The sequence below is a fragment of the Carex rostrata genome, chromosome 26 (assembly GCF_964058835.1).
Source record: "Carex rostrata chromosome 26, lpCarRost1.2, whole genome shotgun sequence".
Classification (NCBI taxonomy): domain Eukaryota; kingdom Viridiplantae; phylum Streptophyta; class Magnoliopsida; order Poales; family Cyperaceae; genus Carex; species Carex rostrata.
In genome coordinates, this window is record NC_135943.1 from 595,271 (window position 1) to 739,449 (window position 144,179).

General features: G+C 34.2%; 10 protein-coding genes, 3 long non-coding RNA genes and 2 pseudogenes across 22 annotated transcripts; 7 read left to right on the forward strand and 8 right to left on the reverse strand.

The window, feature by feature from the left end:
* Nucleotides 1-2,411: 2,411 nt before the first annotated feature.
* Nucleotides 2,412-7,431, reverse strand: LOC144544223 (indole-3-acetate beta-glucosyltransferase-like). 4 transcript variants are annotated; one of them, XM_078292651.1, is made up of 4 exons: nucleotides 6,494-7,431; nucleotides 5,059-5,807; nucleotides 3,252-4,004; nucleotides 2,412-2,659 (listed from the first exon to the last, which is right to left on the reverse strand). In XM_078292651.1, exons 2-3 carry the CDS (start codon nucleotides 5,677-5,679, stop codon nucleotides 3,252-3,254), a joined length of 1,374 nt encoding a protein of 457 aa, XP_078148777.1. In that variant the 5' UTR covers nucleotides 5,680-5,807; nucleotides 6,494-7,431; the 3' UTR covers nucleotides 2,412-2,659. The 4 variants fall into 4 exon arrangements, 3 of the variants coding, with proteins under 3 accessions (XP_078148777.1, XP_078148779.1, XP_078148778.1); XM_078292653.1 differs by lacking the exon at nucleotides 2,412-2,659 and having other exon boundaries at nucleotides 3,132-4,004; nucleotides 6,494-6,693; nucleotides 7,080-7,431; XM_078292652.1 differs by lacking the exon at nucleotides 2,412-2,659 and having other exon boundaries at nucleotides 3,132-4,004; nucleotides 6,494-6,877; nucleotides 7,080-7,431.
* Nucleotides 7,432-14,652: 7,221 nt separating this feature from the next.
* On the forward strand, nucleotides 14,653-19,514 carry LOC144544508 (protein WAVE-DAMPENED 2-like). Its single transcript, XM_078293027.1, has 7 exons — nucleotides 14,653-14,856; nucleotides 15,507-15,789; nucleotides 16,183-16,271; nucleotides 16,877-16,967; nucleotides 17,666-17,737; nucleotides 18,257-18,367; nucleotides 18,909-19,514. The coding sequence occupies exons 2-7, from the start codon at nucleotides 15,514-15,516 to the stop codon at nucleotides 19,197-19,199; spliced, it is 930 nt and encodes a 309-aa protein (XP_078149153.1). The 5' UTR covers nucleotides 14,653-14,856; nucleotides 15,507-15,513; the 3' UTR covers nucleotides 19,200-19,514.
* Nucleotides 19,515-20,016: 502 nt separating this feature from the next.
* On the forward strand, nucleotides 20,017-24,533 carry LOC144544477 (FAD/NAD(P)-binding oxidoreductase family protein). Its single transcript, XM_078292988.1, has 8 exons — nucleotides 20,017-20,416; nucleotides 21,149-21,418; nucleotides 21,901-22,027; nucleotides 22,114-22,175; nucleotides 22,578-22,799; nucleotides 23,114-23,238; nucleotides 23,591-23,729; nucleotides 24,127-24,533. Exons 1-8 carry the CDS (start codon nucleotides 20,078-20,080, stop codon nucleotides 24,286-24,288), a joined length of 1,446 nt encoding a protein of 481 aa, XP_078149114.1. The 5' UTR covers nucleotides 20,017-20,077; the 3' UTR covers nucleotides 24,289-24,533.
* A 1,383-nt stretch (nucleotides 24,534-25,916) lies between these two features.
* MUG3 (MuDR family transposase) lies at nucleotides 25,917-29,340 on the reverse strand. 3 transcript variants are annotated; one of them, XM_078293029.1, is made up of 3 exons: nucleotides 29,092-29,340; nucleotides 28,934-28,989; nucleotides 25,917-28,525 (listed from the first exon to the last, which is right to left on the reverse strand). In XM_078293029.1, exon 3 carries the CDS (start codon nucleotides 28,444-28,446, stop codon nucleotides 26,158-26,160), a length of 2,289 nt encoding a protein of 762 aa, XP_078149155.1. In that variant the 5' UTR covers nucleotides 28,447-28,525; nucleotides 28,934-28,989; nucleotides 29,092-29,340; the 3' UTR covers nucleotides 25,917-26,157. The 3 variants fall into 3 exon arrangements, with proteins under 3 accessions (XP_078149155.1, XP_078149154.1, XP_078149156.1); XM_078293028.1 differs by having other exon boundaries at nucleotides 25,917-28,502; nucleotides 29,092-29,260; XM_078293030.1 differs by having other exon boundaries at nucleotides 25,917-28,502; nucleotides 29,075-29,257.
* Nucleotides 29,341-31,812: 2,472 nt separating this feature from the next.
* INDH (INDH1(iron-sulfur protein required for NADH dehydrogenase)) lies at nucleotides 31,813-35,296 on the reverse strand. The gene is made up of 8 exons (XM_078293031.1): nucleotides 35,155-35,296; nucleotides 34,918-35,044; nucleotides 34,340-34,462; nucleotides 34,088-34,185; nucleotides 33,774-33,900; nucleotides 33,587-33,672; nucleotides 33,118-33,243; nucleotides 31,813-32,448 (listed from the first exon to the last, which is right to left on the reverse strand). Exons 1-8 carry the CDS (start codon nucleotides 35,200-35,202, stop codon nucleotides 32,278-32,280), a joined length of 906 nt encoding a protein of 301 aa, XP_078149157.1. The 5' UTR covers nucleotides 35,203-35,296; the 3' UTR covers nucleotides 31,813-32,277.
* A 7,329-nt stretch (nucleotides 35,297-42,625) lies between these two features.
* On the forward strand, nucleotides 42,626-52,143 carry LOC144544512 (uncharacterized). 2 transcript variants are annotated; one of them, XM_078293032.1, is made up of 17 exons: nucleotides 42,626-42,911; nucleotides 43,463-43,578; nucleotides 44,172-44,432; nucleotides 44,528-44,625; nucleotides 45,388-45,559; nucleotides 45,648-45,758; nucleotides 47,045-47,842; nucleotides 48,341-48,493; nucleotides 48,808-48,907; nucleotides 48,984-49,078; nucleotides 49,194-49,367; nucleotides 49,877-49,933; nucleotides 50,035-50,106; nucleotides 50,382-50,480; nucleotides 51,001-51,132; nucleotides 51,428-51,601; nucleotides 51,825-52,143. In XM_078293032.1, exons 1-17 carry the CDS (start codon nucleotides 42,890-42,892, stop codon nucleotides 51,978-51,980), a joined length of 2,790 nt encoding a protein of 929 aa, XP_078149158.1. In that variant the 5' UTR covers nucleotides 42,626-42,889; the 3' UTR covers nucleotides 51,981-52,143. The 2 variants fall into 2 exon arrangements, with proteins under 2 accessions (XP_078149158.1, XP_078149160.1); XM_078293034.1 differs by having other exon boundaries at nucleotides 50,385-50,480.
* A 1,902-nt stretch (nucleotides 52,144-54,045) lies between these two features.
* On the forward strand, nucleotides 54,046-57,072 carry LOC144544513 (uncharacterized). The gene is made up of 4 exons (XR_013508243.1): nucleotides 54,046-54,393; nucleotides 54,948-55,001; nucleotides 55,941-56,016; nucleotides 56,445-57,072. It is a non-coding gene; the product is annotated as an uncharacterized LOC144544513 (long non-coding RNA).
* A 9,705-nt stretch (nucleotides 57,073-66,777) lies between these two features.
* LOC144544495 (uncharacterized) lies at nucleotides 66,778-67,439 on the reverse strand. The gene is made up of 2 exons (XR_013508239.1): nucleotides 67,321-67,439; nucleotides 66,778-67,265 (listed from the first exon to the last, which is right to left on the reverse strand). It is a non-coding gene; the product is annotated as an uncharacterized LOC144544495 (long non-coding RNA).
* A 2,183-nt stretch (nucleotides 67,440-69,622) lies between these two features.
* On the reverse strand, nucleotides 69,623-76,466 carry LOC144544580 (deoxymugineic acid synthase 1-B-like; annotated as a pseudogene). Its single transcript, XR_013508263.1, has 4 exons — nucleotides 76,115-76,466; nucleotides 75,259-75,512; nucleotides 71,506-71,689; nucleotides 69,623-69,858 (listed from the first exon to the last, which is right to left on the reverse strand). The product of XR_013508263.1 is annotated as a deoxymugineic acid synthase 1-B-like (transcript).
* A 7,750-nt stretch (nucleotides 76,467-84,216) lies between these two features.
* On the forward strand, nucleotides 84,217-88,644 carry LOC144544011 (uncharacterized). 3 transcript variants are annotated; one of them, XR_013508131.1, is made up of 4 exons: nucleotides 84,217-84,324; nucleotides 84,556-87,158; nucleotides 87,297-87,378; nucleotides 88,188-88,644. It is a non-coding gene; the product is annotated as an uncharacterized LOC144544011 (long non-coding RNA). The 3 variants fall into 3 exon arrangements; XR_013508130.1 differs by lacking the exon at nucleotides 88,188-88,644 and having other exon boundaries at nucleotides 87,297-87,938; XR_013508132.1 differs by lacking the exon at nucleotides 88,188-88,644 and having other exon boundaries at nucleotides 86,160-87,158; nucleotides 87,297-87,938.
* LOC144544707 (small nucleolar RNA R44/J54/Z268 family) lies at nucleotides 84,576-84,679 on the forward strand (annotated as a pseudogene).
* A 5,280-nt stretch (nucleotides 88,645-93,924) lies between the features above and the next one.
* LOC144544468 (cycloartenol synthase-like) lies at nucleotides 93,925-112,955 on the reverse strand. The gene is made up of 17 exons (XM_078292977.1): nucleotides 112,709-112,955; nucleotides 105,931-106,116; nucleotides 105,759-105,848; nucleotides 105,453-105,647; nucleotides 105,295-105,379; nucleotides 104,963-105,129; nucleotides 104,650-104,838; nucleotides 96,975-97,211; nucleotides 96,749-96,871; nucleotides 96,574-96,672; nucleotides 96,330-96,386; nucleotides 95,642-95,688; nucleotides 95,406-95,549; nucleotides 95,084-95,261; nucleotides 94,827-94,907; nucleotides 94,473-94,556; nucleotides 93,925-94,303 (listed from the first exon to the last, which is right to left on the reverse strand). Exons 1-17 carry the CDS (start codon nucleotides 112,904-112,906, stop codon nucleotides 94,181-94,183), a joined length of 2,283 nt encoding a protein of 760 aa, XP_078149103.1. The 5' UTR covers nucleotides 112,907-112,955; the 3' UTR covers nucleotides 93,925-94,180.
* Nucleotides 97,865-99,772, forward strand: LOC144544469 (uncharacterized). Its single transcript, XM_078292979.1, has 2 exons — nucleotides 97,865-98,006; nucleotides 99,068-99,772. Exons 1-2 carry the CDS (start codon nucleotides 97,991-97,993, stop codon nucleotides 99,760-99,762), a joined length of 711 nt encoding a protein of 236 aa, XP_078149105.1. The 5' UTR covers nucleotides 97,865-97,990; the 3' UTR covers nucleotides 99,763-99,772.
* A 15,532-nt stretch (nucleotides 112,956-128,487) lies between the features above and the next one.
* LOC144544045 (uncharacterized) lies at nucleotides 128,488-129,177 on the reverse strand. The gene has a single exon (XM_078292464.1). The coding sequence runs from the start codon at nucleotides 129,175-129,177 to the stop codon at nucleotides 128,488-128,490; it is 690 nt and encodes a 229-aa protein (XP_078148590.1).
* A 9,232-nt stretch (nucleotides 129,178-138,409) lies between these two features.
* On the reverse strand, nucleotides 138,410-139,923 carry LOC144544520 (stilbene synthase 4-like). Its single transcript, XM_078293040.1, has 2 exons — nucleotides 139,755-139,923; nucleotides 138,410-139,443 (listed from the first exon to the last, which is right to left on the reverse strand). The coding sequence occupies exons 1-2, from the start codon at nucleotides 139,921-139,923 to the stop codon at nucleotides 138,443-138,445; spliced, it is 1,170 nt and encodes a 389-aa protein (XP_078149166.1). The 3' UTR covers nucleotides 138,410-138,442.
* Nucleotides 139,924-144,179: the final 4,256 nt, after the last annotated feature.

Sequence of the window (144,179 nt, forward strand, 5' to 3'; positions counted from 1 at the left end):
TAACAATGAATAAGGAAGAAAACAAGGAAATGAATTCGTTGATATATATGTCTCTAGCGTTGATACAGGCATACAACAATATGAAAAGAAGAAAAATAAATAAATTGGATATAATATTAATATATTTATATTTAATATATTTCATATAATTACCCATTACCCAACGGGTACGAAATAACCTTTACCCGTATCCATACCCGTTTATCTAACGAAAAAAAATCTTTATCCATACCCATACCCAATAAACTAACGAAATAAAAACCTTACCCATACCCGTCTTATCGAATACGATACGGGTAGGGTAAACGGGTAAACGGGTGTCATTGACACCCCTACATGGGGTTTCGATTAAAGCAAAACTATGCATGCAATATACATTGAGAAGTGTTGTCGGAATTTAAATTAAAGAACACAAAAATATATATATATGCATCATGAGTTTCGATAATATTCTCATGAACTTGTGTAGCGTTTAGATTCAGACATAATTTTTCTGTTTATTAAAAAAAAGACTTCTATTTAATGTTCTTAATACAAGTAGTAAGAAGAAGAAAAAAAACTCAGTTATTTAGTAGAACATTACAATTAAATGAGAAGATACAGTATATGATTCGTTCATGAACAAAGCTAGGGTGTGTTGTGCTTACCAAAGAGTTAATTTGGTGAGCATAACTCCAAAACTTATCATATTTTCTTCAAACGAGACAAATCCAAATTGTTCAAACTGATCTACGTTATGAGCGATGTGTCTACATGCAAAATTATATAGTACAAGTCAAGCGGTCAAAAATATGACTTTGTACATGCAAAAAAAATAAAGTTTTTGTTGTTTTTTTCATTTGTTTTTTTCAGTTGTTTTTTTTCCAGTTTTTGTTGTTTCTTCCTTTCCTAATTGGATTTGATGTATCTTTATTCATTAATTTACAGTGTTGTAGGAGTTGTAATATGTAAAGGACGTTTTCTCATTTTGTTTAATAAAATCAACTTGGTAGCCGCTTCCAAGATTTTCAAAAGAGAGATAGATTGGTTACATACTCTACTTTCTTATAAGTCATTTTTGTATTTTTAATGTTTAAATGGTCGATCTGAAGTACTCAACATGTTCTCCATATTAATACGTGTTTGAAAACGAAATTTTACATTTTTTGAATTTTTTTTATTACTTTTTTAGAATTTTTCAAAATAGTGTTTTTCATATTGTTTTTTTTTACTATTTTTGATAAATTTGAGTCAAGCTAACAACTCTCAGAAGAACAAGAATACTCTTTTTTTTTTATTTTTTTTTTTATTTTGGAGGAGGTTACATAGTGTTGTTTTATACAATAGCAACTTAATTGTTTTGAGTATTACGTTACCCTTGTTATAGCCGCCACATACAGCTCCATATCTCTCCTAATTACCACTTTCTATTTCCTTCCTTATTTTATAATATTCTCCCTTTAATACAAATTCTCTAAACGAGGAAATAAATCCAACTACTAATAAACGGGGGAATTTCATATATATCCCTCAAAAGTTTCAATATTACATATTTATCCCTCCAAAATCAGTAATTACATATTTATCCTTGAAAATTGGACAAAGTCACATATTTGCCCAATCTAACTCTATAACATATCAAATATCTCCAAAAATAATTAAATAATATTTTTTAAAACTTTAAAATTTATTTTACAATATTAATTAACAATATGTTGACTATTATGCCCTTCGATCTCTTTAATTTGCCTGAGCTCTCTTCTCGATAAGGCATCAAACCTTCCCCGCCTCTCTCTCCAAACGTGCCAAATCACAAATTTCTCCCCGCCTTCCCTAGTCGCCTCCCCTCTCGCAGATTTCTGCCACCCCTTGCTGCTTTAATTTTCCATTTACGTATGGAGAGAGAGGCTGGAGATTTGGCGCATTATAGAGAAGAGAATTTCGACGGATTAAAGAGACAAAAACAAAAAGCATAACAATCAACATATTATTAATTAATATTGTAAAACAATTTTTCTAAGTTTTAAAAAATATTATTTAATTATTTTTGGAGATATTTGATATGTTATAGAGTTAGATTGAACAAATATGTGAGTTTGTATGATTTTTAAGTATAAATATGTAATTATTGAGTTTGGAGGGATAAATATGTAATATTAAAACTTTTGAGGGATATACATGAAATTGCCCCAATATAAACCCCTGCTGGTGCATAGGTGAGAATCCTGGATTAATTGTGAAGCATTTTCATGTGTATTCCAACAAAAAAATTTACATTTTATTATCAGACTGAAGAGTAAAGACCCAGATCAACTGGAATAGCTTTAGAAAATCTCATCTGTTCGTTCCTAGAATCAACAACATAGCCATTAAATTAGTTTAGTAGAATTTTCATCAAACCCCGGTGCAGCAAGGACTTGAAAAATTGAAAATGACACAAAATGTTTAATTTATTTTTTTCCTCTTTGTTGTTCTTGTTATCATGCTAACATTCTCCAAAATTAGACCCAAAAAACAAACGAAAATAGAACAACAGATCAAAGATGCAATATATACAATGCAAAGATTTTAGGAAGAATAATGAAGGTGGAATCAGCACATAAGGTATTTGTAGTAAAATGAAATTTTATCCTTCATAGAAGCAGATTGATCTCATTTCACATATGTCATTCCATTAATCCTGCAAAAAAAACAAATATATATGAAACAAAAACAGTCACTAGCTACAACAAAGTAGACACTTTTTGCGAGAGAAAAAACACATTTATGACAGTCGTCCGTTGCAAAAAGTCATTTTTTTATTCTTGCAAAAAGTGTTTCATTCTTGTAGTGTATATTAATTTTTGATGTTAAGCACAAACATATAGGCAAGTGTAAAACTAATGGCCTTGCCCCCATATTGCAATAATTCCCTAAATATTTTTTCTGTTTTCTAACAATTTTATATCAGTGAATATGTCTAATAATGGACATCAGAAATGCCTAGGAAATTAATTAACTTAAAATTTACCATTTGTTGATTCAAAAACTTTTTAAAAACTTTTAATAAGCATTATCTGCTGAAAATTCAACTTCATCTCAACTAATAGATATCTAACATTAAAAATGACATTCCCAAGCATGCAATTAACCATACTTCATGTCACCACATGCAACACTTTATGTTTTTTCATTTGTTATTAACTAATTAATTATAAGTTTAGATTCTAAATTTCAAAGCCAAAACATATGCCCTCCAATCAAGAATGAAAATCTAGGACCCCCTTAATTACCTAAATAAAAACCTTTTGAAGGTTTCGACGCTTCTCAGCCATTTCATTGACATAAACTACAAATTCATTAAGAGTATTATCAGAGCTTCCACCATCACTAACTGCAACTTTTGCTAATTCTTTCCATTTTGCTGCATTCTCCCTAATCTGGCATCCTCTTTCTCCATCCATAACCTCCTCAACACATCTCATAATCTCATCCCTTCGTATGAGCCCTTCTTCACCGACCTTAGCTCTAACACCAGTACCCCACATCTCCTCTATGAACTTTGCATTAGTCGGTTGGTCGGTCCATTGCGGCATAGCTAGCATCGGCACACCAAAACTTATTGCCTCTAATGTCGAGTTCCAGCCACAGTGTGTGAGGAAACATCCAATTGCTTCATTTGCTAGCACTTTCAGTTGCGGACTCCACGTCACTACGAGACCCTTCTCTCCTGGATTTTCGACAAAACCTTTTGGAAGTGTCTTCTGCTCAGCTGTTCTCACAACCCACAAGAAATACTTTCTACTGGCTTTCAGACCTTCAGCTAGTTCTTCCATTTGCTTGTTTGATAAGGAAGCGAAACTACCGAAAGAGACATACACAACCGAGTTATCAGGCTTTCCATTGAGCCATTTCATGCACGTATCATCCTCCGGTTTCAATAGGCTCATGCCGTATGCATTGCCACGCCCATCGGCCCTTGGTAGAAATGGAACACACGGGCCAATGGCTCTTGCATGAAAGTAGTCCTTCAGGACCGTCATTGGCTTCAAATTGGAAAAGTTTATTTAATTATAATGAGAATTTTATTGAAGGTGCATTAAGATTTGATAATAAAATATACCCAATGAAGCACATGATGTTTTTCATTTTAACAAACTTGGGATGGAAAGTGTTACATTGAACACATATACCATGTGCAATGTTTCTATTCTGATTTTTAAAGAGATACGCACAAAGGTAAAACCAGACAACTTTTTTTTTTTTCATCAAACATGCCTGTAGGCTGGTACATCTAAAGCAGATTTCTCATTACATGCATTTGGCATTGCATCAATCTATCCTATTCTTCTATCCTGCATGTTTCATAGTAAGGAATGCTGCATATGATAAAATTCCTTTCTATTTTTGTTGGATTTACTAATTGACCTAAGAGGAATGAATTTTATTGTGCAATGCATTTCCATGTCATGATCATCCATGGACCTCTTACATCAACAAAAATAGAAAGGAATGTTGCATGCATGTGATAAAATTTCTTTCTATTTTTGTTGGATTTACTAATTGACCTAAGAGGAATGAATTTTATTGTGCAATGCATTTCCATGTCATGATCATCCATGGACCTCTTACATCAACAAAAATAGAAAGGAATGTTGCATGCATGTGATAAAATTTCTTTCTATTTTTGTTGGATTTACTAATTGACCTAAGAGGAATGAATTTTATTGTGCAATGCATTTCCATGTCATGATCATCCATGGATCCCTTACAGCCCCCCCTTGGTTAACCTAGTTACATCAAGCACAAACTCAAATATGATCCTTTCAGAACCATGTATTAATTTTAAATTTATTCAGAGTTCATATTTATGGACAATAAGCATGTGATCATACGGAATGCTGTAATTGCACGTGGTGGTTGACCCGTAGGCAAAAAAATATTTTGTATAACTGTTCTCTCTTCTCGATCTAATCTTAGTCACGACATGAATTTGCAGATGGTACACGTACAACACTGAAATCTCAAAGCACATAAAAAAAGATCTTCTATTTCTACAGGCAAACAATAGAGTTGAATAAAACCGATTCAGATTGTTACCTCTAACTCCAATTCATCAAAAGAGTTGAATAGAACCCAGTCATCTTTGGTACCGTTGAATTGATTCAAAGCAAATGCAGCAAGAGTCGGATATGATCCATCCTTAAATGCGAAAGACGGAAAATCTTTACGTTCCATTGATGGTACCCCGAACTTCTCTACTACTATTCCCGGCTCCGGCACATGAAGGATTCCTTTGTTAACCTGATAATAAATGGCACTTACAGCACAAGACTGTGTCGAGAAGGCGATGCTAGGTAGTCCAACAGACTGAGCCACTTTATCACCCCATGGTGCGTATGTATCAAAGACCATGCACGTAAAAGGCTCGGTCGATTGATTGTAAGTTTCAATAAGTTCTTCTAATGTCTTTGAACCAACAACCTCAAGTGAGTCAAGATAGGATTCAAGGTTCAGGGATGATTGGAAACCACCTTCATCATAGCCATCGGAGATGGAGGTAATGGAGACGTTGCCAATTTGAGCTTTGATAGAGTTGGCAATGTATGAGGTGGTAACTAAAGTGACCTTTGGACCCTTGGAAGCCAGATCCATTGCAAACTGCAACATGGGGTTGATGTGGCCTTGGCTAGGGTAGGGAAGGATCAAGACATGAGCCATCTTACAAAATTTGTGAATATTTTTTTTTTAAAGATTTTGAGAGGCAACGGCGCACGGAAGGGGGAGTGAGAAAGAGGTTTTCAAGAGAGAAAACGATGTACTTCAAAACGGAAGGAGGAAGAGTTTGGCTGTCTTTGCCAATATTTCAGAAAAAGAAGAAAAAGGAGTAAGGGTAATAGTTATCTTTTAACTAAGTTTTACTTTATTTGGAGGTGAAATATAAAATAAAGAAACGGTAATAATTTTCACTCATTATTTATTTCTCTTTTTATATCTTGGTTGGTTCATAAGAGGTGGAGAATAAGGGATGAAAAGAAACAAAAACGTTAGGTTTACGTTTATTAGGTATCACTGTATCCTCCATTATTTTTTTAATTAAATAAAGGGCACAAGGTCCTTTTAAAAAAAATAAAACCTACCTAATTAAAATTGAATCTTGAACACGCATCCTCCATGCCGAGAGAAATTTATTAATTAATTGTGTTATGTGCTGTTTTGTGCTTTTTATTGAAGATATTAAAAATATTGATCAAGATCTCTCGCAATCTGTAGATTGATCAAGATCAGTAATAGATATCTTCTAATATTTGTAAAATAGGAAACTGCAATCTGTAGATTAATTGTATATTGATTAGATCAAAATATAGCTGAAATTAGTAGGTACAGCAGTATTGTAATTTAGGAAGGTATAACGGCTATATTGCAATCTAGCCTATATAAACACATGTACAGATTGTAATTATTTAATTCAATTTTAATACAAATCATTTTAACCTTTCTGTCTCAAAAAACAATATGGTATCAGAGCACTAACCTAGACTCGCTTAGAGAAACAACTCCCAGTCCAAGGTGATGGCTGAAAAACAACCACCAACTTTAGAAGAGGAGACTTCTGAGACGTCTAGCAAGTCGATTCAACCACCAACTTCAGACGGCAACTCATCTATTCGCCTCACCACCACGCTTCTCAATGGCAGCAATTATTTGGCTTGGTCGAGAGCAATCATTATTGCACTAGAAGGCAAAGGTAAAGAAGGTTATATAGATGGCTCAATTCAATCTCCTGCAAAAACAGATCCTAACTATCCTAATTGGAAGATGAATGATCGTCAAATTTTATCTGGGCTGTTAAACTCAATGGAACCCGAGATTTCAAACTTATTCTTTCTTTCTGATTCCTCCTTGAATTTGTGGAATTCTGTAAGAGAAATGTTTGGACAACAACATAATTATTCTCATGTTTTTAAATTGAAACAAGAAATCACACAAATTAGACAAGGGGAAAAATCAGTCACTGAAATACTCGGAGCAATAAAAGGAAAATTTGATGAATTGAACCTCTATATGCCTCCTACCACAGATTTGCACACAATTCAATTAAGAAACGAGCAAGAAAAAACCTTTGCTTTCTTGGCAGCTCTTAATCCTAGCTATGAAGCTGTCAGGAGCCAAATTTTGTTAGCACCAACTTTACCCCCTTTTGCAAGTGTGGCAGCTCAGGTCCAGAGAGAAGAATCAAGGCGGAAAACTATGATGCCAGAGGTTAAACATGTTGAAGAAGAGAGGCTAGCAATGGCGGTAGACAGAAGCTTCACCGGCAAGCCCAATTTCAACAATGGCCCGACCAACACCAGCAGGGGGAGAGGTAATTCGAATGAAAAATGCGATCACTGTCACCGCAATGGACATACGAAGGACCGTTGCTGGTTTCTGTATCCTCACCTACGGCCAGCGAAGAAGAAAGGGAAAACGGGAGGAACTGGAGGTATTCCGCACGCGGCAACTGCACAAGCCAGCGGCTCGGGACAGGAGACGTCTAGTTCCCTCCTTCTCCAACAGATCGGACAGTTGATTCAGGTCTTCAGTGCGAATTCGAGCTCTGGACAAGAGGCGAGCAACGAGCACCGTTCAGCAGGTAACTATTGTTGTTCAGACTTTAGTTTGGGAAGAAAGGGTCGGATATATTCTAATTTAATTAGTGCTACTCAAAATGAATTGGACAACCGCACAAAACCCAATAACATTTGCAATCCGAACCCTATATTTATCCAAAGTATTGATAGTGAGAAAATTTCTAAGGAATTTTGTAACTTAAACCCTGAGAATGTCCAAAATTGTGTTCCAGGATCAGATTTGAATAATTGCTATGCATATTTAGCTATAAATTAAAATAAATGGATCATAGATTCTGGAGCAACAGATCACATGTCGGAAAATGTTGGAAATATTCAAAACATAGTTTCAAATAATACAACACCACATGTTTGTGTAGCAAATGGTCATGAGGTACAAATAAAAGGCATAGGACAAACTACATTATTTGGAAAAAAAAACATTTCAAATGTGTTTTACATGCCCACATTTACCTCAAACTTGCTTTCTATTAGTAAAATAACAAATGAATTTAATTGCAACGTAATTTTCTCACCAAATAATGTGACATTTCAGGACCGATTGACAGGGAAGAAGATTGGTGAAGGAAAATTAGAGAATGGGCTTTATTTTTTTGAGACAGGCAGTGCAGATTGGGCAGATTGGGCAGGCAGTGCAGATAGAAGGGGAATTTGCATGAAAAAAAATAATGATAACACTATTCTTGGTTACTCTGATGCAGATTGGGCAGGCAGTGCAGATAGAAGGTCTACAACTGGATATTGCACGTTTGTTGGAGGCAACCTAGTAACCTGGAAAAACAAGAAACAAAGTGTTGTGGCGAGATCCAGTGCAGAAGCTGAATATCGAGCGATGGCATCCACAGCAAGTGAACTCACGTGGCTGAAGCAACTCTTACAAGACATGGGAGTGCAAGTTGATCAGCCCATGAAGATGTATTGTGATAACAATGCAGCAAGGCATATTGCCTAAAATCCGGTGTTTCATGAAAGAACAAAACACATAGAAGTTGACTGCCATTTCATACGGGAAAAAGTCCAATCCAAGGAAATTGAGACGCCGTATGTTAACAGTAAAGATCAACTTGCAGATATATTCACCAAAGCGCTTGATGGAAGCACATTTCATAATATTATAAGCAAGTTGGACTCTTTTAATTTATTCGAACCCAACTTGAGGGGGAGTATTGAAGATATTAAAAATATTGATCAAGATCTCTCGCAATCTGTAGATTGATCAAGATCTCTCGCAATCTGTAGATTGATCAAGATCAGTAATAGATATCTTGTAATATTTGTAAAATAGGAAACTGCAATCTGTAGATTAATTGTATATTGATTAGATCAAAATATAGCTGAAATTAGTAGGTACAGCAGTATTGTAATTTAGGAAGGTATAACGGCTATATTGCAATCTAGCCTATATAAACACATGTACAGATTGTAATTATTTAATTCAATTTTAATACAAATCATTTTAACCTTTCTGTCTCAAAAAACAATACTTTTCATTCTCTAATTAATCAATTCTTGTTTTTATTATGGCGCTCTAAAACAGAGAGTGCAAAAACAAAAATTATAGGTTTGAAAGGATAACTTTCATTGACTATCTTTTTTTTATTAAATATCCAGCCAAATAAAATTATTCATGAAAATATTTTCTTCTCTTTCTTTCCTTCTTTCTCTACCGCCTACAAAAAAAATTAGCATATAACTGAAGAAAGTATATATTTATTTCTTCAATCTATATCTCCCTTTATAAAGTGCAACAATAATATATTTATTTCTAAAAGAATGACAAAACTATATATGCATGCATTAATTACTTGAGAAGTGTTGTTCGAATTTAAATTAAAAAGAGAACTGGACAATATTCTGAACTTGTATGTTTATATTTAGACATAATTTTATTACTTTATTAAAAAATAATATATTACTATTTTTCATAAGACAATTGTAGTTAGAAGAAAACAAAAGATCCTCATTTATTTAGTAGAGCAATACAATTAAATGAGAAGATACGGTACATACGTACCTTCATTCATTGTAACTTTTCAAATTGAGATAGTTGAAATGCTATCATTTTTCCTCAATTTTTCAAAATTCGAAATTTAATTAAATCAATACAAAAACTAATTAATAATAAGATCGAACTCCAAATATGATTTATATTACTTTTTCTTTGTGCACATTAAAACTATATTTATTTCGGCTAATTAGGCATCAAATATTTGTTAGCACGTACTCTATATATAATCTATATCATTTTCTTTTTCTAGACATTAAAATTATTCATTTTTTCGGATTAGTTTTAATAGACACTAAAAGTTGGTATAAATTTTCTCATTGTGACAAACGTACTATACGTTTGCTCTTTTCACATGTTTTTATATATGTTCAATAAAACATAAATTAAAAAGTGAATCACGATCGCCATAGCAGGGATGGATTTCCTAAAAAATCTGATCCTGATTGCTTTAATTAATTGTATGATCCTGGTTAGGCATTATGTACTAGTGCTTAGTCATGAACAGCTCACAATCTAACATTTCACTCACGGTCGATCGATTTCTAATGAGCTAGGGGTGCCTTCTATACATGATAATCAATGCACTAACAATGGAGCGAAAGTTTAGATTCAATAATGCACTCAATTTGTGTTAATAGATATGAAACTGTTGAATCTAAACTGTCCGTGCATGTGAAACTTGACACGATCGAACAGACCTGACATGCATCAAACAGATTCTGATCCAATTGACACCCCTAGTCAAAACCCCTCCTCTCCCCAAAGTATCTTGGAAAATCTATGAATTTTTTGTTTTTTACATATAAAAAGAGGGAGTCCACCAGCGGAAACAGTACGTACTAGCGGAGCTAGGGAGGATTTCACATGAGTCAATGCGTATTATTCAAAAAATTATTTTAAATTTTGTGTCAATTTATTACCATTTACCAACAGTTCGAATTCAAATTTAAATTGTGAACTATTTCAGCGAATCTGAGTTCAAAGGAAGAAAGAAGTAGGTAGATGAAATTAATATTTTAGAAAAGGAGAACAATTTTGACGGCCTTTCCCTTTTCCCAAAAGAAAGTAACGCCAAGTCAAGGGGATAATTATCTCAGCTTTCCAAAAAAAAAAAAAAATGGGATAATTATCTCTCTCTTTGGTTTTTTAAAAAAAAAACTAGGGTTTACTTTATTTGTTGGAAAAATTAGAAAAGGACAAATAATATCTCTGCACCCATTAATTTTGTCCACTGCTTGATAGTAACCGAAGAAAACTTTTTTACTCATTTGTTTAAAATAAAATCATTTTAACCGACTTTCTTTATAATTAAGAAGAACAACAATATATACCTCTATTTTATAAAGAATAATAATTTAAACTATATATGTCTATATATAATCGAGTGTACAAAGTATAAGTGATAATTTCAAAAACAATGTAGGTGATAACTCCGTAATTTTAATATATCACCTACATTTTTTCAAAAACAATGTATAGACATAATGGCTTCGGAAATATAATTAAGAAGAACAACAATATCTCTATTTTAGAAAGTATAATAATTAAAACTATACTTTACCGAGTTTTAGTAAAAAAACCGTCGTTTAGTGTCTCAAAATTTCAGTTGATGTTTTGGATCATCAACAGTCATGTCTTTTCTTTTATTTCAAACAAAAACAACCAATTTAATTGAATTTAATTTGACAATAACCGACATTTTAAAATTGAGTACTAATAATTCAATTTTATTCAAAAATAATTATGTGTACGCAAACATTGTTTGTGTGTTGCCCCCTAAGGCTGTGCTCCACAAAATCCACACAGAGAGAAATGGAAAAGAAAAAAAAGGAAGGAGGCAGCTGCGATTCTCCACGCTACAGTGATGTACAAATTTGAAAGATAACAATTAATGGATCATAATCGAGGAACATGAAATCAACCGCTTGAATTTTTTTATATGATTACAACCTTACTGTGCCCCTAGGTCTCTTTTTTTTATATGATCATAATTAATGGATGAACCGCTTGAATTTTAAAAATAGAAATATAAAAATTACAGTTTTCCTTTTTTTTTTTTTATTGATAATATGAAAGAGAAGAACTGCATCAATTTAAGACATAGTAAGGTTGTAATCCACAGAGAATAAAATGGTTCATTGTGAAATATGCATCAACCACTGTTGCTTGTTACAAGTGGGCCACCTCGATAATGGCAGCGGTATCTCGGACATGAAACAAAAAATGTTATCAAATTGAGAATCAAAGATCTATAGTTTAGTAACCAAGTTAGCGTTCTAAGTATACGAGTTTGTAAGTTTGAAATTCAGATAAAGATGATTTTGTGAATACTCAACTAGTAGAGTGGTTTGATCTCAATTTTACTTCTTTTTTTTAATTAAAAGGTGTTATCAAGTTGGCTTTGACCAGAGTTAACATTTTTTTGGTAAGATAGGACAAAATTATAAGATGAGGAAAATTTTATAATTATTTTTAATATTAAGTATATTTTATACTCCTTTTTTTAAAAACAGAAAACTAAAAGCATGAAGAAAAATTTATAGTGAAACATAATTTTTACATTTTTAAATCTTCAGTATATTTTTATTCTTATTTCTGAAAAGAGATATATAGATATAAAAGTATATTTGTGTAATTAATTATTTCTGATTATATGTGACACCTCACTGACTTTGGTGAAAATGAACATCACCTAGCTGGGGTTGAAATTTTTCTAGCGAGTTAAATTGCTTCTATATATTCATGGATAGGTCTTCGGAACAGATATGAATCTAGATTTTTTTTTTTTTCTTATTTTAATTCAACTACAAGTTTCTCTTATTTTTTTAATCTAAGTCCAGATTTTTCTTCCCTTTTTAAGTATATGCTTGCTGCATCTTCAACCTCAAGGAATCAAGGGTGAAGTTATTTTATTTCACCGCACAAACATATAGCACCTCATTACTCAAAACAACTAGGGAGCTGACATTACCCGCACTACGGTATCCACACTATATCTTGTACCATAACTATCATAACTACTTGATGGGACCGCAAAAATTATAACACTGAATATTTTTTTTAAAATATTAATACCTATAAAAGAAAGTATTTATACATATATATAGAAATATTTATATTTTTGAGGAATATATGTTTTACGTAAATAACTGTCTCCCAACCAAATCTCTCAAATGTATTAGCACCATAAATATCAGTGGAGGCCACTCAAGCTACATGGAGGACCATATATGTTTTTAGATGTAGGTTTTCTTTTTTCTCTGTTCAATCTCGTCCATATTTTTGACAATATATGAGATATTTTGCAAATCTAAAACCACGAGCGTCTTCTACACAATTTTCTCTTTCAAGTGGAATCTATGATGACGTATTTTTGGACTCATCGTCACACAAGTATTTATACCTCGTCTTGTAAGTATTTATACATTTACAATTTTTTTTATATATGACGCTGGATGACGTTTGAAAGTTATTAATACCAAGTATTGCAAGTATTTATACCTATGCATTAAAGTATTTATACCCATGCAGTCAACTATTTTTGTTAAAGGAATGTTAACGCGAGGACGATTGTGGAAGGTTGATGCGGTATACGGGTCCCCACTACTTCATTAGAGGAAGGTTGATGTGGAGACGATTGGGAGACTGAAAAAGAGATAATCATAACAAGTTATGCATCAAGGTATTAATATCTTGTTCTTCAAGTGCTAATATATATCTTATTTTTCAAGTATTACTATCTATGAAGGTTGATGCAGACACGAATGTGGAAACTGAAAAAGGGAGACTATACAATATTTTTTTCAGAATAACAATTAGTGAGAATCATAGTACATAATTTCTCTAAATAGGATGCGAGGGTTTTGAAAGTACTGAAGTGAGGGTACTCAAATAATTATTCTAAATAATTATAAGAATATATTTTCTAAATTATATTTGTATTCAAAAGTAAATATAAAATTTATATTTGTAAAATAATTATAAAATTATGTCTCAAACTAAATTTTAACTTCATCCTATTATTATCTTTGGTCCGCACTCTTGGTTTACAGGCTTACAGCAAGAGGTTAACAACAAGATAAAGATAATTTATTACTGTACTTATCAGATAAAAATAGAAAATGACAGTTTCGTTAGACAAGCCAACTAATATTTTGATTTCACTTTTATATTTTCATCCTAGTTTTTTTTTTTCTATAAAATAGATATCTTTAAAAGTATTTGCATCGTAGTTTTTACAAAACAAAATATTGAGAATCTTTAAACAATTTAGTACTATAAACATGATCTACATAATATGTATCAGACTTTTTATTAGGTTTAATTAAATGATAATAATTTTTTAAGTGCTTCAATTTAACAACTTTTGTGAATTCTCAAGTGATATTTAAATTGAATAAAATTTTAAAGCTAGGTTGTTTATTGTGTCTATAAACTTATGAAAATTAATTTCAGCATATTTCATATATTGTTTTAGGGAGTTGGCTACGGTGCTACGTGTAGCATAGAGGGCCTTCATACAACGACTCAATATTTGAGTTTTCAAAATTCTAACGATCGATCCGAACCGTTCAACATGATCTCCATATGAATATGTACTTGCAAAACAATTTATATTTTTTAGAATTTTTGTACTATTTTTTTAGATAGATTGAAAATCACTTGAGCTGAAACTTATATACCATTCAGATCAAGTGAGTTTCTACTCATCTAAAAAAATAGTACAAAAATTCTAAAAAATATAAAATTTAGTTTGCAAGTACATATTCATATGAAGATCATGTTGAACAGTTCAGATCGATTATTAAAATTTTGAAAACTCAAATATTAAACCGTTACACGAAAGTCCTCTATGCTACGTAGCATATTATCATTTTTCATTGTTTTAGTACTATTTAAACCATTTCAATTTCAGAGATCAATTTCAATTTGAAGGCTAGGTTGTTTATTATGATGGCAACGGTTAGGATAAGTACGTAATAACGGTTAGGATAAACATGACTTGTTCTAATTCCGGGATCCTCAAATTCTAACTGGACCACGTGTCATCATCTCAAGGCATCTATTTGTTGTCCATTTCTTCTGAAACGGAGACGACGCTTTGATCTTTCCCCTCTCTTTGTCTCTCTCTCTCTCTCTCTACCCCTTCTCTCTTACGCGTTTGTCTCCGACTGCCCTCGGCGCCGAGCTACCCCTTTCCCTCGCCTGCTCGGTAGCTTAATCGTTGGTACCGGTTGAATCTGTAATCGAATTCAGGTGCGTACTTCCTCTTCTTCTTTTGCCCCTCTTTTTCGCATTTTGACACTCATAATTTTCGTATTATTTTAATATTTCTTTCAAATTTATTCTTTCGCCGATGTATTCTTTTAATTGATTCCTTTGTTTAACATTAAGCTCTCTTCTATCACACATTGGGCTCTTTTTGCTTGGATTCTCTCCAAAATCTTTTATCACCCCCATAGCTGGATTTAGTCTGTTTTCTGAACCTTACTGGTAGAGTATAAGTTTGATTTTGTTTGAAGTCTTGGCTTTATTTATTGGCGGTTTGTGGAAGTATTAGGCTTGATCTGACTCCCAATGTAAGTTAATCTAACTGATTTCATGGTAGTCAAAAATGCATTTCACCATTTAATAGCTTTCTGTAGTATTTTCTGCAATTAATTAGCTATTAATTTCTGGATGAAGAAATTTAGGGTCAATTGATAATTCTATGGTCATGTTAATAGATATGCAATGATTTGTTTGAAGAGATTAGGTCTCGGCTGTCAAATTTAATCAATATTGCTCAAATCCAATTATGATAAATTAACGCCTCAAGTTTTGAAACAATGCAATACCAACTCGCGTATAGACTGGTATGCTTCACAGTATCTTTATTCTTATGTGGTACCTTTCTATAATTTTAGAAAGAAAATGGAGAAGGGGGCTACAGAAGTATCCGCAAATGGTGAGCAGAACCTGGGAATTGAATCATTGAATTTGAACTCAGAGGAAGAAGCAAATCCAATTTCAGATTCTGAGGAAACCGAAAAGAACAGGAAATCTGAGACGCGTGTAAGAGTAGCACCTAGGGTTTCAGTTGAAGGCACTGGACGTTCAAACCGGACTGTGCCTCAGCCATTTGCACTTGCCACTGAGAAGAGGGGGAGCCGTGCACATGTGACAGACGGTGTGGTAAAGAAAAATGAGGTAATTATTTTTTGTTGGAATTATTTCATTTATAAGGATTATGTAATTTCCCATCTTTTTGTACGGGTGAATGGGGACAAATCTTATCAAGTAAAAATCGAAGGATACTTCACAACTAAGGTTAACTAGTGGCCAAAATTTATTAAATTGATGTTTGGTTTTTTTAGGCTAAAATAGTTTAAATAAGATCTGGTTACAAAACTGAGACCTATTTAGGTTGGGTTGCAGAACTAGTATTAGTTGCCGGTACTGCATATTGAGGGTTAACTGAAGCAAATATAGTTAATCCGAGACTCAGTTGCACCGACACTTGAGAGTCAGGTGAACGCAAAAAGCACTAATTGAGGATTAGTTAACACTTGATCAACATTCTTTTTTTAATTTTTCTTACAGGGAGCTTCACCTGTGTCCTTAAGGAAGCCTTTGCAACCAGAAAATCAAAACTACCAAGATGAGGAGGATTCCTGTTCCTTATCTTCTCTGTATGGATCTCTCTCTTTTCTTTGTCATTTTTTTTTTTGCTTTAGAAAATATCACTTCTATTTCACTGATAATGAAAGAGGAACAATTGCATTTGTTGCATGATAGTTTCAGTTGTAGCACTGGAAAACAAGAAATAGCACACAGCCCTACAGAACATATGAAAACATCACATACACCTCACGGCGAACTATATTTATTCTCTATAACGGGACCTTGGCCATTATCTTTAATATACGCCGAAGCTGCATATCCTCCCTCACCATATATGTTTTCCTGACAATTGAGTAAAGATGGTAAATTGAATATTTAAAGAAAATAGGGGAGATATGCATGACATTTGCGAGCTGGCAAGTATATATACATGTTTGATGTTTACAGGACCATAAAATTAAGCATTTCCTTTCGAAAAGCACACTACATTATGTGGAATCCGACCCTTGAACCTTAGTTTTATTTAAGGCATACAAGTTATGTCATTATATTCATTTGCTATATTGGGCTAATTAAAATCAATGAGCTCAGTTGTTAGGCAAAGAAGGACGGTCAAAAAAAAATTTCTTCTCCTACCGTAACATTCTCTTTTTTTATTTTGCAAAAAATACAGGAATAATCAGACAAGATCTAGTAAACCTAAGAGTACAGTAGCTAGTGCGCCAACTTTTCGCTCCAGTGAACGTGCTGAGAAGAGGAGGGAGGTTTGCATCTTTTACCCTTGTCAAATTTTAAGCAACTTATTCGGTTACCCTATTATTAAAGGTGGATATTCTTTACCTATTTAGTCCTTGAGAAAGGAAGAAATTATCTAGATACCTCAACCCCTCGAAGGTATATCTTCTGTATTCCTAATTACTGCCTCCTTTTCCTATGAATTCCTAAATTTAGGAATGGCATTTGTAACCCTGGTCTCCCCTTGCTGAATAATTAGGGATGACATTGGGCTAATGGTTTCAGGTTGGTTGGAATATGACCCAACCTGTTCTCAAATAACCACCTTCTTTTGTCAACGTGAAAAGGCTAAAATAAGGGCCAGATAATTTTTGCTAGGAAATACAAAAAAAGAAATATTATTGTGTCCAGAACCTGCCAACTACACAACATGTCCCGGCCCTGTAGGTTTGTATATCTGGTGAAGTCATGATATCGCTAGTCGCTAACCAGCTGACTAAATCCCACGCATTATTATCCCATAGAGAAAGCTAGTTTTAATGGTTTTGGAAAATGTGACGAGGAGGTATGTCTGGCAGATTCCTTTTTTGTAGGGATATATAAAATGTATCGAAGTTTAGACAGGTATGCGCCAAAAAAAAATTTCTAAATAATTTGAAGAGCGTAAGACTGGTTTTAGCTAATTTAATTTAATGAAAGTATCTTTTGTCTTTTTATTTTAATTCAGTTCTATACAAAACTAGAGGAGAAGCAGCATGCTATGGAGGCAGAGAAAATGGAAATGGAAGCTAAAACAAAGGTTGATTTCTAGTCTAGGATTATCTTTTAAGAGGCCCCTATTTACGGTTTGTTTTTCTCAAGAAACACCCATTGTGAATTCTCTCTATATTGTACACACATGATGGTTTTGGGAAACATTGAAAGTATATTCGGAACTGTTAGAAAAAAGATATGTGATACTTGATACTGTAAACCTTAATTTCCAAATATAAAGAATTTAAATTTTGTTTAAGATCTCAAACTTGATATGTGATACTTCTTGTAAGCATTATTCGACGTTTTCATTAAAATTTAGAAATCTTCTCTGAGATTGTAGCCCTCATTGTTTCTCAAATGAGAAAATTAAATGTTTAAGTGAAGCTTTTTGCTAAGGATGTTGATTGCAGATTATCAGGAAAAAAAACCCCTCTAAAATGAAATATCTTGGGTGATTCCGCCAATTTAGAAATTATGTTGGTGCTTTTCTGCAAAAGACCCCTTTTTATAAAAGCTCATTTCAATGTAATTATGCTAATTTGTGTAGCATTCCAACTTATAGGAAGAGCAAAATGCTGCTTTAAAACAGCTGAGGAAGAGCTTGAAATTCAAGGCTACACCTATGCCTAGCTTCTACCATGAGGGACCTCCTGCAAAGACTGAACTTAAAAAGGTACATTTTATCTCAAACCTTACCCAATGCTTCAAATCAATATAATCAGGGGCGTAACCAAAAAATTTAGATTGGAGGGACTGAAATGTAATACGTATAATGTGTGGCAAGTGGGATTTGAACTCAAGTCTCTACAAACACAAAGTGGAGTTCTAGCCACTAAGCTAAGTCAAACATTTATTATTTTATGAGGGGTCTAAACTATATAAACACTTCATAAAATTATATAGTTGAGAGGATCAAATTGTTGGTTTGTATTATGGCGGTGACTAAGCACCCGATAGCCTATGAGTAAATCCGCCCCTGAATATAGTCATTGCAATTTCACTCCTACAACAATATTTATCAATAAATGGGATTCATAATAAGTTAATAACAATCGAGAGTTTACAAGGTTTAAAATTTTGTTTTAGTCAGAAGTTTTAATATTTAAATTGGAAAGCAAGTTAGAAATATTTACTAAATCTGCGAAGCGTATCTTGATTATGCTTGATTAAGTTAACTAACTACTTTCTATCAATTTTTTCATTCAATAAATCAGGTTCCTCCAACACGTGCAAAATCACCAAAACTTGGTAGGAGAAAGAGCTCTGGTGATGCTTCCAATGCCTCCTCCCCTAGAGATGCTTCTAATGGTGGCACTCGTGAAAGGTCACAGCGCCACAGTTTGGGCAACTGGCACAATAAAACCAGAAGCAATTCTCCAGGTAGTGCTTCCAAGGCCCAGAGATCCCTTAAACCAAAAGAAGAGCCCAAACCCGAAGGGGAGGAGGCTCACCTGACAACCTCAATTGATGAGGATGCAGCAGCTGATGGCACGGTTGAGGCTTGATTCAAATTCTGGAAATTCTAAAATTTATCTTTTTATTTTTCCTAATTTTGCCCATTTGAGAAAAAAATTTGTCCTCTGTTGTTCTTCTCTGTTCATCTTTTCATTTATTTCTGGGGACGTCGGTGGGGTTATGGAATTATTTGGGTAGAGAACTTCTGGCTGAGACCGAGAATGTGATGTCATGTGATTGTAACTTGTAAATTTAATGTGATGTTAATCATGTTATGTTGATGGCATCCTGTTGTTATGCCCAACAATTTATTTGAATGCTCAAGAACTTCTAGTTTGCTAAATGCAAGATCTCATAATCTGTTTCCACTGTGCTTTTTTTTTTAAGTCTTGGGGCGAAAGAATGAAGTAGGGACAGTGAAATTGTTACTTGTCCAAAATGAGGTAAGAGTAAAATTTATTGATCGAGTAAAATCTGTTTCATAATCTGCTAACAATCGCTCTAGATTCTTTCGTTGGGGGTTCATCCACCTGTCACACACTTTTTAAACCGCACAAATGCCTGTAATATGAATTATGTTAATGTACAATATCAACTTAATTAATATAAATGTAATGTAAATAACCATAATCATGATCAAATTCATATTCTAAGAGGTCATGTACAAATTCAAATTACACAAAATTCACACTTAATTTAAAAATAATAAAATATACATGATACACAGTGATAAGACTAACTCTTTCCTACCTATTCCTTTGGAATAACAGCAGATTTGTTTCCGATCGATGAATATGCTGACGTGATCTAAATCAATCCGGTGCGTTCGTCAAGAGATAAGACTAACTCTTTCTTTCCTACCTATTCCTAGGAAAAACCTCTCAGTCTCAGATTTCACTGTTTCCTCCACACTCTCCACTGTCACTCCATGGTTACTTCTCTCCTCTCTCGCTCAATCTCTCTCTTTCCCAATCCCAAAAGACCAAACCCTAAACTCACCTTCCCTCTCTGCTTTTCATCTAAACCCTCCAATAATGGCTCCCCGCCTGACAACAGCACCACAAAGAAGAAGACGAAGAGGAGGAGGGGGTCGTACGGAGGGTCCCGCAAGTCAGTTACCAAAAAGAGCTTCAAGCAAGAGCAGGTCATTTTCGAGACCCCACTGTCAGACGACCCCGTTGTGGGGATCATTGGAGGCGGCGTGTCTGGGCTGCTTTGCGCGGCCACGCTGGAAGAGAGAGGGGTTCGCTCTACCGTTTTCGATACGGTATGGAATTTAGTACCGCGAATGTAATTTGAGGTGGAACTGGCATACAAGAGTTGCGTTCAGTTGTTTCAATTTTGAAAAAAAATCGTGTCAGCATCAGCTTTGGATCATCTGTGGCCGTTTTACATTTTAATTTTGTTAGGTTAGGTGAGGTGTCTGTTGAGTTAAGAGTGAAAAAATTTCAGCTGTAAGTTGCAATTCTTTTTGGCTTGGGTTGTTCAAAGGTTGTTTTTGGTTCAGATCAATGTGTTAGGATTTAGTTAAAAAAATTGACTTTCAAATAGTGTCAGGTTGGGTTAGGTTCGGTGGCATCAAATTTAGTAATTTAAATTTTCAAAATTCTCAGGTCAGGTCAGGTTCGAGCAGGCTCCCCACAAGTAAATTTTTCCCAGTTCTACCCATTGTGAATAGTATTTAGCACAGTACCAGTACCATCTGTTGGTACATAGCAGTACATTATTACTGCTTCTTACTCCTGAACCCTATGCGCCAAACGTCATATTAGAATCCTTATTAGGATGAATCTTTAAATCAAGGGTTATTGTTTGCCCTGTAGAAATACTGGTGCATATAATTTGGTACAGTGCGGTGCTTGTCAGAGTATGAGTATGTTATTTGGGTTCTCCAATATAAGGCAGTGGTTACTGCTGACAGTTCAGATTTATGATTTTCTTGCCTTTTCTCTCTTTGCATAAAAAATTATTGAAATTAAGATTTTGTAGTGCTCTATAGGGAATGCATGGTTTGGGTGGAAGGATGGCCACAAGAGTAATTGATCCACAACCATTGATTTTTGACCATGCCGCACAATTTTTCACATGCAATGATGAAAGATTTCAGAAGTTAGTTGATAGATGGCTAGATAAAGGTTTTATTTGTGAGTGGAAAGGAAAAATAGGAGAACTTGAAGTTGGTGGAAATTTTACCCCAATGCAGGATTCTAGACCAAGATATATTGGTGTCAATGGGATGCGTTCCCTTGCTGATTCTATCTTAAACCAGGTTCTCTCTCTCTCTCTCTCAAATAGTTGCAAAAAAGCCCCTGTCTATTAATTATCTGCAAGGCTGGCCCCTTAACTTGTTGTAAAATTGGAAATCCTTGTGTTAGCTGATTTTTAACACCGACAGTATCAGATATTATTGAACAGATTTAGAGTATCAGATATTATTGAACAGATTTAGTGTGAGAAACTGATGAAAATATTACATGAGTTATATAGGTTGTTCAAAATTCTGGAATGTTACATGAGGAAATGTTGTATAACAATGTTACAACAAGAGCAATTTATACTTTAAATGGTCCAATTCTCACAGTTAATCACATTGTTAAAGTGCATGGATAGGAGTGCTAGGACACATTTTCTAGCAACGCTTAACATTTTATTTCTGAAAACAATCAGAGAATAAAATTTTGTTGTTTCAATAAAAGTTTCTGTTTCAAAGGATTGTATAATAGTCTGATTGCAATAAACTCAAAAGTACAGAGTAAACTGATTGATGTGGTGAGACCATGTTGGATAAGCAAGATAGAGCCGCTGAATGGCATTTGGTACTTATCTGAGAAGGACAAACTTCATGGCCAATTTGATGCAATTGTAATCGCGCACAATGGTAATCCAAACAATGAGCTCTTCTAGATTCAGTTTCTAAATTTTTAATCTCCAATTCTCATAGGAAGCTTATGACATTTTAAATAGGAAAATGTGCAAATCGCTTACTTTCTACCTCAGGCTTGCCTCTTTTAACTAGGCAAATGAAGGTGCGCAGTGTTTACCTTCAGTTAATCTGTCATAATTACAGTTGGTACAATGCATAGCACGGTTGGTCCGTACTATGGATCAATATCTTTGTTTTCAAAGTTCAAATAGTTCAAACCGTTCAACATAATCTTTATATGAAAATGTACTTGTAGGTCAAATTTAATATTTTTAGATTATTTTTTTTTACTATATTTTTAGATAGGTAGAATGAATATCACTTGATCTAAAGATTCTAAACCATTCAAAAGTATTGATTTTCTAAACCAATGTACGCTGTGCATAGTACCATAGCCTCACTTATCAAAATGTTGATATATTGGCTGGTCGAACATTTTGAAATAGTCTTAAATTGCATTAACATCATATGTTTCTTGCAAAAATAACACCCACTATTCTTATAGAAACTTGACCTCAGTGCTATTTGGGCACTTCTTGCGGCTTTTAATGACCCTCTCCCTCTCCCGAGAAACGTGGATTTCGAAGGGGCATTTGTTAATGGTGTTGAATCCCTCTCATGGATGGGAAACAACTCTAGGAAGCTTCTCCACTTAGGAGGCGGGGCACCTCACTGCTGGACCTTTTTTAGTACTGCGGCCTATGCAAAGAGAAATAAAGTTCCACAGGTCAGTTACTTCAGCCTGGTACTACTGGTTGGTATTTATTTTGGTAACACTTGCTTTGGTGTTTATCCAAATACTACTTTACCTATTGCGTTTTCAACTGCCATTTGTTACATACACGAAAAAAAAGCTTGCCAAATAATAAACAAAGAGGTACCAATATGATGTAAGAGGTACCAGTATGTCACAGGTGCGGCTAGATGGAGAATCCATGAACATAAGAAACATTTTCCTTCTTAGAAGTTATGAACTTCTGCAAATTTTGAAGGTTTATATGATAGATTGAATATATCTCTGAAAATACTATTATTTTTTAGGAAAACATACCAAATGTAACAGCAGAGAAAGTAAAACAAGAGATGCTTCATGGTGTGGAGCTTGCTCTAGGTTTGCCAAAAGGTGGGCTCCAGCAGCCAGTTTATACAGGACGGGTTCAGCTATGGTATGATCTACTTTTATCTATTTAATTACCAGTTGTGGTAATTACTAAATATTAAATTGAAAAACTGCCTAGTATCTTGTGAAGTAAATTTTGCAGAAGGATCCACTTCTTCATCAATAAATTATAGAAGAACCCAACACTTGCCGAGAAACTAAAAGTTATCCCCGTCTCTCATTGTTGACCTTTAGGAGTATTTTTTTTTCCACCAACTATGAGAAACTGACAAGAGTACCTCTTCTAAAACCAAACTAAGCACTCTTTTATCTAAATTACAGATTCACCATTTCAAAATACCAATGGTCAATCTGATCAGCAGGCTAAGTTCTGTTACTAATTGTAAATCCACTTATAGGGGTGCTGCATTGCCGAAGAACACTCCAAATGTGCCATGTATTTTTGACCCACTTGGTCGAGCTGGGATTTGTGGTGATTGGCTTCTTGGATCAAGTGTACAAAGTGCTGCCTTGAGCGGAATGGCACTTGCGAATCATGTAAATGCATTTTTGTATTATAAACTTTCCACTTTACCTCTTGACCAGAAGTACTGTGCTATGGAGACGGTCAGTGCAAGCAAATTTTCTTCACTTTTTGTTTGCTTTGCACTTTGTTTAGAATTTTCCATTTGTTTTTTTGTATAATCAACCCTGGTTAAAGTCATGCACCCATATATGAGATAGTATCGAAATTATACCAATTAATACCTGTTCATCTCAAAAGTGATTATTATTTCTCTTGAAAAGTCTCTGTTCAAGCATCTTGAGTTACTAAATACTCAAACTTGGCCAAAAGAACATTTCTGATCTCTGTCAACTTGTTATGTATATATAAATGCTATGTATTCCATATTATCTAATTTCAATGTCATTTGATCAACTTATTACTATGCAGATTGCTGATTATTTTGTAAATGGCGGATCAAATCCCAATCAATTTGCAATTGGCTTAGAGGAGACATTTCATGAAGTGGATGGTCATGACATTGGTCAATTTCCTGGCACAGATTCTCAGAAAGTAGCCATAGATGAATCTCAAATGGTGCTAACCTCGTGAGATATTAAGTGCTGAAGAATTTTGAATCCACCCTTATATTTTTTGTTGGTTCAAACGATAATTTGGTGTCATGTATAATGATAGACGGTTAGGTAGGATTTTTTGTTTTTTCGTGGTATTTGAGATTTTGGTAGAATGGTTCTGTCAATTCGGTGTGCTTACATGTTGAGAAACTTTAAGGGTAGTGCTGCTTCACATTTGCAAAAGTGCAATCGTTGTTATTTGTACTTGATTGTTTCATTTCATATCTTCGTTGCCTACGGGCGTTTCAATGATCAAAAAAAAAAAAAAAAAATTAATATCTTCGTTAGTCAAAGGTTGCACCTTATATTCAAAATTAATGCGAGAGAAGTAGCGGTGAAAACGGTATGGAAAATATCCGTTCCTGTAAAAATGGATATTGGATATTTAAGTATCCGTGTGGATATAGATACCGATATAATTTTAAGTTAGAGTTAGGCTGGGTTGCTATGGATAGCATAGAGGCCTCTATGCTACGGCTCAATATTCGAGTTTTCAAAATCCAAACGGTCGATCCGAACCGTTCATCTTATTCTCCATATTAATATTTGCTTGGAGACCAAATTTTATATTTTTCTGAATTTTTTTACTATTTATTAAGTATTTTACAAAATTGTTGATCCAACGGTGGCTGCACAAAACAGTAAAACCGTTGGATTAGCGATTTTCAAAGTGGCTTAATAAATAGTAAAAAAATTCAGAAAATTATAAAATTTGGTCTCCAAGCAGATATTAATATGGAGAATAAGATGAACGGTTCGGATCGACCGTTTGGATTTTGAAAACTTGAATATTGAGCCGTAGCACGGGAGGCCACTATGCTATCCATAGCACCCCAGCCTAACTCTTTTAAGTTATATGTTTTAAGTTCGTATTCAAATAATAGATATATAACATATATTTTAATGAGTAGAGTTAAAATACACCATTGGTTTTGTGTTCCAACCATATTCCATGTCTCTATCTCCGTTTATAAAGTTCAAACAGTTGATCCGAGCCGTTCATTGTGTTCTACATATTAAAATGTGCTTAGAGACCAAATTTTATATTTTTTGAAATTTTTTTACTATTTTTTTAGATAGGTACAAAGTCACTGCATCTGAACCATCCAAAAACAGTGATTTTTTACCTATCTAAAAAAATAGTAAAAAAATTCCAAAAAATATAAAATTTGGTCTCTAAGCACATTTTAATATGTAGAACACGATGAACGGTTTGGATCGACTGTTTGAACTTTGTAAACGGAGATAAAGACGTGGGATATGATTGGGACACAAAACCAATGGTGCATTTTAACCCTTCTCTTATTTTAATATATATTATAAAAAAAATTATTATTCACCATTATAATTAGATACATATTATGAACTTTAATATTTTTTAATAATGTTTTATATTATTTTAATAAATATTTGATCCGATCCGTATCCAGATCCGTTTGATATCCGCTCTGTATCTAGAAAAGGAAAAAGATATGAATCAAGCTTTATCACTATCCGCTCTGCATCCTCTCCGTTTTCACTCAGAAAAGTCTTCTGTTTTAAATATATGATGCTTGTGTCTGTTGTATTTCGTACAGTAAATTGATCTGATTTAAAATGCAATGCTTGAGATAAAATAAGAAGGATAAACCAAGGACAACAGATCAATACAGAATCGCTTGAGTTTTCATTTCAAGCAACTAATAACATTAAACCACGTACTATTTGATAAAAAACCTTAAATAAAGAAAATAACATAACCTAGTGGTCTTAAACAAAAGGCCAAAATCAAAAAGGGTACTCTCTTTACACAAACACAAGCTAACTTTTCACAGACACTACCAGTCTACAGTGACAACCTAAACCATCAAATTGGAGCCGCACACGTGGTCCTAAAGTGACCCGTCTGGTTGCACCTGCTACAATGCACAACCCGTTTGACTCTCCCTTTATCCTCAGGGCGAACCCGTTTCTTCCTAGGCCGACCAGGTGGCCTCAGAGACTTGGGTGGGTTTATCACCTTCTCAATCATATTATCCCCACATGAATTAGGGTTTCCACCCACCAGCTCACCCCAGAGGCTCTTATCAGGTATAGGGTGTATTGTTTGAGAATATGTCTTCCTATAGGTTGCCACAGTGAAACAGCTCTCAGTGTACCGATGCACATTCTGACGACACGACACAAGCGCAGCCACACCATGTGCACAGGGAAGGCCATAGAGTTGCCATCCACGGCATAGACAGCATCTGTTGCGAATATCAACAATGTTGGTCCCTTCATGTTGCGAAACCACTTCAAATTCAGCCTCATTGGCACGACCCACTTGGTACCCACGGGCCCGCTCAATTGCCTCAGATACACGCCTCTCAGCTGACGGTACCAAAATAGTACTCCATTGCATACTTGCCTCGCGTCTCTCATTGAACCAAGTCATCAACTGCCTCCTTATACTCTCCATCATTTGAATAATGGGCAATCCAGAAGCTTCGAGAAGCCAGCTGTTCAACGACTCAACTATGTTAGCCGTCAAATGCCCATAACGGGTCCCATCAAAGTATGCAGTTGCCCACAAACGGGGTGGACGATGCCGGATCCAGTAAGCTGCCTCTTGTGAAATCTCTTCTATTTCTAAGATTTTTGCCTCAAATTCTATAACTGTCAATGCATGTGCTGCCTCCCATAAGAGATTAACTAGCATTGTATTATTGAACTCCTTTCGGAAGCTTTCACTGAGGTGGCGCATGCAATAGCCATGAAAAGCAGTAGGGAAGTTGAACTCAACACCATCTACTATACCCTTTCTTCGGTCTGACAAGATAGTTAACCGCGGCATGTTCTCAGTATTTGCCTCAAGAAGTGCATGAAGTTCTGACAAGAACCAAATCCAATTATCATCTGTTTCTTCATCCACAACCCCAAATGCCAACGGGAAAAGAGCCCCATCTCCATCAAACCCAGTTGCAAGAAGTAACGTACCAAGATATTTGCTCTTCAAAAGGGTACGATCTAGACCAATCAGAGGCCGACAAGCGTTCACAAAACCGTAAATTGATGCATAATACGAAACGAAAAGCTTCCGAAAGCAACTATCCTCTGGGTCACCATAAACTGTTGCAGTACTACCAGGGTTGGTACGCACCACTTGCTCACAGTAATGGGGTAATAGCCGGTAACCTTCTTCAAACGAGCCCCGTACTGCCGCCATGATTCTCTCTTTCCCTCTCCAAGCCTGTTTGTATGACAAGGTAATGCCATGCATTCTATGAATCTCTTCTAGAATCTCTTTAGGCTTGTACTGCGGATTTTCACGCAATCTTTCTTCAACAGAATTTGCAACCCACTGCACTGATGCCTGTTGGTGGCCAAGATGGGCTATGCCACTACAGTTATGGGTGTCATTAATGGTACGGATGGTGAAGGTTGGTACACCCGGCAACTTGGCTGCATGGATCCTCCAAGGGCAACCATCAGCCGCACACCTGGCTGTGAAACGGGTCTTGTCAGATTTCACCGTTTGGATCTCAAAATGACATCCAATAGCTGCATCACGTATGGCACGACGACACGATTTGACATCAGGAAACTCTTGTCCCACTACTAGCTGGTAAATCGGGCTCACTACAAGCCGACGGGATTGTATTACTGGAGTTGTCTGTGCAATAACTAGCTGATGATTTGACATGTCATGAGCCGGCTGTAGTGCAAGCTCTTGGGTGGGATCCAATGTGAGATGATCTATGCTCTCATCGAGTTCATGTGGTTCAGATAGGGTTAGCTCATGGTTATCAGATAAACCCATATTGTGGGCCTCTGTATCATGCTCATGAGCTTGACCCAAGGCAAGCTCATTTGTGTGGCCCAGAACTAACCTATTGTCATGGTGGTGACTGAGACCAAGATCATGGTCGTGGTCGTGGGTTTGACCTAGACCTAGATCATGGTCATGAGTTTGACCTAGACCTAGGTCATGGTCATGGTCATCCTCATGGGTTTGGCCTAAGCCGAGACTGTGGTGGGGGTGGCCAAGGCCAATAGAGTGTCGGGACCTGATACCAAGGTTGTGGTTTGATGTCATGACGAGGTCATGAGGATGAGGGTTCTGGCCTAATGCCAGGTCAGGGTTCTGGCCTAGAACCAGATCGTGATTTGCCATTTCAAAGAATTTCACCAAGTTGTAGTAGTCCTTTTCAGGTTAGTTCAGCAGAAAATCTGAAATAAGACATAACAAAGGACTAAATAGTGGTTAGATCTTTGTTATTTAATTTTTTAATTTTGGTCTTAACACGTAATAACTAAAGCCTAATTAAACCTTAAAATCAACAAAAAAAATCAACTTAAAATACACACCCACAGAAAGAAATACACACTCTTGATTTTGAATAGGAGGGGTGTCAATGGACTTCCTACGAAACCATGACAGAGGAGGGGAGGACTCCTAGGTTTTGGTGGGGCTTAATGAAGAAAAGAGAAGAAACTTCAGAAACCTCTCCTTGTAGCAATAGAGATGAGAGTAAATGTAGAAAAAAAGAAAACCAAAATATTGTCTTTTTGGAAGAATCGATCTCTCAATTTCCTTCTTTCCTTCTCTCACTTCTCCCACAGAAAATCATATATCAAATCGATCATATAAAGAGCATTACCTTGCGATCAGGAATCAAGCATCTCGCGAAGAACCGACGAAGTAGAAAAGCAAATCCTGAGTAAGCAAGAAAAAACATACATTAAAATCGACGATCGACCCAGAATTTAAAAGAAATCATAAAAGAGCGGAGAATCCCTACCCAGAAGTAAAGTTTACCGTTGATGTGGCGCGAAGAGGAGTCGGGGTTTAAACGAGGGGTAGAGAAAAAAAATCGAGGGGCAAAGAAGGAGACGAGAAGATAGAAATGGGGGCGAGAATTTTGCGAGGGGCAACGGAGGGGTAAAGGAGGGATGGATAGAGGAGGAGGCTACGGCGGTGACCAAACAAAGAGGGTATTTAGGTCAGAACCTTATCTCTTGGTGCGAGATTACGATTTTACCCCTGAGAAATTTCGGTGCCCTCGTCTCAATTATCCATACTACCCCTCGGGGGCAATTCAAGCTGTTAGTAGGCATTCCCTATTAAACAAGTTTGATTTTTCTGTAGCTAATATTTTTGTGTATTTTATGTAGCGAGTCATTTTACAAAGGTTCCACCCGCCTAGTCGATTACTGGAGATATGTATGGCATAGACAACCATAATTTGTCATTTAAGCAGCACAGAAAGGTTGACGATTGATCGCGAGATTTGGTTTAACCAAGACTTGTATCAGACAAACTACACAAGCGACAAATTATAACAGTGTGCTGATATTAACACCACAACTTTTATTATTAACACAACATTATATATATGTAGATTAAAGAGCCCTAGATTAAATTACTCTCTCGGAAAACTTCCTCCGGTAACCATTTGCTTTCATTCATAAATGTATAATTTAACTTCCTTGTATTCAATTCAATAAAATAAGAATAATTATACTAATCTCTCCACCCCTGTCCTCCTATTTATCCCCGCACTCTCTTTCTCCAAATTAACTTCCTTAACTATCTTTTATCCCCCATTAATTCTGCTAAGAATTTTCATTTATTCCCGTATTTATCCATGTAACATAAATTATTTATTATTATGCCTGAAAAGTATTTTACTGTAAGTTGCAATTATGTCTGAGAAGTATTTATCCATGTAACATAAAGTATTTATCATTATGTCTGATAAGTATTTTATCATTGGGTGAAGGGATTGTTTATTTAATGGTCCCTAGTTGTGCGGGAACAATCCAAAAAAAAAAAATTTGTGCGGGGATAACTGATAAGTATTTATGAGGGGATTGTTTATGTAATGGTCCCCAGTTGTGTGGGGACAATTAAAAAAAATATATATTTTGTGTGAGGACAATTGATGGATTGATTTGTTCAGTCATAAATAGAGATCATTGCATAGGGATTAATACTTTGCAAATTCAGGATAAATACTTTGATGCTTCAAGTTAAATACTAACAGTTTCTGTGGAGTATTAATGATTGAACGGTCCCCCCATGACTTTTTTGGCAGTTAGTGCGGGATTTTTTGCTGAGTTAAGACTGCTGGGATTGTTATCAGGATCCATAAAATAAATATATATTTTTAGATTTCATATTTATAAATCTCGTTGCTGCCAAAATGAATATAAATGAAGATAAGCACACCAGATTATGCATGATGGAATGGAATAAACTCTAGATTATTTATGGAACAATTCTGATTTAAAAATACAAAAATATATTAAAAACAAAATATAAATATCACAGAACAAAATAACAAACAATCACTTCAAATTAAGTTTGATCTACATATAAATTAAAACGAAAAATGTCCATCTATGTTATATTGAAACAACAATGTTGTTCCATTACAGTCACAATCCACAAAATAAAATTGCACTAATAGATAATATGATACATTTTTTACATTATTAGTGAATTGATTTTTGAAATAGCTTTGTATATCTTCGCGGATCTCTATTTTTATTTTGAAAAATGAAGAATGCACAGAACCGATAAGTGCCTTAATTTATCCTAAACAATTAGCCGCTCTCTTTTTTCCCTTTCAAAAAGAATTGATTTTCTAGAAATAATTACCAATTGAGGATCAATAAATTTTTATTATTAAGATTAAAAGGAAATAACGAGCTCAGGCGGCAATTAAAAAGGGTCAAATACTAAAAAAATCTGTGTTTGTATATTATATATTGAATATGTTATGTTGTGTTAATATCAGGCTATCAGCTCCCATTATAACATGTGCAAACCAATTATAATGACTGATGATATAATAACTATCAATTGTAAGATGTAAATAATGATTAATTTAGTAAATTATTTATTTTATTATATGTCTAAAGTTGCTACATCAATTTGCAATTATCAATCATAGAAATATAGTATTAAGTTCTTCCCATAAAACTAAAATTTGAAATGATTTGCAAAGATAGAAAAGATTCGACTTTGTTTGAGCAAAAATAACATAAGTGATAAAAAAAGACCATCTAATTCCATGAATATACTTATTGTTATTTCCTTCATTAGTTCTTTTCCGTAAAAACAACTATTTCTTTCTAAATGGTTTTGTAATTTCAACAATGCATCTAGAAAGCATGTTTTTGTAATTTCAACAAAGGATCTAAATGGTTACATGGAGACTACTACTTTCAAAATAAAATGTCTCTTGAATTGATTAAAATCCATGAAGAAAATCCGAATGCCTCATTTTGAAACCACATTATTTTTACTTCTTGAAGTTAGATAATTTAATTTTAAATTAAGGATATTAAAATAAAACCACCACTCATGGGACAGCACGAAAACGTCTGATCTCTGATTGTGATAGACACTAAAATTTTGTAGAAATTCACTAACATGAATAATTCAAGACTTTAATGTTCCAAACTCTTCATCTCCATTCGAGATGTCATAATTTTCTATGCAATATAAAGGGAATAACACATATATCATATCTGCCAATCTTATTTTGTAAGTTCTAAATTTGTTATTAAAAAATTTACAAGACATGATAAAAGCATAAAAAAATTGTGGCATTTGGACCTCAATTACATGGTTATACCAATCTACAAAGACCATGCAATGGGGAACATGAAAGGTTTAAATAGGACAAGCCAAGATCAAAGATTAAAATCGTAAGAACTTTTACAAACAAGAATTAATAGAAGTAAATAACAAAGATTAGGCATACAATTGCATCACTTCCATTATTTTTTTTCCTTGAAATTACTCAAGCCACCCACAACAACTCCATATCTCACTTAAGGCGAAAGAGGAGAAATCTAGCAACACCAAACAGAGAATCTGTCAGTGTGAAAAAACACACACACACAAAAAAAAAGGAACTTTTGCATGTCAAAAGAAAAAAATTGGTTCATTTGACGCTCTTCTCACAACAAAATGGTATCATTTGCCCTCTTCTCACAACAAAATCTCTGGGCCCATTTTACGCTCTTCTTCCAACTCCTTCAACCTATTCACAATCTTTTCAGCTATGTCGACATAAGCTTTTGCTGATATGGACTGAGGAGATGATAGTACAATAGGTTTTCCTTCGTCAGAGCTACTTCTTACATCTAGCTCTAATGGTACCTGCCGACATAAAGAAATATTATTTACTTATATGCCATAAAAAAAGAAATAAGTTTTCAGTAGATCTACACAATACTTGAATCCCGTATATTTCACTCTATTTGGTTTAATCCTTGACACAAATTGAGGTATTATACAGCTTGCTTTAGTTTAGCATATTAAAATGATTTTGCCTCCTAAGAAGTTTTTTAATTATACAAGTTGTTTTCAAAGTTTAATTATCATCATTTGGCCTTGGTCCATCAGATTACAACTTCCCATATTCACTATACATTAGATTCTATTACTTTATCCCAGTCAATGTTTTTCATTCCAAAAAGACACATCTTAGTCGATTCTCTTTTCAGATAGGTGGTGTATTTTCAGTAAAATGTAAACCAATTCCATGAGAATGCCGCCTAGGATTTGTTTTCCATTCTTTCTACAAAAGAAGGAACCTCAGGGACCCTAATTTTAAATGTTAGCAACTTTAAGACCAAAATGAAACTTTGGAACAACTCTAGCTGCTAAAAAAAGGTGCCTGGATTTTTTTTATTGTGACCACTCTGCATTTACAACCAAAAAAAAAAGCTTGTGGCTGTCATACTAGTCAAGCAATTATTTACAAAGAAAACTATAGAGAGAATTAGCATCGACGTAAGAATGTAGCAATTGGAAAAGAGGTCTAACCTCACCAAGGAACTTCAAGTCCAAGTCGTTTGCAGTACGGCGGGCTCCACCTTCTCCAAATATGTGCGATTTCTCGCCGCAATTTGGGCATTTAAAGCAACTCATGTTCTCAACTAGCCCCAAAATCTACCATTATACAAAATATAAAAGAAGAAAATACCATTAATTAAATCATCTCACTATAAAACCAGTCAGCGTGATGGTAAAGGTCAATTTTTTTAAACATTAACAAATTTACTGCAACATCTGGCTGTTTTGTTAAACATTAACAAATTTACTTTTCTTCCAATATTTAAAAGTGGTGGATCTTGCTAGTAACCCGAGACCTCGCTTCCAAAAGTAAGTACAAATGGAATTTGAACATAAAATATGCCAACTGACATTTGCAAACATAATAATGTCCATGAATAATTTACAAAAGAAAGGCCTAAAACGAAACAAAATTATAAGAGTGATAGACAGTACATACTGGAACTTCAACTTTACGAAACATGCTCGCACCTCTTCTGGCATCGATCAATGCAATATCTTGTGGAGTTGATACAATCACTGCACCTGTTCGCAAGAACCAGAAAACAACATTTCAGTATGGTACCAGTTGCATTCAACAGCAGCAAATAAAATGTATTGGCCGGCACTGTAATTATGGCCAGTACCTGATAATTTAAGTCTCTGAGAAACAGAAAGTTGAGTATCGCCGGTGCCAGGTGGCATGTCTACTACAAGGACATCGAGATTTCCCCACGAAACTCCTCTTGTTAATTTCTCAAGTGCGCTCATTACCTAAATATAATCAATTTTTCTCAGTAAATACTATATTTAAAAAAATATTCAACAATTACTTAATTCAAACCAGATAATAAAACAAGCTAGTTCCATTTGGTATCGTCCAAGTGCAGAGTATAAAAGGGCCAATGTGCACAGAGATATAGAATAATAGCATGCAAACTTCAAATAAACAAAAACAAACCATAGGACCTCTCCATACGATGGGCGCATCCTTTTCAACTAGAAATCCAATAGACATGCACTTCAATCCATAATTCTCAACTGGAATCATCTTCATGTCTGCTCATAAAAAATTAAAGACTTCATTGCCTTGGAAGTGAATTAAAATGATGGTGATTGTGATGGTGATGATTTCTCATATCTTTTTTAGTTGTAATACAGTAAAAATGTGTACCCATAACACACTAAAATATAATAGGAAAAGGTGCAATACCTTCACTTACATCAGGCTTTTGATGTAGGTTCATCATTGTTGGAATAGAAGGCCCGTAGATGTCGGCATCCAGTAAACCCACATTCAATTTCCATACATTAGCAAGAGCAACTGCTAAGTTAACTGTAATGAAAGACTAAATTAACCTTGTGCAATTTATATTAAATGATTTGTCAATTAACCCCCCCTAATATTAAATGATTTGTCAATAAAGAGAAAAGGTTTGAATGCTGGATCTAAAATTATATTTACTGGTTGAAAATCTATTCCATTGGATCAAGATGAAAAATAATTCTAGTTTTAATTTTTTAGTAAATTATACCAACATGACTTTTCATTTTGAAGGTTAGTGATCTAATTGTTTCAGACAAACCCAAATAAATAAGCCAGGCGCAGTGCTATTGCATATATGAAAAGTGCAAATTATATAAAGCGACAGTAGCCACAGGCTAATACTCATAAACAATCATCTCGATAAAAAAAAATTAAAATTTCCAAATACTTTTCCCGATATTCGAATTAGGGGAAGTAAAACAAAACAAAATTATTAGTAATTCTCAGAAAGAAGGGAATTGAACCTGCGGTAGTTGACTTCCCTACGCCGCCTTTACCAGAAGCAACAGCTATGATGTCTCTAACACCAGGAATCGACGGATTCTTCACATTACCAGAAGCTGCGCTGTAGGATCTTGCAACGGTTGAATACTGAAAGGGGAAAAAAATATATGAAAAAGGAGCGTTAAAAGAGGACGTTCATCGCATCCTAGAGAGTTAGATCAATTTACAAATTATCAAGGGGCTTTTTGAGAAACTACCAAGCGGTTCGACGATTGAGAGAGAGAGAAGAATCTACCAAGGACCATGGCTGCTACTACGCACTAATCAGTGGCGAGGCTAGGATTTGAGCTAGGGGTAGGCAAAAATCAGATTCGGGTTCAAATAAACTGACGGGTTCGGGTTTAAGACACAATTCAAAAAATAGCAAGCATTTCAAATGTAGTAAAAATTGAAGTGGTACCATTGGCATGGTGCCATCAATTTTTTTCATATGCCATTAAACATAATTTAGAAGAAAATTGGTTGCTGGTACTATACCAGTGGCACTGTGTCATTAAACACCAAAATACATTCTTTCTTTCTTTATTTTTCTGTATAAGTTGATGACCTGTAACTAATCTTCCTTGAACTCAAGTAAATCAAAAAAACTGTAACTCAAATCTGAACTGACTATAACCATCAACTACTCAACCAGACAAGCAACTGGATCATCCATGAAGAAAATGCCCCAATACCTGAAGCTGTCAAATTCGAAGAAAAAAAATCAGAAATCAAAACACTTTATAAATTACTAAATAAAAATCACAAGAGTTATATAAATGCAAACACTTTGTGGTTTGCTATGCAAAATCAAGTTTAAATTTTCAGAAAAATTACTAAAATTGGTACTAAATAAGAATTAAACAAAATAAGTACAATAACAATTGATTTTATTCAAATTGACCCAACAAATAGAATATAGGCAATTGAATCATAAAATTGAGATAAACTCGTGAAAATCTCTAATGCTTAGCACTGCACCAGATTTTCACTTTAGTTAATACACAAACACCTGAGTGTACTGGTAAAAAAAATTATAAGGGACCTATCTGGTATTCAAAAGATTTTAGAAGATTCCAAACACTATAATTTTGTACAGGTATGATGCACAAATTATCTAACTTAATATAAAACCAAGTCAAATTACAGGAGAGAGAAGTAGTCTCCTCTAGCTACCATGTGAACTTGAGTCATCAATGTTTCTTCTGTTTCTTGCCTTATCAGTTATCACTAATCTCAAATCTCACAAATATCCAAAATACATGGGCCAAAGAAGCGAAAGGATGATTGAATATTTGAATTAATTGTTTCACAAGAACTTTTAGAATTCAGAGAAGGGGATTTACCGAAGGCAACGCGGCAAGGTAACAGGCGGAGCCGCGGAGGCGACGGCGCGACGCACTTTTTTTTTCTTTTCTTCGCGCGAGGCGCTGCTTAGCGGAGGGAGGGTTGAGATTTGTTTTTTTTTAATCTGGGCTCTAGGGTAGGCAAACTAGGGGAGTTCATCAGTTCGGTTCGGTTAAAACGAAATAAAATAGGCAAACCAAAGTTTTGTTCAGTTTTTAAAAATTAAACCGAACCGAGCAAAGTAAACATAGCAACTGATTAAAACCGAACTAAAATAAATTTTGGTTTGTTCGGTTAAACCAAACAAACCATTGTTTAGTTGAGATTGTTTTGAAACAAGGCATTCACAAATCACAAATCACAAATCACAAGTTGAGATTAATACAATATAAACAATAGATGCAGCAATAATATGAAACATTGTACCACCGTACCACCCATGTACCGCTGTAAAGATTAACTCATATATTAATGATAAAACAACTACTTTACATCATGGTTTAATACTAAACAACAACCCTCTTCAACTATCCTTCTATTTGAATAAACATGATATAACCAACTGCAATAAACTAAAACAAACAAAAAATATGTCAAAAGAGCACATGCCCCAGAACCTCTCTTATCCCTTGAATTTCCTCAATCAGGTACCAGGAGATACCAGTAAGTACCCCGCAGCACCACTTCATGCATTTGATACATACAGATCACAATCAGAATTGATTAACAAAAACTTGACATATGTACAAAGTTGCAAACAAGGAACTTCTTTTTAGATTTCTCATTCGTACACTATATACAAAACCCTTTACACACATACTTCCCTTTGACTTTCTGTTCTAATTTGTCCCAAATTCCTTTTGTTTTTTTGTTTTTTTGTTTTTTTTAAGAAAACATCGAAGTACTAAGAAAACATCATACATTATGAACCAGAATCAGATGAGACACAGGGTCGGTTAGGGATGTGAGGTGGATTCAGCGAAAAGAAAGAAATTGAACGGAGATAGAGAGTGAGAGAGAAAAGAGGGAAACTAAATAACCAATTAACCAAAAGCGTAGGGGATAGGGCAATTGAACCGAGGGAGAAAATAAAAAAGGATCGAAAAGGGTAAAGAAATTAAATCGTACATGTGCTTTGACTGTGAAGCGCAACATCGTGCGAGACAATGAGATTGCGAGAGGGCTGGGTGGTTCGGCGATTTGATGGGTGAAGAGACAACGAGATTGCGAGAGGGCTGGGTGGTTCGGCGATTTGATGGGTGAAGAGACAACAGTAGAGTCGGTGAGGGTGGTTTGCAATTTGACCAGGGTGAAGCGAAATCATGTAAGAGGAGGCTAGTCAGTAGTCACTAACTGAGAGGACGGGAGTTTTAGGTACATGGTTAAAGTTCTTCGGTCGGTTCGGCTATTGAGAGATTTAGAAATTAAAAACCGAACCAATCTATACGAACCGAATAATATCAAAATTTGAACCGAACCGGATCAATTAAACTGAAAAACCGAACCATTTGAACCAAGCTTCTAAATAGCTAGCTATAGCGGTTTTGGACATAGAAAACTAAGCTACGGGGTAAAACTGCGCTAATTGAGCTACGACTGCTATAGCGCTAATAGCGGTGCGCTATAACGTGTAGCGCGTAGCGGCAATAGCTGTCCGCTATGCTACATGGGCTTATGATTTTGCAATTTTAATGGGCGTTAATGTCCAGATGGGCTTTTTTTTACTTTATCAAACTATATCAATATAATGAAACATGTGCGAGCTATACCTCTATATCAATTAAATTTTGTATTATGCATTATTGTTGGATTTTCCAAAAATGAAAAATTAAAATAATACCTAGGGACCTTGTCCGTCAGAAATTAAAATCGTACATGTGTTTTGACTGTGAAGCGCAACATCGTGTGAGACAACGAGATTGCGAGAGGGCTGGGTGGTTCGGCGATTTGATGGGTGAAGAGACAACGAAATTGCGAGAGGGCTGGGTGGTTAGGCGATTTGATGGGTGAAGAGACAACAGTAGAGTGGGTGAGGGTGGTTTGCAATTTGACAAGGGTGTAGCGAAATCATGTAAGAGGAGGCTAGTCAGTAGTCACTAACTGAGAGGACGGGAGTTTTAGGTACATGGTTAAAGTTCTTCGGTCGGTTCGGCTATTGAGAGATTTAGAAATTAAAAACCGAACCAAACTATACAAACCGAATAATATCAAAATTTGAACCGAACCGGATCAATTAAATCGAAAAACCGAACCATTTGAACCAAGCCTCTAAATAGCTAGCTATAGCGGTTTTGGACCTAGAAAGCTAAGCTACGGGGTAAAACTGCGCTAATAAAGCTACGGACGCTATAGCGCTAATAGCGGTCGGCTATAGCGTGTAGCGTGTAGCGCGTAGCGGCAATAGCGGTCCGCTATGCTACATGGGCTTATGATTTTGCAATTTTAATGGGCGTTAATGTCCAGATGGGCTTTTTTTTACTTTATCAAACTATATCAATATAATGGAACATGTGCGGGCTATACCGCTATATCAATTAAATTTTGTATTATGCATTATTGTTGGGTTTTTCCAAAAATGAAAAATTAAAATAATACCTAGGGACCTTGTCCGTTAGAAATTAAAATAATACCTAGGGACCCTTTTACACACATACTTCCCTTTACATCGACTAACTAAGAAAATATCATACATTATGAACCAGAATCAGATGAGACATAGGGTCGGTTAGGGATGTGAGGTGGATTCAGCGAAAAGAAGGAAATTGAACGGAGATAGAGAGTCAGAGAGAAAAGAGGGAAACTAAATAACCAATTAACCAAAAGCGTAGGGGATAGGGCAATTGAACCGAGGGAGAAAATAAAAAAAGATCGAAAAGGGTAAAGAAATTAAATCGTACATGTGCTTTGACTGTGAAGCGCAACATCGTGCGAGACAACGAGATTGCGAGAGGGCTGGGTAGTTCAGCGATTTGATGGGTGAAGAGACAACAATAGAGTGAGTGAGGGTGGTTTCCAATTTGACCAGCAATCTACATGTACCACGTCTTTTGAACTTCCAACGAAATAAATTTAACATACCACCAGATATTCATTTTCTATGAAAAATTTTATCAATGCCAGAAATTTTCAATGTACAATTTGGGTTCTGAATTTTCAAATGAAAATAAAAATAAATAAAGTTATGAGTTAAGAGGAAAATTAGGCCGTTCCGAACTGGAATTGGCCGATCCGGATCAGAATCAGGCTGTACCAATTCGATTTCTGGCTGAGTTACATGCAATGTAATTTTTTGATCGAATTTCTACCGAAACGGTCTGATTCCAGTCAAATTTTGATCGAATCGATCCGATTCCAATCAAATTTTGGCCAAAACAGCGGTTTTTTAGAAAATTAGAGAAGTCCGTTGGCTGTCTTTTTTTTAATTCTTTTCCTCTAATACTTTCTCCTCTATATTTCATTATTTATCACCTCCATTTTACTCTTTTTTATTTTCTAATTTGTTCTATTTTATTCTTTTCTTCCTTTTTAGAGATCAATATTAAGACTAGTAAGTAAATTTTATTTTCCAGCATCTTCATTTTAAACAAATTAATATTTTATCAAAAAGAATTATGTTTTTTTAGTACAAAACAAGCTTTTGATAGAAAAGTTCGAGTTTCTGATCCTATTCAGCCGATTTCTACTAATTCATTCAATTCCGATTCTACAATCAAGTGACTTATCCTGATTCCAATTCTAATTTTTTCTTCTATGAAAAATATATTATTTATTTATTTGGACAAGAAACTTTATCGTTTTAATTTCTTATTAAGCTTGTAAAAAACATTTAATAACATTTGACAAACAATGGAACATGAAATCTTTATCAAGACCTATTTTTTAGTACTACAAAGTTCAAATAACGCATCCCTAAACAAGATGTTCATAAGTAATTATAACATGACACGATAATAATTCTAATAATACAATGCAGTAATTTGAAGACTATACGGTTAGTTTACTAGCTAATAATACAAGATCAATACTCCATTTTAATAATTGATTTAATACTACATTAAAAAAAACATGTCTAAGAAACATAATAAAATTAACTATAAGCTTTTTGTCGAGTCATAATCAGGAGCGGATCTAAAGAGAGCCAGAAGTAGGAAGTGGATTGTGATTTTTTTTAGATCTAATACTATTTGATATTTGTGTCTATTACTGATTCAATACAATGCCTATCCCTGTCACACACACACACACACACACAAAAAAAAAAAAAAAAAAAAAACAGTCCAAATGTATTACTAAGATTTCCCTCTCTAAGAAGCAAATGGCATTGGATATTAATTTCTTCGATTTTTTCTGATTTTTCGAGTTGTTTTCTTAGAAAGAATAAGGTCTTCAACTGAAAATAAACATGGTGCACATACATCCAAATCTGAGAGCAAGAAATGTGCAGACTAATTTGTTACTTTGCGTAAATCCTTGTCAGACTAAATGAGAGATTGAGAAGAGAAGCAGCCCCTTATTTTTCTTTCCTTTTTCTCCGTGCATAAAGTTAAATGATTTAATCTGATTCAAACTTTTTGCTCATTTTTTCCTCTCTATTTTCTGCATCAGCACCTCTATTTTTCTGTTTTTTATTTTTTGATATATATTTTTTCCTTTATCTGTTTTTTTTTTTCTTTTTCTTTCTTTAATTTTTCTCTATTTTTGTAGAGTAAACAAGTAAGCTTAACATTAGTTTTGAACTAATTTTCTACATTTTTTTTGCTATTTTTTTATTACAAAACATAATTTTATGAAAAAGAATCAAGTTTCCGATTCAATTTGACCAATTTGATCTATTTATCTGATTCCGAATTCACGATCAATTCCAATTCCAATTCCAATCCGATTTATGTTATGAATTATGAAGGTATTTGCATTATTCTTTAATTGAAGAGGTTTTCTCCAACAAAGTTAAAGAATTCCTTATTTAACTATTTGACTATTTCTATTTTGATGCAACACCACTTTCCAGAGAATTTTGCGGATGCGAAGACTATATAATAAACTATAGCTATAATATATGCTTGGTTTAGTATATCTATTTTTATTGTAATATGTATTTTCATCTTTGATCAATGTGTTATGTTTTATCACATTTTGTTATCTTTATGACCTCGTTTTTCTTTTAAAGAGTAATCACAAGGTTTAAAGAAGAAAAAAGGTCATTCATCATAAGCAAAATTTATCATTTAATAAGAAAGCTATAAGACTTTGTTTTTTTTGGTGTTTTCTATGATTTTCAGAATTTATATTTTATTAGTATTCTGTGTCTATTTTTAATTGAAATTCTGAATCCGCCTCTGATCGTAATAATAGACTGTCAATTTCGTTAATTTGATATTGTGAATTGCGCATAAATCACAAGTCGAAAAAAAATTACCTTCTTAATGCAATGAATTTCATCTTCTTATGATGAATAATAAAAAAAAAGACAGTAAAACAGTTAGAAAAGAGTTTCATCTTTGAAAAACGAATCGAGCATTCGAGCGATCGCAAATGCAGCTAAGTCAAAAATACTGAATTATTCAGTGTTTTCACGTCAAATGCTGAGATCATAATTTCTAAACTTAATTTCAGGAATGTGAGATTTAGAAACTCTAGAGATTATAATTTCTAAAAATTGGTTAAAAGTTATTTAGAAACTCATTTAAGTTACTGGAATGTTGATGAGATGTTGATGCTCATAAATTTTTTTCATGAGAATGCTTTACCAAAAATAAAACCACAAAACCGTCATTCTTTTTGAGATCGTTTGCTTCTTTTTTTTTTTTTTTTTTTTTTTGATATTAGTCAAACAGATTATCAGCTGAGTCAAACTGTCATTTATTTCAATTGGCTTATACCAAGAATTTTGGACTTTTATCCTAGTTATAAAAAGGTACAAGAGCATAGTGCAAAATATTCAAATATTCTTTTCTTTTCATAGTGCGAAAAACTAGAAATAGTATTTAAGTGCAACAAAAATAAAATAAAAATCACTCTACTAGCAAATCTAAAGTGTAACTGCAAGAGGTGTAAGAACACTCCTAACAAAATATTTACAAAAGAAATCAAAGCAAAATGCATTCAAAAATATTTTCTTGTTTGACAAGTAACTGGGTTTTGAGGTATTGTTTTTGGTTGTCCAAAATATCAAATATTCTTCTCTTTATTCCCAAAGTATGAAAATTCCAATGCGTTATACCCCCAGTCAGAGAGAAAAGTTATTTGACTAAAGACAAGAAAAGCACAAGGTCGCTCTAAACCCAAACTTAAAAGGATTGGCTCGGATTCTGATCGGACGGTTTAAATCCAAACTCAAAATTTGAATTACTTCAGAGAATCCCGACTCAGTCTCACTCAGTTGCCTTCTTCGCTCTCTGCCAAATCTCGAGCAAAAAAATTGCATCCTCCCTCCCTTTCTTTCCCTCGCTTTACCTTTCCTCGCAACACTGCGGCGCAAGATCTAAGCCTCTCTTTTACCGCTTCCCTCTCCTCCCCGCTCTTCGTTCCCGTCCGCTTTCCCTTCTTTGAGATGCCAAGGTGAAGTTACTGCTTTTGTTGAGACGCGCTTCTTTTCTGGATTTGGAAATGACTTACCCCGTAATACAAGGTACGCTCTTTCTTAGCTTCAGTTAATCCACTAATTTCATGCCCAATTTTAGAACTCATGAACAGGACCTTCGATTCATTCATATACTCATCTAATACTACAATACAAACAGACATTTTTAACGCCAGTGAGAAAGGAAAAAAAATACTTTCTATGCGTAACTCCAATTTGAACCCAATATTGATTGTAAATCTGGACCAAAGTGAAAAAACCTTCACAGACATAGGGGCAAATTGTCAATATCTAACTCTGCATATGTACAGTTCTACACCATCAGGAACTAAGGCTGGGCTTTACTAGATGTCAATATGTGACTAATAATGTGTATTTTGTACAAAAGTGAGTTTGTGTTGGATGGGATCAGTAATGGTGGTTAATGATTGGTGCCTTTTGTGACAACACTCCAATTTGATTTGCTTTAGTTACCCATCAGTGCAATGCAGCAGAGACCAGTGTTACTGTGATACTCTTGATGGCAGCACAATTAAATATAATATCTAATTTTGTTGTACTGCAATTATGATTTGATGTTCTCCTTCTCTCTCTAACAGAGGTACACAAATTTGAAGTTGGCAACAGCTTTATAACAAAGCTTAACTTGAGCATTTCAAATAGTCTTCCAAACTCAACACCTCTTTCGAGTCTCAAGACAGATGAACATGACCTGGTAAATTTATTTGATTTTCTCGATTTCATAGTTAAGATATGGCTACATATTTCATCATAGTTTGCAAAAAGAGTATCATCAGTTCTCCTGGTTCCAAAAGTTGCTGCTATTTGCAAAGAAACCATTTTATTACGGAAAGGAACAATCCAACAAAATATTCCATTTTCTCTGTGAATTATATTTTCTTGGATCCTGCTCCTTCTCATCAACTTTGGCAAGATCACTGTTTAACATCATTGTTTTTCCTTTTTTCATATGGTTCAAGGATATAATATTAGAGAAGTGAGATGACAAATAATAGATTGAAATAAAATAGAGTAGCTTGGAATTTTAGGCTTGGATGGAATTGTCAGAGTTGTGATTCTTGTTGGTTCAAATTTTGAGACTAAGCTAATTAAGCTCCTAGTTAGTTTGTGAAATTGAGAATTCCTTTATTATTGTATATTTTGTCAAAGCTCAGATAGTGCTCAAGTCATTTTTATTTTTTTACCCCATATTGCAAATACCACAAATCATAGATTCTCCGTGAATGTTGATGCATAATGTTTATTTGAAGAAGTCGCATGATGTTTTATCTAATATATTTTTCTCAGGTTAAAGGTATTGTTCAAATGCTTCAAGGCTTTCCCAGCTATTTGTTTTACTGGGATGAGGAGTTACTGTGTTTCCATGCAAAGCAAGGGATTTATGCATCTCATTTATCACAAACTACTCTCAAGCGGCTACTAAATCCTTTCTTACTCGCCGGTACATGCTTGAAAAGAGTTGAAATATTCATTGAAAAAGTCGAATATATTGGTCAGAGATACCCAACATTATGTGCATTCGCTAATTCAGTTCATTCATGGCTTAAGGTATACTGTTTATTCACTGAATCTCACTTTGCAATGATTTTGATTATGAAGTGTTGATGCTAATTGCAATTTTTGGTATTTGTTTATGAGGAAAGAGGTTAAGAGATGGTGCTCTCAAGGAGGAAGAATTATTGTTCAAGTTAGATAATGGAAAAACTACCACCCTTTTAGGGCTAATTAATTCTCTTTCAAGGTTATTCTTTTTATTATTATGTTTTTATTTAAAAATATCATAGCTGTACCAGTCATCCATGTTTGTAGTGTTGACTCTACTTACAACATAATTTGTCAGTCTGTGCTAGTTGATAGAGCAGGAAGTTCTTATTTTTTTTCCCTTGAAAACATTATAATAACACTTAGTAGTCAGTATCTCGTGGAATTACAAATAAGGACTAGCACCTTTTTGTATTCACAATTAGGGGCTCATTTTTTTCTCCATTCACATGTAGCACTAAATTACTAGTTTCGGTTAGCATTTGAATCATATTGCATTAAATATAGACAATTTTGGCATTTTGTTCCTAACTTCAGTGATCTCCTATTGCTATGAGCACAAATTGAACTAAAAGTAAAATAAAAGTAATTCTGGCATTAAAAGTGATTTGATATTTATATTATCCTGTTATGAGTATGTTTGGTTTATTATTAGAAAGTTGAGGCAGTTTGGTCAATTTTTGCTGACTTAAAAGTTATTTTAGGTTTATCTGTTATTGACAAAAATGCAAGTGTCAATAAGAATTCTAGGGTTCTATGCAGCAAATTGTGTATCCTAAAAAAACTTTTTTATGTTTAGTTTGAGTTTGAAGGTGTTTCCCTGTTCACAATTCTTATTACAAGTATGTTATTAGTGACACTGGTACTGGAGGTCTATAGTATTGGCATGCACAGGCAGTCAATTTTTTCCCGATATGTTATTATTACGCAAGCAACAATTGTATCTCTATATTTTTTTCAGCCTATGTGCTGGAGCTGAGCATCTATGTCAAATTATATATGAAGCAGTACCGGGTGTATTTTTTGATTCTGGTACAACTACAATAACTATGCTATCTTCTGAGGTGGTAGTTCATATTTTGAATCATCTATTCAACAAGCTGAGCGATGTCTGTCTTGTGCAAGGTGGCGAGGTTGTCAAAATATACCTTGTTTAGTTATTTCATTTATAATTTCTTCAACCCCATTAATGATATATAAATTTCTTCATTCATGTGCCAGGGGGATTTCAACCACATGTTGCTATTTTTATTTGTCGGCACCTTATTACCTTATCTGCGGGGCCTTGATTCTTGGCTTTATGATGGGATTCTTGATGACCCATTTGAAGAGGTAAATCCTGCTATTTTTGTAAATATTAAAAAGTAGCGAGATCTCCTTGCAGCCAAGCATATTAATTGACTAAGAATCTTGGTAATGTTTTTCCCCAAAGTAAGGACATCAAGACATGCAACTTCCAAAAGAAAGTAAAGAATAGGTGCTTCTTATGTATCCATAAAGTGTTGATCATCATTAAAATAGGTTATAATTTTTTATTGTTTGTGTATGTGTTAACTTAAATAACATGTATATCTATAAAATATGAATCCCCTGTAAACCTTCTTCTCCATTTTACTTCTAAAGATGCCTAAACTACCTCTCATCCTCATTTGTGCCTTCCAAATACATAAAGGGTAATTTTTATATGGTTCATAATTTGGAGCAGAGGGATATGTTGTTAGTCTACTCAGAGGTTGCTAAATTATACCTGCATCAGAAAATGGTCACTCGACTTTTGTGTCCCCTAGGGGCCATTGAATTTTCACTATGTCCATATTAGGTTGGGTCCATTATTCTTCCAATAAAACATCTAACGAGATGAAAGTTCCTCCCTATGTTGCTCAATTTCTTTCTCCTCTTCATTCCACTTCTTCAATCAACAAGCACTTCTTTTTCTTCTCTTTCAATTGGTGGGAAGGGTGCCCGGGGGGGGGGGGGGGGGGGGGGGGGGGTTGTAGTGGTGGTAATATTGAAAAATTAATTAGGGAAAGAATGAGGTGACGTAAGGACATAGAATGAATAAAATATTATTTTTCTAAAAATAAGGAGGAAAAAAGATGAAAAAAGAATTCGTTCAGCTATTATGTTCGTTTCTATTCGGTTTATGGAATCATTTTGTTCTATTTTTTATTATGTTTTGCTCATTTTGGTTTGAAGATTTTATATTGTGGAATTTGATTCTTTCATGAACAATTTCGGGTGCCCGGGGGGGAGTGGAGAAATAATGGTAATATTGAAAAAATAATTAGGGAAAGAAAGAGGTGACGTAATGGAGAAGTGGGTTGGATAAAAATGGATAGAAATGTTCATTTAGTTATGGAAGAGAGGCAGAATGAGAAGATTTAGAGAAAAATAAACAATCAGTGGCTATGCAGGAAAAATCAAAGTTACCTGGCCAATTTGTGACATGGGTGTACTCTAGTGGGAGATTTATCCAGGGATGTAGGTCATATTTTTCATTTGCAGGGGTATAAATAATATTTGATACATCTTAAGGGCAGTCATGGAAGTTTTCTTATGGAATGGAGCTGGAAAAATAAATTATTAATATATCAGATTGAAATTTCAATTTTGTGCAGATGTTCTTCTATGGAAATAGCTCAGTTTCCATTGACCAGCCATCGTTTTGGGAAACAAGCTATCTCTTAAGATCAAAACCAAGGAGTGCCATCTCTCAGGTGGGGTCCGCATTGTCAGACACAACTTGCCCCCAGTTTCTTGCTACTATGTCCAAGGCCATCATGTCTGCTGGGAAATCTTTACAGCTAGTTCATCATGCCCGCGACCAGAATTTTGTCACATCCTGTATCAGTAAAACTGGTATGCCATGTGACAGTCAAGATAAAAAGTCAAAAAGTGCACGGGCAATGGGGATATTAACCCTCACTGAGGTTTTCTTGATTTCTCTGGTTGGACTATCAAATGACCGAGACCATATTTTTGAGAATTTAATTAAGTACTCAAATGATAATCAGAGTATTAAAATGAATAATAAAGAAGGGAACAATAAAGCATGGCTGAATTTCTTGTCTGATGCAATAGAAGGGAGGAATAAAAACTGCTCAGTTGGATCTGGCCTGGATTCGTTTCTTGCCTGTAACCCAGCTGTAACTGTGTGTGGAGAAATGTTACAAAAGAACAAATCCTCTTGGGGACAACTGAATGTATCAGGGAGCTTCCATTTGCCTCCATTAAATGATAATATACTTCGCAAGGCAGTATTTGGTGGCACGCATCTTGATGACATTGGTAGTATAGAAGGAACTGACTATCGGTTTGGGTTTCCATTTGGTGAAATAGAGAGGCACAATATAGATGATGATAAAAGGGCTGTGGAGAGTCTATGCCCCTTCCCAACTATTCTCCCTTCCTTCCCGGTAAATTTTAATTAATCATATTTTACTGTACCGGTTAATGCGTTTACAAGTGTTAGCAAGTAAATGCTATTTGTACTGTGACATACCATAACCTATGTATTTTAACTCTTTTTTTCTGGGCCTCTAATGGTAAGTTTCATGACTGATGGTAACTTGAGCCAAAATTGATTGATTGATATTTTTTACTAACATAATTAAAGGGTAACTTGGGCTTTATTATATTTTGATGCCTATTTGCAGAAATAAGTAGATTGAGACATGAATGGGTGAAAATGTGGGCTAGTTGCTCATTCGAAGTAAACTGGTTCAGAAGTTCAGATCAGTCTTGTATTCTACCCACCATACAAGTCCTGTATGGTATTTGGGTATTTGGTTTAATTGTTACAAAGGGTTGCTGTAACAAAAAGTTACGAGAAAGTGCATTCCTTCATGAGTTATTCTGTAATTTTATGATTATAATTAATGAGGAGCATTGTTCTTTGTTTTTCTTTGTTTTAGGAAGATAAGCCTTTGTCAGAGATATTACCTTTCCAAAAAGATAGCACGCTCTCCTCTAGAGTTCTTAAATTTATTCAAAGTTTGAAACTCAAGGAGTCGCTTGACCCTGCAATTATTATTCAAGAATGCCTCAGTTTGTATATAAAAAGACAGGTCAGATAGCTTGGGCGGCTGATATGTTTCTTTTTTCTTTTATTAACAAAAATCTCTCAAAGATCTTGCTATGAAGGATCACGTACCAAGTGGTATCAGTAAGCAGGCCTCAATTTGGGTTTTAACAAACTCAAAATAAGAGCCTTAATGTGCCCTACATTAATCATAATACCTTGATAAATCAAGCAAAATAAGCAAAAGCTACGGTGATGTGACCTACTTTGCACTGATATTTACTAACCCAAGCCCTAGACTATAAACCATGGATCATAAACTCTTGAAAGGTCTTTAAGTGCTATACATGCCTTGTGTAGGTGGATCATGTTGGTAAAAGTATACTTCATAAGCTTATGGGGGAGTGGCGATTGATGGATGAACTATTTATGCTACGCTCTATATATTTGTTAGGCTCAGGTATGGTAACAAATAAGATTAAGCATATTTATTTACTTGTTATTGTTATTGGCCTCTCACTTTATTGTCTTCTTAGGTGACTTGCTTCAGCAGTTTTTGGTAGTAATTTTTAATAAGCTCGATAAGGGATATTCATGGGATGATGACTTTGAGTTAAACTCCATTCTGCAGGTACGGCTTTGAACAAGGAAAATGATATCTTTTTATATAACAGTTCTTTGCTGGCATCCTTGTATATTTATTTGTTCTGAACTTGTTAAATTCTTGGTACAATAATGTTTTGCAGGAGTCCATAAGAAATTCTGCTGATAGGCCACTTTTGAGTGCACCTGATTCTCTGACTGTTTCAGTTTCAAAAGAAGATGCGACCGCTGAAATCAATAAGGAATCCACTCCACCAAATTTTGGGAGCCATAACCTTGGTATTGATTCCCTTGACAAGCTATGTTTCTCATATAAGGTATGCCTTCAATTTATTCTTTTTCAAATAATTTATTTATTTTTGTTGCGGCTGTAACTTTGAGTATTTTCAAAAGACAGCCATTGTTCAGGGCAAAGAGCGCATCAACAAAATTATATCTTTTTGTAGTATTATTTTTTCAGTAAATGAATTGAGGTATCTTTGCTGAAAACCATTGCTTTACCTCTTTCCAATGAAGTTCAGAGTCCTGATAAGATACCAAGATAAACGAGAAAGCAGGAGTTAGAAAATTGTTGTTTGTGGTCGTAAATGCAGTATAAATGGCTAAAGTGAATTTGCTTATCCATCAGTTCTCAAAAAAAGAATTAGCTAATGTATCCCTTGTTTCAAGTATGAGATGCATGGTTCTTTTTTGGCTAATATAAACTAGGTTATTGGTTCTCCAAACTCCCTCATATTAAAAGGAAAAGGAGAAAAATAGATCATAATGAAAAGTTCCTTTTATTTTCTTTCTGCATCAAGGATCTGAAGATATGTTTCGGTTATAGGTTTCTTGGCCTCTTGATCTCATTGCAAATGTGGAAGCACTTAAGAAGTATAATCAGGTACAACTAATTTTGAATAAGACTGCTTAAGAATTTGTTGCTATATTGTTTTTTTTTTCTTTGCTTTCTAATTTTTTTTATAAAATTTGGTTGCATTTTAGGTAATGGGATTCTTACTAAAGGTGAAGCGTGCAAAATTCCTTCTTGACAAAACTCGCAAATGGAGATGGAAGGTATGTTTCCATGTTTTCTTATTGATAAACTGCAGTATTAAACTTTGTATATCCTTCATTGTAATTTGATTTATAAAATTACCCTTCTTTGTTGGGTAAGATGGTCTTCTTTCAGTTCCTTATGGTAAATGGGATATAAACCGGGATTTTGATATTTTCCTGACTTATCTGGTATTTTGTGGAGGCCTGATATCGCTTTCTACAATGGGAGACATGAAATTATTTTTTGCAAGGGTGTATTATAGTTTTCAGTTGGCCTTGTCTTTTCTTTTTAGCAGGACAGTAGCAGTCCACAAAATTACAAGAAGCATTTGTTAATAGAACAGAAGCTCCTGCATTTTGTCGATTCATTCCACCAATATGTAATGGAGAGAGTAAGTATAGACTAATTACAATTGTGCCATTTCTGGATTATTTTTGTTGGTTTATTCCACCTATTTGGATTATTTGCAAATCTTAACCCTTACATCTAGGGTATTGAGGAAACAATGGCAAGAGTGATAGCCTGAGCCACAGAACTATCTTCATAAATAATTAATAGAACTTGAGACCCAACATCCAAATCCTGTGGCCTTATTCATTTTTTTGGGTTGAGTTTTGCTTGAGAAAAGGAACCTAACAGTTAAGAGAAAATTGTTAACAGGTGCCTTGAAAATGTTGTTTTCCTAAAATGTTGGATGATATTTGCAGAAGATTATTTTGTTAATCAGATTGCAAATAGAGAACATTTGGTTCTTGTATGATAACAATGTTACCTTTACCAGCTGTAATGCTAATTATAAATCTGGCAATGGCTTGTTGATTTTCCCATTTTGAGCCAAATTTTTATATTAGTTTGATTGAAGCTAGAAGCACAACCCTCAATATTTGTGTATTATTTTGTTTGTGAAATAGGTCTACCATAGTGCATGGACCGAGCTTTGTAGTGGCATGGAATTGGCAGGGTCCCTTGATGAAGTCATAGAAGTTCACGAGACCTACCTTTCCTCAATTCAGCGCCAATGCTTTGTCGCTTCTGATAAGCTGGTTTGTTTCACTCTAAGGTTACAGTGATTGTTGAACAAGTTTTTTTATTCAATAAAATTATATTCACTGAAGTTCTCTAAGGTTACAGTGATTATTGATAAAATATCTCCTTAAACTTAGATTTATCTGTAAATCTGCTTGGATCATGATTTGTTAAAATGAAGATGTACTTTGTCAAGTGTAAAAGGATAAATTTGACAAATTTTGGTAGTTGTCTAATTATAATTTATTTACTCCACTTTGTACTTAATGAGTGTTTATTTTCTTGTTTCTCTGATATTTTTGTAATGTACAGTGGGCTTTAATAGCAAGTAGAGTGAAGACAATTCTTGGGTTAGCACTCGAGTTTTACAATATAAAACAAACTCTTCGCACAGGTGGAACGAGTGCAGCCATTAAGGCTAGGTGTGAGGCTGAAATAAATAGAATTGAGAAGCAATTCGACGATTGCGTGGCCTTCCTTCTGAGGGTATGCTTGCTAGATACCTTTTTATTTTTTGCAATTACGAGTAATTTATATAAACCTTTTGTTGACTGGTTAAAAACTTAAAACCCAAGACAAACATTTTGAAACCTTTTGTTTAATAGGTGACCAAGTTCTCATTATATTTTTAATAACTACACATCTACACCTTATATAATTTGACTAGTTAAAAGACTTATGGTTGATTTATTTTTGTAAAATTGCACAGATACTGTCATTCAAACTGAATGTGGGCCATTTCCCGCACTTAGCCGACCTGGTAACAAGAATCAATCACAACTACTTTTACATGTCCGATAGTGGAAACCTCTTGACCGTGCCAAGATTTCAAAGTAGTGGCAACTTTGGCAAAGCTCCTGCTTGATGATTTCAGCCTTTTGTATATTCTTTTTGTACCGGTGTGGGTTGCTATGTAAATTTTTACTTATGGTGCTCTTAATTTGGTTTTGGGGGTGATCTCTTATTTTTGTCTTGGCTTGTTTTTCGAAAGTGTTTGATTATGTTTTGGGCTTGTGTGATCCGTGTGGTATATACATGTTTACTTGTCTGGTAAGAAAAGTTCTAAAATTTTAAAATTTTAAAATAAGACAATCTTATAAAATTTATGCACGGATCTTAATGAAAAAAGAATGACGCAGATCATGCACAGGTACCCCACAAATCAGAATCCTAGTCCTACATTTCTTATAACTTTTTAATACAACATACATGCTATTATTTTTGTTATTCTTTCATTTATCCAACTAAATGAAAGTAATTTATAATGACATAACAACATAGCATAATTTTACGTAACAAAATTATAATTACTTAATTGTAATTATTAATTAAACATAAACACGGGGATGGCATATGTCCCTTCTCTATATTATATGATCAGATTATATAGCCAATGGGCCTGAGATAGGCCTGTTCAACTCTACCAATCACCTTTCTATTATTCATTCAAGCTGACTGGAGGCTGACCCCACGTCCCCACCAGATCCACTCCAGTCACGCGGTTAAGGTGTTCGATGAAATGCTTGAGAGTTGAGAATGTATAAAGTTGTACCAGTGCTTGCGCTTGCGCACACCGCCACCCGAGTTAGATGAAGCTGCGCACGTGCATCCCCTGGTACACACAAGTCGCTCGGTTACCTTTTCGGAGCGGCAGCAACCTCACGTACCACTAACATTATCACCAAATCACCGTTCGCTGTTCACCAATAACATATGGAGCCTGTTTATGCACTTCTTTACACGTGCGCATAAGGTGTTCGACAATATGTTCAAGCGAGAGCCTCTTCCTTTTGGTGTACTTCCTCTATTTCATCTCTTATTTACTCTCATTGTGTGTTCTTCTGCTACACCCCCTTTGCAAGGAATGTGAGCTGGGAAGAATTGTACATGAATATGTTTGTTATAGAAATTGAAACCATAGGGAACATGAACTAGTGTAGAAATAATTGACCTTAAAAGAGAAAAGAACCCAGTATAGATGGCTAATTACCAACAATTAAAGAATGGTATAAGCACACCACACTTCCCTCTCGGCCTGACTGTCGATCTGTACTAAATAAGTATCTAGAGCACATATATTGCTATGTTTAACCAATCAATGATGGCCAGTTTTTGGTCTTATCTGATCATATATGCACTCTTTACTCTCCAAAATTAATAAACACCACTGAATAGTATATGTACTATGATATTATGGTAAAACTATAGTGTTGGTTCTACCGGGTGGGACTACACAAGCAAGAGGGCATATATTTTGCTGCAGAAATGTTAAATTTTTATTTTTATTATGGAAACTATTATCTTTGACATATTTTAGTTGAATACATTCAATAATTTAAGAATTAGTTTGAATTTATGATGGAGAGAATGACTTATTTTTTGTATTAAATATCAAATTTTCTTGACCAAAAGTGGAGAGATCAAAGTTTAGTGACCAAAACTGAATATAAAATTGAGTGTCCATGAAATATATCCTATGGTGATGTGGCAACACAATGTCCTTTGTATACAACTTCTTATATTATTTTTAAACACAAAATGGAAAAACCATGGATAATATAATTTTGTAAATATGAAAATATCAAGGTGAAAAGAAAATATTAATTTCTACTTTAGAAAATGTATATTTTCAAATATATGGGTCCACGAGCAACAATAATTGATGAGAACTTCAGAGTGACCACCAAAATCAAAATAATGAAAAATCAGGTTCCAGAAGCTCTTTTTTTGTTTTTGTTTTGAAAAAAAAGGTTCCAGAAGTTACCAACCAAAATGTTATTAATTGTACTGGACAAGACCGGAACTTTAATCCCACAAAGAGCCTTTTAAACAGGGAAATTCGGAGAGAAGTCTATATAACTGCTTGATAGACATCCAATTAAAGTAAAATTAAAAACATTTTAGGTGACAAGCATCCATGTCATCGGTATGTGTTAACTCTTCTTATCTTTGTATATTAAATCTAAAGTATTTTTATACACCACTTGGCACATTGGTATCCTTCTCTTGTCTAGTTATCTGTTAATTTTTTCTGTTTCATTTTTTTTAATTTTTCAGATTTAGGCTCTGATCGGATACCCTCAGGAATCATCAAATGGGAATTGGTGAGGGAATTTTCATGATCTCCAAATTTCGACGTGAAATCTTGTCCAAAACCAAGGGATTTGTACAGATGGGAATATTGTCCAAAAGGATCTTACCCGCTTCTTCCTTTTCTTATCTGGAGGTAAAAGACGAGTCATGTGGAGAATCAAGTGGCATTGAGGAGATCCGACTAGGTATCCTCTCTCTCTCTCTCTCCTCTGTGCTCATGTCCTCTGCGTAGTTTCTTTTTTCAATAGTGTCTTTCTCTTTATCGCTCAAATCCAAGCAAAGTGGAGCGATGTCAATTTTGGTAATTAGAATAAAATCTTTTAGTAAGTTGTGGCTCGTTCTTGTTGAATTCTTCTTCAATTAGAGCTGCAAGCCTAGCACACATGGTAATGGGCCAGCAGTCATTTAAAAATAAAGGGATGCTGGGGTTAACAGGAGCCCTTATTTCAAAAGATGAAAAGAGAATTCTTCTTCAATTACTTCAATTCTGGCTACAAAATTCACCAAAACCAACTCCACTGAACCCTTTTCGAGTGAGATCAACTGAACTCTAATGGAACTTGGTTCCAATCAGAGTATTATCTATTTTTGGAAATTTAATTTCAAGGGGTGTTTCTATAAAATGTTTTATTTCAGTACATCAGATTCTCAGTACCTAAATATTTTAATGTCTTGATAAAATTTAGGACCAAAGTACTGTACTTTTGACTAATTGAGCAATACATACAATTCATTTTAGGTGAACGTGTTCAAGTCTATGGACTTCAAGTAGATGACACTACACTGTTGCTTTGTAAGTGCCTTTTCTTTCTATATTAATTATTAGTTTATTTACTTTGGTAATAAAAATTGGTTATAAATTGAACAAGTTGAGCAGCTATCTACATATGGTTGGACTATCTCTTGTGTTACAAAACCTAACAATAAAGTGCACTAACAAGCATCACTTGGAATGCATAGGTCCGTTTCGAACACGATCCTCAAGGGTAGCTGATACATTCAAAAAGGTTTCTTTCTTTTCTTTTCTTTTTTTAATTCATTTTTTCTTACATTGCTGTAGGTGGTATGTAAGTGTTCCAGCTCTGATATTTACCAACTCCAAAATTCATTTTTTTTGTCTGGTTACGCTAGCAAATTATATCCAGACTATTTCGCTGAATGTCAAGGCTGCTCCATGACAAAATCAAGATTTTGGCATTTGCACTGATCTTATTTATTTTTAATTTTTTTGTGATAAAAGGCAGATTTGCCCGGTTTCATTACGATGTAACAGTAACTTACAATGTCCTAATATTATCAGCTATTTAAACCTCATCCCTTCACTAGATAAAAGCCCCTAGGCAGATGCGGTCTAAGTACACAATGCACACGTTATTGACAGAACTGTCAACAAGCTATTTTAACTGTACCAGAAACTGGTACAGGAGAGTTAGAAGCTAACAGTCCCAATCTCAGCCCCACCACATTTTCACATCATCAACCCTGCCCGATAAAAAAAACGCTACCTATAACTGGGCCACTTATATTGTATTATCCACAGTTACCAGCATTCACAATCAGCAAATGTATTATCCACAGTTACCAGCATTCACAATCAGCAAAATATTTGCACTGTTCTTATCATGTTGATAAAATGGCATTTATTTGGTCTGAATTTATTGACTAAAGCAATCATTCATATTGAAAATAGTACAAACCTAAGTATTTGGTTTCTTTTTGTTTATGTTTCCAGGTATCCAAGCTATTCAAGGGTCGTCGTCCCGATGCTTAGCTGCCTTCTAGAGGCTTAGGATCTCCTTCTTAATAAAGTAAGAATATGAATTCCTGAATTTTAATTTTGTTGGGGGATTTTTGGTGCTAGTTTCTGTGTTTTTCAGATCCATGATATATTGGGAGTTTTGTTTTTTGCCCTCTAGAATTATGATTTGAATGGCAGTTGTACAAGGACAAATTCAAGCAAGATAACACCCTAAATGTTGCATAATAAACCAATTTATTGAAAAAATGGGGCAAACTTCTATTAAATTGAGGCTTAATTGCTTCAAGTGAACTACATTAAAAAAGAAAAAGAAAAAAGGTGCTGATAATGCACTCCATTTGTGTTATGTCCTGACAAATCAGTTGATTCGTTGCTGTGATGTTACTCAATTTTTAAGTAAATTTAATAGTACCTTGCTGAATTCCCAATTATTTCTTAAGTGCTTATGTTATGCCCTTTTGCTTTCTCAAAATCCAGGTTGTTGAGGCAGCCTCCATTCTTCCTGCCCCTTTTTTCTAGCCTTCTCTCTCACAATCCCTCTGTTAAATCTAGCTTCCATTAAAAATTACCAGAAATTTTTGTAGAAGCATTCAGTTGCATATCCATCATTTAAAAAGAAGACAACAATTGCACAAGAACAAGAGATTGAATTAGGAATTTCAACATAGAAGTTTCGATATCCTGTTCGATGAATTTCAACATAGGAATTTAAGTGAGGGTGGCAGATCGAAGAGGTGAAGATCGAAGCCTCCGGAGAGAATTCTTATTAAGAAGGATGCATGTGCGCCACAGAGATGCGAGGAGAGGGCACGAGGAGGTATCATCTCGATCGGACTTGGCTCCAGTCGTTGGAGGATGAGGCCAATGTGGGGTAGCTGATGCGGCTGTTGAACAACGGTGGATAAAGCAGATCCGGAAGAGCTCCACAAGTTTCCTGAAGAGAGATGGGGAATAAGAGAATAGGGTGATTTGAAGAATAGTGAGAATAGAGGAGGAAATAAAGAGGGTAGATATGTAGGAATAGAAGAATATGGTGATTTAGAGGAATTGAAGAGAATAAAAGAGTTGATATGAAATAGGAAAGTATATAATAAAATAGAGTGGGTCAATTGACGTTTTGTAAATATATTTTTTCTTATCAATGAAATTATTAGTACATATTAAAGTCACTAATTTTAACATATAATTTTGAAATTTGACAAGTAAGATGATAATCAATTGACAATGGATTAGTTTAACAACTTACAATCACATATAATTTTGAAATTTGACAAGTAAAATATAATATATACTTCAACATATCTTTTACTTGAAAAATGATAAATTTGATGAGAAGGGTTCAAATGCCTCTATTTTTTGTGCCTCCACCATGCCTTCATTTATAAAAGCTTTAATAATTCAAAATTTAAAACTTAAAAAGTTAAAATTTAAACCTTTGGATATGATTTCAGCCCAGTAAAGACCAATAATGTCACCATCAGGCTAGCATCAGCACACATGCCCCATTTGAGCAAAACTTTCGCATTACAAATAGACATTTTTGCAAACACCTTAAAAATAAACTAAAATGTGATGTGTACAACAATGAAGATGAATTTTTTACAAGAGAATTCCAACTTTAGGCACCCATGACCCATAATGAACTGAGAAGCTTCTAATAAAGAATTAACGTTGAACGTGACATGCATGATCATCATTTTAGATCATAGAAAATGTAACATGACGTGTGGGTCAGTTTGTGTGACATAACGTGCCATTTTAGATCAAAGAGAGGCACGCCGTGTGAATGGACATGTCACACGACATGCGAATCATGTTACGTGATCGACACACGTGACGTGACGTGATAGAATTAATAACAACGTTCACTAGGTGCAGATTGGATCCCATGAATAGCTATTTGTGTTAGAAGAGTCAGATGTGATCTTATTAGTCCGATTTGAAATAGAAGGTCCAGATTAGTTATGGAGTCTTACAATAATATCAACCCAGCTGGTGAGGTAAGGGCGGACCCGCGCGAGCGTGTGTGTGTGTGTGTGTGGGGGGGGGGGGGGGGGGGGGGGGGACAGTTGTCCCTCTGGATTTTGAATTTTAATATAAATATATAGGCCCGGACCAAGTTTACTTTGAAATTTTGATTTGTAATTTGAGATAAATTTTGAAATAAAATTAAAATATTTTTTTAAAATTCTAATTGACAGTTAGAGCATTGAAAATTTTAAATCGGAGCACTGGTGTTTATCTAGTATTCGATTAATTAATGAATTTGAATCCAATTAGCTATTTAAATTCGATAAGTATTTTTTTGATGACAAAAATCGCCCAGGTGAGGAGCTTAATTATTTCACAATTTCCCAACTACGTGCGACCCAGTATGCTAGTAGTTTCCACCAGTAATTACATACTTCCAATTAATGATGGATTTTTCGAGGGAAATTCTCTTGATCATGGTCTTAATTGTTTCCATTTTCTTGTCTAAGTTTGTCAGGAACATGTTTAGGAGCGCCGGTTAACACTAACTTATCTATTATATTATTACTTAAATAAAATTAAGATCAAGATGAGAGCAACTTGAAAGCTATTTTGGTGTACGTAGTAGTTGCAAATAAATCAAGATCAGAATAACTCAAAAGCTTTGGCGGGGTAGTTGCAAATAACTACGTAAACACGAATTGTGCTGTCAATTTATCATTTAACGAAAACGTTTAGGTAAGACGTGAGATGATGATTTCAGCAGTTTTACTGCTAATTTCAATCAATTATTTTTCTCACTTAAACTGAAATAGAATTAAGTTTTTGTTCATAGGTGGTGGCTTGGTGATTCATCCAGTACCTGTGGCTTAAATACTCAGACATTTGGTGTCCTAGTTCAGAAAATTATATAAAGCATTTCACTTCCATTTTTTCATCATATTACTTTCAGATCTTATGCCAGTATTTGTAACTTGAATGGTAATAATTTTAACCAATTTCTTATTGAACTTTTACCAAATCCAAAATTTGAAATATAACTCGAACACCGATAGTTACTGTGTAGTCATTAGGTCCAGTAACAGAATTGCTGGACTCAGAATTCTTGGGCCCTTTACTTAGAAATTTAAGTCCATTAGTTTGTCGACTGTTTTCTTACCACTGTCATCGAAAAGAAGTTTTCTTTTTCTTTTTTTTTTAATGTGAAATGCAATTTTTGTTCAAAAGATAGAAAACTATTCATTTTATTGTAATACAAGTATTCTCGTTTTTTCGTACTTGCAATACATGATCTGTTATATCCATGCATCGTAATTAGGGCCTTCAATTTACAAGGAGTCATGGGCTTAGAAAGGCCGTAAGGCCCAAAACCACTTGAGCCTCTCTTTGACTCTCTCCGACTCTCTCCGTTTCTTTGATTGGGATCTCCGCAGACCGCATCCGCTGGTGCGGAGAAACCCTAACCAACGGTGCTCTCCCCCGCCGCTGTCTGAGGTATTAGATATCTTCTTAACTATAATTCTCTTCTTTCCTTAATGAACATGAAATCTCCATCTCGTGTTCTGTTTTGTAATTTGTTGTATACCATCGCCTAATAGTTTTATGCTCTTTTTATTTTAACAGTTTTTTATAAATAGTTTATCTTTTGTTGGCGTATACTAACTTATTTTCTAGGAGGGAAAACTGTACTCCTTTTTGAATTTCCAAATAGGGATGAAGACTTGGTCTAATTGGGAATCTCTTTGATGCTTTATGGGTTTTCTTCAGTCGATTTCAACAAGCCAATTTTGAATTTGCTGTTTAATCTTCCCATGATAAATTTTCCTCCTTTTTTTTGTTTCTTGTTGATACAACATCTACAACGTAGTGAATTTTCTCTTTTTTGTGTTTGTTTTTGTTTAAATATGCATTATATTTATTGTGATGAAGACCTAATGATGTTTAACAAGTATAAGAATGGAAATCTGAAAATGATGTTCTCTGTTGAAGCCTGATAAGAATGTACATGAATTTTGGCTTTAGGGTTTTGGGTTAATGGTTTATGGAATGCCGTATGGGTCAGGTAAACGGTTAAAAGGATATCATTGACACCCGTACTCTCCTATCCTCCACCGCCGCTTGTGTGTACATGTGTGTGGAACGAAACAATACAAGCACACATATCCCAGATGTGAATTATATCTGTATTTGTATTTGTTTAATATATGATCCATATTCGTATCCGTTTAATATCCGATCCGTATCCAGATCCGTATCCGAAAAACAAAAAGGGATACTGATATGGTTTTACCACTATCTGGTCCGTATTGGTCCGTATCTGATCTGTTTGCACCCCTAGCTGTAGAAGCTGAGTCCATATCCTCTGAGTTAACAAAATACTTCTTGCTGTTTTTTGCATGTGTAGTCTGATTTAAATAAGCCCCAGAGAACAGTGAGACATGTACATTTTTATATGAGCCCCAGAGAACAGTGTGTTGAAAGACAAGTTATGATACTTACTGAGGGTTTTCACAATGCATTTTATACTTCATGTTTTATTAGCTGCTGATTTTTGTAGCTGCACACTTTCCCTTGAATTTCTTTCTGTTTTGCTTCACTATGTTTCATTTTCCTGTTCGCTAAATTTGACCTCAGGGTGCCGAAATGTACAAATTATCAGATTGCACTGTGATGATTTCTCTATATATTATTGCTGCCACCGAGGCACAATAATGATCCTTCTTTGATCTTCATATGCTGCTATTATTGCTTGATCGCTTATTTCTAACTTTTACTTTTGCATTGTTGTTGCCTTGATGCTGCACTGCATCTGTTGAATTTACTAATTGTTTGTTATTATTTTATTCTAAATTACTGGCCTGATGATGAAAAGTTGTGATAAAAGAATATCTCAAATAGCATGTCACTGTTGTAGCCCAATGTATAATGTTGTTGGTAAGATGGATAGAAGAGTGAGTATCCGCTGCTATTTAGGGTCTATTTAGAATGTTGGGGATCTGCTTTGAGATCCGTGCCATATTAAAATGGATGACTCAGATCTCATTCTACACTGTCAGGTATTGCAGAGTCTTGTCTTTTTGGTTTTAAAAATCTGAACCAAACGAAATATAAGAAACCGAAGTATTCAAAATTCAACCGGATTGATACATTTAAACTGAAAAAAATAAACCATTTAATCCGAACTTTTTCAGTCTGGTTGAAAACTAAATAAACCGGACCCAGTGAATAACCCCAGCAACAATCAACAAGCTTTCACAGTTTTTATGGCAGCAGATGTGTGCAATTTCATGTATACCCCTCAAAAACTTCAAAATTACATCTTTCATGTATCTTCTTACTGAATATTTGAACTATTTTAACAGAGATGTTGATTTATAGCACAGACCGTGCTTTGCAAAGTACCATAGCCTCACTTTATATATAAAAACTTTGCCTAACAATCAAGTTTCATGCAAATTAAGTACTTGTAAATCAAGTCTCATGCCAAAGCAGATTGGACGTTCGGATCTAAATCTCAAAATTTGAGTTACCTTAGGTGATTTGAATTTCCCCTGAATTCATATCATAGGGCTCCTTTAATGTTTGTGCCGATTTTGGTCGGAAGGTCTGGATCTAAAGTCTAAACATAAATATTCCCGATTTTTTTATTTATATCCAAAAATTAAATCAAATTACAAATAATAACCGAAGTACTGTTGAATTTCGAAAACTACCCAATCCGGTTATCCAATAACCGGATTTGGGATAAATGTCCGGTTATCCAATAACCGAACTCAACAAATATAACCGGTTATTCACTAACCGGAAAGTTATGTTTTTTTTTTTTTTTTTAAACAGAAATTTCGAATTTTTTTTATTTTTTATATTAAAATATTAGAAATGTTGAATATATTTATTTGAAAATAGATGAAATACAATATAATTTGATTTATTAGAAAGTGATCGGCGTAAAAGCGCAACGCAAGTTTCGGTACGCTTGGGGGCGTACCTTTTAAAACCGCGGTTACACCTTCCGATTAGGGTTGCAAGTGTACAACCCTATCGAGGAGTATAATCGGGTATCGATCCACAGGGACGGTTCCCTTATCTAGATATTTACTTATCTCGACTAAAGACTAGAAGTGAGAAAAAGGGGTTTTGGTGTTTAATTTTCCTAAGGAATCAACTCAAGCAATCACACAATGATATAGAATAGTAAATGTGCAAGAAAAGGTATAAACTGTGTTTTGATTTGGGATAAAAGGTGTTTCAAGGGTTTCAGACTTCATCTCTGATTTGCCTCTAGTGGTACGGCCCTTACCAAGTTGGTACGGCCAGGCCGCACCAACCTGGTATGACCAAGCCGTATGGGGCTTGGTACGGGTAGGCCGCACCACTCTTGTAAGGGCCGTACTGGTTTACCAGAACAGAGCTTACAAGTTCGAGTTGATGCATTTCTTGCTGGTACCTCGTATTAAACTCTTGATAAAGGTTCAATTGACCATACCTAAGGTTCCTAAACCTCAACTCTCGTTTGTTGGTTCAAGATCTAAGTTTTGGATTCAATTCTTCACCTTCTAGGGTTTCTAAACCTCAACTCTCGTGTTTTGGTCCAGATCCTCTAGTTGATTGATTGGAGATCTAAGGTAACCTCTAATCTGTCGATTAGAGGAGAATTCAACCTTTCAGCTTCAATTCGATCAAGTCTACCTAAAGGGATTGGTTTGGTTGAGAGAAGGCAATGGTCACATGACCTTGTTAGGGTTGATCTACCACTATAGGCACACCACATGCAATCACAGAAACACAAAGCAATCAAGACAAGCAAATTCACAATCAATTCAATCACAAGAGTTCATACAAGATCCAAATCAAGAAAAGCAACACAAATCAAGAAAATCCATCTACAAACCCTAGAAACAAAAGTCTACTACTCACAAGTCATAGATCTGTCCAGATATACAAGAAAAGAGATAGAGAAAGTCATGAAAGAACTAGATTGAAGATCGGGAATGGAGAAGGTGTAGATCCGTCGATTCTCGCCTCTTCCTCTTCCTTGATCTTCTCTTCTTGCTCCTTTGCTCTCTTTCTCTCTTTCACTGAGCTCTCAATCTGGAATGAAGTGGAATCCCCGAAAATGGAGAGATCCCTCGCTTTAAATAGCCTCTGCCTAGATTTGAATTCTGTCAGGCGGCATCTATGTACGGCCCGTACCAAGGTGGTACGGCCAGGCCGTACAAGATGGGAAAGAGGCTGGATCGGCTAAGTCTGGTAAGGGCCGTACCAAATCTGGTAAGGGCCGTACCAAGTCTGGTAAGGGCCGTACCAAGTCTGGTAAGGGCCGTACCAAGTCTGGTAAGGGCCGTACCAAGTCTGGTAAGGGCCGTACCAAATCTGGTAAGGGTAGGCCGTACCAAGTCTGGTAAGGGCCGTACCAAGGTGGTACGGCCAGGCCGTACCAAGCCTGGTAAGGGTCGTACCAGGGAGTCCAAAAATGCCGTTTCTTCGTGTATTTTGCTCCAATCCTGCAGAAAACAAACAAACTCTCAGCAGTACCAAATTCTAAGGATATATCAATGAAATGCACATGATTTTGACAATTTAGAACGTGAATTTGGTACGAAATCAAGTCAAATATAGGCTAAATATGCGAGGTATCAGAAAGACTGCAACAAACAACCCGGATCAATATTTTTCAGGTCGGATTTTTCGCGGCTGTAAGAAAAATTAATATGTTTCTTTATGTGCTATTGGAAAAAAAATAAAAATGCTCAGATTCTGAGTTATTGATCCCGGTTCAAAAGTCACTTCTAGGTAATCTAGAAAATATTGTGATCCATCTAGTAAATTTAATTAATAAAAAGTTGTTTCTATTTTGAAAATTCTTTTTGAAAAACAATTATTAAATAAATTAAAGTTTTTATTTTTTTTTAAAATAGAAACAACTTTTTATTAATTAAATGTACTAGATGGATCACAATATTTTTTAGATTACCTAGAAGTGACTTTTGAACTGGGATCAATAACTCAGAATCTGAGCATTTTTATTTTTTTCGCACATAAAGAAATATATTAATTTTTCTTACGGCCGCGAAAAATCCGGCCTGAAAAATATTGATCCGGATTATTTGTTGCAGTCTTTCTAATAAATCAAATTATATTGTATTTCATCTATTTTCAAAGAAATATATTCAACATTTCTAATATTTTAATATAAAAAATAAAAAAAATTCGAAATTTCTGTTTTTTGAAAAAAAAAAAAAAAAAAACCTACTTTTCGGTTAGTGATTAACCGGTTTAAAAAAAAAAAAAAAAACTTTCCGGTTAGTGAATAACCAGTTATATTTGTTGAGTTCGGTTATTTGATAACCGGACATTTATCCCAAATCCGGTTATTGAATAACCGGATTGGGTAGTTTTCGAAATTCAACCGTGCTTCGGTTATTATTTGTAATTTGATTTAATTTTTGAATATAAATAAAAAAATCGGTAAATATTCTGTTTCCTTAGAGGATATGGCCCCGACCCTCTCCTCAATAGGGAATATATGTTTTGGCTCCCAGCCTCGCATGGGGTTGCCACTCTTGATTTTTTCTGACATGATTGATTTACAAATTATATTTTTGGGTTCCAGTGACTTTGGCATGTTGAAACAGTTGTAAAAACTAATTTATGAACATTTTGAAGGCCCAAATTTCATTTATTTTTCTGGTTTTTTCCCCTCAGTAACAACATCTCAGAATTTGGATGTTCTGCACTTGTTGATAATATTGAAACTTGAAATACTATCAATTTGCTGAGGGTCCTCATAATATCATGCGGATCTACTACTTTCCCTATGGAGAATACTAGCATTTGATTTGGTGCTCCAATATGTTTCATGTACTTTATCTCCATTTTCAAAGTCCGAACAGTCGATCTGAACCGTTCAACATGATCTTCATAATAAAATATGCTTGGAGACCCAATTTTATATTTTTTAGAATTTTTTTTTACTATTTTTAAGATAGACACAAAATTAATTTTTTAAAGAGATTCTAGATCATCCGATAAAGTCGTATTGTACCTATTTAAAACAATAGTAAAAAAAATTCTAAAAAAATATAAAATTTGGTCTCCAAGTTATGAAAATCATGTTGAGTGGTTCAGATTGAATGTTCGAGCTTTGAAAATAGAGATAAAGTACATGGAGCATATTGGAGCACCAAAATGATGATGCATTTGAACCTATGTTGCATGGATACGAGTACGGGTATCATATCGGATACGATACGGATACGGCGATACGGTAGTTTTTAAAAATCAAGGATATGATACGTCTATTATATATATTATTTTTTATTATAATAATTAATATTATTAATTTAATACGAATTAAATATAAAAAATGCAGGTAATCCAAGCATACATTAAATATGTTAGTTGGTAGATTATAACAAAAGAAAAAGTTGGCGCAGTGGTTAAGGTTTTTGCGCTGGGATTGGGCCTTCTCAGGTTTGAATCACGCTTTCCGCAGAAAAAAAAAATCCATATTTCCTCTGGTGAGCGCTGGTGTTTGCGCGGTTCACAGCTTCGGCTCTGCTCACAGTCGCGGCTCACGGGTGTGGGCGCGGTTCACGGGCGTTGATAGCCGTATTTAGGGCTGCAAACGAACCGAACCATATCGAATTTGCCCTAGTTCAAATTTGAATTCGAAATAATATCGAACCAAATTCAGTTCGAAATTGAAATAGATTTCAAACTTAAAATGTCAGTTCGAATTTGATTCGGTATAATTCGAACTAGTTCGATTTGATTCGAAATTAGTTCGAAATTAAGACAAATTGTATGAAGAATTGAGATCAGAAAATCTAAAAGAAATCAACAAAATTTAGCGAGAGGGAGACGCGAAATCAATCACAGCTCAAGTATCAACTATCAAGTATCAATGCAAAATCTAGAGAGAAAGAGGAGAGTAAGCGAAGGAGACAGAGAGCGAAAAGGTGATTTTTAGTCGGCTAGGTTTAGACGAGAGTGAGAACGAGAGAGGGAGAGACGCGATGTTCACCCTGGAAAGTACGACAAGGGCTAATTTACCCAAAAAAAAGTACCACAACACTAATAAAATATTACGCACGTGAACCGGTTCTTCCATTCTGTGTCCAGCTGGAGACGAGGCTTTTTATACGTGGTCCGTGTAAAATTCGTAGAGAGTGTCTGAGTACGAAAATATCAGGGTTGATTACATTTAATACTTGGGCACACTGTACGAGAGGGCATGCTCTTTATTCTCCACTTTGATTCATCAGAAATAATTGGACGGTCCAGGATACACTCGGAGATTTCGAACCAAATAAATTAGCGAACCTATTCAAATAGAATCTGATTAAATTCGAATTCGAAATTGAATTAATTTTGAATCGAACTGGTTTGAATTAATTTCAAACCGAATCTATTTCGAATCGAATTTTTTTCAAACTTTTTCGAATCAAACTCGAATCGAATCACGAACTATGAATTTTTTGTGCACCCCTAGCCGTATCTACACGTATCCAGCCATATCCAGACTTGTCAACGGAGTATCGGCGACCGAATCGACTGAGTAAGGATACACCACGTAACCTGATACGCCAGTTGGCGTATCAGAGCCGTATCGGGTGCGTATCTGTATTCGATACGCACCCGATACGGATACGGGGCCTAAAGTGGCGTATTGGGGTAACATAGATTTGAACCCTCCTCATATTTGAGATAGAAAGATGGAGGTTTATGTCACACCCCGCGGCCCAACGAGGCGCGACAGGTGCTCCTGCCGTAGACATACGGTTGCCCGTATGCCTACAAGGCAATTACGATATAATAGGAAATAAAAACACAAACAAACAACCAAACAAACAAATAACATAAATCCCAGCTGGTCAGGTAATATCATACAAACCCGTATCTCGATGGATACGCATCACAAAATGACATAGAGACTATATATATACACAATCAAAACATAACTATATACATAATCTCTAATGTCAAAATACCAGACAGTCTAAGCAGCGGTGAAACCAGGCCTACCGACCTCGTGCCTCTCTTGGATCTGCCGAACCGGAACCTGAAAAATTAACCCAAAAAGGGGATGAGAAATAAATTCTCAGTGCGATAAATTTGCCACATTTCGTTCCTGGACTTGCAATCACAGATTATATTCAAAAATAAAACACAAATAAAGCTCAGATCAGTTTATAATAATATATAAACATGAACGCATAAACCCGACATCAATTAGCCAAATGAAATCACAAATCAGGATTTGTCAAAATGGAATTCAATCACACAATATTTGGTTTAACTCGAGCTCAAAATATCTGGTAGTAACTACAGATGTTCCACCAAACTGGACCTCATTTCGTTCCCACTCATCTGTAGTTACAGGCTTAACCGTTTAAGTAAAAGTCTGGTTCCATTTCATATCCGGAAAATCCATTTAAATCCAATTGAACGTCCAAACGCATTACCCCCTGGGTAATGCCTCCGATACACAAGTCACCCATAACCAAAATCATAATACAGAGTCACTTACCCCTCATCCCAACCGGTACTGGGAACTGCCGAGGGCCAGACGATCTAAAGCTTTAGAACACTGGGCATCAAAGTCCATGCATAGACTTTGACAAATCCGGATTCACCCCCTGGGTAACGTCGCCACGATGGGAGACAATAATACCATATCCACCAACCGATGGTGAAATAAATCACGGTGACTTTTAATTCCAAATTAGATCATTCAGATCAACACAAATAATAACCATACCAGCATGCAGATCAATCAGATAAAACAATTCGAGTTTCAATTAATTTGGGCAATGCAATGTATATGCAACACAATTCGATAATGCAATTTAATCAATAAACAATATGTCAATCGAAACACAGTTTAATTCTGAATATAAAATATCAAACAAGTCCAGAAACCCCGCACCTGATCGAGTCACGTATCCCTCGCCTATGGATCGGACGTCTCGAAGGATCCGGAAATCTCTTGCCTTACCAAGTTACCACCTATTTTACACGTTTAATTGATTTATTTTATAACCATTATAACCATTCCATGTTACAATTCTTTCTTAGTTTTAGAAAATATAATCATGCTTTATATGCAAAGTTATGTATTCATGTCATGCATTTAGAAGAAATACTTATGCATCCATATCATGCAAATGGGTCATTTAAATGAAACTCATGTTTAGTGGGAGTGCTTTGTATCATGTCATGTACTAGCTTAGGAAAAATATGACCATGTAAACATTTCAAGCTATCCTTCATAACATGCAATTTGAAAACCATAATAAGTACCTAATTATAATACGATAAACGAACATGAGGCCAACCAGCAAATCAAATCATTTTTCAAACAGTGTTAAACCAAATGATTCAACCATGTCTCTAGTCCCGCAAATCGATAAGGAAACCGTCAAATACGAGACTTGAGGCTTATGCATACAATTCTAGAGTACAACACCTTGTCTAAAATGTGTCACCATACAACCCAATTTGGTTAACAAATAAGCAGAATACTATTACCAAGTCTACAAATTTTAGTTCACTCCATTTATATCAATTTCAATCTAGTCCCTTTATATTTGGTCAATACCCATATGTTATATTAGTTAAGCATGCCTTGCAAATTGGACCCGTTATCCAATAATTAAACTATTCATACTATGCACAGAACAATCAAGCAACTATTAACAAGATTATCAAGTTTTAGGGTTTAAGGTTTCGAAAACACGATCGAATTGAAAACCTAGGGTTTGGAGAGAAAGGATAAGTAAAGGAAATACCACTCGATGAATCAGAAAGGATTTTCAGACGTCTGCTCGATTCTAACTTCGAATTTCTCGAATTTCCGATCGATTTCCCACAATCCCTCACTCTCTTCTCTCTTTCTTTCTTGGATCGGAGCACACACACACACACACACGAAAGGGGCACAAAGTATCGGTGGAAAGAAATGAAGAGAGGAAGAAAGGTTTTCATGTGATTTTTGGAAATTTTGCATATTAGAACCTCCAACTTTTAATAATTACAACAAGGTTAAATGTGCATAATACCCTTATATATGGCATGGGTGCCACGTTGTCCTTCCCCCTTTTTTTTTTTAAGTTTTGTAATCTTTGCTTTTAAACCTTTAAAATATCTAATATTACAAAAAAAAAAAAAAATCCAAAATAAATTTAGGAAAATCTATTAAATAAATCTATTAAATATTTTTATTGTAATAAAATTGTTATAACGTGACAGTTTAACCTACCAATTTCCATTTAATTAATATTGTGATAGTAATTAGTATCACATGACGTGGCGTAATGTGACCAGATCAATTTACGTAGTGTTACGTGATAGAACTAATAATGACGTGATTAATTTCCTTGACTCGCGAGATGAGATATATTAATCTCGCGATATATACTAGTATGTCTACAAATAAATAATTTATTTCAAAAGCCTCACAGAACTATACTATACATAAAACGACAGTCTGAAGAGAAAAAAAATAACTCGCAAATCTTGTTCTAACATTCTCGTAATTATAAAAAACACCGTAAGAAATAGTTTCCACTTCGTACTATCACTGTCTTATAAATTATAATTACACATGCATCAAGGTCATTTCAATATTCAAATTAAAATAGATATGTACGCAGTCGTACTTATTTCCTTGATTCTTAAATTAAAAAAACAACTAAATTTCACCATCCCAAAGTTCTTCAACGGTCTTGTAGGACCCATTGCATGAAACAAACTCTTCTGCTAGATATCCCTTGCGTTGTGATATTTGATCAATTTTTTCTCTTTCATCTACACTCAATTTCCAGTTTAATATGTCTAAATTCTGTTTCATCCTTTCTTCACTGAAGCTTTTTACTAGCACACAATCCCCTTGCTCAAATACCCATCTCAGACAAATCTGGAACAATTTCGATATAAATTAGTCCAGAAAACTTTTTTGCCATTGCCTTTTCTTTTTTTAACCTGATCAATGTTGATTTGACACATATATTGACTTTACTTTCCCATTGTTTTAACTCTTTTTTTCTGAGATATACATTCTTAACTTCATTAATTTTTTGGCAACCGTTATATAGCTAGGGACGCCTTGTAAGGCCAGATAATTTAATGCCCTTTGTCTTATTATCTACTAGGGAATCTGATCGTTATAATTAAGTTAGAATTTTAAATTAAGAGCTATTCTACTTAGCAATAATGCGACTTCTTATGTACGTATGTACACATCTAATCTACATTTTAGATGTGTTTATATATATATATATATATATATATATATATATATATATTTGAAACACATTTATACTTTATTATGAAGTTGTACACACCTTGCGCGTTATTAGTAACAATTTTGAAAGCTATACTTTTACTTATTTAACAAAATGATGACTTGAATTTTCTTATGATCATTAAAAAAAAGCAAGGTTCTAAATAGCGTTTATCGCGTCATAGCGGGAAGCCGAAAAAAAAAGCTATAGCGAATAGCGTCGCTATAGCGAAAGCTATGCCACATAGCGTTTTTTTATTTTTATAAAAATTATATCATATATTTGTACTAAATATCAACATTATATAAGTCTCATAGAATAATAAATAACATCAAATTGATTAAAAAATTATAGTATTCATATTGAACCAATACAAAGTCCAAATTGGGACTCAAACTATCCATAGTATTACTAATATCATAAACTATCGATCTTTTTCTATTCAAAATATATTTAGCATCATGACATAATCTATCTTTTTTCTATTTAAATTTCAAAATAACCTAGACATCATGGCATAATTAATTATCTTAATCTATTCAAAATATTCAAACTACCATATAGTAAGTATCATTTTGTTACTTCAAGAAATATCTTAATATATTTAATTTGAGCATTTATTTAAAGCCCATATAAATTAAAAAAAAAAAAAAAAAACAGCTCATGTTGCATAGCGCGCTGTAGCTTCCTTATTTGATCTCATTTAATAATTAATAATTTTTTTTATTAAAATAATAATTAATAATTTAATATAAAGCTTAGTATGTCAATTATAAAAAAAAATCACGGTTAAAATCCAATCTGAGCCTTTATTTAAAGCCCATATAAATTGAAAAAAAAAAAAAACAGCATGTTGCATAGCGGGCGCTATTTGCGCTACACGCTATGCGCTATAGCGGACCGCTATTACCGCTATAGCGTCTGTAGCTCAAATAGCGTGTTTTAATTGTATAGCTTAGCGTTTTGGGTCCAAAAACGCTATAGCGCGCTATTTAGAACACTGAAAAAAAGTATACATAACTGTGGTATTAAATATAAATACTTCTGGAATGCAGACGTATATGAGATGCAAGAATTTTTTTTTTTCTTTACTTCAATTGTTTTAGAGCTTGATTGTAATATTTTATTTTTTGAACGTCAATTGTTATATATATATATTTATTTAAAGAAGCTTCATTATTCCAAACCTTTAAAATTTCCAATTTCCATATTTTGTGTCTAATAATCTAGAATTCTAGATAGCAAACTGGAAGTTTGATTTATAATGCTCAGGTTTATACCTGAGCCAAGGATTTCCCCTTTGCTTGAGCAATCTCTTGCAACACCTTACATGCCATGACCTGATCTGTTCCCCATTGTGTTCCTTTAGCACCCAATTAAAGGAGAGTAAGCGCACACTTGAATTCCCTTTGCTATGCAAAACTCTCTTAGCTTCTTCTGTTGCCAGAGGGGACTTGGAAGCGTCTAATTGTCCACAGCATTTTGTCCACCATTTGTCCACAGCTTTGACTTGCGTGAATACTGTAAAATTACTTCTACATGCTGTATAATTATACAATATATCACATAAAATATATCAGTTAATCACAAAACATCCAGCAACTATTTGAAGTGGTCCCATGATAGTTAGAAAAAGATTGCAACTTGCACAACAGGACAGAATAAATGTACTTTCAAACTGTACTTTCAGAAATTACAGTTATAGGAAGTTATTGGCAGTTAGAGTTAGTTATTAGCGGTTATTAGCGGTTATTGGCAGTTAGAGTTAATTATTAACGTCCGCACTGTGTTGAATCTTGTATACTATAAAATTGAATCTTGTATACTGTAAAATTGAATCTTATATACAGTAAAATTTTCAATTGAATCTTGTATAATGTAAAATTGAATCTTCTACACAGTAAAATTTACAATTGAATCTTGTATACTGTAAAATTGAATCAGCAGAACTGTAAAATTGAATCTTGTATACAGTAGAATTTTCAATTGAATCTTGTATACTGTAAAAATTAAATCTTGTATACCGTAGAATTTTCAATTATATCTTGTATACTGTAAAATTGAATCTTGTATACTGTAAAATTTTCAAATAATACTGTAAATTTTTAATTGAATCTTGTATACTGTAAAATTTTCACATAATACTGTAAATTTTCAATTGAATCTTGTATACTGTAAAATTTCTAAAACTAAACCATAAAATAATACCATCTATACTGTAAGATAAAATGTAACAAATGCTACATTTCAGTTTAAACTACAACCTACAAAGAATCATGTATACTGTAAAATTGCAAAATATAAACCATAAAATAATACCATGTATACTCTAAAATTGCTAAATCTATACATACATCCATCATCACACAAAAAATATGTTCACCACAAAACAACATATGTTCACCACAAACAACATCTGTTCAACACAAGATAAAAATATTCACCACAATATTCAGAATAGCATAATAGCAACAAAAAAACTATGGACAAATAACTCGGCCATTTTTATTAATAACCCAAAAAAAAGTTTTTTTACAAAAGTAACCTCAAAATCTGAGTTTTTCCAAATATAACCAAACCGCCAGGCATGCTGGCGGTCCGGTTTTTTTTTTTTTTTTTTTTTAAGATCTCTTTTTTTCTTAATATTTTCATTTGTGAAGTTTTAGTTTTTTTTGCTTAGAGTATTTGTCAAAAAATAACGTCATTTAGGGAGAACCCCTGAGCATCCGAAGCATCAGACTTAAAAACAGAAAATACATAAAATGGGCAAAAAGTGACGCAACCCTAAAAACATAAAAGACATAAAAAAAACATAAAATACATAAAAAAAAAACATAAAAGACCCTAAAAACTCTAAAATTATAAAGAAAGGTCCAAAAGTCCATGAAGGAAGACTCGGATCGCGAATCTGAGCCCGAAATTGGGTGAAACGAATCTATAGATTGGTTTCTGATCCGGTTTTGGGCTGTGGAGTTCCTGTCAAAATTTCAGCCCGATCCGACGGACGGATCAAAAGTTACGCCCATTTTCGTGAAGCATGCGCAGGACCATATTGCATCACATCTTCTGGTTTTGGTTTGAGAAGATCAGATCGGAGAGAAGCGTGAAGCGAAGTGAATGCTATGTTTTAAACCCTAGGCGTGCGTTTGAAAGAGGTGCGCGGGACTTAAAATGAATTTTTTTTAGCTTTACTGTCGGCTGTTTATAAATAAGCGACACTAATAACTGAGAATTTTTTTTAGCTTTAGTGTCGGCTGTTTATAGATAATTCTTGAATAATCTCTTAGGCTTTTAACTAAACAAAATACCGATCGTTGTACTAAAACTTAAACTGCATTTTTGAGGCACTAAACGATGTTTTTTTTTTAATTCTGATGCTTCAGATGCTCAGGGGTTCTCCCTAAATGACGTTATTTTTTGGCAAATACTCTAAGCAAAAAAAACTAAAACTTCACAAATGAAAATATTAAGAAAAAAATCAGATCTCTCTCTAAAAAAAAAAAAAAAAAAAACCGGACCGCCCAGGTTCTTGGCGGTCTGGTAAGGAACTGGACCGCCAGCATCCCTGGCGGTTTGGTTATATTTGGAAAAACTCAGATTTTGAGGTTATTTTTGTAAAAAACTTTTTTTTTGGGTTATTAATAAAAATGGCCGCAAATAACTTTTACATTAAAAACCTCTCGTGTTCATTGTTTAGATAAGTAAAAAGCCTCTCTATCATCTCTTTCCTCCAGATTTTCACAAGATGAATACTGTAAAATTACAAGATGAATACTTTAAAATTACAAGATAAATACTGTAAAATTAACAAATCATCTCTTTCTTCCAGATTTCTACAAGATGAATACTGAAAAATGACAAGATGAATACTGTAAAATGACAAGATGAATACTGTAAAATTAACAAGGCAATATTGTAAAATTAATAGATCAATACTCCATATCGCCTCTCTATCATCTATTTCCTCCAGATTTTCACAAGATGAATACTGTAAAATGACAAGATGAATACTGTAAAATTAACGGGGCAATACAGTAAAATTAACAGGTCAATACTCCATATCGTCTCTCTATCATTTCTTTCCTCCAGATTTCATTTGAAATGCTAGATCTGTTACTGCATACAACAAAAATAACAAATTCAACAAAAATAACTTACTAGATTTGAATTTTGCCGTGCTCTTCAACAAAAACAACTTCTATTTGATCGCGCTCCACGATTAAAGGTTCCATTGCGATCATGTATAAAAAACGAAATCGAGTCAGTAATCTCAATTAAAATTGACATTGCAAAGGAAAAATGAATCAGAGAAGGTAAATACAAAAAAATAATAATTACGATTTTGTTGCCGTCGCTGTGCATCGCATCCGACGAAACGATAGCTGTCAGAGAGGGAGTCTCCATTAAAATTACTTGATATATCCTGACTGTCAGAGAGTAATTTGAAACGATAGCTCAGATAGCTGTTAGAGAGTAATTTGAAAAACCATGGCAAAGGAAAGGAACGAATTTTCATTTTAGAAATTTAATCAGCGAAAAAGTAACGATACAAGAACCTCCGAGCACAGCGATTAGTCGATCAGCGAGAAACAGTGAAACAATAGCGTGGATATTAGTCGATCGTCGAGAAACAACGATTTCGTCGAGAAATAGAGAAGAAATCGCGATGGTTTTGAAAACCTAGGCTCGATCGAAGAACTCGCGACTAGGAACTCTTGAATTGACGAAAGAGGAAGGAAATCGCCGAGAAGATCTGATCGGAAATGGAAGATTCGAAAATAAAATTAACAAAAAAGGAGGTATGGTGTCGCGCAATGACATGTTTAAATAGTAGGAGATGAGATCTGTTAGAAGGTGGGGACCATCGGAAGTTAAAGACAGTTAAATATGAGATTGGATAAGGTTGTGGACAGTCCGTGGACAAAACCCAGTGGACAGAAACCTTTTCTTTTTTTTTAATACTTTTGCCATTATTGATTAATTATTAATGATCCTATGTATAATTTAACAAGTAGAATTTTTTTATCAAGAACCTGATTATCAGCTGGAGGGATTTTGGCAAAAGAGAGCAGAAGCTCCAATTTCTTGCATGAGAAATTGCTGACACCAATTGCCTTGGCAAGGCCGAGACGGTTGCACTCCTCCATCGCCTCCCAAACAGAGCGCATGTCGAATGTTGTCTCGATCTCATCCTTGGACCTTTGGGAAAGGATATTCACACCGGCCTGGCTTTGTGCTTATGGGCCAGTGTATTATATATTGATCAACATAATCCATTTGGAGGTTACTGAATAAAAACAAATTGCATGTAGTGTTAAGTGATAATAGCTAGAAGCCTAAAACATTATTTTTTTTCCTTTATACATAAATTACATTATATATATATGAGATAAAAAGTATTTCATTGAAATAAATAAAAATGTACTTTGACCTATGTCAAGAGGGGTAATACATCAGAAATAAAGAAGAAAAAATATGGGAAATCATTTAAGGAAAAAAGGAATGTGAAAATAAAAATATCAAGCATTAAATTTTAATGGTAATTTGTTGTATAAATAAACATATATATTACTGTACAAAAATAATAGATTTATGGTATCTTCAACTATTGCATGCTATTTGTTTGTTTTTGAAAAAAAAATGAAAGCTTTAGATAATGAATATATGTTAGTGTGTGTGTGTGTGTATATTGCAGCCTAGCATTATTAGGTGCTCTGTGCTTAAATTTAATACTGAAATTATCAATAAAAACAATTGACACGCTAAAAGAGATACCTTAAGAGTTAAGATTCCGCACATTAATTGTTAAGAGTAGATAATCAAATACAGAAGAAATTAAAAACAAATTAAGCGAAAAAAAAAAATCACAAGAAATACCAAACTCTTTACCGAAGTGTTGTCTGAAGTGCACCCATGACTCTATCCGGATGTGCATCACTGCACCAGAGCTTGGAGGTGATAAAGAGCTCATCCCGGGACCTCACAAGACCCATTGAGATAGCCTTAGCAATGGCCAAGCCGACTGGCCTTTCAGATTGATAGACAGCTGCAGTGTCAAAATGGCGGTAGCCTACCTTGATTGCAGACAGTAAGGCTTCGTGCATTGTTTCAGAGGCGGCCAAGGGAAAAACGGCCGTGCCCATGCCAATTACCGGCATGGCCTTGGGGCCGGTGGGTGTTCTTAGGTGCACTTCAGGGATGGTTCCCATTCTATTGGAGGGAAATGGTGCTATGAATTGAGTACGGGCTGAGTGGCTGTAATGTTTTCTAGTATTTTTTTTTTTTTTTTTGAAAATAAAGCTGCTTAGGTCCGTTTCATTACAGAAACTTAAATTATAGTACTAGTTTCATCTATTAGGTAGGACCTGATATTAGAATGACAGTTCTCCTAAGCAATTACACCACTGTAAAGTGGTACCAGCTAGCATGGAGTATATGATTAAAACAGCACAACAAAAGTGGTCCAATTACACCATTGTAGAGTGGTACCAGCATAGAGTATATGATCAAAACAGCACAACAAAAGTGGTCCTACGAGTTCAGCTGATCATAGTCAGCAATTTTCTAGCATTTTTAACCATTAAGTAGTAGATGAAATTCAGCAAGTGAAATAGACATAAAACTGAATCTCTAACAGCATCTAAGATATCATAATATATCTTTTCTACATTAGAAGCCAGGAAACCAGATTGGCAATATGGAGACATTGGAGAGCGTGAAGGAAGAAAGATATCTCACTTTATTGCCGCGTATCATTTATATTCTATGCAATCGATTGCAGCGAACATATTTGTTTCTCTATTTACAAATATCTCAAAGTTACTCCTTTCTAAGGCTGCACAAAAAAATTGTAGTACGTGATTAGATTCGAGTTTGATTCGAAAAAGTTTGTAAAAAAATTCGATTCGAAATAGTTCGAAATTAATTCAAACCAAATTCAAACTGGACCTGGTTCGTTTGAAATAGGTTCTCAAACTATTCTAGTTCGAATTTCAAAATAACGTGAACCATTAATTTCTGTTGATGACTTATGTTCACTGATGACTTAAAAGTTATAACATCAGTCAAGGAAGATGGGTGAAGAATAGAAGAGAATAGAAGAGTGATCATAGCTAGCCATAAGTCATAACTCGTAACTCGTAACCCTTGCTCTTAGTTCTAAAACCCTAGACGACTTTCACCCCTCGTTGTCGGCGACTATGATCACTCTTCATTATTGTAAAAAAGTTCATAAAAGATTTGAAATTGAGTTCGTAAAACTTTCGATTAGAAATTAATTCAAACCAAACTTAGTTCGAAATTAATTCAAACCAAACTCAAACTGGAGTAAGTTCGATTCGGTTCGATTCGTTTGCAGCCCTACTCCTTTTTGTTCTAATATTCGAAAATTATGGAAATAACAAGCTGCATCAAAAAATATTGTTATTGGATTTTCATATCACTTTTTTTATTCCAAAAACAGCAACACCTTGTTTGGATGGAGAGTACAGGAAGGAAGATGGGTGAAGAATAGAAGAGAATGAAATGGAATCAAAACGAAAATTAATATATTTAATCTCTTTGTGTTTGGATGTTTAATGAGGAAAAATAAATCACTTTCTTTTTTCGTCTTATTTCTTGTTTGGTTTATTAAAATTTAGAAGGTTACTGAGAAATTCAATAAATGTTGTTGGATTGTGACAAAAAACTTGTATGATAATTATATATGTAAAATATAGGGTTGGGTGTTTGTATTATTTTTTCTAAAAAATATATTTACAACAATTTTTTTTTTCATCCGTTACACTTCAAAATTGGAAAGAGAAACTGATTCTATTGATTACAATAATACAAGATTAAATATTTCACATCCTATACATTTCACCTCTGACATAATTTTGTTAACAAAACACGATTCGATAAAAAAATTTCTTTTCTTTCCATTCTCTCTCTTCCTGTACTCTTCATCCAAACAAATAATTTAAAAGAGTAAAGAGGAGAGAGGAAGACGGGGTAAATGTGGATCCCACGAGGGTAATTTATCAAGTAATTTAAAAATAAAATATTTTGTTTGATGTTTTAAGAAAGTAGATTATTTTATAAATTTTGCAATTAAAAATTAGGGAAAAATTTTAGTGTACTCATGAAAACTTTCAAAATAGTCAATTTCCCCATAAAAACATCATAATATTCAATATCTCCATAAAAATTTAACATCATTTCTTTTATCCTCTTTTATTTATTTAATTTTTTATTTAGTTATTTCAAAAACAAAAATGACAAATATACCCTCTTTTTCTTCTTGCCATTGTCCAGTTTATACTAATCAATAGTAAACTAAATAGAATTGAAACAAATTCTGATACTCAAATGAGGTATTGTCGTGGCTAGGCTACTTGCACGGTAATTTAGAGGGAGGCAAGCGACTTGTATGGGAAACCATAGGAATTGCAGAGAAACTGAAGTAATTTTGAGAAATTTGACGCAAAATCGAAGAAACAATAAAATTGAGATAAAACTGAAATTGTTCAAATTCTGAACATACATCTGTAATAATAAATCACCAGCTTATATAGAATGGTTTGATTAACATGATAAATTATAATTAAACAACTAATTAAGATTAGATTGGAGATTTCTTTTTCATCCTCTCCAACGAAACCCAACAGTTTTTGAACGAACTCATGGAAGAGGAGGAGGAGAGACTAAGATCAAGATGCAGTCGCACGGGGTGACACCTCAGAAGCGGTCGCCATGGAGGCCATACAAGAGGCACTCGCCGTGGCTGGTGCCGGTCGTCAATTACTCCCCCAATTCACTATTTTTGATCAGTGACCCCCTCTGATTGTTTATTTTTTTTTTCTTTGGTACCAAGTTGGTACAAGAGTTGGATGTACTGATTTTATTTTCAGACTGTTACAAGATTAATAGTGTTTTGTTGTGGTTTTTGTCGCAACTTCCTCAACAAGCCTGTAATTCTTACTCTAGGCTTGAACCTCGGGAAGCTTCTTTCGTGCTTGCTTGGCTTCCTGCTGACTCCGAGTGTGAGTCTTAAAGCATCGTTTTCTTTTTCATCACCATACACCATATATATGTTAACGACTGCCCCAAGCACTTTATTACTGGCTCCTCCTGCGTTGCCATATTCTTCTTCTATAACTGAAGTAGTGAAGGAAATAATTTTCACTTTAATTTTTAATTTTATTTTTGATTCAAAACCCATAGGTGCTTCATTAAGTATTGAAAATAGTCTGCATATTACATAGATGAAAGAGCAGCCTGAATTAAACATAAAAAGTTCTACCGTACCAGTATCTTGTGAAGTGAAAGAGAGAGAAGAGAAGAGGGTATAATTGTCATTTTATTTTTAAAATAATAAAATAAAAGATCAAATAATTAAAAGGAGATAGAAGAAATAATATTAAGTTTGTATGAGAATTTTGAATATTATTATGTTTATATGAGAAAATTGACTATTTTGAAAATTTGAATGCATACACTAGAAATTTTCCCTAAAAATTACGGACACCGTAACACTCTGATTTGAACGGTGGTTGATGCCAAGACAGCACATGGTGATATGTAATATGTTCGTCTCTGTATCATTACTTTATAGTTTTCATACGGTGGTTGATTACAGACTGATACTTCAATGATTTGTACACTGCTCAATTAACTAGCTAGACAGACATGCATGAGAAGTGTTTCCTATTTTCTATTACTTATATACACGGCTCAATTAACCTAATTTTTAGTTTGCGTTTTAAAATAATAAAAATTCAGAATTGGCAGCACTTTGAAAAAAAAAAAAATCAATGTTAGCCGCAACATGTGCGTTATATGCGCTGCGCAACTTTCGAAGGGCCATAGTTTTTTAATGCCTGCGCACCTATAGTTTTTTTTTTTTTGTGTGTGCATATTTAAGGCATGAAGATGAGACTTTTAGTTTTATTACACGAACTTGTAGTTTTCGAGTTAGAGAATAGTATATTGATTCAATCATATATATTAGTCAGATAAAAGTGTAATCTGCAACCAGCGGCGGAGCCAGACATTTACTGAATGGGGGTCAAACTAAACGGGTTGGATATTAGATACACATATCCAATATCCGAATATATATATGGATACTAGTACGTATATATAGTTTTAAATTTTAACTATTCGTAGCTGAATAGTAGATATATACCAAATAACTTAATATATATTATGAAAAAAAAATGTTGTTCGTGATTATAATTATATAAATATTATAAATTTTTTGTATTTTTTAATAATATTTATATGTTTTTTAATAAATAATAGTATTGAAAAACGAATATCGATATCCGTCTAATATTCGATCTGTATCCAGAAAAAAAATGATACGAATATGGTTTTACCACTTTTCGATCTGTTAATCAAACACATACTAAAAAAAAATTAATAACATTTAATAAAATTTGTATTAAAAATCTAACATTTACATATTTGGATAAAATAAAGTTCAATAGTCCAAAAGTGTTCTAAAATACTAGAGTTCACCAAATTGTACACAAGTCAAATTTTCTTGAAATATAATGGAGGTCAATAGTATAAAAAATTCACAAACTATGGGGGTCAATTTTCTTGTACCCATAACATTTATTATAATTTATATAGCAAAACTATATTTTCATTATATATTTTTGAAAAAAAATGGGAGTCAATTGACTCCATTCTTGCATATTATCTCCGCCTCTGTCTCCAACAGTCGGATAGATTAAAAATGAACACAAGTTCACAACCAATATCTTTCTTAAATATACAATTCCACTAATAAATTAAACCTAAAAAGCCATAACTTAGCTAAAAAATAAAAAGTTCATCCACATTACAAATCAATCTTGCACAGAATATCACCAGGCCGAAATTAAAAAAAAAAATATCCCTGTTAAAAAAATAAACTAAAAGACCACTAAATCTTCAAAATTCCAGATTTAATATGTTCGCCATTTCACATTGTGGACTTATTCTTGGAGTCCGCAACGTGAAATGACGAATCCATTATGTGGTCATTTTTGGTGTCCACCAAATCCAATATGGAGTCCACAACGACAAATAACGAATCTATTTTTGAGATTCACAACGTGAAATGATGGATGTGCTAAATATGAAATTCTGAGAATTTAATGATCTTTTAGTTTATTTTTTTTAACAGAGTATTTTTAAAAATTTCGGATCACCGAACCTTGAGATGATGAACCTGCAAAATAAAAAAAATAAAAAAAATCTACTATTAGATAAAGAGTGTTAAAGTTGTTGTTGTAGAATTTTTTTAAATAAGAAATTCTAATAACCTTAAAAGTTTCTAGCATTAGCATTTCGTTAATTCTAGTGTTTTTCGGCTCGACAACGGGATAGAGTTGTGTACCGGGGTCATGAATTAGTTCTTTAAATTACATCAAACAACGAAGATAATAAATGAATAGGATCCCTCTCAGCTACAAAATTGCCGAGCAATTGCTAACATGCATTAGAATTTTTTTCAAAGTGTTGCAATCTGAATTTTTATTATTTTAAAATGCTAACTAAAAAAAGTCAGCTCCACTTGGCAGCTACATTGCATAGACAAGCTGGAAACTATGAATTCGTATACACTGCATTAATTCAAAAAGGAATATTTTGAGTTAATGAATTTGAACTGTCCAATTAGCTTCAAAATTCGTACAAATTAAATCTGCACTAATATTAATGACTCCTATGTTTTAGGTGGAATCCGGATGAACTCCGTTTATAATCGAAGAGTCCATATATATTAATGCAGATGATACGGACTCAAAAACTATGGAGGGAGCTATGACAGACAAAGCGAATTCGCATCCTCAGCTTCTCAAGCATGTGGTCGAGAGTTCTCAACTACAAAACGAATTCGTATCCTGCATTAACGCAACTTGCGTTAATATATGTGAACTATCCGATTGAGATCTGCACTAATATTAAATAACTCCTGTGTTATTAGGTTGGCTGAATTGGCTTTCATTTTGATCAGATGGCCGACATGCATTAAACTCAAAAGATACATCTCTACTAAACATGTCCGCAGGTACTGTATTGATTTCATCGGGAAGCTTACCAGAGGTACGACAAGTGGCAAAAAGAGTAAAAAGATCATGCCACCAGCACTTATAGAAAGGGGGAATAAAAACCAGCATATATTCGTATGCCCAGTTCATCTTAATTGGTAGACACCATGTGTAGGAGAAAAACCGTGACTTCTGACATGTAAGTTAACCCATAAAATCAAGCTCAGATATATTAGCAAATGGAGCCTCAGTGTGTGGTGGGTCATAAAAGAGAGTGCAGTGACCCGCATCATCAGATCCCACTGCTTCGATGTCTGGAGCTGCACCTATCCCAAGTAAATTCGGTGCTAAAATATAAAATATAAAATATAATTGGTAGTTCGGGAGGAGAGATACCTACGGGTTTCCAGTTTCCACTGAAAAAAAAGAAAAGAAAAAAAAGATAGAGCTAGAATCCAGAAACAGTGAGCGGTGGAGATAAAACAAAACATTTCCGTGAGCGCACATGTGACTACTCCTTTTACTGTGGAGTCGGGAGACATCGCCACGCAAGCGAGAGAACTAGCTGGACCCATGGGTGCATGATGTTGCATCGTGTGTGTGGCGCAAAAAAGGAGAGAGCACATGCGGATTCAGAATGCCAGGTTGGCACATAAATTGGGTTGAAATAATTTATCGAATTCAAATTTATTAAGTAATTGAGTTTAAATAACTAAATTCATTAACTAATATAATATTAGAAAAAAATAATTAAAATAATGTATTACATAATGAAAAGCAACAAAAATAGTATATTAAGCCATCTGTACTTTAAGATAATAATTTTCTTTATCAAATCACTTGAGCTTCTATATATTTTTTATTTCTTAAATGGTGAACTATTTTTTATTTTGAAAACTGAAAAGAATAAATTGACATCTAAGATCCGCAATTAAAGTGAGGTTTCTTTTTTTAATCCAGTACCAAGCTACTGCGCGTCTGCGCCTCAGCGCTTGACAGAGAGAAGGGACTTCGCGAATTAACAGATTTAGGCAATAGTTTTGGGCTTTGCAAATTAACAGAGTCAGAGAGCGAACGGATCTGGGCTTGCGAATAGTTTGGGTCCGTTAAATAATCAATTAATTAATATAGTGCTGAAGTTTCTGGGCTTCTCAAAGGAGGCAAAACAAAAATCAAAGAGAGACGAACTTGATCCTGACCGTGATTCTTCACATAATTTAAAAATTCAGAAAACAGTTGTTCCCCATCCTCTGGATCTTACAGTATCTTAATTCAGTAATTAAAATTAATTACTAAATAATAATTATAAAATTTTTAGAAATTAAACAATCCACTCCTACATTAGTACAATCAATTAAACAATTGAGAATTAAACACTTAACCAACAAGAATTAAATATTTGGCCAACTCATCTTTAGAAAAGAATTTCTTATTAAGCAATTATTTCCAAAACTTGCTAAATAAGCAATAGACATACAACCTAGCAATTACAAAAACAATTGATACATCAAGATAAACAATCCATAAACAATCACTGTTGGAGATGCTCTTATTAGATCCATCCCTCCCTGAGCACACGTACAATTACAAACAGAGACAATAAAAAAAATAACGAAAATAGAGACCTTGAAAACGAACAAAGAGAGTCTAACGAAAAACAGAGAGAGCCAAATGAAAAAAAAAAAACTAACGAACACAGAAAAAGCTAACTAAAAAGTAAAAACTAAGGCACACATGAAAACTAACTAAAAAATAACGAAGACAAAAAAGAAACTTTTGTAAAGAGAATATAAGATGATGATATTTTAATTGATAAATTAATACAAAATCTGTGATGTCTATTCAGAATGTGGAATAGACAATGTTATCGTTTTTTTACTTTTTTTGAAATTAAAATAAAATTTCCATGTAGATGTTGTGAGGTTAGCCTTAGACAGGCCGTAAGGCCCAAAACTACTTGAGTCTCACTCTCTCTCTCTCCATTTCTTTGATTGGGATCTCCGCAGACCGCATCCGCTGGCGCAGAGAAACCCCAAAAGACGAAAGGCGTGCTCTCTCCCCAGCTGCCGGTCTCAGGTATTAGATCTCTACTTTCCTTTTAATGAACATGAAATCACCATCTCGTGTTCTATTTTGTTGTACACCATCCTTTAATAGTTCTATGCTCTTTATTCTTTAACAAGTTTTTGATATAGAGTTGATCTTTTGTCGGCGTATACTAACTTATTTCCTAGGAAAATTTTAGTAAAAACTGAAGTTCTTCTTTTGTGTCTTGTAAATTTACTAATTACGTCTATAAAATTCAAGGGATTTTGATTGATAAAGGTCATGCAAGTGATGACGGGAATGTAGACAGGGGGAAATCTGTACTCCTTTTTTATTCCAAAAAGAAATGAAGAGTTCGTCTAATTGGGAATTTCTTTGATGCTTTATCTGTTTTCTTCAGTCGATTTCAGCAAGCTGATTTTGAATTTGCTATTTGTTATTCCTATGATAAAATTTCCCTTTTTTTGTTGTTGATACAGCATCTACTATGCAGTGAATTTGCTCTTTTTGGTGTTTTGTTTTTTGCTTACATTTGCATGTATTTATTGTGATGAAGACCTAATGATGTTTAATAAGTATAAGAATGGAGATCTGAAAATTATGTTCTCTGTTGAAGCCTTGATAAGAATGTACATTAATTTTAGCTTTAGGGTTTTGGGTTAAGGGTTTATGGAATACAATATGGATTGGGTAAACAGTTAAAAGGGTACCATTGACCACCCTACTCTCCTCCTATGCTGCTTTTGTGTGCACGTGTGCATGCATGTGTGTGGAGAGAGAAACAACACAAGTCGGAGTGCACATCTGTTGCCATAAAGGCTGTAGAAGCTGAGTCCATATCCTGAGGTAACAAAATATTTCTTGCTGCCTGTTGCATGTGTAGTAGGGGTGTAAACGGAGTGGATAATGTTAATACCAAATTCGTATCCGCTTTTCAATGAACGGATATTAATACGGATAGTAAACGGATGTCAAAATATAAAACCAATCCACCTTAAACGGATACAGTTACAGAGCGGACAATCCACAAAAACGGATACGTAACAAACAATTGTCGGATATTGAGTCATATGAACTTTAAGATACAAACTCAAAATTTGAGCTATCTTAGGTGATATGAAGTTGTTGCATGTGAGATGTGTACATTATTATATGGGCTCTAGAGAACAGTATGTTGAAAGACAAGTTATGATATTTACTGAGGGTCTTAACAATGAATTTTATACTTCATGTTTTATTGCCTGCCGATTTTGTAGCTGCAAACTTTCACTTGAATTTCTTTCTGTTTGCTTGACTATCCATGTTTGCTAAGTTTGAGGGTTTGACCCTCAGGATGCCAAAATACACGAATTATCAGATAGCACTGTGATGATTTCTCTATATTATTGCTGCCACAGAAGCACATTAATGATCCTCCTTTGATCTTCAAAATGCTGCTGCTATTGCTTGACCGCTTATTTCTAGCTTTTACTTTTGCATTGTTGTTGCTTTGATGCATTGATGGCTCGATGCTGCATTGCATCTGTTGCCTTTACTAAATGTTATTATTATTTTATTCTAAATTACTGGCCTGATGACGAAAAGTTGTGGTAAAAAAATATCTCAAATTCCATGTCACTGTTGTAGCCCAATATATAATGTTGTTGGATTGATGGATGAAAGAGTGAGTATCAGCTGCTGTTCAGAGCCTATTTGGAATGGAATTCGTATCCTCTGAGTTAACTCAAATTTTGAGTTAAGATCTGGACCATCCAATTTAAATCCTCACTAATATTGAGGGCCTTGTGTGTTATAGACGTGGGCGGTATTGACCCGAATTCTGTTCACATGGTCCAGAAATTAACTCAAATGGTACGTTAATGCAGAAATGCAGATTCTTTGGAATGGAGGGGGTATGCTTTGAGATTTGTGCCATATGAAAATCGATGACTCTGATCTGATTCTACACGGTCAGGTATTTTACTTGATCTGAACTCTGGAAAGTTTGAAGAGAGATTTGTAAAACAAGTTTCATGCAAATTAAGCATTTGTAAATTAATTTTCGTGCCAAAGCAAATCAGAAGGTCCGGATCTAAACAAAAAATATTCTGTTACCTCAATATATAGAATATATGTTTTGGCTCCCAGCCATGCATGAATCTCATATTTGCATGACTTTTTGGAAAATCTCAACCGTTCAAATACGTTCTGCACGAATCTCAAAGCTAAAATAATACTAGCCCCCTGTGCTATCCCCAAATAGGCACCAGACACGTCGGTCACGCAAAATATGAGATATTGCAGAGGATATGCACTCGCCATGCATGGGGTTATCACTCTGAATTTTTTTTCTGACATGGTTGATTTACACATATATATTTGGGCTCTAGTGACTTTGGCATGTTGAAACAGTAGTGTAAAGTGTAAATGCATTTATGAACATTCTGAAGGCCCAAATTTCATTTATTTTTCTGGTTTTCCCCCTCAGTAACATACATATCCTGAAAATTTTGATTTTTGTGTCTGCACTCATTGATAATATTGTTCACTGATGTCTAGTGAACAGTTTTAAAATTTGTGTATTTATAAGATTCGTATCTATTGCTCTGCTGCATTGTTTGTTTATTTGTGAGGAATTGCATTATAACATTTGTCCATTTCTGTTCTAAATCTCCTTTATTAGAGAAACACTACCAAAATTGCCGTTATGGTTTACGAGTAACCTCACTGCTCACTTAGCTGTCAACAGCAGCGGCTTCTCTCTCTACTCAGTTGCTTTCAATCAATATTGGTGAGGCCCTGCTAGACTCGGGATCACATGCCTACTAGAGCCGTGGAAACCTCGGATGCCACAATGTTCTATCACATTTGACCCCTTTAACTGTGTATATATCTGGCACTACCTTGGCAGCTTGAAAAACTCCTCTATGCACATATGTAATGTGTATGTAAGGTGTTTGAGTCTATGCCTAAGACTGACTCTTGCCCTCTGGTGTTTACTTTTTTTTTTAAAATATTCGCAGAGGCTACGAAGTGGTGAGAGGGGCTCAAACTCTCGACATTTGGGTTTCTAACAGTCCTAGGACTTTTTCATTGCCAACTGTGGTACTACCCCATTCTCCTCTGGTGTTTAGTGTTACTACTGCTCTTATCCCCTTATTACTTGATGATTTGCTCTTAAAATTTAAAATGATTGATCAAATGCTTCTTTCCTCAGGCAGTCTGTGCTCCAAGTACTCCAATCAATTAATTACAAAAATCAAACCGACCTAGTTAACAGAATATCCTATCATGACTCATGAGAACTCTTAGGCACTTATAATTGATTACTTGGAATATGTAGATATTTGTCTACGAATGGAATTGCCCGGAATGAACTGTTACCATGGTTAAGTTAAGGCATAACACACCTAAAGAAACGGTGCATAGATGTGCTATTTGCATTTTCAAGGGCATAGATGGTCATTTATTTGCTCTCAGCCTCTTTGTGGGAATCATGATAGCGCTTTTTGATGCAAAATCACATTGCTCCAGAATTTGAATATTCTACTTCTGTTGGTAATAAAGTACTGACAAGCACATTAGCAGACCATGTTATAGTTTTACATGTCTAGCCTTGGGAAAATAGAGGTTAATCCAAAAGGTTCCTTAGTTTATGAGAGTAATCACTTGAATTGATTAGAATTTTAACACTACAAATTAACTATAGAAGTCTCTTTATAAGACGGTTTCAAATCAATTTAGACAATCGCCAATAATTTATTTTTATTTCTTTTAAGATCATAACGGTTCAGTTAAACCTTGAGTTAACACATTGTTTTTAGAACTACTTGAGTACCTGTCTACAATATAGAACCCAATTATATATTGGTCATGTGCTAACAATTTGAGATGCTTTTTTATTGCATAAACAGATAGAATCAGGGAGATGATTAAGATCAGTTGGTACATCATTCTTACCATGTCCACACCCGTCACATACAAACATAAATGTACTCTCAATATCCATTAAAGATCAGCTAATCTATGGTTTGACAGAGCCACATAGGTCCATGCAATGGTAGATGGTACTCGATATATTTCTCTCAAATCATACCTTTAGCTTTTCATACTGGTAGAATAGAAGCCCTCTGCAAATGGGAAAATGTCATGTTGCTGCCTATAGGCTGCACCCATGGCAAGGTGGGCCTCACCCACGGCTTAAAAAGAGGTGTGATCATTTGATACGGTTATTTTGACATTTCTGATAATAAATTAAAAAAAAGTAAATTTATTTGTATGTCATTGAACATATAGATAACTTAACAAAATTTAATTTGTGTAATTAATGAACAGTGAAACATATATCAAGTATGGTTTTTTTTTCTTTATTATAAACATGATATATGGATAATATATATTATGTAATGTCAAATTTTATTTGGAAAATTATCAGAATGATCAAAATAAAGTATTGTGAAGTCCTATGCTATATACAAGCATATACAAGTACGTACAATTATATATTAATTCGATCTAGTGTGTGCATTTGAATTGAGCCAAATGTTTATCTAGCTAGAATGAAAATTTTAATTCCAATAAAAATACGCCAAAATAATAATACGCCAGCTGTATTTTCTATCTAGTTTAGAGCACGCCAAATAATAATACGCCAGCTGTCTTTTCTCCAATTTTAGTTTCGTAAGTTGCATTTCGGTAGGTGAAATATCATTATTTTGTTATTTTATTTTTAAAATTTAAAAAATATTATTTTTTATTCTGAAAATATCACTCATAGTCATATATCATTTAGTTTTTAAAATTACAGAAATATTTTGTTAAATTTTTAATTTATAATAAATTATTCCAATTATTATCACCGATCAAAAGAATGAGATGAGAATAATCCACGTTTGCACCCATATCATGATTATATTTATAGTTCACATTGTTTCTATTGTTTTATAATCTATAGTACTGGTTTCAATGCTAAATAGACATTGTACGTAATAGATGATCCAATTATCTTTTTAATTATATATGTTAAATGCATTACCAGTTCGAGAATTATAAACTTTAGAAACTAACTAAAATGATATTTTGGAACTTTACAAAGAAAAAATAATAAACAAGTGATACTTGAAGGACTAAAATAATGCTTTTAATTAAAACTTTTGAGAAGCAAAATAGAAAGCAAGGAATATATTGAAAACCATTAATTAATGTAATATATTCTACAAACATTATTGTCCAAAAAATTCAGTGCCGTTATGAAATAAAATAATGTTGGGATGCCCTCCAGTTGTTGAGAATTGGATGGTCCTGTTTAATACGGGTACTCATTTCAGAGTTCAGACTATCGCTGCAGATTGGATCCCATGAAAAGCTATTTGTGTTAGAAGAGTCAGATATGATTTGATTAGTTCTGGAATGTTCCAATAACATCAACCCAACTGGTGAGGAGCTTAACGATGGGAAATTAGTTATTTAATTATCTCATGATTTCCCAAGTACATGCATGCGACTATGTGAGTGCGACCCAGTGTATAGTGTTCTCTGTACTAAAATAAGTCATTCACAGATTGACATTAATTACACAATCATCCTCTATAAATAATTAAGTTTATTTGTTTGTCTCTCTTCTCATCACAGATATAACTTTACAAGAGAACTTAAGCTCCTAGTTTCCACCAGCAATTACATACTTCCAATTAATGATGGATTTTCGGAGGAAAATTCTCTTTGATTATGCTCTTAATTGTTTTCATTTTCTTGTCTATGTTGTCAGGAACAAGCATAGGAATGCCAGTTTCTGAAAAACCCGGTATTTGCAATTGTAAGATAGACAAGAGTCACAGTGTACACCATAGTTAATAGTGTCGGTACAGCTGGTCGATCGATTGGTGGTTGCTCATCTTAAAAAATGTCCTATTTTACTGTATTTTGTACCATTTTTGCCTTTTTTCAAGGATGAATAAATGATCTTTAAATTGTATTTTTGTTACCGGTATTATTTGTTGGTTTTGTTATTGTTATCATCCTCTTTGCTATCAGGCCATAGTTGGGGCTTGGGAAGGAAGAGCAAATATTCTTCATTACATTTTCATTACAGTTAATGCATATTAGACGATTAGTACTATTAATTTAAAAATGTAAAGAAATAACTATAGGTTGTGATGCTAATGATATGTTTTATAGAGCTACCCTCGTCTGATTTCCCTAGAACGCCCAACTAAATACATGGCGAATTTCTGGGTCTTTCAGCACAAGCCACTAGGGGTGGCAATGAGCTGCTAAAGAACGAGTTAGGTCTCACTCGTAATCAGCTTGTTTATAGATCAAGCTGAGCAAGCGAGTTTGAATTTTATATTCCGAGTTGAAATTGTTGCCCAAGACTGACTCGTGACTTGTTCGAGCGAGTCGAGCTGGCTCGTTACTAGCTTGACAGATTCATAAATTTGTATATTTTCTTTCCTACTATATCTTAAATTTTCATAACACATCTTATCAATTATGCCTAAAATAAAATAATATTTATATGACTAATTATTGAGGAATACTCTTAATTCAACTACAATTAAGCAAATCAACTATTATAAATTAAGTTTACAACTAAATTTATACATACAAAAATATCAAAAATCCTAAATTCATACAAACATATTCACATAACAAATTCATGCATATTAAATCAAACAAATTCATACAAATTAACTTAGTTGCTTATAATTAATTCATACATATTCCATACAAAATTACTAATCAACTTAAGCACAGTTCAAAGTGCAATTACCATAACACTGGCTATAACATCCATAGACCATAATATCCCCAATCTAAAGTAAACACATCCGATTAAACTATTAATTATTAAACTACGTATATTAAATAGCTCGTTAATGACCGAGCTGGCTCGTGCCGAACCAAGCCAAACTCAAACTCATTAATTCTGATTCGAGTATGTGACGAGCGAGCTAATTTTAACTCGATCCACTAACGAACGAGCTGTTACCAATTAAGTCACGGACAAATACTAAGCGGGGCCACGAGCCACGAGTTTTTTTGCCAGTCCTACAAGCCACTGTCATATATATTCGTCCATTAATTCCAAAATCTCATTTAAATATGAGTTCACTTTTCCAAGTCTAAGTCTTACATCCTTTACAAGTCCTGGCACTCATCGGTCTTCACACGGCATCAAAAGAAAGATACATGTACTTGCAATTATATATAAAGCTTCTACACTACGAGCATCAATTTCACAAAGCATCTAACAATTAACAAAATGGGGAGCGATCTCCGAAACCCTCTCACTGTACTCTCTATTGTCGTCCTCCTTTTCCTTTTAACCACACCAACAAGCACTGCCATAAGAGGACCAATTCAGTGGTTGTCTCCTCCTGACCACTGTGACTTTAAGTTGGAGAATTGTTCACCTCCTCCGCCTCAACTTGGCGGAACTACCACCACAACACCAGATCAAGCAACTGATCAGCCCTAGTGAGTGAAGGATATATAATATGTATTCAGGCAACTATTATTTATATGTTTTGTTATTTTAGTTTTAATGTGTCACTATAATAGTATTGGTGAGTATTGTGAAAGATGTTGTATATTTTTTTCGTACAATTAAAATATGATTGTTAGAAAATAAAAATGGTCTTTTCTCTGTGTGAGCGCGGATGTTAATTTAATAGCTAAAGTCTTTACAAGTTTGTTCTTTTCACCTCTTGTAGTTCTTTTCTAGAACTAAAACAGTCAATTTGTTTTGATTTCCTCTTTTTTTTTGGTTGTTTTTGTTGTTGTTAATAATATTGAACTTGTGGCATGCCATTTAAATAATATATAAGTGATCAAATGTGTATGATGCCGGCTCCATAACCAAAGTTTTTTTTTAAAGAAAAATGACTGAAGTTGTTAGACTAAGGACCTGTTTGTTTGTCACGGTATTGTGCATGATGTGATTTGACGGGTTTGGAAATCTATTTTTTATTTGCAGGAATCCATACCATACTCATAAGTATGCATAGGAATAATTATGAAAAATGTACTTAATGAATGTTTGGTTGTATTGTGAGAATAGTTATGTGAAATCTTATTTTCTTTCTAAATACTTGATATCAATAAAATAATTATTTAATATTAAATTAACAAATTGATTATTTTGATGATTAATACAAGATTTTCATTTTGCTTAATTTTTAAAATCATTCAATTATTTAATTTAAAAAATTATAATTAATTAAATAAAATAAAATAGAATAAATAATAATATTAAATAGATGAAATATTTTTAATAAAAATTATTAGTAAAATGGGTACAAATAAAATAAAAAAATTATAAAAAAAAATAATAAAATAAGAAAACAACAATTAAAAATATTTAAAAAATAAACCTTTAAAATCATTAAAAAAACATTTATAATTTGTATTAACATTTTCAAAACAATTAAAGAGGAATTTATTTACTATACCAAATTTATTAATAGATCACAATTTAAAAAAAAGCACCGATGATGGTCCAATTAAATTCCATCACCTACTTTTTAGGGTCATGGAAATTTCTGAAATTAAAAAAAATGTTTTGTCCGGATTCAGACTTTTGCACTTGAAATTCAATTGTCATGATATCCGGGTCACACTGTGAGTCAATTACCTAACACTTGACAATTGCCATGATATCCGGTCATCCGGGTCAATTCTCCCAGGACCATGTTTCTAGAATAACCTTACCGTATGCAAAGTGGGCCACAAATGTCAGAGATAAGAAATTACTTATTATTTGTTGCAATTAGAGGAGGTATACTTTTATTCAACTTAAATGGATCCGTTCGACCATATTAACCTGAACCTTTTATAAAGTTGAACAAATTAGAATTCGACCTAGCTAGCTAGGTATCAGATTCGAGACAATATGAGACTCGAGCATGATAAATTTTTTTGACTAACTTGAAATCTGATTCAACCAATCCGACCCAACAAGAATTCGACCCATCCGTGCCCCCTTAGAAGTAACAAGTTTCATTAGACCCAAAGTATCAGTCCGATCCAATCTGACTCGATTTTTTTAAAAGTCAACATGATCCATATTTGTACTTACCCGATTTGACCCGTTAGAATATTAGACATGATTCAAAACTAAATGACTCGTAACTCGATTCAACTCGTTTGATTGTCACATCTGGTAGCTATGATCATACAATATTTATACTTGCTATTATACAAAGTCCATAATCACTGGATTTCCATGATCTTATCGATATTTATTGACTAAAATAACCTAAAACGTACGGTGACTAATGAAATCAACCGCGTTGATTTGTCCTGTTTACATATCTCTCCATTTGACACAAATTTTGAAGAATCCCGCATTACAAATTGATCTGGATTTTAATGGGACTTTCCAAAATTCAAACTCAAACGGAGAAGTGATTCAGAGAATCGGGACTCAGCACGCCAAAATTTACACCGTAAAGTCATCTCTGAGCTCAAAAGGATGATTTGGAAATTGCAAGTTATATAACTGCAAAACCCCACTGCAATGAGGTATGCTCCATCAAGTTAGTCTTTCTTTATTTCCCCCAAATTGGAGGTCTTAAATTATAGTTGAGTTTTCAGTATATTGTTTCAGACTTATTGATCTAAGAAATAAAAAAAAACGGCCAATAACAATTGTACTAAAAATCCAACACATTTTATTACATACCTTCAACAATATTCAGTTTAAAACACAGCAATTAAATCAAGAACAAGCGGTATCTAGCAAACCTTCCCAATCCTGAAATGGAAAACGCCAAACTCATAAAGGAAAAATAATAAGAAGTCCTAAAATTCGATCTCCTTGTACACGTATAATTTTCTTCTGGCAATGCTTCTCAGACAAAAACTTGTTGAGAAACTAGGATCAAATGAAACATATACCAAACTATCAAATTCTTTTATGGGCCGGTAACACACGACAACGGTATTCACCGAGAGCCCATATTGGAAATATGTTGCGATATTGCGAGTAGCTAATCATGCAGTTTTGGCTGAACACACCCATTATCTCCTGCAATTCACAAATATAAATAGCGGAAGGACCTAACTGTAAGATCGTATCAGCACTATGATAATACAATTTTGTACAAAGGCTTCTGCAAAAAAGATATTAAACTATTTTTATTATTGATATATATATATATATATATATTAAACTAGGAGAACAGAGGCACACATACTTGCTGAGGGAACTCGCCATTCTCCATTTGTAAGTTGATCAAAACTTTTGCTGCCTTGTGCAATGGCTTTGGGTCTCTATCAGCCTAACCAACAAGCGCAGGCAATGAGTTGATAATCACTATAGAAATTTGTTGGGATGAATGAGGTGTGCTAATAAGGTCGCACCAGATATGTCAAGACTCAAGATCAATGATTCTAGTAATTTAAACTCAACTTGCATTAATTATTCATTCTTTTAAGTACTAGCTTTGGCAATGTGTGGCATAAAAACATGTGCATGTAGAACGCCCCTAAAATTAATAAAGAAATTATGAAAGCTGTATAACCAGCAAAAAAAATAAAATAAATAATACCTGACCAGCATCAATAAGAGCTAACATAGCCCATCCGGTGTTTAGTGCGTGAGCTCTGTTCCCTTCCAGATTTGTATAAACCTTCCTCCATCACAAACAATCAAACCATTATCTAATCAACACTTAGTTCCATTCTCACATGTTATTAATTATATTGTACTTGCTTGTTCTTACTACATATAAAGGGCAGGATACCAAGCATATGGATACAGTATCTAAATAATTCTAGGGCAATTTATGCACAAGTAGTCAAGTACCTTATCTTGGCACGATAGATAGCTCTCACCCCAACCACCCGAAGGCAATTCCTTAGACAACAAGAAAGCACAGGCTTTTCTTAAAGACGCATTGTTTTCATACGTCTTTCCAGCTGCTATTAATCCTGTAACTCCAAACCATGTTCCATATGTGAAACAAACTGCCCATGAACCATACCTGAAAAAAAAAAAAAAAAACACGACAATATCATGAAATCAAGGAGAGATTGCAATGCAGTAATTTATCTTTCTAAAACTTTAGTGGCAATAGCGGACTTCTTTTAAGTAAAACTAAATAGAAATTATATTAGAATATTCAAACCATGAACCATCTGGTTGTTGAATTGATTCGATATAGTTGACCGCTTTTCTGATGCTGGCATCAATATCTCTCCCACGGTGATTTGGATAGAGCTTTCTAAATGCAGTCAGAGCCTGTATTGCAGATGACGTACATTCTACACATCTGTCATTTAATCCAATTCTAAACATGCTCAATTTCATTGCATTTAGATTAAATAATGCAAATAGAAAGTTGTAAACATTCTTTTATCTTACGGGTAGTCTATCATAATGCCCCCAAATGTCTCTGCTGGGTTAATCATCTGCATTTTTCAGTAGTAAAATCAATAAAATATAGTTTCCACAATTTTTTTACAGTATAGTAGAAAATCAAAACAGCTTCTATAGACCAGTAATAAACTAATTCCTATATATAGCAGGATTAAGGGATTACAATTGGTCGAGGAAGTTCATCCAAAAAGAAAAAGAAAAAAATTGATCCGTGTACTCCCGATCAAATTCCAGTTTTCTAAGGTTTAAATGGTAAATATTGTATGTTAAGGAATCGTTTGGCCTTTTCTTGTTGGTCGGAACTGAATTCTCTCTTCTTCTTTTTATGTTTTTTAAAATCAAAATTCAATTCTAAATCAATCCTTTCATCTCATTTCTATTAAATTGAATTGGATTCTATTATAAATTTTAATCTAATTAGAGCCTTTGTGTTTCAAGTTCACCACATGTAAAAAATCTGACAGATTTTTGTCAAACAACCAAAGTTCCCAGGAAAAATTACAAGAACGAGTAAATTGAATGTAAATCAACATGCTGCTGTCCGACTTGTCTGACACAATTTGAGTTTGGCTGAGTTCCAAATCATGCTAACATTATCAAACGGAACTCTTTGAATTCATATTAAAGTGCTCAAGGCACAGGAGAAAGACGAGAGATAAACAGCAATTCTCACCTCCATCCATGCATAAGATCTTGTGAGTTCATATGCTGAAAAACCACCATTGTCATTCTACAAGTAAAAGGAATCAATAAGAAAACAAGATATTGTTAATTGATGTCACTGTGATTGTCATATGGAACAAAATAAATAAATTTGCCTGTTCAAATAATATGCACAAGCACAGAGGCAGAAATAAAACATGGAAGTATTGAAATAGCATGAATTGACTTCTCAGTATAGTATAGAGTACACAAACCATCAAAGATAATATAACATTGACAGCATCATACAGCCTATTTGCTTCAATTGAAGGACCCACCATCGTTTGTGGTAACTTTGACAGTAGTAAAGCTGCCTGAACAAGGTAAAAGCAAATCCAGATAATTATTAGAAGTTACATTAATTGTTTTAGGAACAACACAAACAATTACCTTTAGTCCCTCAGCAGTGCAGTCAGAAACTGCCCAGCCCTGATCTGCTGTACTGAATGGCCATGCACCTTTAGATATGTGACGATACCAGGAACTAAGATCACCTGGAGAATCTTCAAGTATCTTATAAAATAAAAAGTTCCATTACAACATATACCTTTTTATTTTTCAGATCATCAAATTTTGAAACCGACTTGATATATGCATGCATAAATATTATGGATACCTGACTATTATTTATGAAGTAATGAGTCTTGTATAGGGTTGGTGCATACTCTTGAACCAAACCAGTGGCATAGATTGCCTGAACAGTAAATGCAGTGTCCCACAATTGAGAACCATTGTGACCCTGCATTTTCATTCCATCTTCAGCAATCCAGAGATAGTCATAGATTCTTGGTATGTGGAGCTTAAACGCTTGTGAGCTCGGATCTTCTATCCAACAACACAACATATTTAGCACCTACACCAAATTACATTACATGAAATACCTGTTGGAATTAATTTCGATTAATTACAACATATGTGGGCTTATATGTAATATAAATATATATTGAATAATAGACTGTCAAAATTTAGACCCGTTATGAAGTGATCAAATTAAGTATTATTTATCGGGTTTAATATGTGTCATGAGAAGTGAGGCCTTTAATGTGTAGAATGCGTATTAATAACTTTATGATTTAGTGATGGTCTAAATTATATAAAGTTTAGTAATAATACAATTATGCTATTGGTCCCTGGGGAACACAATCAAATATGGCAATGTTCCGTAAATAAGGAAATACCCAATAAGGCAAGTTCTGAATTCAGACCCGCTAAGGATCCAATAAAAATAGGCTACAGATCCAATAAGAAAAATAAGATTGATTAATTAATTAAACAAAGGGCGCCTCTTTTATATGATAATCAGAGAGGATGCAGATCATTCATGATTAATTAAAATTGAATAGGCGCCTATCCTTTTGCCTAATGATATTGATTATTATTTCAGAATACATACGTCTCTGTCTTTCTCTCTCTACTCTCTCTCTAAAGAAAACTGAAAAGAGATTAATATAGAGTGATTAAGAAGAGGAATTTAAGTTCAGAACTTGAATCGGATATTGGGTATCTATCCTTGTGTGAAAGAGAACGTTGTCGCTGCCGCCTCTCTCGCTCTCTCCATCGGACTTGAGAGGGATTGCTTGGAAATCTAAAGGCTTCCGGTGATCAACGGTGATTGTGCATCCCTGGAAGACCATGACTACGGATCAAGGTAACTTTAAATTTCAGATTAGGGTTCACTAGAGGATCATGGCAATTTAGGGTTTATTATGCAATACGGTTCTGCATAGAAATAAAACCAACAAGTGGTATCAGAGCCTACTCTAGTTGAACCGGTTAATTTCTGCATAAAAGGATTTCTTTTAAAATTTCAGAAATTAATTTTTTGGAAATTTAGGTTTTATGTTTTTCCGTTACTCTATTTTGACCGGAAGGTTGAATTTTTGGTTCAAAGTTTAGGCCTTAACTCTGTGATGATTTTATTTGGAAACTTTGATTTTCTAATCAATTACGGCAAATAAATTCAATTAAATCTTTCTATGACCAAAATATGAAAAGGTGCTATTCTGGTTATCTGATTAAATAGCGTTACTCTGTTTTGCCGAAATTTTGGTTTGCTGATCCAAAATCCATTATTTTAAAGTATTCCGCTGCAAAATAAATTTTGGCCAATCAATTGATTTTTGACCAGAGCATAGGTATAATTTCGCTCAATATCGAAGGTGTACTAAATTTTGATATTTCTGAAAGTATACCTGCCGAACCAGAACAGAGCAAATATTTGGTTAAGCTTAATTTTGATAAAAATTTTGATAAATTTGTTATTCGGATAATATTAAATCATTATGAAGGCTTAAGAATTAAGATATATTTTGGAAAATGATTAATAAAGGTATCATCTCGCCAAAGTAAGCTCTCATACTGGCGTTAATCATTTGCCAATTTATACACAGTAAATATACATATGATGCTTGGTTATTGGACTGGCCCAAAGGAAAGACAATAATTAAGTGTTATATGTGTATTCTTGTGGTAATGAATAGGTAATAGTCAATAAGTTTTAGATGTAATTAGTTAATCGGCCCAAAGGAAGGTTGACTAATTGACATCAAATAGACTGTTATATTCGATTACTACACCTATTTATCTTAGAATAATAACTGACTCCAAAGAGCACTTATTGTTCGAGGATACTTAGTTGATGGAATATGCCTTATTTTGATTTTTTATTACTATTCGGTTATTTGATTCGTTCTTTGTGAATATTTTCAGCAAAAATTACTGATCTTACAGCCGGCATCAATAGCATTCCGATGCTGACGGGTTCTAATTACAAGGATTGGAAAGATAATCTTGAGATTATCCTTGGGTGCCTTGACCTGGACATAGCGTTGCAAGAGGCCAAACCTACCGTGCCTGTTGCGACTAGTTCTGAAAAGGAACAAACTGCATATGCACGGTGGATGAGGTCAAATCGCTTGTGTCTCCGGGTCATGCAAAAGACCATTCCTGAAAGTTTTAGGGGACCAGTTTCTGATTCCACTCTTGCTAAAGACTATCTTACGGAAATTGAGCAGAGGTTTGTTCGGAATGAGAAGGCTGAAATAGGCATTCTTTTAAACAAACTCTGCACAATGAAATACAATGGTAAAAGCAATGTCAGGGCGCACATTCTTGAAATGATGCATACCACTTCAAAACTGAAGGGACATAAACTAGATATATCGGATGATATGCTAGTTTATTTGGCCCTTAACTCTCTTCCTGTCTCATTTGGACAGTTCAAGGTGAGTTATAACTGTCAGAAGGACTCATGGACAGTTAATGAACTCATCTCGCACTGTGTTCAGGAGGAAGAGAGGTTGAAGTTGGACAGGAGCGAAAGTGCAAACATTGCTTCTACCTCTAAGGAGAAAGGGAAAAAGAAACGTAAGGCAAATTCAGATGCTGCAACTACAAGTTCGTAGAAGAAGCCCAATAAGGATAAGAAGCCGGTTACCGGATCGGAGCCGAATAAGGAAAAGAAAAAGGGTTGTTTCTTCTGTGGATCTGAAGGGCATGTAAAGAAAGATTGTGCCAATTATCACGCATGGCGTGTTAAGAAGGGTACTAATTTTTCTTTTGTTTGTACAGAAGTTAATGCAGTTTCAGTTGCCATAGACACATGGTGGATAGATTCAGGTGCAACTACTCACATTTCTGTGTCTATACAGGGTTGCCGAAGTTACCGAAAGCCAAATGATGGTGAAAGATACATCTATGTGGGCGATGGAAACAAGGCAGAAGTTGAAGCTATAGGGCATTTTAGATTACTTTTGAAAACTGGATTTTATTTGGATCTGTTTGATACTTTTGTTGTACCGTCTTTTAGGCGGAACTTAATTTCTATTTCTGCATTGGACAAATTAGGTTTTACTTGTTCATTTGGAGATAGAAAGTTTGGTTTGTATCAAAACTCCAATTTGGTTGCTTCTGGTTTTCTATCTGTTTTGGATAATCTTTATGCTTTGGATACTGTTGCTTCCTATAATGAAACCCTGAACAATGAAACTCGAAACGTTAGACAGAAATTAACACATCAGGATTCAGCTGCACTTTGGCATAAGCGTTTAGGTCATATTTCTCAACAGAGAATTACACGTCTTATTCAAAGTGATATTCTGAGACCCTTAGACATGTCGGATCTGGGTCCGTGCATTGAATGTGCGAAGGGCAAACAAACAAGCATGCGTAAATATACAGCCAATCGTATGAATGATGTCCTTGAACTGATACATACGGACATATGTGGGCCATTCCCTACAGCTACTAGGAATGGGCATGTATATTTTATCAGTTTCATTGATGATTATTCTAGATATGGTTATATATTTTTAATTAAAGAAAAGGCTCAAGCTTTGGACACGTTTAGATCCTTCAAGGCTGAAGTTGAGTTACAACTCAACAAAAGGATTAAAAGCGTCAGATCGGATCGTGGTGGTGAATACTATGGTCGGTATGACGGTTCAGGAGAACAACGTCCAGGGCCTTTTGCTAAATTTCTAGAGGAAAATGGGATTGTGCCACAGTATACAATGCCGGGTTCGCCCGCAATGAATGGAGTGGATGAAAGGCGCAATCGAACATTAATGGAGATGGTGAGAAGTATGATTTCTCATACTTCACTTCCATTGAACCTCTGGGGAGAAGCACTTAAGGCAGCAGCATATATTCTGAATCGGGTACCGACTAAGGCAGCGAACAAAACTCCATATGAAATGTGGACCGGGCGAAAGCCTAGTCTCCAACACTTAAGAATCTGGGGTTGTCCTGCTGAAGCTCGGCCTTATAGGCCACAAGAGAAAAAGCTGGACGAAAGGACAGTTAGCTGTTATTTTGTCGGATATGCGGAAAGGTCCCGGGGGTATAAGTTTTATGATCCCACTAACAGAACAATTTTTGAGACAAATACAGTTAAGTTCTTTGAGGATGTTATGGTTCAAGGGGGAAATACAAATCAAATTGTCTTTGAAGAGAAACAGGATTCTCCTATACAAGAGGCGCCATCAACGGTACCGATTGTAATAAGAATATCTGGAGACTCATTGGTTCAGGATCGTACTGTGAATGAACCTGCAGTGTATGAACCTTCAGAAATGGAAGAGAATCCGGTTCAAGACAATGTTGATGTTGAAGAGGAACCTATACCACCTCAAGAACTTCAAGAAATAGTGCCTTTAAGGCGGTCCACCAGAGAGAGAAGAAGTGCAATATCTAAGGATTATGTTGCATTTCTTCAAGAACATGAATTCGACATTGGCATGATGGAGGATGACCCTCTCAGTCTCCGTCAGGCTTTGGAAAGTGTCAATTCTCAGAAATGGATCGAGGCCATGAATGAGGAAATGAAGTCAATGTATGACAACAAAGTCTGGGATATCGTCCCATTACCTGAAAGTGTGAAGCCTGTTGGTTGCAAATGGATTTTTAAGACCAAGAGGGATTCAGAAGGTAATGTGGAAAGATATAAAGCTCGACTTGTTGCTAAGGGATTTACACAGAAAGAAGGCATTGACTTTACGGAAACTTTCTCACCTGTGTCTATGAAAGATTCCTTCAGAATTATCATGGCTTTAGTGGCACATTTTGATCTTGAGTTACACCAGATGGATGTTAAAACCGCATTTCTCAATGGCGACATTGATGAAAACATTTATATGGTGCAACCACCTAACTTTGAGTCTGATGACCCAAAGAAAATGGTTTGCAAATTAAAGAAATCCATCTATGGACTCAAGCAAGCGTCTCGACAGTGGTATTTCAAATTTGATCAAGTAATTGTCTCATTTGGATTTGAGCCTAATTTGGTGGATGAATGCATATATCACAAGTTCAGTGGGAGCAAGTTTATGTTTCTGGTTTTATATGTGGATGACATATTGCTTGCCAGTAACGATATAAACCTGATGCGTGAAACTAAGAGATTTCTTTTTAGGCATTTTGATATGAAAGATCTTGGTGAAGCATCGTATGTGTTAGGCCTTAAAATACAAAGAGATCGAAATAAGGGTATTTTGGGGCTTTCACAAAAGGCATATATCGAAAGAATTCTCAAGCGATATAGCATGGAACATTGTAAACCAGGAAATACCCCTGTTGCAAAAGGAGACAAATTAAGTCTCAATCAGTGTCCAAAGACAGAACTCGAAAAATTAGAAATGCATCAGATTCCATATGCTTCGGTAGTAGGAAGTCTAATGTATGCTCAGGTGTGTACGCGTCCGGATATTGCGTACATCACAGGGATGTTAGGCCGGTATCTCAGTAATCCTGGTATGGATCACTGGAGAGCAGCCAAAAGGGTACTTAGGTACTTGCAAAGAACAAATGATCATATGCTGACATATCGGAGATCAGACAAGCTTGAGGTCATTGGATATACTAATTTCGATTTTGCGGGCTGTGTGGATAGCATGAAGTCAACATCTGGTTATATTTTTATGTTGGCTGGAGGAGCTATTTCTTGGAGGAGTGCAAAGCAGACTATGATTGCTTCTTCCACCATGGCAGCCGAATTCATTGCGTGTTTCGAGGCATCGAACCATGGAATATGGCTAAGGAATTTTTCACTGGGCTGCGTATTGTGGATACTATTAAGTTACCACTCAAGATATATTGTGACAATAATTCAGCAGTATTGTATTCCAACAACAACAGAAGCTCGTCGAAATCTAAACATATCGACATTAAGTTTCTTGTTGTAAAGGAAAGAGTTCAGAGTGGACTTATTAGTATTGAGCATATTGGTACAGCTTCTATGCTGGCAGATCCACTGACTAAGGGATTAGTACCCAAACAGTTTCACGAGCATGTCGCTCATATGGGTATCTATGTTAAAGAGGATTGTCAAATTTAGTGGGAGTTTGTATTTTATGTATCATATTTTATGTTTTATATGATATACTTTTACAGATATCATGCAGTTAACTTTTATATGATATTCTGTTATTTGTATGTATCATGCAGTTATTCAGACTTCAGTTATTCAGTTTTCAGTAATTCAGTTTATTATGCACTCTGAATTTATGATTGACCTCAAAATCAGATTAAGATAAAGTGACCAAATTGGAGATAGGCATGTGGATCACATTGATTGTAATTTCCAAACTACACATCCCCTTCATGATTCATGTCATTCGGTTATGTTTACACTGTGATTTATGTTGGTTTAGTTTCGATTCATGAGACAAATACTGCTTAAGTCCTTGTGAATATGATTGATGGACGGAATTGGTTGATGACACAAAAAGCTATGACAGCACAGTTCGAGTACTCAATTCGGTTTTATCAATATATATTATTCGGATATACATATAGCCCAAGTGGGAGATTGTTGGAATTAATTTCGATTAATTACAACATATGTGGGCTTATATGTAATATAAATATATATTGAATAATAGACTGTCAAAATTTAGACCCGTTATGAAGTGATCAAATTAAGTATTATTTATCGGGTTTAATATGTGTCATGAGAAGTGAGGCCTTTAATGTGTAGAATGCGTATTAATAACTTTATGATTTAGTGATGGTTTAAATTATATAAAGTTTAGTAATAATACAATTATGCTATTGGTCCCTGGGGAACACAATCAAATATGGCAATGTTCCGTAAATAAGGAAATACCCAATAAGGCAAGTTCTGAATTCAGACCCGCTAAGGATCCAATAAAAATAGGCTACAGATCCAATAAGAAAAATAAGATTGATTAATTAATTAATTAATTAATTAATTAAACAAAGGGCGCCTCTTTTATATGATAATCAGAGAGGATGCAGATCATTCATGATTAATTAAAATTGAATAGGCGCCTATCCTTTTGCCTAATGATATTGATTATTATTTCAGAATACATACGTCTCTGTCTTTCTCTCTCTACTCTCTCTCTAAAGAAAACTGAAAAGAGATTAATATAGAGTGATTAAGAAGAGGAATTTAAGTTCAGAACTTGAATCGGATATTGGGTATCTATCCTTGTGTGAAAGAGAACGTTGTCGCTGCCGCCTCTCTCGCTCTCTCCATCGGACTTGAGAGGGATTGCTTGGAAATCTAAAGGCTTCCGGTGATCAACGGTGATTGTGCATCCCTGGAAGACCATGACTACGGATCAATGTAACTTTAAATTTCAGATTAGGGTTCACTAGAGGATCATGGCAATTTAGGGTTTATATATGCAATACGGTTCTGCATAGAAATAAAACCAACAATACCATCCCTGTAGTAGCATTAGTAAGTATTAAACGCTATTGCGCATCTAATCCATCTATCAAATAATAATAATAAATTAATAACAAAAGAAAACAAGATTGTAGACCTTGTTAACAGGACCAATGCAAATGTAGCGAGTGTTCTCGTCTTCATAATGGATATGATGGCTAGCAATGTTAAGAGCCTTTTCTCTTAATTTGTCACCAGGCCAGTGCATTAGAATAGGTTCAACAAATTTTTGAAGTGTGGTCCATAGTATATCTTGTAACATTGGATGGGGGTAGTACAGATCTTCCTGCATATGATGAAAATTGAAAACAATATTTTCCAAAATAAATCAAATTCCCAGTAGGAAACTGAATGTTGACCAGTTGGAGCTACAGTAAAGTTGAAAAGGGAAATTATATAAATTAACAAACCTTTGCACACTCATTGCGAGCCTTGTTCCAATCAATCCTGTCATACCGAACCGAATAGAGTTCCTCCCTTAGTTCCAATACCAGCGATGTGATTTTGCCAACAAATCTCTTTCCGTAAATGTAAGACATCGGCAAATAAACCATTCGGCAGTGACACCACAACCTCCCTGCAAATTTTACATTCAAACATATAGATGTCTTGATTCAAAAACACCAAGACCAGTACATATTACAAAATTTTCATTTATTGTTTGAACTATGAAGAATCTATCATATTGAACACATTAATAAGTATATAATTGTCATTGGATATGACAAAAGAAGGTATGTACCAGGATGAATGGGCAGAATGTAAGGGAGCAGCCATATCTCAGGTGGTAGAGGATTATTCCCAGACCAGTCAAACACTCCAAGCACCTGAATTTATTCAAATAAATTAAAAATATCAGGGAAAAGAATAAAACATTGGTCGATAGAATTCAGCACTTACGGAGAGCCACATTTTCCCCCATGAAGTAATAGCAGTAGCACTTCCATGGCTTAGTATCCAATCCCTTGCTTTCTCCATGGCACCGTCACCACCATTGGTGCCTTCACCAAACAACCTCAAAGTGACATATGACATCACAGAACCAAACATGGTGCTGTGCCCCTCTATATGCAATCCCCATCCCCCATCTTTGTTCTGTTGTTTTACTCGCAAATTGTTAACAATATTTAATGTTAGTACACAAATGCGCATGCAATTTTTGAAGTTGATTTTTATTAATAAGTATAATATCAGAATAATGTATACCTGGTGATTATAGAGATAGCGGCGCATCTCCTTTTGATGCTCAGAGGAGAGAACGACGTTCAATGCTCCAGTGACATACAAAGTTATTATCTGTTTGGAGAAGTAATTATTTTTTGTTGTTGGAAGTTAGTGAAGCAGAAATTTATGAGCAAATAATTTAGACATGAACTACCAAAAATGGCATGAGAAACAGAGGGCCTCCATAATCCCCAGCCCAGTGGCCATCATTTGTTTGTAATGTAGAATATTTACTAATAGCTCTCCTTAGAGAAGTAACCACTACTTCCTCTGTTACTTCCTCATTTTCGCCAAGTTTTATTACTGGAAGGTCCAGTTGGAGTGGATTAAGTCTTGAGAACTGCAGATATATATTAAGTCAGATAAGTAACTGACACAATGAGCACTTCACTATTCTAAGGCTTTTATTTGGCAAATTTTACAATTATAGTTAGTGAAATGATCATAGAATATATATATATATATAGAGAGAGACAGACCCAGAATTTTTGTCAGAGGGGCGCAATAAAATATCGAATCGGACTTAAATAACTAATCAGATTTAAACCCATTAACTAATTAGGTACTCGATAAAAAACAATACTTTAACTTATACTTTCTAATACTATAACTTATACTTTCTAATACTATAACTTATAATTTTGATTCTCTAACCTATAATTTTAATTACTAATCATAATTCAAGAAATTTATTTTTATTTTAACCCTCAATTTAACCCGAATTACAAATTAAACATCAAGAGAGGGCAAAAAATATTTCGGGAGGGGGGGGAGCAAAGTCGATTAGAACATTCCAATCATCACTAAAACTCAAAATTGGACTCATGTGGTTCTCGATCGGAACCACATAGGTCCGTCTATCTATCTCTCTCTCTCTCTCTCTCTCTCTCTCTCTCTCTATATATATATATAGATAGGTTGCCTAAGTTCAAAACGTTTTTTCCTAGCCTCCGGAACAAATGACTCGGTTTGTCGATTTCAAGGTCCAAACAGTCAATCCAAACTGTTAGATGTTCAATCTATATTAAAATGTTCATGGAGACCAAAATTTACATTTTTTGAATTTGTTTTACTATTTATTAAGATGGTTTAAAAATCGTTGTTTTTATTAAAATTCTGCTCAATTGAAATACAACGATTTTTAAACCATATTAATAAATAGTACAAAAATTACAGATAATATAAAATTTGGTCTCCAAGCACATTTTAATATAGATTGAACATCTGACGGTTTGGATCGACTGTTTGGACTTTGAAAATTGAAAAACCGAGTCATTTGTTTCGGGGATAGGAAAAAACGTTTTGAGCTTTGCCATTTCTCTCTTTCTCTCTCTCTATATATATAGAGAGAGACCAAATAGTTTAGCATGACATCTATATTAAAATGTGCTTGGAGATTAAATTTCATATTTTTTGGAACTCTTACTATTTATTAAGATGGTTTGAAAATCGTTGTTTTCAATAATCCAGAAGGATTTTACTATTTATTAAAAATAATGATTTTTAAACCATCTTAATAAATAGTAAAAACATTAATCCAATAAACAAAATGTAAAATTTAGTCTCCAAGTACATTTCAAGAAATATATATATATATATATATATAGATGGGCTATGGTGCATTGCAATGCATAGGCCATGGTGTCCATTGGACCATAAATCACCGATTCAAAGTCCAAATGACCGATCCAAACCGTTCATCTTGTTCTCCATATTAATATGTGCTTGGAGACCAAATTTTACATTTTTTGGAATTTTTTTACTATTTATTAAGCCACTTTGAAAATCGCTGATCCAACGGTGACTGTTTGGAACAGTAAAATCAGAAGCCACCGTTGGATCAGCGATTTTCAAAGTGGCTTAATAAATAGTAAAAAAATTCCAAAAAATGTAAAATTTGGTCTCCAAGCACATATTAATATGGAGAACAAGATGAACGGTTTGGATCGGTCATTTGGACTTTGAATCGGTGATTTATGGTCCAATGCACACCATGGCCTATGCATTGCAATGCACTATAGCCCATCTCTCTCTCTCTCTCTCTATATATATATATATATAGAGACAGAGAGAGAGAGAGAGGAGGGTTCCAATGCCTCATTTTTTTATATCTTCATTTTCTTCATATTCAAAGTCTAAATTGTCGATCCGAACCGTTCAATATGATATCCATACTAAAATATGATTAGGGATGAAATTTTATATTTTTTGGAATTTTTTTTCTATTTTTTAAGATGGGTAGAAAATCATTATTTTTTGAACGGTTCAAAAACAGTGATTTTGTACATATCTTAAAAAATAGCGAAAAAATTCCAAAAAATATAAAATTTCATCTCCATGCATATTTTAGTATAAATATTTTATTGAATGGTTCGGATCGACAATTTGGACTTTGAAAACGAAAATATAAAATATGAGGTATGAAAAAAATGAGGCATTGGAACCCTCCTCATATATATAAATCTAAATCGTTTTACTTCACAACTCACCGTAGTCCATCTATCTATATATATATATATATATATAGATATATATATAGATGGACTACGGTGAGTTGCGAAGTAAAACGATTTAGATTTATTATTTAAAGCCAATTTAATAGGTTTTGGAGTTAAACTCACCAAATACCTTGATGAACTTAAGAACACCTAGTTCTACTCACATGTAGAGTTATATATATATATAATAAAAATCCTTGTTCGAGTAACCATTATGTTAATTTGAAATTTAATCTCTAAGATATCTAACAGAGAATTTTGGGATACGAGTTATATATCTACTGTTTATGAAAAAAATATCCTATCATAAGAATCTTTGAAAAAAATGAATAATTACTTAATTACTTTATGAATTTTCAACAACAACAACAAAAATAATAAATTTAAATAAAAATTATAATATTGACTCCGGGAGAACACAACAAGTCAACAACATCAATAATATCGTTATTGGGAACACACCTCGTCATAACCCACTATTCAATGCATTTACTACAATAAATAGCAGATTAATTAGGCTACCTACTTGGGACCTTCTATATATGGTTGATGAATGTTTAAACCACTGTTTTTTAATCGAAATGCATGGCGTGTTGTTTGCTATATTCCATTATTCAAATTACTGGTAAATGCATTGGTCCTAAATTTTTGTACGTAGTTGCTTTATATACATACATACATATATATACATAGAGAGAGTTGGACTATGATGCATTGCAATGTATAATATCTTTTGTACATTGGACTATAAATCACCGGATTTAAAGTCCAAATAACCGATCCAAACCGTTTATCTTGTTCTCCATATTAATATGTGTTTGGAGATCAAATTTTATAATTTTTGAAAATTTTTTACTATTTTTTTAGATTTATTGAAAATCGCTGTTTTTTTATGGTCCAGATTTGTCTGAAAACAGCGATTTTCAATAAATCTAAAAAAATAGTAAAAAATTTCTTAAAAATATAAAATTTGGTCTCCAAACACATATTAATATGGAGAACAAGATAAATGGTTTGGATCGGTTATTTAGAGTTTGAATCCGGTGATTTATAATCCAATGTATAAAAGAGGTTATACATTGCAATGCACCATAGCCCAACTCTCTCTCTCTCTCTCTCTATATATATATATATATAATTATATATAGAGGAGGGTTCAAATGAACCCAAATTTTTGTGCATCCAAATGCACCCTATCATTTTTCTTTGTTTTTAAAGTCCGAATAGTCAATCCGAACCGTTAGATGCGATCTATATATTAAGATGTGCTTGGAAACCAAATTTTATATTTTTTGAAATTTTTTTACTATTTATTAAGCCACTTTGAAAATCGCTGATCCAATGGTCCAGAAAATGTAAAATCAGCGATTTTCAAAGTGGCTTAATAAATAGTAAAAAAATTCCAAAAAATATAAAATTTGGTCACCAAGCACATCTTAATATATAGATTTGCATCTAACGGTTCGGATTGACTATTCGGACTTTGAAAACGGAGAAAAAGGATTTGAAAGATATGGTGCATTTGGGTGCACAAAAATTTGGGTGCATTTGAACCCTTCTCATATATATATAGAGAGAGAGAGATGGGCTATGGTGCATTGCAATGCATGGAGGGGTTTGTGCATTGGACCATAAATCTAAAATTCAAAATCCAAATGGCCGATCCAAACCGTTCAGCTTGTTCTCCAGATTAATATGTGCTTGGAGACCAAATTTTACATTTTTCTGAATTTTTTTACTATTTATTAAGTATTTTACAAAATTGTTGATCCAACGGTGGCTGCTGATTTTACTGCTTTGTGCAGCCACCGTTGGATCAATAATTTTGTAAAATACTTAATAAATAGTAAAATAATTCAGAAAAATGTAAAATTTGGTCTCCAAGCAGATATTAATATAGAGAATAAGATGAACGGTTCGGATCGACTGTTTGGATTTTGAAATTTCAAATTTGGACCGTGTGTATTTCGGTCCATATGCTACTGAAAGCACATTAGCCTATATATATATATATATATATAGAGTTAGGCTGGGGTGCTATGGATAGCATAGTGGCCTCTATGCTATGGCTCAATATTCGAGTTTTCAAAATCCAAACGGTCGATCCGAACCGTTCATCTTATTCTCCATATTAATATCTGCTTGGAGACCAAATTTTATAATTTTCTGAATTTTTTTACTATTTATTAAGCCACTTTGAAAATCGCTAATCCAACGGTTTTACTGTTTTGTGCAGCCACCGTTGGATCAACAATTTTGTAAAATACTTAATAAATAGTAAAAAAATTCAGAAAAATGTAAAATTTGGTCTCCAAGCAGATATTAATATGGAGAATAAGATGAACGGTTCGGATCGACCGTTTGAATTTTGAAAACTCAAATATTGAGCCGTAGCATAGAGGCCACTATGCTATCCATAGCACCCAGCATAACTCTATATATATATATATATATATATATAGAGATAGGCTAATATCAAAACGTTTGCACCAACCCCTCCCGTGCAACCAAGTCATTTTCCGATTTGCAAAGTCCAAACGACCGATTCGAACCATTAGATGTTTAATCCATATTGAAATGTGCTTGGAGACCAAATTTTACATTTTTTGGAATTTTTTTGCTATTTATTAAGATGGTTTGAAATCGCTGTTTTCCAGTGGTGCAGAATTTTAATAAAAACAGCGATTTTCAAACCATCTTAATAAATAGCAAAAAAATTCCAAAAAATGTAAAATTTGGTCTCCAAGCACATTTCAATATGGATTAAACATCTAATGGTTCGGATCGGTCGTTTGGACTTTGCAAATCGGAAAATGACTTGGTTGCACGGGAGGGGTTGGTGCAAACGTTTTGATATTAGCCTATCTCTATATATATATATATATATATATATATATATATATATATATATATATATATATATATATATATATATATATATATATATATATATACACACACATGGAGAAGGGGTGCAAAAAGAAATGGTCATTACGATATCTGTTGGTAGGCTAAGAAACTAGTATATGTTTGTTTTTAGCTCATATGATGTTATTTTTATTTGTTTTGTCAGTTACTTAAAACTAAACGATGTAATGACACTATTTTTTTATTCAATAAAATTTCATCTGGCAGCCACTGCCAAGTTATCAAAAAGAGAGAGAGAGAGAAAGAGAGATAGGCTAATATACAATTGATTGCATCACGCCTCTCGTGCGATCCAACGGTGACTTACCAAACAGTAAAATCAGAATCAAATCGTTGGATCAGCGATTTTCAAAGTGACTTAAAAAATAGTAAAAAAATTCCAAAAAATGTAAAATTTGGTTTCCAAGCACATTTTAATATGGAGATGACATCTAACGGTTTGGATCGATCATTTGAACTTTAAAAATTAGAAAATGACTTGGTTGCATGACAGGCGTGGTGCAATCGATTGTATATTAGCTTATATATATATATATATATATATATATATATTAGCCAACCCCTCTCTCTGTATATATATAGCATGACAAAATGGGTTATATTTAATACTTTACGAAGTCGTCGACGTTTGGTAGTACTCTACTCTGGCATTATTGTCAAACGTACGTAGAACTTCTATTTGTAATAGAGCTGGAACAACATTATTATCTTACTAAAGGGAAACGGGGGATTAATGGAAGAGACGAGACAAGATATCATAAAAATAATACACTTTTGACTTTTCTGTGTTATTTCATTTTATGTTGCTAATTAAACACACACTAACTACTCTTCCGAATTGCACTCGCTTTAACTCTTCTAGCTACACACCTATCACTCATTCACCGTATTATCCCGTATATTTTTTTAAAGAGTACTTTTCTAGAGAACTCATTTTTAATCTAGTAACAAAAATAATATTTTTTATATGAGAAATTACAAGTTTAAAATCTGAATAATTTTTTTTACGGATATAAAATAATTAGAGGTGGCCTGATCTAAACCTTTACTACAAAAGAAATTAATACTCTTCTTATATACTATTCAATTTTATTGCTAGGCCTATCAAATTGGTAACTCAGGCTGCGTTTGAATCAAATTAAGTCATGTTTGGATCATAATCAATCAGATTGTCTTCATACGACAAATCAAAATTGTCGTAATCCAATTACTTTAGGAGTAATGTTGAATTCACTTAGTACAAAATTGTCGAAATCCAACTAATTCAATAATCAAAATTGTTGAATTAATTTAGTACAAAGTCACGCGGTAAAATAAATGAAGTTTTATAAGTTATTTTACAAGTTATTTTAATACATTCATATTATTCATTATTTTTTTATTGCTTGATTTTATATCACTTAAGAATTAATTACGAGCATCCCGTGCGAGCATATTTGATAATTATTAAATTTCAAACAAACAAATTAAATTAGGTCTAAAAAATAAATGAAAACAAGTATATACTTGGATGCGCATGAGGAGGTCACTGCTGTGCTTTATCTGAAATCTATTGGCATGAAACATCCGACGACATCTCTCAACCTCATCTCTCTCATCCGGTGATCCGGTGTCGAGATCAAACTCCCAAACATGTCTCCCAATATGATTATTTGTAGTTTTCAGCCATGAACTTGCTCCTTCCGCCACCTTCAGTCTCCACATTTCTCTACCGACCAACACTTTTATTGTTAGCACTTGATACAAATTAAGAGTAGTAGTTATACTCTTTGAGATAAGCATGGATGGATGGGGAGGTGGCCTTATATACACACACACACATTTATAATCGCCACTGTACGTATATATTATATATGTTATTTGAGTGAGGTACAATGCGTTTGTAGGTTTGTATATTATGGATTATATTTTTATATTTTAATTTTGAACGGTCAATTCAAACCATTGTAGGTAATCTTCATATGAAAATATATTTGTTCAGCAAATTTTATATTTTTTTTAGAATTCTTTTAACTATTTTAAATACATAAAAAATCATGTATTGATTTTCTATTTACCTAAAAAATAGCTAATTTGTTTAAATAAAATGTAAAATTTGATATGTAAGTATATTTTCATATAAAAATTATATTAAAAGATTTAGATAGACTATTTGAATATTATAAATTAATAAGAGGAGGGTTCCAATGCCTCATTTTTTTCATACCTCATCATACCTCATATTTTATATTTTCGTTTTCAAAGTCCAAATTGTTGATCCGAACCGTTCAACAAAATATCTATACTAAAATATGCATGTTGAAATTTTTTTGTTATTTTTTAAGATAGGTACAAAATCACTGTTTTTGAACCGTTCAAAAAACAGTGATTTTCTATCCATCTTAAAAAATAGCAAAAAAATTCTAAAAAATATAAAATTTCATCCCTAATCATATTTTAGTATAGATATCATGTTGAACGGTTCGGATCGACAATTTAGACTTTGAATATGAAAAAAATGAAGATATAAAATATGAGGTATGATGAGGTATAAAAAATATGAGGCATTGGAACCCTCCTCAATTAATAAATATATAAAATACGGATGAATATGCGTATTACAAATTTTAAGCAACCAAATATTTTATAGCGGTTTGCCAATGTCATTAATAGTGTAGATCATATAAACTAGCATAAATGACTACTATAATAGTATTTTTGCATGTCAAACGTCATCTTTATGATTATTATATATGGATCCTTAATTCACGTCAAAATCACATCTTTGTCCACCCATTCATTTGGTCATTTTGGATCGATCACTTAGAAGTAGTATCAAAACTGAATTTTGTTAATCATTCAAACTTGGTGCGACGTCACATCACAAATAGTTGAAAACAAATTTTGTTAAGCATTCAAACTGAATTTTCATAAATCCAAGTTCAAAACAAACTTGGACTATTGGTGTACGTCACATCACAAAATAGTTTAAAATAGAATGATGTTCTTAAGCGGAGAGTTAATTACTTATGATTTATTCATCCTCAAATTTTATATTTAGAAATTTATAATTTTATGGCTAATTACATTTTGAAACTGTCACATCAGATTAGAAACTCTAATAGTTTCAGAAATGTAGATGCTCTAGAACAGTTGAATAGGTTGGTAACCATCAGACGTATCTGATATCAGAACATAGAACATATGAATTCAGATCTAGTGCAATACCGTACCAGACTGCATCCGTGCATCGAATGAGATCTAAGTCGTCAAATCTCAAAATGGATCCCCTATATCAAAATAGGCTCCGAATTTTAATCGTTTTGACAAAGCACATTGTATTAATTGTATTCAGTTTGGAGGATACGGATCGGATTCAACACATATTGGATTAGGACCGGAACCCAATAAATAAATTCAGACAATTTTAGAAAGTGGGTCTTCGGACTTGTGAAATATTATCAATTCAATTGAAATTAAATGGTCCCCGAAATAGTAAATTGAATGGTCCAACCGAGTTTTTAAAAATTACCCAAAAAAATATTATTTTATTAAAAATAACCAGGTTCCAACTGAAATTTTAAAAATACCTAGCCCGCAGAAAAAAAATCTGCGCTCCGGAATTTATATCCCCCCCCCCCCCCCCCCCCCCCGCGGATAATTTCCGCGCCCCGGAATAAAAATTCCCCTCCCCCCGGAAATATTTCCGCGCTCCGGGTGTTTTTTTTTTCGCATTTTTTGTTATAAATAAGGGTTATGGATTCAGATCAGAGAGAAAGAGAAGGACAAAGAGAGAACGAGAAGGAGACGTATTAGTTCAGCTGCTAAATCAGGTTTTTTTTTCTGCAATTGTTCATATACGTATTTACTATTCATGCACTGTTTATGTACATATTTACTGTTCATGCAATATTCATATATGTATTTACTGTTTACAACTGTTGACAATTGAAATCAGTAAACTAACCAAATATTTGTCATTATGAATGTAGTTTATTGGCCATGTCTATTGGAATTTCAGTACATTTTGGAGGTAAGTTCATAACTGACCAGTATGGAGTACGTTACTCCAAATCTTCTATAAATACGTATTGTGTTGAAGAAAATTTATCATTTGAGGAGTTGCAATCGCTTATTTATGAAGCGAGCGGCTACAATAGGAATCGCTGAAAATTAAAAATACAGGCTCGAATGCTCCAAGAAAAAAAGTATGTCAGAATCGCATTGGGAGATGAAGGAGCATTGAGAGCCCTAATAAGGAAGGTTGTAAGGTCCGGTGATCCTCTATTCGAAGTTTTTGCATGTAGAATTCACAGAGAGTCAGAGACTAGATGTTCAGCACAAAATTCGGCTGCAGAAAATTATCAACCAAATTATGAACCACACACTCCTCTATTCGTACCCGGACCAATGCTAGTACTAGAACCAGAACCAGAAATATACAATAATTCACCCTAATCTCCACTTTTTATCCAACCTCAACCACAATGTCCACTTTTTATCCCACCTATATCCAGAGGTTCTTCATCCTTACCTGGGCCTGAACCAAATCCTCACCCTAGATCGCCATGAGTACAGGAAAATCTAATGGAGTCAAAATTTGAATTCATGAACGAGGTACCGGATGAGAATCTACAAACTGGGGATGAATGAGAGGAATGAGACTGGGATGATAAAGAAGATGATTCTGATGGCGTAGTATACACACAACCCACTGTGAGGCAAAATAGAAATATGCCGTTAAGTGGCCGTTCTGAGACTCACCTGTTCGTAAACTTCAATGATACATCTGCTTTCCGAGAAGCAGATGTTTCTTACTATGGTTATCGGATTGAATACAAGAGTGAGCTCGCAGAAGGCCAATACTTCGCAAACAAAAAGCAACTGACGAAAAAGATCAGATAGTACCATGTTGACAAGAACCAGGAGATATATACGAAGAGAAGTGACACATCTCGACTGGAAATTAGATGCAGCACTCCGGGTTGTCATTTTAAACTGAAGGCAAAAGCAACAAATCAAGGAGATACATAGAAGATACCTGAGCAAGACACGCCTCACACATGCATGTCTGAGTACACTAGGACCGATCATGCACAACTCACGACATCAATCATCACAGATATCATCTAGCCTGACATTAAGGAAGACCCCACTATGTGCATCTAGAGTGTGGCACACTGTGTGAGGGTTAGGTTTGGAAGTATAGCCCCAAAGTATAACAAACTTTGGAGAGGTCGTGAGATTGCAATAGCCTGTCAATTTGAGAGTTGGGAGGAGTAGTACAATTTTATGAAACTATTGCTTATTGGGATATGTGACAAGAATTCCGGCTCGAGGCACCAATTTCTAACCAGTCTGAGTATCGATAAAAATACATGACTGGTCAAGCAAGGTGTTTAGGAATTCAGGGCCGTGGCATGGGCTTACGGACCATGCATCACCGCATTTGATTACTTGAGACCGGTGATCAGTATAGATGCAACCTTCCTTTCTGGGTGGTATGAGGGAAGGTTTTTGATGGCTTGCGACTATGATGCCGAGAACTAATTGTTGCCTCTAGCATTTGCAATTGTGCATAAGGAGAATGAAGATAATTAGGGTTTTTTCTTACATTGGCTTATGATTAATGTGATTGGTGTTAATAGATTCGTATGTGTTATATCAGACCAACACAAGGGGATCAAAGCTGCATTGAAACTTGACTACGGATGGGATAGTAATAATTTTGTGCACAGGTATTGTATCCAACACGTTGCTGATAACCTGGTTCAGGCATGTGGGAAGGACGCATGGTACAGAACTAGGTTAAAATAAGGAGCCAGGAAGAAGAAGCCAAGAAGGCTGAAAGAGATGTTCAAAGATTTCGCCATGGTATGTCTAATATTGTCTAATTTATACCATTTTCGTTTCTTTTAGATGCATTTTGTCTAAATTTACTTTGTTCTGTTGCAGCAAAATTCGAGGTGTAATGCTTTTTTGAGGCGAGTGGGCAAAGTACGTCCTAATGATGTCATGGAGTAATCAAATTTTGATAAAATTTTCCATACCTGCGATGGAGGATACCGATTTGGTATCATGACAACAAATGGCTCCGAGTCCCAGAACGCTGTCTTCAAGGATAGCCGAATGTTGCCCGTGGCTGCACTTATGGAGGAGATATTCTACAAGTGCAATAGGTGGTTTGTTCAGCGGCGGATAGGCAGTGTTGGAGCAAAGCAATGCAGATAAGCCTTTCTCCAAACAGGTACATGTTAAGCTTGCCAAACGGTGGAAGAAAGCTACAAAAATGAATGTCATCCCATACTCGCACGACGAAGGTAGTACGAAGTCACGGACCCAAATGAATATGTTCCAGTAGTCCAAACGCAGGATGAAACTATGTCCATGCTTCATAGAAGGTTCCAATATATCGTGACATTCGGACCCAATAGAGTAGTGGAATGTACATGCAGAGGTATCCAATTAACTGGAATTCTGTGTGCTCATGTGTTAGCGGTTTGTCACCATAATAATTGGTCACCTGACATATTTGTTGACCACTGGTATAGGGTGGACTACCTTCTGAGTACTTGGAATGCCCTGTTTGTTCCTTATGGCAATCCTGAAGATTGGCCTACGACCACTACCCCTAAAATTGAGCCAAATAAAGATTGGATACGGCGTGGCATGAGAAAACACATCCGTAAAGTAATGACCATGGATGAAATGCAAGGTAGGCGACAGGGCCATCGTCCTCGCCATTCCACTACTGACAGGCAGAGTCGAGGTATGTAACATTCAACCCTGATTATATTTCATTCCAATATTGAACAGCTTAATAAGTAATATATTTGGGATACAGATTCTCATAACGCAGCAAATGCAGCCGAAAATGAGCGAGTTATGGTAGAGGCAAGTGGATCGCAAGGGTCGCGGTGAAGCACAGCCAGAAGTCGTACAACTGACCGTGAAAGTGCAAATATGATGTTTAGGGAGGCAATGAGAGAAAGACTGGCAGGAGGAGAGGCAGTTGGGATGCAAGGGGCTTCAAGTACTACCCAATGAAGAAGAAGCACATCTCAAGCTGGAAGAAGGAGCACATCTGATGCAGGACCATCTGGTACAACACATCGTTAGGAAGAAGCAGTGCAACCAGCTAGAAGGAGCACAAGTGGCACAGGACCATCTGGTACAGCACACCGTCAGGAAGAAGCAGTGCAACCAGCTAGAAGGAGCACATCATCATGGGGATCTGGATGATTAATGGGATTGTGTTTTCTTCAGAGTCGTAGAACTTAACATGCGGTCTGTTTCAATGTGTTGGGAACTTTATTTTGTGAATAATTTTTATTTTGAGGTTTGTATGAACTTTATTTTATTATGTTGCATTTTTTTAATTATTATTTTTTAAATAAAATGTAGACGAGAAGGATGGACAGTAATAATCGAGGCAAAATCGAGGAAAAGAAAAATAGCATGGGCATTTGCGGGAAGTTTAGAAAGGACTGTTCGAAATGTTTACAGATAAATGAATTTTTTAACCGAAATGTTTACGGGGATTGGAAACCGATGTAGGTACTCGTACTGAGCAACAGGAGTATCATACCGAAGAAAATGATGATATAGTGGTAGATAAATGTGATAATTTTGATCAAATGTTACGTGATATAGAAGATGATTTTGATAATGATAAGCAGTATTGTTTGTTTGAGAATTTGTACGAAGATTCTAATAAGGAATTGTATCCTGGTTGTTCTAAATTTTCAAAATTGAAAGGTTTATTAAAATTGTATAACCTTAAAGCATCTAACGGTTGGAGTGATAGAAGTTTTACTGAGCTATTAAAAACTTTAAAAGAAATGCTTCCGGAAGGAAACGAGATACCACCCAATGTTTACGAAGCGAAGAAAATATTGTGCCCAGTGGATTTGGAAGTTCAAAGAATACACGCGTGCCCAAATGATTGTATATTATATCGAAATGAGTATGGAGACCTTCACGAGTGTCCAAAATGTGGTGCATCACGTTACAAACCAAAGCAGAGAGCCAGTGATAAAAGTGATGATTGTAAATCGAATAAAGGACCTCCTGCAAAAGCATTGTGGTACCTCCCCGTGAAACCGAGATTCAAATGTTTGTTCTCAAATGCTAAAGATGCGAAATTAGTGCGTTGGCATGCCGATAATCGGAAAAAAGACAGAAAATTACGGCACCCCGCTGATTCTCCTCAGTGGAGGAATATTGACAGAGAGTTTCTCAAATTCGGACGTGATCCTAGAAATCTAAAGCTTGGGCTGAGTGCAGATGGAATTAATCCGCACAGTAGCATGAGCAGCAAGCATAGCAGTTGGCCGGTTCTATTGTGCATTTATAATCTTCCTCCTTGGTTATGTATGAAACGCAAATACATCATGTTGACCTTGCTCATATCAGGACCCAAACAGCCCGGGAACGACATAGATGTGTACCTAGCGCCATTGATCGAGGATTTAAAAGAATTATGGCAAACCAGAGTGCAGATATTTGATGCATAAAACAAGGAGAAATTCACTTTACGGGCCATGATTTTCTGCACCATTAATGATTTTCCGGCTTATGGAAATTTGTCGGGTTACAGTGTCAAAGGAGAGAAAGCGTGCCCTGTTTGCCTGGATGATACAGTCGATGTGTGGCTACCTAATTCCTCTAAAAACGTGTACATGGGTCATCGTAGATTTCTTCCTGCCACCACGCACACCGAAAGAGAAAGAAAGAATTCAATGGAAAGACCGAGAATATCAGAGCAAATGTTCCATTGACCGGTAAACAAGTTTATTCGCGAGTGAGAGATTTGAAAGTTCAATTGGGTAAATTTAAAAAGAAAGTGGTGAGAAAGAAAGGGGCTCCGAAAATATGTTGGAAGAAGAGGTCAATATTATGGGATTTACTATACTGGGAGCACTTAGAGGTTCGACACTGTCTCGATGTGATGCATGTGGTTAAAAATGTGTGTGATAGCATAGTTGGAACATTATTGAATATTCCGGGTAAAACTAAGGACGGTATTAATGCTCGGAAAGACATGCAATTCTTGAACATAAGGCCAGATCTACAACCAGCAGAGAAGGAAAGAGAAAAAGGAAAAACTTGTACATATCTAAAACCCGCAATGCATACGCTATCAAAAGCAGAGAAAAAAAGCTTATTGGAATGCCTTCATGGTGTCAAAGTTCCATTTGGATATTCTTCGAATTTTAAGAACCTAGTTTCACTGGATGATTTAAAATTGACAGGAATGAAGTCTCACGACTGTCATGTTTTAATGACACAGCTTCTTCCTGTTGCAATTCGGGGCATATTGCCAAAGTGTGTTAGGCAGACCATCACTAAGCTTTGTTTTTTCTTTAACGCCATCTGTTGCAAAGTAAATGATCCTGATACGCTAGATGCTCTGCAGAAAGAGGTTGTTGTCACTATTTGTCATCTTGAAATGTATTTTCCGCCGTCTTTTTTTGACATCATGGTTCATTTAATCGTTCACCTAATTAGAGAAATTAAGATGTGTGGACCTGTTTTCTTGCGGTACATGTATCTGTTCGATCACAACGAAGGAGAATGGGTTGAAGAAGGTCCCATTGGCAAGTCATAATATTGGTATGTCATACATTTAATATTGGTATGTCAAAAAATATAAAAATGTGATATAATTTTCTTTAATATTGCTGACTTAAGAAATTTATTGATTTTTTTCTTCAGGATGCATTGAAACACCGGACGATGGGAAGCATGCAAGTTATTCTGAAAACACTTCTTGTAGCTTATTTTTTCATGTTATATGTAATTTATTAGCTTATTTTTAATTTTTATGTAGCTTATTTTATTCCATGTTATAAGTAATTTTCAAGGTATTAAGGTTTTTAAAATAGATTATGTACTAAAGTAATTTTCAAATTAAGTATTATACTAAAGTAATTTTTAAAAAATAAAACACACAAATATAAAATAACATACACATAAAAAATATAATAAACCAACACAAATATAAAATAATATCAAGAACGGTTGGTAAGTTAAGAACCGTTCCTAATAACTATCAAGAACGGTTCCTCACTTAAGAACCGTTCCTGATATTATAAAATATTTCAAATAAATAAATCATGCATATAACTATCAGGAACGGTTGGTAAGTTAAGAACCGTTCCTGATAATTATCAGGAACGGTTCCTAGCTTAGGAACTGTTCCTGATAACTAGGAACTGTTCCTGATAGTTATCAGGAACGGTTCTTAACTTACCAACCGTTCCTGATAGTCCTGGGTACATATTTCGTCCATCCGAAATTCAAATCTCATTTACTCTCCTCCTAAAACCCTCCTTCTTCCTTAGCCATCTCCTCCTCCTTCCTTAGCCGTCTCCTCCTCCTTCCTTAGCCGTGACCTCTGTTGGCTCTTCTCCTCGCGCGATCCGTTGGCTCTTCTCCTCCGTCGGCTCTTCTCCTCTGTTGGCTCTTCTCCTTAGCCGTGACCTCCGTTGGCTCTACTCCTCCGCCTCCCTCTCCGTCTCAACTCGGGTAATTATTAGATTAATTGGATAAATAATTGTTTTAGTTAATTATTTAGTTACCAAACCGAAAGAATTGTGAACGTATGTTGTATGCTTAAGGAATTGTTAGATTAATTCGGGTTATTTTGACTAAAGTGTATAATTGTGAATGTATATGCTGGTTTAGGGTTTAGGGTTTGTAAATTTAATTCAGGTATATGCTTAAATATTTGTGAATGTGTGTATGCTTAAATAAATGTGAGCGTGTTCATGCTTAAATAAATGTGATATTTGTGTATGCTTAAATAGCGGTTTTAGTTAATTATTTAATTAGTTTACAAACCGAAATAATTGTTAGATTAATAGATTTCTTGTGTAATGCGGGTATATTCTCCGAAAATATGTCTCGTAAGTACTGATTGTTCAATGTCTTCATATTTCAACAGCGTCTTCATGAGATCAATGGGTACTTCTTTAATGGTTCGTAACGATTGCAAGGTAATAGTTTCTATTGCGATATGATTATAATGACCTAGATGCACACATTTGTGAATATACATGTAATCCATTTGTATATATGCTCGTAATACAAATATTTTATTTTTTTGAAACTTGTTATATAGTGCCCACAACAACCAGCCGGCTGGGAATGTGCATATTATACCATGTTGCTCATGCAAGACATAATAAAGGAATTCCTCGATGTTTTTCCGCAATTAAAGGTATATATGCATTTATAAATTTTTCAAAAATAATCATGGTTGCTTCAAATATAATAAAATACACAATTTAATTGTATATGCTCTTCTAAATTCTAAAATTGCAGGATATTCCCGCTAAATATACAGTACAACGCTTGGCCGACTTTCGCCAAATGTGGGTCCAAATTTTGCTGAAAGAGATAAAGCCGAGAAGAAGTACAACAATTTAGGGGTGTTTTATCCGAATTTGCATTAACATGAATTTTGTGTAATAATTTAGGATGTGTATGATATATAATTAATTTAGGATGTGTTTTATTGATAAATAATTTAGGATGTGTTTTATTTATTGATAATTTAGGATCGTGATAAATTAGCATGTTGGCCAGCTAAATAAATATGGAAGCTGGCCATTTAATAAAAAATATTTTTTTAAAATTCAATAAAGAATCAGGAACGGTTCTTAGCTAAGAAACCGACCCAGATAGCATTTTTAAAAAAAAATTCAGAAAATAACTATCAGGATCGGTTCTTATGTAAGAACCGATCCTGATAGTTGTTTTCTGAATTTAAAAAAAAATTAATCAAAAATATATATCAAGATCGGTTCTAAAGGAGAACCAATTCAGATAATTGATTATCTGGAACGGTTCTAAACTAAGAACCGATCCAGTTAATCAATTATCTGGATCGGTTCTCCTGTAGAACCGATCCTAAAAATCACTATCTGGATCGGTTTTTTACAACAACCGATCCAGATACTAACTTTTAGGATCGGTTGAATAACCGATCCAGATTAAGCTTTGTATCTGTATCGCCCTGGTCAGGAACGGTTGTATTCCGTTACTAATATGGGTATATAACCGATCCTGATGCTATTTTTTCCACTAGTGGCTGCTTGGGAAACTTAATTCTATATGCACATATGTAATGCGTATATAAGGTGTTCGATGCTATGCCTAAGACTGCCTTTTGCACTCTGGTGTTAAGTGGTACTTCCGTTCTTATCCCCTTAACTTCTTGATGATCTGCTCTTAAAAATTAAAATGATTGATCAAATGCTTCTTGCCTCAAGTAGTCTGTGCTCCTAGTGTTGGGATTTCGGGTAAGTTATAGTGCAACAATTTGAAACAGTTCAAGATTTGTTCACTGCCCGAAAACCAGAATCCAAGTATAAAACTAATTCTAGGATTAAAACAGAGTTTACCACTAGACGCGCAGCGGAAACTTCAAATCTAGTCTAGCGGTAGCCTTCTTTTCCTTTCCTTCTTCTCCTTTCGTTTCGTGTCAGATTCACGTAACAGTCTAGCAGTCACACCTCTATCAGTATCCACACGAACAGGATGACGAACAACTGCAAGTCGAAGTGCTAGCGCCAACTTGCAGTCCCCTTCTTGTCTTTCTGTTTTCTTTTTCGGTTTCTGACTAAGCGCGAATCAGACAGATCAGATTTTTGATTTCATCTAATAAATCCGAAAATCCCATTCATCTATTTTCAGTCTCTTTTCTTATCCAAAACCTCTTCTCTATTCTTGTCCGAAAATATGTCCTATTTTCGGTTTGGTTTTGTCTGTATCTTTTCTGTCCGAAAACAGAACAGATTAGAGTGAGAGAGTCATATTCCGAAAAATAGAGAAAGAGAGATCAGCACCGAAAATAGATATGTATTGTATATATAAATAATACAATACATCTGTTGATCGTATCTCTTGATCAAACCTATTCAGAAGATCTTATCCATTCAATTCGCACCTATTCAAATATGCATATCCAATCATATATGATCAGATCATATCAGAAAGTCAGATTATTTCGGGCCCATGTTTGATGCAGCCCAAAAAGACCTAATCCATAATTAATTAACTATTAATTAAGGCCTAAAATATTCTGGCCTGTTAGTACATATCTAACAGTCTCCCACTTGTACTAATGCCAAATATTTTATGTATCTAATACACTTGCCAAAATTAATATTTTATGGATTTAATTTTGTTCTCAACCTTGTTCTTGTGTGTGACCCAATAGGTTCATGCAATGTTGGCAGTGAGCTGAAAATCCTTTCCAGCATACAAATCATAAGCGGCCCCTAGCAGGACATTATGACTACCCAAATTGTATGAATGTCAATATCCGACAATAACCTTACAATTACTTATGTTAATCCCTTTATCACTTGATATCATGATTGTACTCAAAGTAGGATATGTGTCAATTTTGTGTAGTACAATCTTTGATTTCTCATTCCAAAGTTAGATTGATTTTTCATATGATTGACTATCAATCATATAGCACGGCCATGCATTTCTCAATCTACCTTTCTAGAGGGGCCCAGAGACATCATACTCTCAATACATGAGAGGGATAAATTTCATCTTGATCACTCACATTTCTTCACATGATTCATAATATACCCAATTACTACCTTTATAGATACCTGGTTAGGGCTAACGTTTGATAGCATCAAAATATACAATCCTCATTGAAGAAATCAATGATGATCTCAGGTAGGCATTTGCTAAACCCGGAACGGGTAGAACCCGTTTTGCCCGGCCCGTACCCGTTACCCGTGGTACCCGTACCCGTTGCCCGGGTACAAACGGGTAGACGGGTAGACGGGTACGGGTAATAAACGGACCGGATAACATGATTTAAAAAATAACCCGTTGTACCCGTACCCGTCTACCCGCCAACCCGTACCCGCCTACCCGTACCCATCTACCCGCATACCCGTACCCGTAACCCGTACCTATCTGCCCGCATACCCGTACCCGTACCCGACCCGTTTCACTTCAAAAAAATTTGAATTTTTTTGAAAAAAACAGAAAAAAAGGGAAAAAACAGGAAAAAAAAAAAAAAAAAAAAACGGGCGGACCGGACCCGTACCCGCGGTACCCGTACCCGTCAACCCGCAATGAGTACGGGTAATAAACGGACTGGATATAGGTTTTGGCCCAATTACCCGTCTACCCGTTACGGGTTTTACCCGTACCCGACCTACCCCTTTACCCGTCCTACCCGTTACCCGTAACGGGTAACCCGGAACGGGTCACGGGTAACCCGTTAGCAATTGACTAATCTCAGGTCAAAGGATTCAACAAAATATTGTATAAAATAACTGATAACACATAATAATCCATACAGTATTTTATAGCGGGTCTGTCCAATCCCATGTTTATCAAACATGTATCTATGTGATTGCATTGAATATCCCATATTAATGATCCGTAAAACATGATCATACACAATCAATCCACATACTAGTCCATAAATTGTCAGTGTCCCTTCTAACAATGAAGACTAGGGACTATTTAGAATAATATTGCATGCCATTATAAAGTTTTACGATCCAATTCATCGAATTGATGATTTATAATAAACAATAATTATTCTTGGAACATAATTTATATAAACATATAAATATATATCTAAATTATCAACTTCTATTAGAGCTGATTACTTATGTATCTAATACACATAGCTCTAGTATGCAATTCATGCTTGAATTTATAAAGAAGTTTAGACAATAGATCTAATATATATTTATTTCTTATATATATTTGTATCTGTCTCTTTATTACATATTTTTCATGTCACCTCTATTCACAATCACTGGAATAAGATAAAAACATCAAAGTATGTTTTTGAATTGTTAGTGTGACTTTGACTCTATAGCATGTGCGATAACTCCTATTATTATCATAATGGAGATCCACTGAACTTTCAATTCAATTAATCACACAAAGTTCAAAATTGAACTTTCATCCAAAAAACTATATTTTGTCACTTCTAAAGTAACAGTATACTTGATTTCTGTTGTAGAAAGAACAACTGTATCTTTATTGGAACTATTCCAATTAACAGTTTCCTTATTTAGGCAAAATATGTATCTTGGCTTGCTTAAACATATCATTATTCTAATTTAAATATTAATGATATATTTGACAACAATCCAGTGACCCTCATCTGGATTTAATTATATACTTATTACATTTAAAGCATATAATATTGGGATTAGTATAATACATAACTTTCATGATAAATTCAATTGCCGAATCAAATGAAATTTTACTCATGTAATCTTGCTCATCAAGTGTTAAAATATACTTATTCTTGCAAGATCTCAAGTTATGTAACTTATGCAAGAAACATTTCTTTGAATCTTGTACAATTGAATATTTTCAACATATTGTATAAAATATGTACTTTTGGCTCAATCCAATTGGCCTTATTGATCTATTTTCCATAAATCTTAATCCCAATATATTATTTATATCTTCGTTATATATGATTTAATTCTCCAAGAATATATATATATATATATATATATATTGATTCTCCCAATATATATATGAATAATAAGCATTATAAATATAGAAATATCATTCTATATCATAAGTATATTATCTATATACTAAATCAGAAAAATAAGTGTGCTCCCACTAGTTTTTCTTATAAATTCAAGGTTCTTTTTCGTTTTTGATGAAATCAAACTATTTGATCACTTCATCAAAACAAATTTTCCAATTATGAAATGCTTGCTTTAATCCATAAATATATTTTTCAAAGTTTGTATACTTTCCTAGCTTTACTTGACAAAAACCTTCGAGAAAAGTGATTTTTGTCATTTATTTGCCAAATTTCATATTCATAACATATGGCAAATTATTAGGATTATACAAATTTACTCAAGCCTTTGAATTTGGCAAAAATTTCATCATAGTTTATACCATGAATTAATTTGAAATCTTTTGCCATCAAACGTGCTTTGTGAAAAATTCTCATTCATGTTAGTTTAAAGACTTATTTACTCTCAATAGTTTTACACCATTAGATAAATTAACCAAGTTTCAAACTTGATTGTCTTTTCATAGATTTCATTTAGCATTTCATGGCTTCAAGCCATTTACTAGATTTTAGGGCTCACCATCGCTTCACGAAATGTCATATATAGATTTATTATTGTCCAACAATAATATATCATTATGATAAACAAATACCTCTAAGGTATACAATGTTACTCATTCGAATTCCGTAGCTTTAATATCTTTTGGTACAGGTTCCATAATAACTGGTTCCCTTTTAGTTATAAGAGTATTCTCCTGTGTATCTCGAATTTCTTCGATATACACTTTACTCCTACTAACTCCTTTGAAGACTAACTTTTCTCCATAAAGATATTATTTTGAGCAACAAGTACTTTGTTCTCAGCCCTATTCTAATAGAAAAGATCCTTGGTTCATTTATTATATCCAACTAAGAAATATATATCTATTTGTGGTGTAAACTTATCAGATATTAATTACTTAATATATAAGCTTTACATCCATAAATGTTAGATAAATATATTAGAAAATTTCCCATTCCATATCCCATATGGTATCAATTCTAATTCCTTTGATTGAATTGTTTTAAAGAAAAACTACAGTTGAAAGTATATCCTGCAAGGATATATAGAAGTCAGCTTAGCCTATACTTGATTGAACTATGTCTTTCATAGTTAAATTCTTCTTCTAGAAGAAATGAATTGTATTGTATCACAATTACACACTCTTTCAAGTATTTATTGCTTCGGCTAGATATCAAGATCTCAAAATTCCAAATCATTGATTTTTAACTTCATTCTCAAATTCTTTGAGCCTTTTCAAAGAATTTATGCTTATGCTGTATTGAATACACATAACCATATTTTACTAAACTTATTAGTAAATTATGAAGTAGTAAAGTCATTTTATGACATTTATTGCTTAATTAAATATATACACTATTTTGTATATATAATAAGCCCTTCATCCTTTTCATCACTTCGGATAACTTTGCCAATAAGATTTGCATGTATCAATTGATTCTAAATCAAATTGACCAAAATATTATTGCTTAAGCAATTTTAATGCATTTCATATTAATATGACCAAAGTTATTATGCCTATTTCAGAGTCCAACTCTAATGATTTATCTTGATATAATTTGCTCATGGGCACTTTCTAATATAAAGATCATTCAACCATTGGATGATCAATAGAACACATTATCTCTGACTAATAAACAAACATTATAAAACAAACTTTAAAACAGTTACAGAGATATGTTTCTTAAATATAGAAAGTTAAATATTTTTAACCCATTTCTTTGCCCTTCTCTTTCTTTCTGCTTTCTTATCATTCTCTTTTTCTTCCTCAGTTGGAAATTTCATGTCAAACTCTGGATGTTTCATGTCAAACTCTGCATCTTTGAGCAACTCATAAAGATCTGTTAGACTTAGCTCCATCTTCATGAGATTTGCTACATATCTATTGTAGCAAGGAGGAAAAGAACTGATCATTATGCTCTTTGCCAACTCTTCGTCGACAGGAGAATCCAGATTTTCCAGTTGTTCCAAACAACTGAACATCTTGTCTAAATGATCGCTTAAAGAGTCATTCTCGCTCACTCTGCAGTTCATAAGATCCTTGGTCACAATACACTTCCCAACACGAACTTGCTCTTGAAATATTTTCTTGAGCTCATTCACAATACCATAGGCAGACCCACCTTTTAATTGATTTTGCAATTCGGTATTGATTGTTGTAAGTATGAGATTACTCACTTTGAGATCATCTTGTATGTATTCCAAATACTTTGAGACCTCATCTTTATTTGTTCCATTAGGAACTTTAGGGAGAGTTTTGACAATATAATCCTTATTATCCTTTTCTAGAACCATAATCAATATGTGGAGCCAATCCACAAAATTAGATCCATCTGATTCTAATTTAACCTTTTCAAGGACAGATTGCATCATCATAAAATTTGCCATTATCTACAACAAAATAAAATATGCATAGATTTAGACTTATGAAAAATTTTAACAAAAACTTCCACTATGTGTTTTAAAATCAATGTCCCATATAAAACCACATAGTGGACCAAGATCCATATTTCACCAAATTCAAGTGAACTTTGGCATCACTGATTGAATTTAGTTATTTAGGTAAGCACACCCATGCTAATTACATCTAATATAACTCTTGGTTGTTTGAGGTGACATTTCATGTCCCGGCTCCTCAAACCTATGCCTCAAGGCCAAAAAACGTTTTGATAGCCTAGTTAAGTGAAACCAATTCTCCATATATAAGTATCCAACACTTATATCCTACCTCATTAAGATAACTAATGATACCTTGCTTTGGCAAGCCCATCAATTAGCGATCGAAACCTTGATAGGTTAGAGATTTTGGAAAGACATGAAACTTAATTTTTCTTTAAAGGAATTTGTTATTTATTTTGAAAACATGCCATATAATAAACAATTAAAAAATAACATGAGCCCAATTCATAAGTGGAATAGTATGATCCATGGCATGACAATCTCCATTGTAAGACTCCACTTGACAATAGCCACCATCCATCCTTCATGTAATCTTCTTTATTCTAACCAAAATAACTACTCTAATGGCAATAAAGAAAATACATACATGTCCTAATTTTAACGGTTTGCAGACCGTATAAATGATACATAATAAGTGACATGCAAGTCACTTTTAATTATATAATAAATTAATTCATGGGGCACCTCAGGCCGCATTTACACACATCATTCACACAAGGCAACGGGATCATACTATTCACATATTCCATAACTGCAAAACAAAGTTAGATATAGAATCTAATTCTAAATATGGGCTCATGTATAAAACAATACGAGGGGGTTTCCTTACCCCTGTAATACAGTATATATTACTTGAACAATTTCTCTTCAGATTTATAAAATAATCATATATCAGAATCAGTCTAACTGATTCGGTTTTCATAAAACAGAACTTTCAGATTAATTTTAATTAACCTAAAATTCGAATCAATCCAACTGATTCAATTCTGTCAGAACAATCTAATTGTTATGATTATTTAATTATTCCTTAACCCACACATAAATCGCCAAATTAATTCGTATAATTTTAATCAATCCAATCGATTAAATTGATACGTTAATCTAATTAACAATCAGAAATCCAGAATTAATTCTACACAAGTGGCTCTGATACCATTGTTGGGATTTCGGGTAGGTTATAGTGCAACAATTCGAAACAGTTCAAGATTTGTTCACTACCCGAAAACCAGAATCCAAGTATAAAACTAATTCTAGGATTAAAACAGAGTTTACCACTAGACGCGCAGCGGAAACTTCAAATCTAGTCTAGCGGTAGCCTTCTTTTCCTTTCCTTCTTCTCCTTTCGTTTCGTGTCAGATTCACGTAACAGTCTAGCAGTCACACCTCTATCAGTATCCACACGAACAGGATGACGAACAACTGCAAGTCGAAGTGCTAGCGCCAACTTGCAGTCCCCTTCTTGTCTTTCTGTTTTCTTTTTCGGTTTCTGACTAAGCGTGAATCAGACAGATCAGATTTTTGATTTCATCTAATAAATCCGAAAATCCCATTCATCTATTTTCAGTCTCTTTTCTTATCCAAAACCTCTTCTCTATTCTTGTCCGAAAATATGTCCTATTTTCGGTTTGGTTTTGTCTGTATCTTTTCTGTCCGAAAACAGAACAGATTAGAGTGAGAGAGTCCTATTCCGAAAAATAGAGAAAGAGAGATCAGCACCGAAAATAGATATGTATTGTATATATAAATAATACAATACATCTGTTGATCGTATCTCTTGATCAAACCTATTCAGAAGATCTTATCCATTCAATTCGCACCTATTCAAATATGCATATCCAATCATATATGATCAGATCATATCAGAAAGTCAGATTATTTCGGGCCCATGTTTGATGCAGCCCAAAAAGACCTAATCCATAATTAATTAACTATTAATTAAGGCCTAAAATATTCTGGCCTGTTAGTACATATCTAACACATAGTACGTACTAAAATCAATTCATTACAAATAATCAAACCTACCTAGTTAACGGAAAATACCCAATCATGACTCCTGAGAACCCTAAGACAATTATCATTGATAACTTATGAAATATATAGATACTTGTGTTGAAATGAAATTTCCGAGAATAAATTGTTACAAACTTACAATGGTTAAGTCAATGCACAACACACCTAAAGAAAAAATGCATAGTTGTGCTATGAGAAATTGCAGGGGCTTAGATGCTCATTTATTTGCTCTCAGCCTAAGTGTGGGAATTATGATAGCACTTGTTGGTGCACAATCACATTGCTCTAGAATTTGAATATTCTACTTGCCTCAGTAATGAAGTGCTGCCAAAAACATTACCAGACCATGTTGTAGATTTATACTTCTAGTTGGGAAAATAGAGGTTATTTAAAAGCCCCCAAGTTTATTAGAGTATTTACTTGAATTGATTAAAATTTTAACACTACAAATTAACCAAAGAAGTCTCTTTATAAGACAGTTCCAAATCAGTTTAGACAATTACTAAGAATTTATTTTTCATTTCTTTTAAGGTCATAACAAGTTTGGTTAATCTCGAGTTAATGCACTGCTTTTTGAACTAGTTGAAATACATGTCTACAATATAGAACCCAATTTTATATTGGTCATTTGCTAACAATTGGAGATGCTTGTTTATTGCATAAGCAGATAGAATCAGGGAGAAGATTAATATCAGTTTGTTCAGCATTCTGAGCATTTTCACTCCTGTCACATACAAATGTAGAGGTATTCTCTGATCTTCATTAAAAATCGGCTAATCTATGGTTTGACAGAGCTCCATACAATGGTAGATGTACTCTATACTCTATATATACTTTTTCCCAAATGACATCTTTAGCTTGTCATGCTGGTAGAAGGCAAGTCCCTTGCAATTGGGCAAATGTCATCTTGAATTGCAGCAAATAGACTGCATCCATGGCAAGGTGGGCCTCACTCTGTTGCTTGTTATATGCAGAAGAAATTTATAATTACCATTTATCCAAATCTTTATTTTATTTCACTTTTTTTGGGGGGGGGGGGGGTATATATTTGACCAACAAATCCTTTTTTTATAAGCAATGGACACCATACACATACCATATACACTGGCCAAAAAAACATTTACATACTTACCAAATTTGATACACAATCTAAATGATAGAAAATTACATCTTTGTGAAATTATTTTTGATAACCTTAATTTTGTGAAATTATTTTGACACATGGTTTCCTTTTCTTCCAAATTGCAGTGTACCCTAGCTCCAAACTTACCAATTTCAAGTTTCAACTTTCAACCATATTAAAAAAAAAACCCTTTAGTGGTAAGGCCTTTAATTATTTAATTTCACTTATGTTCCAGCTATTTTGCCTTTTTTTTAATGTAAAGTAGGTCTTAGATAGACCTCTGTTATGACTAAACAGATATTATATATATATATATATATATATATATATATATATAGTTTTCAAAGTGTCTTAATAAATAGTAAAAAAATTCAGAAAATTATAAAATTTGGTCTCCAAGCAGATATTAATATGGAGAATAAGATGAACGGTTCGGATCAACCGTTTGGATTTTGAAAACTCGAATATTGAGCCGTAGCATAGAGGCCACTATGCTATCCATAGCACCCCAGCCTAACTCTATATATATATATATATATATATATATATTTATATTTATATCTTCTAGTAATATGGATGCAAAACTCATATTCAGAAAAAGGGAGAATACCTGCAGTAGGGTCACTAACTTGATGTCCATGCACTTGAATAGCCAACTAAAAGTAACTCTGAATGAATAAATTCTTTAAAATATATAAATAAAACTCTTATTTTCTATTTTAAATTGTTGTTCTAGGTTCAATTACTGAGATCATGCTATTTACAAGGGCCAAACAGAAACAAATCCAGATTTAGTGAAATCCGGAACAAAGTACTACTCACAACAATAGTCCCACAAGCATTATCCTAAAGAGGAGCGGCAGCCAGGGATCTATATATATCCACCCGATGGGTGCGTCAATTGAATGGCCAGAAGCGAAGATGTCTCCAGGTGATCTTCTACGGTCGGATATGTATATGAGGTACGCACCTATGTCATGTCTGTTTCCATGTATTAGCAAGTTTTGTTTCTAATATTTTTTTGGATTAAGTTTGTTTTTGTCCTTTTCTTACTACTGCTGTAGGAAATTGTTCAAATGTGCATCTATGAAATCTTTCGGGTATGTCAAATTTTCATTGCTGAAACATTTTGATATGTCACATGATCAAAATTATGCCTGACAAACTGTTTGATAAATAGTGCATTTTGTCACAAGATAATTTTGTTCTTTACTTCTAAGTTTTGTTGTTAAGGGAGCTATACATACAATTCGTTTCAGGATGTCTATGGGCTTCAAGTTAGTGACACTATATTGCTACTTGGTATGTGCCATTTTTTATTGTAATTTATAATTTAATAGTTATTGTTGTTAGATAGATTTGAATTGTTTCAAGTTACAAAACCAAAATGATAAGCACAAGTAAAACTTTAGTACAATTGCAAAAACTTTAAAGAAAATCTGTGACATAACTTTTTAGGGAAAATTTCTAGAGTTGTTGTATCCAAAGGTCGAGAGTTCGATTCCCCCTCACGACTTCGTAGCTTCTACGAAGATTTTCAAAAAAAAACTTTTACGAAAAATTTCTAGTGTGCCTATACAAACTTACAAAATAGTCAATTGACCCATAAAACACTATAATTCCCCCTCACCTGCTAACCCTTTTCCCTTCAATTATGATCAAGGCGAGTCGGGAGACTGCTATTGAATGGTAGCCAAGTTGACTGGTAGACAAGGACCTATAACCTCCAACACTATGTATCACTTTCAGGTGAGGCTATTTGGAATTTCTCTTTTTTGTTATTTTTGTTCACCAATGGTTGTTAGCTGGTGTGAAGGACTCCTTTAATTTAAAATTTAAAAAAAATCAGGAATTAATGAGGTCATACTGTATTACTGTTTAGCCTTAAATAGTGTTGAAAAACCATAATAACTTCCAAAACAAAGCTAGTTTTTCAACACTAAGTCTTGTTAATCGTTTGAAATTTATTAAATTCATTTCTTTTACAAAATTTTAACATCAATGATTCAAAATTATGATTTCACCATTTAGTTGTCATGTTTCAAAAGCTTGTTCATAGTAGGTTAGAACTAGTTCAAATAACTTTGAGATTCGTGCTGAGTGAATTTTAAACGACAAAAAAAAAATTTCTTACTGAACAAATGAGCCTGAAATCATTACAAACACAACCCCAAGCAAAACATAGTTTGGCTTAGCCTAGAACATAATATTACAAAAGGTAACATATTATAAGTTGTAGGTTATGTTTGGTTGTGCAGTAAGTTAATGAGGATTAAATTGCTCACTCAATGTTAATTACTCTTCATATTTTACACCTAATTTGGTAATTCGATAGTTAAGGTCGTGGTTTAAATTAATCCATCTCGAGAAGTAAGACATTGGAAAATCAACCTCTTCTCTGCCTATGACATTTGAAAATAAAAATAATTGTTAGGGCTGGTCTGTGGTCAAACCCTCTTCAATACTCCCAAAAAGATAGTTTTATGCTTCTCATGCTGTCATTAGATTTGTTTTGTTCAAAAAGTTTGTTTTTCCGAGCGAATTGTTTATTTATGTTTCTTTCATTTCATTGGTGTAGAAGTTGATGCTGCAGGCTTGCACATGCAACAGGACAGTCCAGAGGACAGTGAAGAGGTATAAAGTTAAACCTGCCTTTCAATAATCTTTTATTGTATCTTCTGCTGAAAACCTAGACAAATGAAGCCTATCAAATGTCATCATGAAAATATCTCTCAATGAATTCGAGGAAAATTCCATGCCAAATCTAATGAAGAGTTGTATTGTTGGGCATCAGCCTGGCAGGAAAAATATTGGGCTCAAATGTCAAATTGATGAAGTTATCAATCTATTTATAAATGTTAGCCTCCTGGTTTTCTGGCAAATAATACAAGATTTCCCTGCTCAAATTATATCTGGTAGCGTAGGTTTTCATGCAAAAACACAAATATATTCATGACTTGAATTATGATGCTAATTAAATACACGTTGCTTGGGTGGCTTCAAGGTGACTGGAGGCGGCAATGAAGCTGATGACGAGGAAGAAGAGGAAGAGGGATACGAGGACCGCCATGTGGAGAATGACAAGGACTCTAGTGCAGATGATAATAAGGATGTTGACAAAGAGTATGATGAGGACTACAATGCTGAGGATGACGAAGATGATGACTTCATTGTTATCTGCTAAGTGCGAGGCAGGCCGCAGGTGCCAGTTTAGGTTAGTTTGAAGGTCTAGTTAGATTCTAAGGCCGAGTATTGTTTTGGTCTGGTAGTAGTGGCTTTCAGTTTGTTTGTCGCCTCTCTGTACTTGAGACTTGTTTTTTGTCACGATCTGAAGATGCAACAACTAATTGGGCTAGCTGTACGAATTGTTGAAGGTCGCTATGTATAAAGGAAGTATGTGCAAAACCAACTGACGGGGCCTAGTGATCAGCGAAGTATAGCTTGTCCTGCCCAATCTTCCTTTCTACATAGCGACCTTCAACAATTCCTACGGCTAGCCCCAAATTAGGTATCACATCTTCAGATCGTGACATTTTTATTGGAAGCAGGTGGAATATTCTTTAAAAAAAAAACACCCTTATATTTCTAGAGAATTTTACTGGAATCCACATTTTTCTTAATTGTGATATATATGTTACGAAATTCGTTTTAGTAAATTTTTGTTAATATATATCACTGGAAAGGAATTACATAATAGATGTGTTTAATTTAACACCCTTTAGTATTTTTTTTTAAATAGTTATTGATGCAACCTTTGGATTGCTTATTTATGAGCAGATGGTTACTCTTGCAAAACATTTTATGCAGCATTTTCTCTTTTATTGGCTGTAAATAGATTAACGCGAAGACAAATTAATGAGAAAGCATTGAACCTGGAATATGTATAGGTGTATCAGAAAAGGGTAATTATGGAGGACACTGGAGATATTTATTTTTCGGCAAAACTACGAATTTTTTGTTTGTTTTCAGATTCAGCAAGTTTCTATCCAAATTTTTTGTTTCTTTTCAAAATAAGCAATTTTTTATCCAATTTGGGGCTCCGACAGCCACTTTTCAAACTTTAATATTAATGTACCTAAATGTGTTGGGTTCGTAAAGTCACAAAATCATTAAAAAAAAAAGGAAAAATAAATAAACTGCAAGTTTGTACCTCTTATCTGTCCTTATAATTGAGCGAGCTCACTGTATCAACCTGCATTCACAGAAATTTAAGAAAGAGAATAGTGAATTATTATTGAGATGTTGAGAATGGCAAAGTAGCACATTTGGTTAGAAAAAAGTTCTAGAACTGTCGGTTACCCAAAGGTCGAGAGTTTGATTCTCTCTCATAATTTTGCGCAAAGGTTTTCAAAACAAGAATTATTAATGAGATGTTGAAGTCCAAATTTGATGAAATTGTTTTCTTTTGTTTTGTGTTCTTTATTTTTTTGTGTTCTTATTTTTTTTTTAGAAATAGACAAATGAGTTTAGTGTATAACTGTATATATAACTATATCCTGGTCTGGTGGAGAACCACCGTATTTTAACCAGCGTTGCAAATAACGATATACAGTCATCAGATGGTTAAGGTACCGCCAAACGATTAATCGGGAATAATCGGAAATAATCGGTTATGATCAGAAATAATCGACCGATTAATTAAGAAAATCCGTGACAGCTTGATCACCGTCAATGACTAATCGGCTGATTAATCAGCTTAAACGGACATTTTTTACAACATTGATTCAAACATGCCCTGCTCATGCCAGAAATGATATCCTCTGCAGAGTTTTTCCGTGCGGAGCTTTTAATCTGGACCGTTCGTTTCGGATCGGACGGACCGGATTAAAAGTTCTGCAAATTTTGAGTTTTTTTTAAATTCAGGCAAGATCTGATCTAGTCCGTCCGATTCAAAATGAACGAACCAAATTAAAAGCTCCGCATGAAAAAACTCCGCAGAGGATACACTTCCGCTCATGCCATGCCTCACTTTTGAGCTATTAATTGGATTTGTCAACATCTTGATATTGGGCCTTTGTCTTGGGCCGGATTTGGGATTCTGCTAAGATAAAGTGACTTGTCGGAGTGTTAGCCGTCTTCTGTTGGATTCTTTTAGGCCTTCGAAATATTTTCAAGATTTTGACTTGGTGTTTTAGGATTTTAATTGTTGTTTCCAGCTGAAAACTAAAATGGTCCATTTGGTTTGTTCAAAAGAAACAACAAAGGTTAATTAGTCCTTTTGGAGGTTTGCATGTATACATGATAAGTCTGAAATTAGAAGGGGTATGTTGACAAGTCTTTTGTTTTCTATAATTTTACTGACTATTTTTCACTAATTTTAGAAGCTCTAAGCTAACAGGTTTATGAAGCTCTATACTTTACAGGAATAGGTTTGTATATTTAATTTCATTTTACGTATTTTTTGGAGGAAATAGAGTTTCTATTTAGGCCTGCTATTGCATTCTGTTTTCTTGCTTAATTTCCTTGTTCTATTGTACAAAAGTTTTAGTGATTGTGCATCATTTTTCAGTTGATCTTTTATATACCAGTATATATTATTGTATCTATTGCTGTTTTCCTATCATAAAGATCAAACAAAAAGAAGGTAAATTCACTAGTCCATCATCCCTTATTTGCTTGGCCTCATTGCAAGTTGCTGGAAATATTTTCATGGTATATATGCTGATCCACATGTTTGTTGCTCAGTCAGCACTTGAAATGACTCAAATTCTTTATTTGACAAATAAGAGGAATGAAAGAAAATGCAAAACACTTTCAATAAAACCCAACTAAGTTGGTTAAATTCAACACGAGGCAACAGTACTCGAGCTTTTACACAAACTAACTTTAAATAATAAAAATCAAAATTTGGCACTAAGATCCGAGATTTCTATTATTTTTTTTTCCAATTATCTTAAGTTATGACAACATTTTCCTCATTCTTCAGACATTTTTTTCTTCTTAATAGTCAATGATTCTCATAATGGATCTCCAACCTTCAAAAGCTACATTTACTTTTGGTTATTATTTTCATTATTGTTGTTGCAATGTAAACCGTCTTTTGCAAATTACAGAGACAGGTTAAATGGTAACTGAGCGTAGAGCAATAGCCTCAATTGAAAGTCCAGGCCCAAAGCCGAGGAGCATCCCAAATTGGAGCCCATCACCTGTAGTAGTCTTTCCTTCACTAATTGATTTCTTTCTCATCTCATTCATTATAAACAGTACCGTTGGACTTGACAAGTTCCCAACATCGGTTAGTACCTTCCTTGTCATGTTGAACTTGTCTTTCTCTAATTCAAGTTTCTCCTCAACCATCTTTAAAATTTTAGGGCCTCCTGGGTGAACAATCCAAAATAGAGAATTTAAATCGGTAATACCTAATGGCTTTAATACTTCCTCGACACAACCTCGGATATTTTCCGAGATGTGTTTTGGTATTGAAGGTGCCAAAGTGACAAGGTTTCCGACTTCCCTTGGTACCATTGCAAGAGCATCCATAGTATTCAAGATCATGGTTTCCCTTGTAGAGATCAGCTCATAGAGCGGGCGCTCAACTTCTAAATCGGGATCTGCACCGACAATCACAGCAGCAGACCCATCACCAAATAAAACTTGAGAAACAAGATCATCAGGGTGAGATTCAGAAGGGCCACGGAACCCATGAATAATGTATTCGGAGGTCACCACAAGAACACGTGCGCCACGATTGTTCTCAGCGAGGTCCTTTGCTATACGCAGCGAAGTTGCGCCGCCATGACATCCTTGGTAGTAAAGCATGACGCGCCTAACAGTTGTGGGGAGGCCGAGTAGATGCACGAGATGAACATCAGCGCCTGGACATTCAGCACCGCTATTCGTACAAAAGATGAGGTGGGTAATCTTGGACACAGGCTGGCCCCATTCCTCGATGGCCACTGTTGCTGCCTCTTTTGCAAGCTTTGCTACTTCCTCAGAGACAATCTCCCATCGGGCATCTAGAGAGGGTGCTGAGTGGTCGGCTATATTCGGATACTTCTTTAATATTTCTCCATCATTTGCCATCAAGCCCATGGACCGCTGCTTTATAGTTGAGCTTTTACCTACAATTAATCAAGATATGATTTAATATGGAAAGGTACGTGTTTTAATCGTTGTGCTCTGAAGCCTTTAATGTTCATGAAAATAAGATTTTAGGTACTTTCATAAGAATTGTTTTTATTTACTAATTGGCATAATGATATGATACGTAATACTCAATTTCATCGCACTTCGATATATATATATATATAAGTAATAAATGGACAATGAACATGCAGTAGTACTATTTTTGGTTCCCAATTTTGCATGAGTGAACTAGATATAATGATTAAATTGAATAGAAAAGATAATTAGGAGAACTTAATGAACTTACATATCCTGGTCATCTTCTCCTTGAGCTCAGTAAGATGCTCGCTATTGGTAAGCCGGAAGTACATGTCAGGGTATGTATCATGAGGAACACAGATGGGTGGGAGTGCAGTGCCGATTGCTAGAACAGTAGCAAGGCCTTTTGACCTCTGTGATTGCACAAACTGCTCCATTTAATTAGTTGGATACTACTGAGAAAATAGATTGATATGTATAAAGGAACTGTTTGGAGATGTGCATAATCCTACTGAGAATGCAGCCTTATATAGTGAAAGATCCAAAGTAGTAGAATGTTCTACTTCATTGGTAACAATTTGATTTCGTCTTGTACAAAGCTTTTTTCATTAAATTATCAATGAAGAAAGAATAATCTACAAGCATTTAATTGACATAGATACATTGTATTCTTAAACAGAATATACTCTGTTTGGTTAAAAGTGCTGCAGCTAATTAAACAATATACCTCATATTGAATAATCTACTAAGTGCTATCTCTTGCAGCTAAACAATAGCCTTGATATTAACTAATCCATTATATTCTCAACATAAGTTATATAGGTCAACTTAAAGTTGCTAATGAAGCAACTCCATGAGTTTTTTATTTTAATATTTGCGTAGCTTTGAATGTTTATTGAACACTCTTCATGTGGTTCATAAATATAATTAACCTGTGAAATACGGCTGATTTAACAGAAGAAATAATAAAGCCAGTGACTTCAATAAATTCAAAGCTCACTTGAATTTTTGCTCCTTTTTTTTTAGTTTGGCAATTTCTATAATCTTTTACAAGTTGAAAATTTCAAGTAATCTTCCCTTCATTGTTATGTATACCACAATATATTTTTCAACTGTATCAACGTATATTCTCTCCTCTAGTCCTCTGAGATCTTTTTGGATTTCCTCCGAATTTTCCTTGGAAGATTTTCTGTGATACGGTTTCTGCGGTATACTGTGCAACAGGCAAAAGTTGTGGTCATGGCCTCATGGGCATAGTGACAAGTGAATTATTTGGGTTCAGTTCGGTGGAGTAAAAGTTTGTGATTCAGAAATAATTCAAATATAATTCGAAAATTATTTGGTCTCACAAAGAAGCAAAAAATCAAAATCATTTTTTCGCGAATTGAATTATTCGCTTTTCGTTTCGAAAACAACAAAAGAATACTTTATTCGCAAATAAAACACAATTTATGTTACTATAGTCATTGGTAAAATTTAAATGCACCTTTTATAAACAAATATGGGCATCATAAAAGAGAAATAAATCTCTTGTCCAAATGGAATATAACATGTTTCTGTTATTCTGATTTCAACCATTCAAAAATTTTCCCCTGACTTATTTGGGATTGCCTTTGTCCGATAAGAACCTTTCTAAAACACATTATCTCCCACTTATTCAGAATATGGCAAAAAAATTATCCGGTTGGCAAGCAAATTTGTTATCACTGGCGGGTCGCTTGGTCTTATTGAACTCTACTTTGTCTGCAATTCCGATTTTCTTCATGTCGACATTCATGCTACCTTCATGGGTAATTGTTGAGATGGACAAAATACGCAGAACTTTCTTTTGGCACGGCTCAGCTCAAAGAACCGGGAAATTTAATCTAGCTAATTGGGAGCTCATATGTAGACCAAAGAAAGTTGGAGGATTGGGCATTAGAGATTTAAAGACCGTAAATCTTTCGTTGCAAGCTAAGTGGTTGTGGCAATGGTTCCAACCAACCGTCTACCTATGGAAGCAAGCATTTTTGTCTACTGGTACTTCCCTCACTGATGGCAATCTTTTGCAAACAACACCATTCATGCGAGGATTGAGGCGCATTCTAACAGTATTCCTTTCAAATGTTACATTTCATCCTGGAAATGGCCATGTAATTTTGTTCTGGCATCACAATTGGGGACATGGTATTTTGAAACACTCATATCCTAATCTCTACTCTTTCTCACTCTGCCAAGATGCGACCCTACAGCAAGCTCTCTCTCAAGATAATTGGTATCTTAATATAAGGCCGAATCTGTCCATTGAAGCCGAGCAAGAGCAAAATTCTCTATTACATCTTTTCTCATGGGGCCTTTGTTCTTAACTCATTAGCTGACATGATCACTTGGAACCTCAATTCCAACGGATTATTTACTTCTAATTCTCTTTACAATTTCATTAAGGAAGGAGTTTGCCCATGCACAGAGATAAAAAATATTTGGAAGGTGAGAATACCACCTAGGATGCAAATCTTTGCTTGGCTGGCAATTCAAAATAAAATTCTAACAACCGACAACTTGATGAAACGAGGGTGGTCCCTTCCAAGCATCTGCTACCTCTGCAAACAAAGTGTAGAGACGGTGTTACACTTATTTAATGAATGCCCCTTCTCCTTATCTCTCTACCAATCCTTACAAACCGCGATTTTACCATTTCTCTCACACAGATATGGTGAAATGATAAATGCAACGCCATTGTGTGCTATTCTTCAAAATAAGTACCCTATGCAGTTGAGAAGAGTCTTCATGATTGTCATCTTTATATTATGGAGAGAGCGATGCAATCGAATCTTTAGAGACAAATTTTGCCCTATTTTTTAGTTAGTTGGTCAAGTGGTACAAGAAATGTAATTTTTATTTTATCTTTGCTCAATACTCATTGAGCAATTTCTTGCTTTTTGACTCTTTTGATTGTATCTATATTTAATTTATCAATAAAATATAAGATTAGGGGCTTGACCCCTATCTTATTTTCAAAAAAAAAAAAAAAACCATTCAAAAATTTTCATACGAATCTCAATAAAAAAAACTTTTTATGTACAAATTTCAATAGAATGGTTGATCGAAATAACAGCAGAATAACAAGAATTATTTCCATCATAAAAAAAAACTAAATAAAAAAGAAGTGTGAGCCGCCACGTGGCTCATAGGCTTGGTCAATAAAAAAAAAAGTAGAAATGATGTGACTAACATACTGTAGTTTGACCACATTACGTTAACTAAAATTAACAATAATAAAAAGTTATATTATGATCATACGTGAATAAACAATTAAACATGATGTTGAAACAATACTTAATTTTTTTTAATTTTAACTTAGTTAATAGAAAAATAAAAAATGTTATACTATAAGAAAATATTATAAAATAAATTAAAATAAAGAGACAATTTTGCAAATAAAATCTGTGTCATGTGATGTGACTCATATAATTGATCAGATTGTATGGGTGTATCATAACGTGCTATTTTTTATCGAAGCGAGACATGTCATATAATTAAATATATTAGTCATGCGATATGCGAGTTATATTACATGACCGATACGCATGATGTGATATACATTAGTAGCAGACTTAAAGATTTGAGTATAGAGTAGGCAAGAAAATAAGTTGGGATAAAAATAAGCTAGGTTGAAATAATATAAATTTAGTCCAGAAATAAGCAAACTTTTTCATCCGAAATGATTAATAGCGACATGAGTTTTTTTTTTTTTTCAAAATCCAAAAATAAATAATTATCTATCTCTTAGCGTTATTATGAGTCTATTCCTACATATGATACCAAAATCAATAATAACGTGACTAATTTTTTTTACTGTCCTTCATTCTAACTCAAGTTCTAGGTTCTAAAAGATCTAACTGGACCTTCATTTTTTTGATCTGTTGAATTTGTAAATAACTTTTTTTAGTATCAATATATTTGTTGGCCGCAGTTCACCGCCAATCATAAAAAAACAAAAAAACAAAAATCCATCCTGAAGAAATCGTTATTGTAAATAATATTCGTAAAATAGTTAGGGTAGGTGCTGCACATATTTTCGATTCACATTATCTCTTAAGCCCTAGATTGCTTGACAAAACGATAAAAATTAAAATACTGGCTCCATCAGCTCTTTCACTGATTTCTCCGTCATGTCTTTCCGTTCCTCAGCGAAATAAAAGTCAGAAAATTATATCTCTATTCCTTTTATTCGCCTCCTCTTCTCTCGCTTCTTTAAATATAATTTTCTTTGCATATAAATAAACAAGATTTAATATATACAATTTTTCAGAAAATGGAAAGAAAAAGTTTTTTTTTTTACTTCTTATCCGAAAGAAATTTAAATGGTTTAAAGAATGGATTATGCGGAAAAAAAAATTAATTTTGACGTTTTACGTACTGATCACTGTTGTAAATAACGGTATGCGGTCGTTGGACGGATAGGGTATCGCCAAGCGATTAATCGGGAATAATCGGAAATAATAAGCTATAATTAGGAATAATCGGCCAATTAATCGGAAAAATCTATAACGGTTTAGTCACTGTCAATGACTAATCAGCCTAACGGACGTTTTTTACAACACTGGTACTAATTGCATAATATATTGTTTTGATAAATCGAGTTTCAAAAGAAAGAAAAATATATTGTACAAATATTACTTAAATTTTGCATATTTCAGTTTTAGCAAAGTTT

Bases quoted from the DNA above. Each gene is read 5' to 3' on its own strand.
- LOC144544508 (XM_078293027.1), top strand. From the start codon at position 15,514: ATGGAGAAGGGGGCTACAGAAGTATCCGCAAATGGTGAGCAGAACCTG. The intron at 16,968-17,665 runs GTTTGCATCTTT...ATTTTAATTCAG, and splicing joins GTGCTGAGAAGAGGAGGGAG to TTCTATACAAAACTAGAGGA. The intron at 17,738-18,256 runs GTTGATTTCTAG...TCCAACTTATAG, and splicing joins AAATGGAAGCTAAAACAAAG to GAAGAGCAAAATGCTGCTTT.
- LOC144544045 (XM_078292464.1), bottom strand. From the start codon at position 129,177: ATGGCAAATTTTATGATGATGCAATCTGTCCTTGAAAAGGTTAAATTA.
- LOC144544520 (XM_078293040.1), bottom strand. From the start codon at position 139,923: ATGGAGCAGTTTGTGCAATCACAGAGGTCAAAAGGCCTTGCTACTGTT. The intron at 139,444-139,754 runs GTAAGTTCATTA...GATTAATTGTAG, and splicing joins GGAGAAGATGACCAGGATAT to GTAAAAGCTCAACTATAAAG.
- LOC144544468 (XM_078292977.1), bottom strand. From the start codon at position 112,906: ATGTGGAGACTGAAGGTGGCGGAAGGAGCAAGTTCATGGCTGAAAACT. The intron at 105,380-105,452 runs GTAAGTGCTGAA...GAATAAATTCAG, and splicing joins GGGGGAAAATGTGGCTCTCC to GTGCTTGGAGTGTTTGACTG. The intron at 105,130-105,294 runs GTACATACCTTC...TAAAATTTGCAG, and splicing joins CATTCTGCCCATTCATCCTG to GGAGGTTGTGGTGTCACTGC.
- LOC144544477 (XM_078292988.1), top strand. From the start codon at position 20,078: ATGGTTACTTCTCTCCTCTCTCGCTCAATCTCTCTCTTTCCCAATCCC. The intron at 23,239-23,590 runs GTATGATCTACT...ATCCACTTATAG, and splicing joins ACAGGACGGGTTCAGCTATG to GGGTGCTGCATTGCCGAAGA. The intron at 23,730-24,126 runs GTAAATGCATTT...ATTACTATGCAG, and splicing joins GAATGGCACTTGCGAATCAT to ATTGCTGATTATTTTGTAAA.
- LOC144544223 (XM_078292651.1), bottom strand. From the start codon at position 5,679: ATGGCTCATGTCTTGATCCTTCCCTACCCTAGCCAAGGCCACATCAAC. The intron at 4,005-5,058 runs GTAACAATCTGA...TCCAATTTGAAG, and splicing joins TTGATGAATTGGAGTTAGAG to CCAATGACGGTCCTGAAGGA.
- MUG3 (XM_078293029.1), bottom strand. From the start codon at position 28,446: ATGGCAAATCACGATCTGGTTCTAGGCCAGAACCCTGACCTGGCATTA.
- LOC144544512 (XM_078293032.1), top strand. From the start codon at position 42,890: ATGACTTACCCCGTAATACAAG. The intron at 44,433-44,527 runs GTATACTGTTTA...TTATGAGGAAAG, and splicing joins CAGTTCATTCATGGCTTAAG to AGGTTAAGAGATGGTGCTCT. The intron at 50,481-51,000 runs GTAAGTATAGAC...TTTGTGAAATAG, and splicing joins ACCAATATGTAATGGAGAGA to GTCTACCATAGTGCATGGAC.
- INDH (XM_078293031.1), bottom strand. From the start codon at position 35,202: ATGGTCCTTGGTAGATTCTTCTCTCTCTCTCAATCGTCGAACCGCTTG. The intron at 35,045-35,154 runs GTAGTTTCTCAA...TTCCCCTTTCAG, and splicing joins CTCAATCGTCGAACCGCTTG to TATTCAACCGTTGCAAGATC. The intron at 33,673-33,773 runs GTACTGGCCATA...TCTTGCGAACAG, and splicing joins TCAGAGACTTAAATTATCAG to GTGCAGTGATTGTATCAACT.